We start from the raw sequence: 142,478 nt of genomic DNA, 5'->3' as shown, positions 1-142,478 counted from the left end.
AAGCAGTCTTTTGTGGTTGTTCGAAAGCATTCTACAACATGAGCGTCTATACGAAAGCAATTCGGTCAAATTAGTTTTTGAATACCTCTGGAAGTAGTATAAATTGAACAAGCTCAAATCATTTTTAGACCCCATTTACACCTGTATAAGTGGTGTCCACTTGGGATTGGATTGACGAAAATGCTTCTTTCAGGTGTGAACAGGGCCTTTAAGGCCCTTTCACAGCCATTGTGATGCGAAAAAGATAACGGAATTGCAGACAAATGATCCATTCACACCAAGAGCAAAACGATTATCCTAAAGTTATTTTATATTTCAGCATTTATATTTCCCCCTTTGCGTTTTGATTAATTTTGAGGAATATAGCCTAGGATGTTTTTTGTGAGACTTGTAAATAGCACCATTGAAATGCCTTTGCATATATTGTACTGCTAGTTCAAATTAGTTTTCTCCATTTTGTCCTTATCTTAAATTAAGTCATTAAATTACTTTCTCAATCTTGTGACAGTCCTAGTTTTAATTTTATAAAAACAAAACATTTCAAAGGATGTGTCTAAGGAGAGTTTCCCCATTTGATTTATGTAAGTGTAGTGCAGAATTGTGACAAGAATATTGGAGATAAAATGTATCTCACATAGAGCTGTGCGATATAGCTAAAAAAATGTATCACAATATATAAGGTTTCATATCGTTCGGTATTGATAATTAACAACATTTTTTTTATAACCACTTTTTTTTCTTTTTTTTAAAGAAAAGTTTGAATTTAAACCACTGTTTTTTTGTCTACATTAAGGTAAACAACAAATTATATTAGTTTTAGCAGTCAAAAACAAAAATAAAATGTAAACAAAAATATATTGGTCTTATATTAAGATAAAAAAGTAAGTGTTAAAGAAACTCTTGAACTTAAATAAAATGTTACAAAATGTGTGCAGTGTAAAAGTGTAAACGAAGAACAATCAAGGCAAACTTTGAGGTACAGTAGATCAACATTTGTAATAAGTAGGGGTGTAATGGTTCACAAAATTCACGGTTTGGTTCGATACGACACAGTGGTGTCACAGTTTGGTACAGCACAAAGAAAGAAATGCCAGAGAAAGTTCCTTGATTTAAAGCAGCGCTCAGTAAGACTGGCTGTTTTCTCGCAGGTTTCTCTCTCGAGCCCCCCCTACAGTTTCGGAGTATATATATTTTTGAGAAAACTGTCGTAAACTCGTTGTCAACTATCCCCCCTCCCATCTCGCTCAGGCCATGTGCATTTGTATTCAGAGAAGCCGGCGAACAAACGGAGCCATGTCAACTGAAGTAGGCTATGTATGATTCTCACAAGAATCATATAAATGTTGAGATAGTGTATATTTGTATAGTGGAGATAGTGTATATTTTTACAGTGTTGCCAAACGTCAGTAACATTATGGCAAAAACAATACTATAAGAAATATCTCCGCTATTTATTTATTTTTAGTTTAGACTATAGCTATAGCTACTTAGGTTATGCATTATCAAAATAAATGTTACACATTCTTCTACCATTTTGACGGTGATCCGAGTTGTCCATCATAACGATTGACCAAACAAAGTCAAACACGTAGCCTAGTTTGTTTATTTATTTTGCAAGAATACGTGTACTATGGTATAAGGCTATAATTTATTCGTTCAAAACGTTTGGTTTGAAATTTCATAAGTTGTATTGCTAGCTAGCATCCTAACATAGATCTGTGAACATGCAACATAACGTTATTAATTCTGAGGCAGACGGCAAGCTAAACTAAAGCATAATTTGAAGAATTTCATATCGATTTATAGGCGATCTCAGTAACACAAATAAAACCTGATAGAGGAACGGAGAAAACACTACAGAAAACAAACACGTTTGTTTACTAATGAAAATGCTAACATCTAAGTTGCAGTATCTAGCGTACTAGTAAGCCCGTAACAGACAGCGACCATAATAAAAACCTAAACAGACAATAGCAAACATCCTGAGGTCACAATTACAAGAAATACAAACATTAAACACAGTTTATTCTAAAGATACAAGTGCAACAGCAAGAAGGGCAGGTCAGCATCGGTTTTGCCGGCTTCGGTTTCTTTCAGTTTCTCTCCATTCTGAAAAAGCCGGTCCAATATTACCTCTAGTCTGACTTCACGCTCGGTCAGTGTCCCGTTTCCCCTTTCTTTGGTCCTCTGACAAAGATTTTCTAGCTTTCTGCTTCTTTTTTACATGTTCAGCCATTACGAAAACTTGAAGAACTCAATATCTAGCGTTACCTTGTTCTTATAGCTAGCCGGATACTGGATGGATGGGGGCGTGTACGCGTGCAGTGCCGTAAAGCAATTCGTTACCTCGCGAGACCTGATATCACACGATACTTCCTAACACTGAGGCCGACGGCCCGCCGGCCCAAAGTTGCAAGGGTGGTTTTGCGGCTCACAGGCACCAGGGGGGTGCGAGACGACCACCATTCAACCCGAAATCAGTAATATAACCATTACAATGACTCCAAAGCTGTTCGGTTAAGGTAAAAAAGTTACTTAGTTCACCTAAAAAAAAAATAAAAAATTCTTTGAAGGATGAATAAATAATGTTTTGGTCATCACATTAAAAATAACATTTAAATATGATAATATTAGAGTTTTGAAGTGCTGGAAAAAGATATGTGACATATTTTTACTATTGCTGCCAAACTTCCATGGTTGTAGTTAGGATTACTACGTTATATATATGGTGAATGTTAGGGCTGTGATGGTGGCAGTTTTTTACCACCGCGGTGGTAATAGACCAGCGATTCCCAAACTGTGGTCCGCGGACCACTAGTGGTCCGTGAGGGTACTGCAGGTGGTCCGTGGAAAGGCAAAATGAAATATAAAATAATATTTTTTTTACCTTCATTTTACCAGGAAATTCACATACAAAAAAGTAAAAAGAATATGTAGGCCTATATTGATGTAACATTTTAATTAAATTGTCAAGTTATTGTGTGATTACTAAAAAAGCCTAGTGGTGTTCGGCCGTGACATTCAAGTTTGTGCCGTTAGAACCACAACATTGGTTCGGTGGATAGCAACAGGTTCTCTGAAGAGAAAAGGGCAGTGTTGCCAGATTGGGCGGGTTCCCGCCCAATTGGGCGGTTTTGAATTTGATTGTGCGGGTAAAAAAGGGTTTGGGCGGGTGGACAAAATTTGGGCTGGTTTGGGATCAGTTCGGCGGTTTTCAAACATCTACATTTTAAAGTCTAATTGGTTAAAAAACTAAAATAAAGTGTGCATGTAGTCCATAAAATCAGTCATCATGACATTACTGTACACACACGCCCATGCAGAGTCAGCTGGCATTGGTGTTGACATCACCGACGAGCACGCACTTTTAGCCAATCAGCGATCAGCAGGCAGATGCGATTGAGCGCGATAAGTTGTAGCTGTATATTCAAGTGATGGCTAATGCCTCTACTAAGTTGTATGTACACAGTAAAGAGTGAGATAGTGAGCAACTCTAAAAATGTACACGTGGTGGGAGATATCGATGGTGACTATAACTCTGAGAGGAGAGCACAGTTATGTCCATGGTCATGTGCACACTAGCCTAACTGTACCAGACATCGTCAACTTTACACCGTCCAGACTGCACTATACTCGCCCCTGACACCTGCTGAAAAAGGTTTGAATCAACGATGAATCAGTTTTGACTGCTAAATTCTGCGTTATGTTCTGCATTGTGTACTTTCCTAGGGTTAAAGTCATCGGTTCATTTCTTGATTGCCGTTTTGACAGTGTCCATCTGGACATTTTAGTCATATTGGCTAATTCTCCTTAATTATTGCCGTTTTGATCTGTTTTCCTGGATTTTTTTTTTTTATTTATTTATTTTTTTATCATTGTTATTTGTTTTAAGGAGATACAAATTGTGCTTATCAACCTTGAATGACATGGTAATGAAATTATATCATATTATTTTGGCAGTAAAATTTTGGGCGGTTTTTTCTTGTAGTGGGCGGGTTTTGGTGAGCTTTTGGGCTGGAAATCACCGTTCCAATCTGGCAACACTGGAAAAGGGCAGAGGCAAATATTATCTCATTATCACATCACACGCATATCCTTTAATGGTGCGTTCACACCGGACGAAATTTCGCTTCAAACTTTTGTTTTGACGCGGGAATTGATACAAAGTGGTCAAGTATCACTAGACGCGGCAGGCGCGATTTTGACATATGATCCCTTTTTGAATTTGACGCGCTCGCGTCCGGTGTGAACGCACAGTTAGGCATAGGCAGTTTATATGAAACGAAATGTTTATAAATGGAATGAATAAGGCCTGTTATTATTTTAATTTCCAGTTAGTTTCTTGATCTCGCGTTTCTGAAATGTTTTGCGGATGTGCTGTTTAGTGGACAAACTCAAGCCTAGGTACTTTTTGAGGAGTTGTAAAATTCTGAAGATTAATAATCCCCTAAAATCACCAAAGGTTTTGAAATGTTGACTATATTCCAGTGTTCTTATTACTGTATAGATTTCATACTCCATTGCTATGGAAATAAGCCTGTTGTTCAAATGAACCTGATTATGCCCTCGGGCGCTTGAGTAAATAAATAAATTAAATATGTGGCAGCCGTTGTGTGCAGTAAACTTTCTTTTAACAAGTCTGTTGTACTGATGTGATGACCAATGATAGTTTTAGAGCTAGTAAGCCTATTTAGAGGTGCAGATTAATTCAGGTAGGACTCTGTGTAGACATATTTTATTATGTGTATTATGAGGTGGTCCGCGAAAATTCTTGATTACAAATAGTGGTCCACACACAAAAAAAGTTTGAAAACCCCTGTAATAGACCAACTACCCGTGATGGTTGGGGGGTTGTTTTGAAATAAAAATATAATAGCCTAATAAACGAGGCTTAAACATCCATTTTGTAACATAAATTCAACTAACTATTGAGAAATGTCCAATTGCATTCTACATGTCAGCCTCTCCATCATTGTCAGACTCCAGTTTAAACATAAAAGGCAGTTTCTGACATTTTAGTGCTTGTCTGTTTGAGGTAATCGGAGCTGCTAACACACAAGCTCTTGAAGCACCGCCCTTTGTGCTGGGAGCAGCAGCTTATTTGCATTTAAAGGGACACACGAAACGATAATTTTAACATGCATTTTGAGCTAAAAGTTCACTTACACACACTGGGGACAACAGAGACTTATTTTACATATTGTAAAAAGGTGCATTATACCACCCCTTTAAAAAGAATTTGATGTAAAAGGAAGACCATCTGTCCTACAGCATTTTTCTACTTTACGGCAGTAAAGAATACGAATATAATAGACTTAATTAAACGTGAACCAAGGAAGTAATGTTTATAATCCCCTTCGAAAATGGGTGAGACGTGAGTGAAGATTTGGCAAAAGAAACAAGAGATTCCATGTCCATTGGAATAACAAATGGAATATTGTTAAATTTGCTGATAATCGGGTGACCAGATCGCAAACCAGAATACAAAGCTGACAAAGCTTACATTTATGGGCTATACAACTCTTTCAATCAATCCAAATGTTTCCATGGCTGCGATGTAACATTTAATTGCTAACCTATTATTTATTTTGTAAACAAAGCTTTGTGCTTCATTAGTGTCATAATATTCATGTAAAACAGCATTCACATACAAAAAATGTGTTTTGCCGTACCACCGCCAGTGCTACTTTGCAACCGCGGTGGTGCGGTTGCCAAGTTTACCGGCACAGCCCTAGTGAATGTTGCTGATCTGTGGACTTAAAGCCTACAACTGGTTCATTAATGGCACAATGTTTCTCCTGGTTTCCACGTCAGCGCTGTTTGATCCGTTAACAACGGAGAAATTTTATTTCTTCTCACTAGATCTCGCAGCAATGTTATTACTTCAGTGGCGAATTCAAATGCATTCTTTACTGGATCTCTTAGCGCTGTGAAGTAACAGTGGTGCTTGATCAAGATTGGCACACGCTGCTCTGGCATTGGTCCAAACTGATAAACGGTCCGTGAAGCACAAAATGAGTAGCGCAGTTTCGTTCCGCTTTCATTACGTTTGGGCAACGGCAATTTTGGTCACACCTGCAGGAAAAATGGTCCAACTAATCGTTCGGTTTGTAATGCATACTGAACCGAAAGCCTCGTACCGAACGGTTCAATACGAATACGTGTATCGTTACACTCCTAAGACAATACAAACTAGGGATGGGCATGATTAATCAACGATCGATAATTGATCATTAAGAATTTCGTCGATCACATTAATTTATTATCAATTAAACTAATGCAAGTTACGTTGCGAAGTGTGAGTCTTGAAGCAATGAAATGAATTTCACTATGTGGCAGCAATTAAACATTTTACCACTCAGGGGCAATATTTGACGCAATACTCAGTTACCTGCGAGTTTCCGTTTTAATTTCAAAAGAAGAATCATGAAGAGGTCACGGCGAAGTGTGGCGTGGGACCATTTTGATTTAAAAAACGACTTAGTTCAGCGCGGAGGTACCTGTGCATCCCAGCAATTCAGTCCCCTCAGACCGGGTGTTTTCAGCGGCTGGACTGACGGTCATTGCCGTGAAATCCTCGGTAGCTGTGACACAACTGCGTGCACGCTCACCTTGATCTGACGCGTTGAGCCTGGTCATCAATGGCAGTACCTTGTCCCACTCGCCACAGCACAGACACTATTTCAGTCAGCATAGATTGGCATATTCCACCACATTCACACCACCAGTTCGTGTTGGCTCTCATCCTCACGTCCTCAGGCTGTTAAGCGATCACAACCACCTCCTCCTCCTCCTGTCATTCTATTTCCAAAGCACGCAGCTCATCTTCTGAAAACTCTGGTTCATAGAGGTATGGTAATGGTTCTGGATCTTGACTGTCTGAGAAGTCACCCTCTTCACAAAATATGTGAAGTATGGTGACACAAAATAACACGTGGCGCTTCTCTAAGCAGGTAAAAAGGATAACTATAATGTAGTGCTGCACGATTAATCGTATCGCGATGCCAAGCCTACGCGATTTTATATTAAATAAACAAATTAGCACTGTTAACACAATTAACGCAGCATCTGTTCATTTTTGGCATCCTTTGGCTAATGTAACATGATCCCGCTCTTATTCATGCAAATGCTTTTAAACCATTCATGCGCAATAAGACAAAAAAAAGAATGCTCTGCCTGTGAATGTCCTCCTGACACACACACACGACCCAGAGATAGACGTGCGCCAGTATCAAGTTCTGTTTCGCGGTAGAACGAACAACACACATGTATGCCAAAATGAACGCGCTGCCTGTGAATGTCCTGACTGTGACACACGGAAAGACTCGCACTAATATTGTGCGTGCGCACAAAACAGCATGCCAGAATACAGTTCTCTTTCGAGCTTGAACGAACAGTAACACACACAATTATGCCAAAATGTGTTTTTATCGAGTATCTTCATAACATAAAGAGTAGTTTTATGATGAACGTGAAGAGTTGTGACTCGTGAGAGAATGAGGCGTGTGTGAGATCCGCGTCTCTGACAGAAGCGGCTGGTCTTAAAGGGACAGTACACAGTAGCCACTAATTATATCTGTCGCTAAAGTTAATCAAAGAACAAAGGCAACAGAGAAAAACACTCACTGCTCTTGACTAAAGAACTTTTTTCTTTACGCAGATTATCACTAATCTGTGTGTACATTTAATTTCCTTGAACCAAGCAAGTTGACTCATGAAACCATTTGTTTATTATATCGCAATATTGACCTCAATTATCGCAATATGACATTTTCCCCAAATCGTACAGCCCTACTATAATGTATAGCGGAATAGCACTGGGAGCACTTCGACTCGGCGCAGTAAAAAGTCACGTTGGTTCTAATGACAGAAGTGAGAGGGAGAGGGGGAGAGGATTTTTCAGGAGTGTTGATATTACTGCGCCGAGTCAAATTGCTCCAAAGTGCTATTCCACCATACATTATAGTTATCCTTTTTACCTGCTTAGAAAATCGCCACGTTTTATTTTGTGTCACCATACTTGGTCGTGTAACTACTCGTGTAACTGTATTTAAATAGAGAAAACGTGGAGGTGTTTGGTCGCTTCTAGCTTCATCTCTGTTTGGATCCTAATGAATGAAGTGGGCTAAGCTAAGTGCTATCAAAGTGTCGCCGCGAGCCAGAGCGATTGAGTGCATGCACTGAGATGAGAGAGGTATCAACTCGTCTTAATTAAGGGAATAACATTGTTTAATATGAAAAAACGGTGGAGTGTTCCTTTAAACAATACAAATTTAATCTCTCTTTATTTACCACTGTTTTTGCTGCTTAACTTTAATGATCAAATTCAACCAGATAAACAAATGACTTTAGTTAAAACGACACTTCTGTTTCATATTTGTATTGCTAAAATAATTGTTGAACTTGCTTCTCCTGCTCTCTTTTCTTGTAGAAATTCTGTTGCTTTCACTATTTTGAAAGAAACAGTTTTACTTTTTCAGGGGAATACATGAAGTGTTTAAAGAGCCTTGGTTTTTGATTGTTAGTGCTAACATATATTATTTGTTATATAAATGGCAATGGAACACTTTGGGCCCTGTTATTAATTTATAAAATTAACATTTTGTAATGTGCCAAGTTAAAAGTTTATCTGCATAATTTACAGTATTGTCTGAGAGAGAGTTTCTTTCGTAAGTAAAATGAATATTATAACTGAAATGTACTAAAAGTAATCTTAATTGAGAGTCTAGATTCACAACAATTTGGGAAATCTATTTATATACCAATCCCTAACACAAATACCACAATGGTTGTACATATGGCTCATTTAGGTCATGTAGGTGTTGATTAAGCCTCAATGGATTATTTAAAAGTTTATTATTATTTATTTTTTTACATTTTCACTATTTCAATTTCTTAAAGGAACACTCCGACTTTTTTGGGACTTTAGCTTATTCACAGTACCCCCCAGAGTTAGATAAGTCCATACATACCTTTTTCATTTCTGTGGGTTCTGTATATGTTATTTGACGCACCCACCGCTAGCCTAGCTTAGCACAAAGACTGGATGTAAATGGATAAGGTAGCATACTAATCCCAATAAGTGACAAAATAATGCAAACATTTTCCTATTTACATGTTGTGATCTGTATAGTCACAGCGTGTACAAATAACAAGGCTGTATGAGACAGAGACCATTTTTAATCGTATAAATACTGGGAACTATATTCTCACTAGGCGTAGGAGCACAGCTACTTGGGCGGAGTGGCTACTTGGGCGGAGTGATTAGCACAGCACACGAGACACCCTGTTGATGGTTCCGTAAACAAAACAAACATGACTAACTAGCTAGTAGCGAACGTGAGTCGTGATCATGGCTGACTTTGAGGAATTGTCAGAGGAATTTTACTGGGTATCAAACCAAGATCCAGAATCATATAGTTTTGAGCCAGAATACACAGACGAGGAGTTACAAACTTTGGAAGCTGTAAGACAAGATACAGCGAACACCCATGATTGTAAACTATAAATTTACTATCTAGTAATTGCTGACTCTATTACTCCAACTCTGAGCGAACTCTCTGCTCCTCACCACAGGGTGTCTCGTGTGCTGTGCTAATCACTCCGCCCAAGTAGCTGTGCTCCTACGCCTAGTGAGAATATAGTTCCCAGTATTTATACGATTAAAAATGGTCTCTGTCTCATATAGCCTTGTTATTTGTACACGCTGTGACTATATAGATCACAACATGTAAATAGGAAAATGTTTGCATTATTTTGTCACTTATTGGGATTAGTATGCTACCTTATCCATTTACATCTTATCCATTTACGTCTTTGTGCTAAGCTAGGCTAGCGGTGGGTGCGTCAAAGAACACTTACAGAACGCACAGAAATGAAAAAGGTATGTATGGACTTATCTAACTCTGGGGGGTACTGTGAATAAGCTAAAGTCCCAAAAAGTCGGAGTGTTCCTTTAAAGAAACATCACTTGCAACTACTTGTCTTACTTTTCCTCTCTTTTCTTTTTTTCCAGATGGCAATATCTGAATTGCTCACCAGCACCTGAAACAAGGCAGGCCATATCTAATGAGGTTTACATCATTGCATTATGCTCAAAGACCACATTTTCCTACAGAATTTTGATGATTGATATGACAAACAAAGACTTTTAAGGATTGATTTTTAATCCTTTATGCAATTTTCTGTTTTAATGAAGTTGGCAGAGTTGCCATTTTAGAGATGCTGTGAGGTTTTTTTTTGTTTGTTTGTTTTTTGATTGGATGTTTAACTAATTTTATTTCCTGGAATATATTTCCAATAGTCCAAGTTATATTTTTTAAACATCTCGCATAATCATGTTCCCAGTTTCCTAAACCATTGAAATTTATTAGTCAAAAGAATCTACATTTGGCTTTGTCAGGATGGCGTACTCAATGGACTTTGGTGGAGGAGATGCCTTCATCTGCACAGAGTGTGGCGAAGGGTTTAGTCAGTACCCTAAACTAGTTGAACACATGGCCATTCATGGACTTAATGGCTTATTTTCCTCTGATGGTTTAAGCATAAGTAATGGTAGTTGTATCAACGCATCCATTGAGGTTGCTCTCCATGAAAACGGAATGCTTACTGTGGTTGATCGATCTGTGTTATCTAACTTCACTTTCTTGTTTGGAAAACCTTCAACCAAGTCATTATGGTGCCAACCGCCTAATCAAGAAGCCTTGACTTCATCCAAGATGCCAGAGAAGCAGTATGCTCAGTTTAAATGTGAAAGATGTGGACAAGTGTTCAAAACCCCCAAAAGCTTACAACTGCATCAGCAGTACCGTGCTCTTGAGCAGGGGCTCAAATGCACCCTGTGCTGCAAGGTGTTTAATGACAGGGAGAGTTTGCAGAGCCATCTTCAAAACCATGCTCATGAACGCTTCTACAGCTGTGGACACTGTGGAAAGCGATTCTTAAGACAAGAGACCTTACTGTCACACCAAAAACAGTGGCATGGATCTATTGGTTCCAAGACTAGTAGATCAGAGGAAGATCAAGAAAATAGCATGGACAGGTCTTATCCGTGCAAAATCTGTGGCTTACGTTTCTTTTGGTTATCTGACTTGCAAAGCCACCTAAACGGTCATTCTCGTGTCAACAAGCCAACCACTGAAGCAATGCAAAAACAAGAATCACTTGGGGAAGAAGAAAGTAAGAAAAATGGCAGTGATTCAGTTAATGAGCCATGTCGTTGTGGCCTGTGTGGAGAACATTTCAACCAAATTTCAGATTTAAGAGAACATCATAAAACACAGCATCCAGATGAGGTTGAGGTAAAGGACTCCGATTTACCAGCTAAAACGAAACCACAGTACCATGGTGTAATGCAACAAATGGTTGCAAAACAGCAAAAGCAGCCACTAAGACCAAGCTTGAGAGGAAGACATAGAGGAATGAGCAGAGCCAATTTTAGTGGTAAAATATTCTCCTGTAAACTTTGCCATCGTGTGTTTGTGCACTCAAGCAGTCTCTCTCGTCATATGCGGTACCATAAGGGTACTCTGCATGCCTGTGTTTATTGTGGAAGACACTTTCCACAAAGATGTGATGTCACAAGGCATGTGGCCATGTACCACAGTTCAGCGCTTCAACCTAAGGCTCCTGGGGAGTCAAAGACAGAACATGAGGTTAAAAGCGGTGAACAGGAACCTGCAAAAGCTTTAACACAAACAAAAAGTGATAGTGAACAAGAGGATCTTGAAGAAGAAAATCAGCCCGAGTCCAAGGCAGATGACCGGTTGTTTGGTTCTCGATATACGAGAACTTACACACCAAGGATGAAGTACAAATGCAAAGAATGTTGTAGAGTCTTTGGGCTACTTAGTGTTTATAAGCGGCATGTGTATTTCCACAAGCGAAGTCCCTGCAAGGTATTGCTCAGTTGCCCTCTCTGTCCAAGCCGCTTCACATTCCTCTCTGCTTTACATAGCCATCTTGAGAATCATCATAAAGGAGACTCTGAGAATGATGGCACAAAAGCTCCAGAGATCAATGTAGTTGATTCCGAAAATCAACAGGAAGATGCTGATGCTGAAAAGCCTGATAAAAATGCTGATAATGTTATGTCATCGGAAATAATGAATGAGTCTACTGAATGTTCTCAGATTTAGAGATGTACAAAATGGTCAAAAGTATATGGACACCCTGTTCTTATTTACAGGTTTGGCTATTCCAGTAACATCAGTGTAGACAAATCTTAATCCTCAACTATAAAGTGATATTCTATAGTAGAGTATTGTGTGCTTTCAGTTTTGTTTCAGTAGCGAGGCCTCTTTTCTATTCCAGCAGGGCAGTGACTCTGCACAAAGCGTTGGTCTACTGATTCAGGTGTTGATGAATGTGAATGACATGCACAAATCTCAGACCTAACCCCGAACACCTCTGAAATTGATTTAGAACCCTTGTGTTTAATGTCATTGGCTGACCTCCTTGATGCTCTTGTTTCTGGAGCAAGTCTCTTCAACAGTGTTTCCTCCCAAAAGAGTGTGGAGGCTGATACAGCACCAAAAGCAGAGATTAATGTTTTTTTGTCATGCTTTTGAAATTAAATGTATGAGCATCAGAGGTAAGGGACTGGTGCTGGAAGATGTCTTTCTGTTCTGATTTACCACAAAGGCATTACGGTCTTCATGCAAGCCAGCACTGTACGTCTGGAAAAGTTGAAACAACAAAGTTGGAAGCACAGCATTCTGTAGAAAATCATTGAATAGTATGGTATTAAGATTCTGATATTTAAGTGCCCCTATTATGGATTTTTGAAAATGACCTTTCATGTGTAACATAGCTCTAAGTGAATGAAAACATCCTGCAATGTTTTAAATCTGAAAGTGCACCGTATATAAAGTTGTCTTTCAAAAGTAAGAGTCGACTCTAAGCCGTTTCGTTGTGATATAAAGACGAAACATAAGAATATTGCCCGCCCACTTATTGTGCGTGCAATAAATACTTAGTTTTGAGTTTTATATTGTGTAGATCTCCTGCTAACTGGTTAACTCACATCATTACTGTCTTACTGAAATACTTGAGCTAATCAGTTGTGGGCCACTATTACCTAAAACTCTATCAATGCAGATTGTCTGTCGTTCTCACTACTTTGAGGAAAGATTAAGCATGGAGCAAGATTTGTTTTACCAACGTAGAGCTCGGCAAATGTATGCACTGTTATTGATACAGTTTCTACATGTTCACCGCAATAAATTAGAAACATACTCTGTAAATAAATAAGAGTAAAATAATTGGTTTGTTGATGGTGAGGAATAAAGTCCAATTTATTATTCTGCGTCAAACTCATGTCATAGCTATGTCGTAGGCTGTGTAGCACGCGTACCCTGACGTGACCTCTGCAAAAATGTAACAACGTGTCAGTTCCACGCGGACACAAGTGCTGTGATTAGTCTGCTAGAACCCCTCCCTCGTGTTTTACATGCCCCCTATGCATGTGTAATTGTGCGTCAACGCGAATTCTTTCAATGTTACATCATTGCACTCACGGTCGGATTAATATGGTAAAATCGACGTCATTATTCTTAACTGTGTTTAATTTACGGTGTAAGAAGCGAGGGGTAATCTTTCAGAAAAAACTGAAGCTTGCCCGGGGGCCGCCATTGATTAGCAGACCATCACATTGATTAGCAGACCATCATTTTGGCGTCACTTTGACTGTGAATAACTTTACATCTGAGGCGTTTAAAGACTCCATTCGTCCATTATTTATTTCTAAAGAAACACGAAAATGTATAAAAGGCTCCATTACCTTGTATCTTACATTATGGCCCCGTAGAAGCAGTTTTTGTAAAAATAGGCTAACGATTGCGTCATAACCACGCGACTGTCGCACAGTAGAGAAATTACCGTATGGTCAGGAGGAGAAGCTTGTGGGCAATCGGGGGGGGGCGTGGAGGCAAAATGACAAAATAATTAATCAGAATACTTAGTAAAAGTTTCTCCTGCTCCTAGCTCATGGACACCTCCTACTCACACTCTCCGTCTCTGCAAGTTTCAGAAGGGAATGATTCAGATTTCTCTTGGCACAGCTACTAGAAGACAGACAGGTTGCTCATGTCACATCTACGTCGTCAAGATCAGTTTGAGTCTGCGCAGTACGGTCAGCCATCAGGAAGTGAGTGCTTCTAATTGACTTCACTTTTCTCCGTTGAATCCAATGGGGTCCATTTCTTTTACTGTCTATGGTAAGAAGCTTCAGGACAAGTAGAGCTGACGTTATGGCAATGGGCGTTTTTGTTTTCGATGCGCGCTGTACGCGATAAACCAATCACAACAGACTGAGCTGTTACATCCGAGCAGAGTAGCTCGCGAAAAGGATGGATTTAGAGAGATTGATTCATCTTACGAGTCATTTGAGAATCATTGAAAATGTGTTGATGTGCAAGTGTATATTATGAGAAAATGAAACTTTGATGCTTGTAAACCTGTTGAATGAGACTCCAAAACAACATAAGGAAACTTTAAAATAGCATAATAGGGGCACTTTAAGACACTGGAATACCCGGAGAAATGCCAAACCTGTTCATTAAAAGAGTGTGTCAATAATGAAGATATATAATGTATGTCAGCATTGTCAGAATGCTCATATTTAAATGGTAATTAACACTTTTTTTTAGTCTTCATGTGTTGTACTTTTATAGGGTTAGAAGCATTCTATAGACTTCTCGGATGTACTGAATACTTTTTTTCTTGGTATGTTGCATTTGTTGTTTATAAAAATGTCATCAAATTCTATTTTGCTTTTTCAATTTTTGGATGTGCTCTTTGTATTCTTTTTCAAAACGGGCATTGACGCTATGTGCATGCATGAACCAAATGGACCTGTATAAGAACCCATGGTGTCTGAATAAAAAAAAAATACTTTGAACATTTAGAACAAAGCAGAAGTTTTTAAATCTGGAATTACTCATGTCATTCAAACAGTCTTTGCTAATAGTTTTTTTAAGAGCATACTTCTGGTGTAGTTAGGGAAATATGTATTTTAGCTATACTTTTTATAACTAATAGTCTAGATTTTAATAAGACACCCCACACCACACTGGAGTCAAAGGCTGTTTCTCAATTCCAAGAAAGCAAAGAACGGACTTGCATTCTCATGGAGAGACCAGAGATCTCATCTTGCCAGGCGACCTTGAAAGAACAAACTCTGAAGGACGCGAGGACACAGAACGCATATTTGTGAGAATTGAGATGTGCTGTAATTTTGTTGCTCAACTGACTGTCCCAGCATATTATAAGCAGCCAATGCACAAAAATACAACATAACATCACAGAAGAGTGTCATAACCTATTAAAACATTTATTTCATATTATTATAGACATTTTCCCTCGTGTATTTGTGAAAACAAATATGTGTGTTTAATTTTACCAATCCATTGTCAATGTTAAGATATTTTTTATCATGCCAATAAAAATACTGTTGGCTTTCTTCAGGTCTTTATCACATTATTAAAATTAAAAAGAAACAAACAAATGTTAACTTTCACGAGCTGTCATGTATTTGCGAGTTTGCTGTGGGGATCTCTTAAGTGAGAACGAGAAGTTTAAAGCTTATAGGTTTCCGTACGACGACTGCCCGCAGTGTCTTCTGGGATTTCTAACGGTTAGATTCTCTCAACTCTGCTTTTAATGCATCCTCTATCAAGAACACATCCGGGTACTTTCATGTGTCCTCTGTACTTGCGTTCTTAAAAATTGGAATTGAACTCAACGGTTGTTGATGATGTAGTAAGAGAACACAAGGACGCAAGATCTCTTAAGAACGTATATTGAGAAACAGCCCAAGTCTCTACACAGGAGGAAACCCTATATATATATACTATTCTCATACATCAGTAACCAATTTTCTGCCAGTCTAGTTCCACTTGTTTAAATAAAGATAATTATGTTCCCCTCCTCTAAGGCCTTGTAATTGTTGAATTTATTTTTCATATATCAAAATTATTAATTTTTTATGCATACAAATATTGTTGTTCCTTTCTTTGACCTTGGTTATGCTGAATACACAAATTCTGCTTGCCCTTAAAGATCTTAAATTTTGTTACAATTTAAAATGAATCTAAATTATCATGAAGAGTTAAATATGCACTCAGTGTTCATTGTTTGAAAAATGAGTAGTACTTTTTAAAAATTTGTTTACATCTCTTAATAAAAGCCTAATAAAAATAAATTTAATCTAGCATACAAGTTCTATGGTTCTATGAACAGTGGAATACTACAAGCTTTGTCTTGTAATCCCTGATATTACTCTTACAAACATGTTTGCCCGTGAAATAAGTTTTAAACCATGGCTTAAACCATTATACAACTGAGAACCGTTGCTACTGGTTGATGCTACATTCACAATGCAAAATGTCAAGTCTGACTCTACTGTCATTTGGCCAGCACAACATCAAAATAAAAAAACTGCTTATGTATGCTTAAATAACATGATATTATGTAATTTATACCATTTGAATTTTGACTATAAAAAAAATGTAAACTAATATTTTAAATTGTGAAATTGTATATGGATTTTGCACTTGTTTTTATTAACTAAAAAAGAAGCCAAAATATATATTTTTCTCTGGTAATCAACAGTATGCTACAGATTCTGTTTTACACAACTAAATATTACTCCTGTTACATGTGGTCCTTCAATCTTGCTTTATTGTCAAATCTCAGTTCAGCCAGTGGTGTGGGTTCAATTTAGGTTTATGTCTACCATACACTAATCAGATGCGTTTGGGGTCATTCACATAAGAACAGAATACAGGTCTCAATCCATGTTTTTAAACTATGAAACTATGGCAGATGATATGTTGGAACTACCACAGAAATAAAAATGCTGACATACTGTGTCTATACATGACACCAGCACTGTAATGGGCAATTAGAAATGTTACATTTTAAGAAGAAATAAGCTAATGGTCATGAGTAAATGACCCATTTCATCTGACACATCTGCTACCACGTTTACAAAGATGAAACACCCAGAAATTATTTAAAAGGCTGGATTGTCCTGAGGTGGCAAGCAATGAGTGCCACACTTTGAAATCAGAGGCCCCGTTTACACTTGGTTTTAGGATTTTTGTCAATCTGATGACAAGTTCTCAAATAAGACACATTGCCATTTATACCTGGGCCTGGTTGCATAAACTTTTTAATGTAAGGGTACACCTAAGGAGAAAACAAACGTTGATCGACACCTTGGTAACCATAGCAATGTTCTAGCTTCTCATTTGTTTGGTACCTGCTATTTTTGACCAAAGTAATATAGGTGACCAAAGGCTTGTGTTTTACAATTTGACAGAGGTGTCATGTTTTATGTTTGAAAGGCTTCGTCGCAGAGCACTCTATTTCAGTGTTGCCATGTCCTCTTTGGTCAAATGCATTTTTGTCCTCCAAATGTAGTTGAAAGTGGACAATCTCAAAACATATAATGCTGTCCACTTGTGATCAGGTTGACCACAACCTTAATTCCAAGTGTAATTGGAATTAGAGACTTGAAGCAGTTTAGAAAACAACAGTGTCCATTGCTGACAATATTACTAGCTTATCTTGTCCATTGAGTAGTCTGAGAGAGATTGGTGATAATAGACAAAACACTAGATATGACCATATGATACCATAGACATAGTTCATCAGACAATATCAAGTTGTGTTTTTTCTATTCTAACAAAGTCATACTGCAAGTGAGGATATTTTATATGGTGCTGTGGTTCATGAGGAACTCCTTTATCATGTCATATTTCTTTCAGACTCTTTAGAAAGTGCAGGAATTGGTGTACATGTTTTAGAATGGCTACAGTTTTGTGGGGGCAGATCAGATAAGTAAGATTCAAGTAGAGCATCCTGAACCATCTGATCATTTCCACTGTAGCACTGGTATTGTTTTTGCACCTTTATTTAAATTACTCCCTCAGCATTGTGAAGCCATCGCAATAGGTCTTCTTATTCAAGGACATTTTTAAAGACCTTCACCTATGTTCTTGCATGACTCATTAGCCGCTTTCCGACCGGAGGAACCTTTTCACAGTTCCTAGAACTATTGTCTAAAGTACCCGGATGTCGGCGTGTTTGCACCGCAGGAACTAGGACCGATTTTAGTTCTAGGAACTCCATTTGGAGGAACTAATTTAGGTCCTACTTCAGAGTAGGGTCTAAACCAGCACTATAGGAACTACCCGTGACATTAGTGTACGCTGATTGGCTGAACGCACGCGGAACACCAGCACCCGCCATTTTTAAAACAGCTATAATGTAAACACACAGATTATAGCCTATATATTTACTCCAGAAACTAACTATACAAACATGGAAAACAGTGATAAGCCGCTTTCCGACCAAGTAGTTACAGGAACTTAGTTCTAGGAACTGTCCACTTCTAAACAGTTCTAAGAACTACTCTCCCCCAAACTCGGTTTTGCTGTTTGCGTTCGCACTGGCCAAGTGGCCATAGGAACTGGTAGGAGGGGTAAGGGAGTGACGCAAGCATGGTGACTTTTATTTTGACGGCGTGACGGACCTTCATTTTGGCGGTGCTGAGAACACCAGAGCAAACAATGCTCGCATTCTCTGTGTTTATTAGTTAGTGATCTGTCTAACAGTACTGTTTATTATGTTATTAGATAGAACTGTTACAGAAAGTAGACAGTATATGAAAAAAAGGTTACTAGCCTATGCCGTGTGGTTGATGTCCAGTGTTGCTAGCTGGGCAGATAAACATAATCATGTTTGACTTCAATGTTGACTTCATGTTTGACCTCAAACTTGCGTTGGATTTTCTCTTCAGCATAAAGGTTTAGAGACCCATCTATCACTGTTTTCCATGTTTGTATAGTTAGTTTCTGGAGTAAATATATAGGCTATAATCTGTGTTTACATTCTAGCTGTTTTAAAAATGACGGATGCTGGTATTCCGCGTGCGTTCAGTAAATCAGCGTACGCTAACGTCACGGGTAGTTCCTATAGTGCTGGTTTAGACCCTACTCTGAAGTAGGACCTAAATTAGTTCCTCCAAATGGAGTTCCTAGAACTAAAATCGTTCCTAGTTCCTGCGGTGCGAACACGCCGACATCCGGGTACTTTAGCCAATAGTTCTAGGAACTGTGAAAAGGTTCCTCCGGTCGGAAAGCGGCTATAGATGGGTCTCTAAACCTTTATGCTGAAGAGAAAATCCAACGCAACTTTGAGGGGACCAAGCCAAACATGATTATGTATTTCTGCCCAGCTAGCAACACTGGACATCAACCACACGGCATAGGCTAATAACCTTTTTTTCATGTACTGTCTACTTTCTATAACAGTTCTATCTAATAACATATTAAACAGTACTGTTAGAGAGATCGCTAACTAATAAACACAGAGAATGCAAGCATTATTTGCTCTGGCGTTCTCAGCGCCGCCAAAATAAAGGTCTGTCGCGCCGTCAAAATAAAAGTCACCCTGCTTGCGTCACTCCCTTACCCCTCCTACCAGTTCCTATGGCCACTTGGCCAGTGCGAACGCAAACAGCAAAACCGAGTTTGGGGGAGAGTAGTTCATAGAACTGTTTAGAAGCGGACAGTTCCTATAACTAAGTTCCTTTAACTACTTGGTCGGAAAGCGGCTAATGTAACTTAATTAGCCCAGTCATGATATTGGCCAACTTTACTGCTGTGAGTAGCTGTGTAGTAGCCTGGAAATCCAGATCCAAATCTGAAAGATTAAGGGTCTGGCATTGAGTAATGAAAATCGCCCTACTCGAGGGGCGGCACCAAGCATGCATTTGAAAATCTCACTACACGCAATTGGATAACACTACAACCAATCACAACAATACATGTCATTCACACGTCGCAGTGCTGTCTCATCTGTTTAGCTCGCCTCTGGCCCGCCTATATCAGATACACCGATGACGTGATTGGTGCAGCTAGGCTACAAGGGCATAGTTAATGAGCATCATTACTCAATGCCAGAGTGACTCGCTGAGCAAATTCAAATTGTGCTCTCGTGAGAACTCTGGATTTCCAGGGTAGCTGTACAGGTGTACAAGGAGGCATATAAGTATAGACCAGGACTAAAATATTAAGATGGAGAGGATGTATTGAGGTCTGCTTGTTAGGAATTCCAGTATCCAGATGTTGACAGAATTGCCTAAGCCCTGGTTCTAAAGTTTCTGGAAAAACTTGTTAGGAAAAAAAGAGCCCCTAATGTAGATAAACCAACCATCCAGATTTTCAAGGCAAGTATACAGTATTAGTTCAAGCAATGTACTAATTTCATTCATTTCATTTAGATTTCTGCAATGCAGCTGCTTAAATGCAATAGATTTAATCTTTCCATTTTGGGGTTATATCTAGAGGGTAGAGACAGCTCTTCCATTTACTGATGTATGAAGTGGCCACCTCTGTTCATTTAAAATTAGAGGAATCATCTTTGAATATACTTGAATCTGTTTCATCAATGAAAAGAAGACATTTCAAATGACTGCAATGCTCTTCTTTCCTGAATCCCTTTGTCTGGCATGACTTTGAGATCATCTGTCCTCAATCTACTTAACCTTTGACATCATCAGATCTTCTATCAACCCTTTCAAAATTGTGCATCACTGGTACTGCTCTTTACTGCTTTGAGTCCCATCTTACAGGTAGATTCTTCAAGGTTTCATGGGAGAGGGGAAGAATGTCTGAATCACACCCGCTAACCACTTGAGTTCCCTAGGGTACACTAGTGGCCCTTTCCTCTTCTATACAAATAACACCGCTCTTCTGGTCTTTCCAGCCTAAGAATCCTACGTTCTCATTCTGTCTTTCAGATTAATTGATTTTGACATCATGGACTGAATTAAGGAAAGTCATGTCCAGGTCAATATTGCAAAGTCAGAACTCCTTGACATCCCAGCCAGGCCATCAATTGAGCACAGCAACACCAAGTTGTTGTTAGACTCAACCATAAAGCAGCCATATTTGGGTAGTATTTAACAACCATCCCAATAACTGCCAAGTTTATGCTCTTTAACATAAAGAAAATTAGCCCACACCTGTCTGATTATGCTGTGTAGCTCTGGGTCCAGACTCTTGTCATCCTAAACCTGGAGGATTATAATGCTTTACTATCTGGCCTTCTTACTGTCAAGCCTGGCAGATGATCCAAAATACATCAGAGTATCTTGTTCTCATCTTCAGTCAGCCAGAATTTTGAAACACCACACAAACCTCTTGACTCTCTGCCTATAGGCATCTACATCAAATTTAAGGCTCTAATACTAGCATACCAGACCAGTACTTCATTCTCCCATCATCCCCTGCAGTCAGTCAAAGAACAGTGTCACAGGGAACTTCCTAAAACCTTCACACTGTTCCTGTCTTTTGGTGGTGGAATGAACTCTCAACCTTCACTCTAACCCTTACTTTCTTTAAGAAATGGCTAAAGTCACATTCTGTAGGAGCTTAACAATGTATATGCACTTACACTGCATAAACATACTATACTATTACCTAATAAAAAAAATTGTTTGGTATGATATACTTCTGTTGTGTTGTCTCTTGGATCAATTGCTTCTACATATGTTATTCTCAAGTCGCTTTAGATAAATCATCCTCTAAATCAGGGGTGCCCAATTTAGCTTCTGGAGGGACATGCCTATACATTTCTACTAATCCTTAATACCTTGATTAGCTGGTTCAGGAGTGTTTAATTAGGGTTGGACTCTGTAGAACTCTGCAGGACATTGGCCTTCTTGGAGCAGGATTGGGCACCCCTGCTCTAAATGAAGAAATGTAAATGAAAATGCTTATTTGCAAAGTTCTATCTTATATTATAGGTAGATTAACAAAGAATGTTTGAACAAATAATCTGTCAGCTAACACAGCAAATAAGTGAAGCGACTCTGACATCAAGTAACTGACCTGGATAATTAGGTTGTTTTGTGTCAACCTCAACTTAATTTTATTTTAGAAAGAATGTTACAAAACCTCAAATACCCAGACACAAAAAGGCATAACTATACTGTCAAGAGTTACTTCACCTCCTTCATTATAGAATCAGGCAAAGGCCAGTGTTTTTTTTTTTTTTTTCATTTAAAGTCCCCATGAAATCAAAATTGACCCTATTTACTTTGTTAGCGCATATTACTAGTCTTGTGGTGAACAATTAATCCGTGCAAGAAAATATTTAAAAACAAATTTTTTTACCATGGTAATCTTTAATCAAAATCTGAAAATGCCCCTCCCCTCTGCATTGGAGGACCTTCTCTGATGACGTAGGTTTGAGGAATTGGTTTGGGCAACGCTTAACCACTCCCCTCAAACCGTTAGTCTGCTATGAGCAGAGATGGAGAGGAGGAGCGCTAGAGTAAAACCCTGCCCTCTGTTCAATATTCCGTTTCACTGGGAAATACGTCATAACACTGGAGAAAAGTCGTTTGCAACTTCCGGTTCACGGGGACTTTAACAATATAAGGAAGCCATTTAAAGGCTTTCAAACAATATCTCGTTTTAATGGTCCTTTGTTTGTGTTCTGTAGAAATCTGTTTTTCTATACTCATCTTCTCCAAGCATTAATGTAGTCAACACGTGTGCCAATGTGCCCCTTTCTGAGTGAGAGGATGTCATTGGATTTTTTTTAAATCAACTTGTAGGCTACAAGTGCCCATTGGCATATTGCCCCTACCTCCCAGTTAGAGTCAATTCCTTGTACAACACCCTTTCTTAATAGTCTTATGTCAGGGATGGCCAATTCCAGTCCTGGAGGGCCACTGTCAGAGTTTAGCTCGATCCCCAGTCAAACATACCTGAAAAACAAGTCTAAAGGATTGCTTGAAAATTATAGACAGGCTGAACTCAGCAGGACAGTGACCCTCTAGGACTGGAGGTGCCCATCCCTGTCTTATGTAAAAAATAAATCTGGGCAAGTTTCCACCCGAGTCAGTTATACAGCATGTAGTGTATTTCAAATATTTCTTATTGAGTAAAGTAATTTTGTTTTTAGGACCATTTTAGTGAGTAGCACAACACTGTGTTAAAGGTTAAGTTACGTATGTAGTTTCTGTGACACTAGTGGCACCTAGAAGAATTACAAAAATCCACATATTTTGCAAATTGCCATTTTATGTCACCAATTCAAACATCACAAATACAGCTATTTTGGGTGCTTGTGAAGGCATGTCTTAACAGGTAAAAGCAGGCTACTTTCAATAAAGGTCCTACATTTTAGGAATACTTTTAGCTGTGTTGCTATGCGTCATAAGTAAGCAATTGAGAAGGCTAACCCTCTGCCAAGACCAAACCTGAGCATCTGGGGTTTATAATAAACCCATTCAACGTAAGTGCACCAAGTGTATTTTATGACATGACATCTCAACTATTCGAAGCTGTCTACACTGGACATGTCAAAGTAAACATTATAAACTTGTACTTTGTTTTTCTGAAAGGATGCATAATCATTCTGTATGGCAGAGGTCTTCATCCATGCTCCTGGAGAGCCACTGTCCTGCGGAGTTTAGTTCTAACCCTAATCAAACACACCTGAAGCAGCTAATCAAGCTCTTCAAGATTGCTTGAGAAACACAGGCAGGTGTGCTGAAGCAGATTGGAAATAAACTTTGCTGGACAGTGTGTCCCCAGGAGCAGGGTTGAAGAATTCTATATTGAAGCTTCCATTGTAACATGTTTCATCGCAGTGCCTGGTTCACTTTGATGTGTTCATAACCTGTTTAATCTTTGAAGGTCTAAATGCAGTGAAATTTGGCTTGCACTTCTGCAGAATGTCTTTTCCCATGTTACGTGTCAGCCTTGGTCCCACACTGGCTCAGCCTGCTACAGTAACCTCGCCCAAAACTCACGATATTGGTTGAGCTGGAAAGAGATTGACAGATCTGAGCAAACCCCTCTCAATGTTTAGATGGTGCCTGGAGGGCTCAGTGTTTAACAAACTGGGTTAAGGGAATGTATTTTAACATTTAAAAAAAAATCTTACATACTTCACGTATACTAGTAAAAGCGCTCCTGTTTGCCAAAGTCAGCAACCTCCCAAACTGAATGCATGCTTATATTTAGTAATTCATATCAATAGGCCTTAATGACATTATAGACTCACCATGTTCCTTGTTTTTTTTTCCCCTCAAGTTATGTTTTTGGCCTGTTATGCCTTTATTAGATAGGATAGTGTAGATGAGACAAGAAGCAATGGAGAGGAGAGAGGGGAACAGGACAGGCAAAGGACCTCAAGTCGGTACTCAGACTTGGGTTGCCTGAAGCACAGCTGTGCCATATGTCGGAGTGCTGATCACAAGTCTATTGCTCTGAAACTATGTTCCCTGTTTATAATATATGTAGCCATAATGTGTTGTTTCAACCAATTTACACGTTTTAACGGTTCCCTTTCACTATGAGTGACTGCTCTCTAGTATTGTATCTATGCTCCTTACAGAGATACAACTCTAGGAAGAAGAGGGAGGGATTCATCCAAATAATTGAAATTGAGCTAAGAAATGGGTAGAGCTGGTGAAGCAGGAAGGAGTATAGGGGGAAATTGTAAATATTAAGGGCTGTTTCACTCCCTGAGCAAAGTTGAGCCTTTCACTGGGTGGTACATTTATGCATCTTTGCCAGGACATCCCTTGGGGTTAAAAAAAGCAAGCATTTGCATTAGTTGTGCCTACAACCTGCTCAAAGGAAATGAGTGAATGGATGCTCTCAGTGATATATTTTTTTTTATCAGACTCACAATGTTAATCTGATTTATCAATGTGAAAGCCAGAGGAACCACATTAGTTGTTTAGTTCATTAGTTGTTTGTTACAATTACCTATTCCATTCTACAAGATAACAGTCCACATTGCTTATTAAACTTTTACAGTAGGCTATCAGGTGCAAAGGTGTGGTGGGCTCCAAAATCGGTTCTGTGACATATTTATCACAACAGTAATAATGAAATATCTTACCGCATTAAAGAACAAGATAGGTGGCTTGGATTGTTGGAACGCTGGGTAAACTGCTATGTCAAGTTCTTTGACAAGAAACTGTGGTACTGCACCCTGCAACAATCAAAGGCATCATGTAAGATCGACAGAATATATCTAATAAGCACCTCCCACAACATCGGCAGCCATTTTAAGGTATGTTCCTAAGATACCATGCGCAAAAAATGCTTCCACACGTTGGACATTGAAATGGAGGCCCCGTAGAACTGGAGGCGGGTCTTCCTCTCCTTTAGCCGTCTTCTCATAGGTCCAAGTAGTGGAGTGTCACGAAATATCCCGGGGTCGGGTGAGCCACATTGTTTGGTGAATGTGCATCGAATTGTTCTAACATCAAACCCGTAATGATTTTTTATAATAATGAATAGTGTTCCAATGAGCTTTAACTTGGATTGAAAGTTTGGGAATATCTTATGTGCGCATTGCTCAACGGGAAGGTGCATCTTACAAAGGAAAACGACAGCAGCAGGAAGCCGAGCACGACGGTGAGTACGAGCCGTTCTGAAGGGGAGAAGCTCATGGGGAGAAGCTTATACTGCTTTGCTACGTTATTTAACGGGGAAATATAATAGGCTACTAAGAGTGTATAATGCACTAGGTAAGATTTACATCGCAAATTTAGACGTTGATTTGCGTAGTTTCTGGGATCGCCAGTTCTTGTTTGTGTGCTCGTACTCCAGGTTCCAAGCATGCAGCCCATTTTGTTTTGTGACGTTGGACTTCCATGTTGCTAGCCAGCCAGCTTAGCTTCGTGCATTTCTCTTTCTGGTTGCTCCGTTAGCATTATATAAACAACCATATAACAAATAAAATACATCAGTTAACGTTTTAATTCAGTATGCATCCGTATATTTACGTTGTTACTGTACTTGACACATCTGATCATTTATTGACTGTTGCAAGTGTCACTATAACTAAAAATCTGCATCACTTTAAAACACCCACTGGTTTGTCACAGTACACTGTCAGGAGGGACTCATACTCCATCGCTTAGAGGCTAAATGTTTCCATGGTGAACCTATTATATAGCTGTTTTGTTTTAATAATATATTTAGTTTGTATAGTTTAAAGAATTAGAAATGGTTTAAGATGTTCGTGAAAGTAACATACTGTTTTATGTGTAAACAAATGTATAAATGTATTATGATCAGAAGTTTTTCCCCTTTAGACATGAATGTTTGATAATGATGTCAGCCTTTTTTCTTCTTTCTTTTTTTTTTTTTTTTACAGTGTATGTTTAAGGACAAAACGTTGATCACTGGAGTGAGTTTGCTTTTGGAATGTTTACTGGCATATTAGGGTAAGTTGACTTTACTAATTTTGCAGGCTGTTTTTAATTCTTCTCACTATATGTTATTGCTCATAGAATATATGGGTGTTTACTTGCTTTCATGTACAGATAAGATGTATGATATCTTCTGGTGGAATTGAGAGGAGTTATTGCATCTTGTCAATGAACCTTCCTCATGTATCTTCATTTTACAATATAATAGCCACATGCAAAAGCTTTGAGTACTGTCACAGCAGTGGCTTTTTACTTACTGCACACAGAATATAACACACAAGTTAGTGTGTTATAATAGAATTATTAGTAAGGTAACTTGTGGCATACTCGCTGCATGCACATCACCCTGTTATCCAACCTGAGCATAACATTTCTGACTTGAATGCAGGCATTTGTATATGAGCCCAAGATGACATTGATTATGATAGTATGAGTAGTATATTAATAATAAACTTTGTTTGTCATGTCAACAGCACTGGTTAGCTGATTGATCATCTTACTTGATGGCAAAATTAAATTTACACGTTTGAAGACAAATTTTTTCTCACATTTAGCTTACACATTTAGTAATGACTTTACAAGTCATTCATATAATTTTCCATTAAACCTAGAGTGGTAGCAATACTAATCCAGTTTCCAACACCTGTACAGTTTCAGAACCAAATGTGACTGAAGAGTTGAGTCAAGTGTTAGGATTATTTGTTAAAAATCTTGTCAGTGAATGATAGAAGATGGATATAAGGAAAAAAAATATTATTTAAAAAAAACTAACATTTAATGGTCTTTCCATCGCTGTGCACGATGAAAAATTGCGCTCAGTTATTTTTTTCCTGTTAATTTTGCCTTTTAAATGAAAAGTACATGAGATGAATTCAAGTATTTATATCAGTAGCCTAATAAAAGCTGATTTATTTTACATTAGGTGGGTCATCTCATGGAGGCTGCCATGTTGATGACCAGTCATGTAGGCTACTACTTGCTTTATCTTTGTAATTCCCCTTATAGGACACTATTACAATGCAAATGTCATGGGCTTGATTCCCAGAGAATGCACAACTGATAAAGTGTAGCCTATACTTTGAATGCAATGTAAGTTGATTTGGAAAGCAAACGCATTGATGAGACTTTGACTTTGAAAACTGTATTTAAACAGTGGCATCAGTAATGGAAAATGATTTCCTTTTCATGATGCTGCATCCACAGCACAAGCTATGCTTAGCCTATAAGACGGCACCATATTCCCCAGCTCAAACATAATAAAATTACAGCGTGCATTTTAAGTCGACACAAGTTGCGATAGTCTTTTTTTTCCCCTTTTGTGATGAATACCCAGGTAAAAAGGTTTCTTTGACAAGAAAAAAATTATTGTCATTTGGTATTGATGCAATCTTATGTGAGTGACAGATTGTCCCGCCCTTGCTCGTCATCCGGGAAGAGATGTTGCAAATGGGAGGGAAAGTTATTTTGATTAAAGATTTTGAGGGCACGTGAATTTAAAAAAAATGAGCATGGATAAATATTTTATAATAAACACTGCAATATAGCATTAAAAGAATTGTACATTTTTATTTTATGATGACTCTGTGATTTCATGTACTGATTCGGACGGGACTAACGTCTCCGTGTTTATTACAGAGGTGGGAGTGTATTTTCTAGAAATGGGTGTTACAGAAGGTCATGTGCTGTGCTTGCATGTATCACGTAGGCTATGACTTATGTCTTTTAATTTATTATTTGTTAAAACAATTTTAAGTTATTATAAAGACCTTGGCTATATAAGTAAACCTCATGAGTTTTTAGCCGTGGATGTTTATAAAAAAACTTGCATAAGTGAGTAGATAAATCTTAACCAGTATATTATTCTTAACTGACACTTAAAATGGGCAGTCTTTGCAGTTTTGGCAATTTGGCTCTATTTATTGATTGTATATGTTATTTTTTTCGTCAGATACTATCCATATTGAAACTAAATGAAAGCATGCCGAAGATTGGTGTGGAAACGGTAGCTCAGGTAGGTCAAAAACACATGAGGACAAGCATTAGAATCAGCAATCACTGACATTCGCATTTGGATGAGATTAGATTTCTCAGAGGACTGTTGAGTTTGCCGAAACAGTGGGTAATTTGCCCTGGAATCTTTAGTGGTTGATTGAGAAAAACACTGATTTGGCAGGTTCGGACGGGATTACTTATTATTAAGTACGTCTGTGAAACATGAATTCCTCTTACATCCACCTGGAAAACTAGTCCTGTCCGAATAAGGCTTATGACTTGTTTCACATGTACTGCACCTGTCTTTAATAATTATTACAATACATTTATTTGCTTTATAATTAAATTATATTGATCTTAAGTTGTAAAACAGTTGATATGTTTATACTGCGTTTTCGACATGCTGTCTGACGAACTTAGCATGTGCTTCACAGCGAAAATATTGCATCTGCTTAGCATAGAAATCTAGGTGCACCCTAGCAGCAAATTTTATTTTGCAGCCAGGGTGGTCTAGCAACTCTCCGTTGGCTTTCGAGCTGTAAAAAACAAACTCTAGTCAGGCCAGTCACATCGTGTATAGAGTCGGCGGGCAGGCTTAACATAATGACGACAGAGTTGCAACCGTTCCCTGCTATTTGAAAACAAAGAATGGCTGCTGCTGCTGGCGAACAGCGGTCTTTCGTGACTCTGGAGGACTTGGAGTTAAGCTTTTCTTTGAGAAAAGTACAAAGAACGGCACTTAAGTCATTCTTAAAAAAAGGTAGATGTGTTTGTAGTTTTGCCAACTAGATACGGCAAAATTTGAATCTATCAACTTGCTCCACTGGTAGGAAAATGCTCTGGTTGGTTGTAGCGCTATCCTATTGCGTGCAGAGGGAATTTGAAAGACAACCTTTTATCCTGCCCCTCGGATTGAGCCCTGCCAATGGTGTGTTCCCAGACCCAACATCTTCATGTGGTTCTGGGAACACGTATGTAATGTAATAAAAATGTAATTAATTACTCACCCTCATGTCGGTCATGTAAGACCTTCATTCATCTTCGGAGCACAAATGAAGATCTTTTTGATGAAATCTGAGGGATTTCTGTCCCTCCATTGACCGATATGCAACTACTATTTTGACGCTTCAAAAAGTTTAAAAAGAGATCGAAAAACTAATCCATATGAATTGAGTGGTTTAGTCCAAATTTTCTGAAGAGACTTTATTGCTTTATAGGATGAACAGATTCACATTTAAACGTTTATCAGCGAACATAAACAGAAGCTCAACCGACCCTGCAAAAACAAACCTCTTGCGGAATACCTTAATTGGGCCAAATGTTTATGCCAAGTTTCTGATCACCCAGTAAACATTGTTCCTCCATAGACCATTTCTTTATGGATACCTTCTTTGTACACAGGGGTATTACAGTATCATATTGGTATCCTATACTGTAGAGTTGCCCAATCCTGTTCCTGGAGATCCACCTTCCTGCAAAGTTCAGCTCCAACCCTGATCAAACGCAATTGAACAAGCTCATTAAGATTTTCAGGAGCACTTGATAATTACAGACAGGTGTGTTGGATTTGGGTTGGATCTGAACTTTGCAGTAAGGTAGATCTCCAGGAACAGGGTTGGGCAACCCTGCTGTACGGTGTACCTACAATGTCACTGTATGCAGGAGAATTAAGATTATCCTCTGAGAATTTACTGGAATATCCAAACCTATTAAGTAAAAGGAGTTGTCCATTTACCTTTGACCATATGGTGTATCTGGAGCTTTTCTTTGTGTATTTTTTCTGTTCTTTTTTGCAAAACAGGTTATGTGGCACCTCTGTTGTCTAGGGTTCAGAGCATGGGCACTGCACCGAAAATCTTTCAATCATAAACAACAATATCATTTAATGTTCTCTCAAAAGGACAGTTGCTTACTGGATTTTACTGATAATATCTATTACATAATCTTACAGTTATGTTAATTTGTTTACCCTGTCCTGTTAAGACTTTTGTGTATAGAATGTCAGGTAGGCTAGTCATCTGCTATGCAGCCTGCGTCAAGGCCAGCATGGCAAAAGTGTGCATCAAGGGCATATCAGTCCCAATGCCTGGGAGCATCCTTCTTAAACCTAGAAATGTCAAATGGGGCACCCTATGGTCTTGTGGACTTGTGCACACACTTGCGGCAGACATTGCAGGTCCACAAAACTGCAAGTGGACAATGTGCGTCATTTGGGACAGGTCCCAGGTGTGCATTCAAGCTTGCAAATGAATTTCTTGTTTTACAATGAACTTGCTAAAGGCACATGCACTTTCATTCGTTTTTTTAGTTTCCCTTGGCTGTATTCTTGGACATGTCAGTCATTGATCTTGGTCTGTGATCTTGGACTTGGACATGCATCCACTCCAATAGATTTCAGTATTGTTTACTAACTGCTGCCGCTTTTACACCCGTGCTGTGAATTTGTTGATTTTTATTCCTTTTATCAGTTTCATACTACAAACATTCATAATGGACATTCTTGGATTAAATCTCCCTGTTATTTTGTGAATTGTTGGTGGTTCGTGTTATGAGGCTGGCTGCTTCATTATACTGTGAATAGACAGCCGTGAGTTCTCTGCCTGCAGTCTAACCTTGATCTGTGTATAGAAGTAGCAGATCATTGTGGTTGATTTCATCCAACAGGAACAGCGTCAGCTCATACTCATTTTATTTGGACCAATGGATTGTATGTGCTTAACTCATGCTCCATTGTTATATTGTGTCTGTAGGTTTATTTTTTGTATATTTTTAGATTGGGTTGCTTGTTTTGTGTTTATGCATCGTACAGTCTTGAACACTGGTTAGAAAACAAGAAATATTATTAATGTTTACAAAGTATTATTTACTAATATTTAGTAACTCCGTCAAATGTATATCTTATGGCAGGGGGCGACTTTATATTAGAATAAAAATATTTTTTCTAGATGACTAATGTCTAGATCAGAGCTCTTCAGCTCCAGTTCTGGAGGGCTGGTGTCCTGCGGTCTTTAGTTCCAAGCCTAATTAAAAAACCTCTGTAATTTGCAAGTAATTCTGAACACTGTGATAAGCTTGTTTTGGGCTGTTTGGTTAGTGTTGAAACTCAATTCCTGGAGGGCCAGTGTTCTGGAGACTTGAGTTGAAAAGCTCTGGTCTAGGCCAGTGCTTCTCAAATCTGTCCCGGAGACCTTCTACCCATGCAGATTTTGGATGTCTCCGGTTTTGGGCACACCAATTTCGGGTTCTGCAGTCTCTACTAATGAGCTAATGAGTTCATTCAGGTTTGTTAGCTGGAGAAAACTAAATTGTGCAGGGGTGGACAGGTTTGGTAAACCTCCAGGACAGGTTTGGTCAGCCAGTCCTGCTCCATGGAGGGCAACCATCTTGCTGAGTTTAGCTCCAGCCCTAATCAAGCACATGTAACAGGTTGATCAAAGGTGTTCAGGATGCATGATTTATTTTTCTTTTTTTTCCCCAAACCAGTTAACCGCGCACCTCACCCTGCAGCCAATTTTATTGGTCAACTCAATCACAGGTGTGTTGGAGCAGGGTTGAGAATGAAGTCTGCAGGAGGGTATCCTTCAGGAGCGGGGTTGGCTACCCTTGGTCTAGACATTTCGTCTCATGTGAGTCAACATTATGTATGAAGCTTTTAATTGGGAAAAAAAAACTTGAGCAAATCAATATGCTGCTTGGTGTAAATTATTTTAATCTAAAAATAGCTTTTAGAATTGTGCATTTTTCATCAAACTTCTTACAATTAATGCTTTGTGTTCCATGTAATTGAGGTACTTATGCTTGCATGGCATCTGTGATGTGTTATTAGAACTGTACTGGACAACTAACCATGCGTCACATCACAGTGGAATAACCACTCTGTACTCCATATGTTGCCTTTTCTTTTTGTTTCCTTTTGGGGTTCCGGAGATACACTCACCTAAAGGATTATTAGGAACACCTGTTCAATTTTTCATTAATGCAATTATCTAATCAACCAATCACATGGCAGTTGCTTCAATGCATTTAGGGGTGTGGTCCTGGTCAAGACGATCTCCTAAACTCCAAACTGAATGTCAGAACGGGAAAGAAAGGTGATTTAAGCCATTTTGAGCGTGGCATGGTTGTTGGTGCCAGACGGGCCGGTCTGAGTATTTCATAATCTGCTCAATAACTGGGATTTTCACGCACAACCATTTCTAGGGTTTACAAAGAATGGTGTGAAAAGGGAAAAATATCCAGTATGCGGTGGTCCTGTGGGCGAAAATGCCTTGTTGATGCTAGAGGTCAGAGGAGAATGGGCCGACTGATTCAAGCTTATAGAAGAGCAACTTTGTCTGAAATAACCACTCGTTACAACCGAGGTATGCAGCAAAGCATTTGTGAAGCCACAACATGCACAACCTTGAGGCGGATGGGCTACAACAGCACAAGACCCCACCGGGTACCACTTATCTCCACTACAAATAGGAAAAAGAGGCTACAATTTGCACGAGCTCACCAAAATTGGACAGTTGAAGACTGGAAAAATGTTGCCTGGTCTGATAAGTCTCGATTTCTGTTGAGACATTCAGATGGTAGAGTCAGAATTTGGCGTAAACAGAATGAGAACATGGATCAATCATGCCTTGTTACCACTGTGCAGGCTGGTGGTGTGGGGGATGTTTTCTTGGCACACTTTAGGCCCCTTAGTGCCAATTGGGCATCGTTTAAATGCCACGGCCTACCTGAGCATTGTTTCTGACCATGTCCATCCCTTTATGACCACCATGTACCTATCCTCTGATGGCTACTTCCAGCAGGATAATGCACCATGTCACAAAGCTCGAATCATTTCAAATTGGTTTCTTGAACATGACAATGAGTTCACTGTACTAAAATGGCCCCCACAGTCACCAGATCTCAACCCAATAGAGCATCTTTGGGATGTGGTGGAACGGGAGCTTCGTGCCCTGCATGTGCATCCCACAAATCTCCATCAGCTGCAAGATGCTATCCTATCAACATGGGCCAACATTTCTAAAGAATGCTTTCAGTACCTTGTTGAATCAATGCCACGTAGAATTAAGGCAGTTCTGAAGGCGAAAGGGGGTCAAACACAGTATTAGTATGGTGTTCCTAATAATCCTGTAGGTGACTGTATAAGCTGTGTGTCATCTGAAGGGTTTGGAACCAGTTTTTGTCTTTGACTGGAACTGCTCCCATCAGTTTGTGGTCTGTGTATGACCTGTATGACCCAAATGCTACACCATACATTCAGTTATAAGATATCAGTTATTCCGATATTAACTTTTGAATTGAATGCGTGCGCATGCTTTTTTCACTTTAGCTTTTGAAAGCGCGATCATGTGTACTCTGTGTATAGGCCTATAATTCGTGGCAAACAGGGAGCCGCTTTCAATATGCAGGGAATTGAAATCGATTTTGAATGCGTGCTTTTCAAATTTGTGATCATGCATAACCAGTGTATAAGGTGCGGTGGGACTGACCTCACATTTTACAAGATACGGCTTTTGTCAATGATGCTCAAGATCTTTTGCACACCAAATCATTTACTTTCAATTTATCTGCTATATAGGCTACTGTCATCTCGTGATAAGTGAAGTCTGACTCCTGATGCACTGAGACTACTTTAGAACAAATCTTAGCTACAAGGCACATGTTTCTGTATCTGTGTGCCTCACTTTGTTTGGATATTTTTATTTTGGATAGTTTATTAAATAAGATTGTGTCCAGTCTGATGAGACTTTCTGGAGTTATGTTGCTATATTTGGTGTTTGTTTTACTATATTTTAATTTTCTTGATATTCTTGGCACTAATTGCAAAAATATAATGGCTTGACATTTAGTTATTCATTCTTATAGTACTTGGCTACACAATCTTTTTTTGCAGATTTTACTTCCAGCCTTATTAAAACACACCTAAACATAGTCTTCAGGATTACAGGTAGATGTGTTAAATTGGGGTTGGATCTAAAATCTGTGACAAAAGTGTCCCAACAGGAGCAGAGTTGCCTATCCCTGCCTTAGATTCTTAGTCCCATATTTGTTTTTTAGCCTCATTTTAACTTCAAGATTTGCCTTTGCTAAGGTGGACCTTTCCCAATCCCATCCCCCTTTCTCTCTCCCACTTCATTTCCTGCCTACTCACTGTCCTATCAAAATAAAAAGGCAAAAACGATAAAAATAAATCTTTTTAAATAAATAAAGAAAATAATGTCATTACCTGGGGTAGTTGTTTACACTAGTTCGCACTTACTAATTAATAGAGTAAAAGAGTAAAATAAGCGTATTTGCCGTACTGTCCGTGGGGATTTGGTATTGAGAAACGGCCATTGATTAGCTTGATCAGGTGTGTTTTATTAGGTTTAGAGCTAAACTCTGTAGGAAAGTGGATCTTGAGGGCAAGAGTTGAGAACTTCAGATGTAGACTATAAAGGAGAGGAATGGTAGAAGAATAGGGTATATCTGGAAGAAAGAACCAGAATGATTGTTCATCTCTGATCATTGCAGAGATGCAAAGGTTTGCCTCCGTTTCCACACAAGAACAAGAACAGGAGAGGGGAAAAAATAGGATTTAGCAGGCATTGGGGCTGGAGGTGAGTGATGTTGGTATTAAGTGATGAATGCAATGTATGATAACAATGCAGTACAAGATTATGCAAAGTTCTTCAAATCAGCATGATGTCCAAGAACACAACAGACACTGGGGAATCACCTTTTCTATTTATTCCTACCTATATCTATTCCTTTCTATCAGGAAATGGGGTATTGCCTTATCAAGGGATGTCCAATTCTGTTCCTGGACAGCCATATTTCTGAAGAGTTTTCTCCAAATCAAATTAAATGTGCTTGAACAAGCTATTCAAGGTCCGCCAGCATTATTGGAAATTTCAGAGCAGGTTGGAACTCTGCAGGAAGATGGCCATTCTGTAGCAAGGTTGGACACCCCTTGGCCTTATCTAATACAAATTAAGGGGTGTGCTATGTCTCAGGATGTAGACAGTATGTTCTGGTGTTTACTTATAATAGCATCTAGGCTATCTTCCTTTATTGTTCCTAGTTTTATACCATCCAGTTTTGTTTTGAGTTGTAATTTCTAAATAGCATTCTTGGTAAGGGCACTATCCTGTCCCTGACTGGCCTCTGATCCTTAGACCCTTGAAGGTGCCAAGCTAATTTTCCTGGCCTGAAGAACCAATTATTTCGTGGAAATGCACAGAATGGTTCTTGATTGGGCAGTGGCATCATGCCAGTGGAATAGGGGTACTAGAAATCTACCAAGATCTTCAGTTATAAGTATTTAACAACCGATCTGCTGACAGAGCACCATGCTATCACCTTTCTATAAATGGATTTGTGGTTGATGATGAACTGTTATATAGCATTGTCAGTTGTGTTAAGAAAGCTATACTGAATGTAGCACTGAGAGTGCAGAAGCCATAGCTTATCAGTGTAAAGATGCTATACATGTTTCCAGTTGCCCCCTACCAAACATATCACACCGCATATCCAATATATAGGCTCATTTAACTCTGAATCTTCATAGTGAACGTGATTTCACCAAGTAGCCTACATCATGTTCTTGGATCAACATTAGATTTTGCCAATCAGATTTGAGGAACATACAGTTTGTCAAGTTAAGGCTTACAACCAGGGAAGTAGGTACTACTACATCGCTGTTATTCACCTATCATTTCCCTCTGATTTTAAGGAAAAGTTGTGGTTAGCTTTAGGGATAGGGTTAGGACTATGATATCGGATAGGGATGTTGATCCATGATCAACTAAATATTTTGATCCAGGAACATGTTTTACTTGGCAAAATTGCAGCTACCATGGAGAACTAAAGATGTCAGTTTTCTAAATCTTGTTTGATTCTTAAGTTCTTGATCATTTGTAAAATTTATTCCAAATTGTAATGGAAATTCCATACACATTTTGGGGCTGTGTATTGGCAACAAAGTCATGATATGCATCCTGATACAGAGGCCACAATACAATATATATAGCAGGTTGGAACTCTGCAGGAAGATGATCTTTCAGGAGCAAGGTTGGACACCCCTTGGCCTTATCTAATACAAATTAAGGGGTGTGCTATGTCTCAGGATGTAGAGACAGGATGTTCTGGTGTTTACTTGTAATAGCATCTAGGCTCTCTTTCTTTATTATTGTTCCTAGTTTTATACCATCTAGTTTTGTTTTGAGTTTTAATTTTTGAAAACCATTCTTGGTAAGGGCACTATCCTGCCCCTGACCTTATTAAACACTGCATACTATAGGGCCATTGCTAAGTATAGGCAGAGCAGGCAGTTGCCCTCTGCATTATAAAGGGCATCTGTACTGTATCACTGTAGAGGTCTTCACAGTGAACCCGAGACCCGTCGACCCGGGACCCGACCCAGGACCCGTTCGGGTCTATATTTTAAATGATCAGTCGGGTCCGAATCTATTACTTCGGGTCCCGGGTCTGTTTAACATTGTGTGTAATACCTGTGCGATCGGAGTCATCAGATCAGACTCGGAGAAAACCCGGTCGTGATTAGACACTGCTTGTGTTTTTTTGTAACTTGCAACTTGTAAAATTAGGACACTCAAAATAAACTGTGTTAAAAAGAATATTTTAGGTTGATCCAGCTAGCGCGCATGTGCAGTCTCAAGCGCGTGTCATGTTTCTATGGCAACCAGTTACCAGAGCTTCAGTGAGGGACCGCCAAACTGCGCTTTAGATTTTACAATATAAATTAACAACCGTCTTGTTTAATCTTAAAGTTTTAGTGGTCAGATTCAGACTCGATGCAGAGCAGAGAGCACGGAGATGATAGCAAAAAAATAACGTCAGCGGCCATGGCACTGAACGAGCAATCGTTATTATAGTTCAAAAGGGCAAACAGTCAAAGTTATTATGCGAGTTAACTCGAGTCAGAATGTAAGTTACATGTGCAAAGTGGCATTTGTCATCCGTCACCGTGACATCAAGTGGATTTTTGAAGCTGAAATAATGAGTGGATTAAGCTTGGACTTGGAATAACGAGAGGAATAACATGAATAACTTTCTTGTCGGAGGATTGTAATGCATGATCACAGCCAGTCAGGTAACGTTACAAGGAAGGGAGAGGAGACTAGCACTACGCTACCATGGCTCCTTAAATTAAGACAAAAAGTTGTATTTTTCGCAACAGGTTTATTGACTTGTAATAGCAGTTTAAGGTGGAATATGTGACAATCAGGTCCAGTCGGGTCTGTGTCTTCCCGGTGGTTTCGGGTCCAGCTTTGAAATAATAGACGGGTCCGGGTCAGGTCCGGTTAGGCATTTCTCGGATCTTCACGGGTCCGGGTCCAGTTTTTGAAATAATAGACGGGTCCGGGTCGGTTCGTTGTAGCACATTACAGGTCTCTTTCGGGTTCGGGCACGAATTTTTGGACCCGTGAAGACCTCTATACACCTTTCATGTAATCATTGGGTTAACCCCACCAGGTACAATATTCTGATTGTTTTCATCTTGTTTTTTTAAGCACATAAATAATAGGGCTGGGTAAAAATATCGATTCTTCAATGCATTGCAATTATTTGTTTCTCAATTCAATATCGATTCATCAAATCCTATGAATCGATTGAGCCCGCTGGCCAGTGGCGGCGCTGTGGGCAACACTCTAAAGAGAGCGTTCAGCGTTGTACAAGCACGGCTGCAGAAGTGAGTCAAATCTGTATCTGTATCGTTCGAGAGAACAACCAGCGCTGTATTTCAGTTGTTTTCCTCTGTGAACATGCACTAATGGATGTCTGACAATTTCGTTGCTTTTTGGAGTTTTCAGATTTAAAAACGTCAATAAAGGCTCGTTCGTTCTGCTCTCACGGAACAGATATAGATTATAATATGCTATCCTCAGATGAAATCCTGCTAGTGTCGGCGCTTTCTCCGTTCATGCTATAAATGCACATCCTTGAATGAGCGCGGATTTTCTAGCGCATTTACTTGAACTTCTTAGGCAATATATCTATGGTTTAACCCATTTGAGAGGCGGCCAAAATCAGAATTTAAAATGGACTGAATAAGCTCTCTGCGAACTTGACGAGCAATGCCGCGCTGACATGTAACTTATGCACAAATCACCACACACACTCTCAGAGTAATATTATGTTACTGCATAATACATTTTCAACTAGCAGAATAGTACAGAATCATGATACACAGTCTCACTTGTAACCATGTCTTTATAATATTTCGAAGGGCAAAAATAGGAACTTTTAATTGGCAGTGTTATTTATTGTGTTGACAAAATAGCACTTTGTAATGTTATAATATCTATGGTTGCACTTTTTTTATGAGTATGCACATTTTGTGCTTATGTTTACATTTATTTTATAACTTGAATGTATAGGAAGAAAGAAATATACTTTCTACTACTTACAGTTACATGCACTTTAGTGGTGTTAATAAAACACCTGTTTGTTACAGTTGTGTTTTGTATTCAACACATGTACAATATTGTACAGTTTGTTCTGCTAAATAAACCATGACAGGAAACATACTGGGGTCAATTTGTTCTTAAACATTGATAATAAGTAAATACACAAGTAATTAAGTACCTGAGTATATTTTTAAATATTGTGTGCAGTATTACCTGGTAATACTGCACACAATATTTAAAAATATACTCAGGTACTTAATTACTTGTGTATTTACTTATTATTGAATCGATATCGAAGCTAATAAATCAATATCGAATCGAATCGAAATCGAATCGAATCGAAGCCTCAAGAATCGAAATCGAATCGAATTGTGAAATTCCTAACAATACCCAGCCCTAATAAATAATAATATACTCATTCTAATAGATTAATAAAAACGTCTCTATGTTACTGGTAGGTTAGCATTGCACAAATTGACACTACATTTAAGAAAAAAATAATTTAAATTAGAAGTGTTCTAAACTAATGCGCTTTCTTCACTGTAGCGCACACACACACACATTCAGTCACTTACACAGAAACATTCAGCAACTCAAACTTCTCAATGCTGCCCTGCAATTTCTATCAATAAAATAGCTTCACCACTGAAGAGCTACATTATCTTTCTTAGCAAGGAGTTGGTAACATCACTGTTTTTGAAGCAATTAAACTCACTGCTTTGTTAATAGAGAAATGCGGCACAGACTGAGGTAATTCATACATGTACAATCTCTCTCAGGCCTGTAAATGAACACAGACTTGATGCATTACACTATTCTGTGAATAGAATCTTGAACTGGAGATCATAAAGCCCGTGCTTTTATCCACAGTGGAGACAGAGTGCCTGCACATGGTTGCCAGGTTGAGAATAATAAGTAAAACATTTAGCAGATATTTCCTTTCACCGCAAGTGTGAAGCTCCGATTGGGAGGTTACATTTTTTGATATCAGGTAACTAGCCTATATGTTGTTCTAGCCTATATGTTGTTCTAGCCTATATATTCTATTGTTAATGAATTTCAGTACATTTCCAATCGATATCTGATTCTGGTATCGACAAGTAGTATGTGGCGACACACAGTCGTATCGATGTATCGAACACAGCCCTAGTGTAGAGTAGGCATTTTGTACCAACTAATGTAAATTTTCATTTGCGCCTGTATAGGCATACATTTTTCCACTGAAACCTGCAAAATCTCACCATGCAATGGTGTCGTGGATATGTAATGTAGACATGACGACGGGTCACAATGCCAGTCTGAATTGGCGTACTCCTGTTACTAATAGGCTATATCATTAGTCACAAAAAAGAAATACTAGAATTTTATAAATGTTGCATATTTGGCCATGCTACTCATTGGTTGAGAAGTATAGACGTATTTGACCCAGGGTTCTCTCTGTAGAGGTGATGCCACATGCTGCAGGTACACCCAGATTTAGTAATATGTTTGTTTATTGTTTTTGGATAGATTGTAGGCGCACATAGGCAAGTGGGGAATGTTTAAAGTGGCCAACAATTTTCCTACCTATCGCTATCACATCAATCATCAATCCCTCATTGACCACCAGTTGAATGTGTGTGCCATACACCTTATGCCTTTCAGATCGCTATCTTCCATGGCTTTAGCCATATTTCTTAAGTTGTCACTGACTACCGCATGCACTTTAGATTGGTCGAAACGGCAAGTGTCAAACATGTTGGCGAACGCCTCGGATATGGCTGTAGCTGTATGGGACCCCCTAAACTCTTGTGAGTGCAGCACTATACTGGTGGGGCTTACATCCGAGCTCCATACCTGTCGTGAAGCTGAGGGCTACAGTATCTGTAGCCAAGAGCTCATGGACGTGAGTTGAAACAACGTTTTACATCTCAGGTAAGCACACGTCTGAGAAATGCTGTTTACTTGGCATGGTGTAACTGGGCTCAATATAGTCTTTAAGCCTGCGAAATCCAACATCCTCTACAACAGAGAATGGTTGATCATCCAATGTGATGAATTCCATTATCCTTTTAGTAATGCCTTTAGCTTTGGCACTGTCATTGGCAAACTTTTTTGCCTTTTCTAAGAAATCAGCCACAGATGGAGTGGGTGTCCTGGGACTGGGAGGAGCTACTTTCCTTTCGCTGCTGCTGCCGCTGTGTCTTTCTCGTACTCTGCATGCTGAACAAGTTCAAGTTGTCTTGTTGGGTGTCTTGATTTTAATTGATAAATTAAACTTGTAGTGCTGTAAGTTTTTGCTGATGCACCCCCTCTGGACAATTCAGCAGAACAGTGTCTGCAAACGGCCGTTTTTGCCTCTTTCTCGGACACTTTAAAATGCTTCCACACCGCGACATGTTTGCTGCATTTATAAAGCACGCACCCCTCACTCTATGCTGATTACTATTTGATCGCTTCATCAAAAACTTCATTGTTCGGCAAAATTGATTTGGTCGGTTTACTTAATAGGCCGAACACTGAAAGTACTTTTCTTTTGCTATTTTCGTCAACAATGTTGCCAGAGTTGCCAAACATTCGGTGCATCCCTAGTGCTGGCCATTCCATGGTTTGACGTCTTCAGAATTCAGTATCTCTGTTAGTTATAGGTTTGGGCTGTATTGGAGAGCACAGTAGAGGAGAGACTAGAAGTGATGGGGGAGAGGGGTGTGGGATCAGGAAAGTCGGGTTGCCCAAAGCGCTGTTGAACAATATGTTGGAGTACTGTCCACAAGTCAGTGGTTCCGAAGCCTACAGTTTTGTTCTTTTTCTTATGAGGTAAATATGATATGAGATGTTTTAAGTCATTGTCTTGCTGTAGGACCAACTTGGTATACCAGTAGAAGCCACAAACTATCACCAGCTTCTCCATGTTTGGCTCACAATAGGTGAAACCAGCCTTCCTCCTCCTCAGCATTGTCCACTTCTATTGCTTCATGGCTTTCTTGTTAACATTTGAACTGTCATGCCTGTAACTGGAAGCTCTTTCTTTACAGTTAATAGCATTTGATAATTACAGACAGGTGTGTTGAAGGTGGTAGGAAGGTAAATCTCCAGGAACAGGATTGGGCACCCCTGATTAAAGTATTTTGATCATATACTTTGATTGTTGATCTGACATCTACCTTTTTGTTTTGGCAAATTATGCAGAACAGTTGAGAAATACTACATTACATTTAGGGAATTGTGGCAATCTTTAAACTTGTTTCAAACTCTTTCCTCTTTCCATTGCTGGTTATATTATTGAACATTCTGTGTAAAAAAAGAAGGCCACTCTTAAACCTTACCTTCAGAAAACGAAGTTTCTAGATCAGTGATGTCAAACACTGTGGTACTTAGGTCCTCCAGGAACTGGATTCGACAAACCTCATCCACAAGCTGACATTTAAAGTCATCATGAAACAGAAGTTGTGATCGTCTTTTCTTCTCTATGGTGACCTATATCTGTGTGAAACAGCTTCTCGAACAAGAAAAAATATAGGGCGAGGCTTCATTTTAGGCACAGGGAATTTATTGTATGTTTGTATGGTTGTGGTTTGCTATTGCTGAGATCTTCTGAGAGTGACAGGTTGTTCTGCACTCATGCCAGTAAACGCGTCATCAGAAGAGAGAGATGTTGCTGCAAGAGGGCACATGAATAAAAACATAAAATGTACATGGATAATATACAATAAATACTGAAAAATACCATTAAAAATAGGAATTAAAAAAATAGTTCATTTTAATTTCATCTTGACATTAAAGGGGGAAAACTTTTCGTTTTTATGTTCAAATGTATTGAAGCCCACACTCCATGTATCTTTGATCTTGTGTAGGCCTGTAGTTTGAGAACCTCTGAATATCCTGGATCTTTTGCATATAATAAGAGTGATTGGGGCCTGGTTCTGTATAACACTCCAAAATTACAAAAAACAATGACCGGACACATTGTTCCAAGTCTTCATAAGCCATACAGTAGCAAGAACTGCGCTCTGCAAGAACAAAAAGCTCTTAGATTTCTAATGATTCATTACCTTCGGATTACTTCAGCGCTGATGTCTTAGCATGATGCTGTGGCAGTACTACTACATAGTTGGCAGTAGTTCGGAGAGTGTATGTTTGATGATATTATTATTATTATTATTAGTGGTAGCCTAGTATTTTAAACATCCATATTATACCAGTAAACAGCAGTTTTATTAGTAATTGACTTATATATGCTGCTTTTGAAATAGTTTTTTTTTTTCTTTATGCAGGTCTTTGGGCAAATCAGCTATAATGTTCCTACTGATATGTAGTGGATAAGTGCGGTGAGCATTTCATTTCATCCTATTTAATTTTATTTACAAATGTGTGCTGTTTTGGTAATCACATGGACATTTGTCTTACAGAGTTTGAGAACTAGCCTTTGGAGGAGAACACGAGGATGGCTCAAAAATGGAATGCATTCCAGCAAGCACAGATTCTTTCTAACCAGAGACCAGAAATGTCTGTTGGAACTATGGAATGTAATGGAATTCCAGTGGAATCGGAGGAGAACCTTGCACATGAGATAGAACAATTCATTGAAAAGGAGAACTTTTCAAGCATGATGGATTTGCAAGACATTGCTGAATCGGACATGAAAGACTTTGATTCTGGTTCTCTGCAGGACTCATGCTGTGAATCATCTTGGCAAGATGTAATGAATTCAGGTGACCTTGAACAAGAAAAGTCACAAGATAAAGGAGAATATAATGGTAACATGACACCCTTTCCCTTGCCTAACTCATTAGAAGTTGAGTCCTCATCGGAAGCACATTCTGTCGAGGCAGTATTAGAAACTGCTTTTGAGACAGATGCCGGTCTTGTGGAGTATTCCGATATTAGCAGCTGCTCTGACATGGAAGCAAATCTTGATTGCAATTTAAATTCATCCATTGAAGTTAACATTAGTAGCAAACAAGCTGGTCCGTCTTTAGAAGAAGGAGACCAAAATTCAAGTAATGCAATGGACTTTTCTTCTGCTGAGGTCTGCCATAGTTCTGTGAAAGCAGATAGTAGTGAAATAAATCTACAGCAGGACACTGGACCTCCAGTGACCATGGATGAGAGCAAAGCTGTAAACCATACTTGTAGTGAGGACTCACTTATCTCAAATTCTGAGGATCCGTGTACAGAAGTACAAGGCATGGATAATATGAATGGTGTAATGCTTTTTTCAAAAGATGGGCAAATTGAGGAAAAGGACATTCTTTCTTGTGATTTAGATTGTTTTTTGGATCAAACAACAATGCGTTGCAAAGAACTTGATACCTCTCACGGTGGTTCCACTTCAAATCATGCAAATATTGAGACTTCCTCCACTTCTAATGAAGACGAAAACAATTGCCTAACCATAGATTCACTAAGTGTTTGCCAATCACAGAGGACAACCCCAGATGCTGAAAATGCATCATCAAAACCTGAGCTTGAACAGACATTTGTCATTTCTGGCATTAGAAAAGATCCACGTGGTGACTACCAATTGGACAGAATGAACCCAAATTCTGAAAATACATCTCCAAAACCTGAATTTCAAGAGACGACTGGGATATCTGGCCATGGAAAAGATTCACTTGGTGGCTGTCAATTAGAAAGCAACCAACCATATCCTAAAAAAACATCCTCAAAACCTGGCCATGGAGATTCTTCTCAGCTGGAAGGACAGAAATGCTTCACATCTGATGATGGACAAGTTGAGCGGAGTAGTTTTGGATTCCTTGAGTCCTGTTTTGGTTTAAAAAGTACAACACAGAACATTGAGGAACTGAAACACCTGGAAAATGCACATGTAAACCAAGTTGATGAGTGCAATCGGTTTAATCGCACAGAACCGCCAGTTCTTCTAAAAACTGCTTTTGAATCTAATAAACAGATGGATGAGGGAACTGATGCACCAAAAGATCCACTACTACACAGTGTTGACCAGACATCCAGAACCTCCTTATATCCTGGACAGCACAAATGTCTAACTGACAATGGCACCATTGCAAGCAAAGATTCTTTATCATATTTCAAGACCCAAAAGAGAAAACTGCAACCTGTTGTTCTCCTTAAGACGACTGAGAAAAAAACTTGTAATGGAAAAAACTACCATTGCTTTGAGTGCCAGGGGTCAACACAAAGTATAGATGAGATTATCGAGCACTACCACAGCACACATTCTTTCCATAATCTCAGTATATCTCAGTATTGTGCCACTTGTGAATGTCACTTCACTGGTGGCGCATTGACACAACACTTCTGTGGGGAAGTCAAGCTTAATGACAAGTTAAAATCATCACCATCATATACTAAAGGGCTAACCGAAGAGAAGGCAAAGTTCATTTGTAAATACTGTAGGAAGTCCTTTGTTCGACAAGCTTATTATGAAGATCATGAACTGAAGCACATAGTTGTCACACATCATAGATGTGACTGTTGTGGATTGTACTTTCCTAGTGCTCAGAAATGTCAAAAACACAAGCGTAAAGCAGCTTGCACACCCTTGATACTAGACCCTTCTGTACAGAGTGCAAAACATTCAGAGTCAACCCTCGGAAAGACGGATATAACAGACATGGTTGAAACAGCCGTCTCCAACAAAGAACTTCGTGATTGCTACGTGAAACTAATGGATGTGTACAAGACAAGACAATCGCCTGAACAAATGCATTGTCAAGTTTGTGGGAAGACTTTCAGGCTTAGAGCACAACTAAAAGCACACCTTAGATCACACTCAGATGAGAAGCCCTTCAAGTGTGACAACTGTGGAAAAGCCTTCAAATATACCTGGAATCTTAACAAACATAAAAGAGAGCAGTGTTCTCAAAAGATTGTCCCTCATGAAAAATCTTCAGTTCCAGATAGCAAGTTTCCAAAGTTTAAATGCCCCATCTGTCCTCGCATTTTCAAGTACTCCTACAATCGGACACGCCATTTGCGTGAACAGTGTCTCAAAGAATACACGAAAAAAGGCAAAGGAAAGATTGGTGCAAAGTATCGATGCCCTTTGTGTAAGGATGTGTTTACCATGGCCAGCAACCGCAATAGACACATCAAGCAAACTTGTGTTAAGCTTAAACAGTATACAGCCAAAGGAAACGTAAAGAAAAGAAAAGAGTTAGAGCAAGTTATCAATACCAAAAATGAGGACAAAGAGTCACCATTGACTATGCCTGTACAAAAAGCATCACAGTACAAATGCACTTTTTGTCCATCTGTGTATTCTAGCAAGTCTGGATACTACGGCCATCTAGCAAAGCATAAATTGCTTTTAAATGCCAAAAAGGCAATCAAACACAAACATGGTAATGGTGTCAATTTGAAAAGTTCAAGCCCTGCCAGTCAAAAGCCAACTAGCAAAGAATCTGCTGATAAGGATGCAAGCCTTCCTTTCTCTTGTCGCTTCTGTGGAAAAGCCTTTACTTTACCTGACTCGTTAAAAAAGCACTTACGACTTCATAAAGGAAACAAACCTTTTCGCTGTTTAGACTGTGGTAAAAACTTTGCCAGGCATGGACACCTAATGACTCACAAAAATGTGCATAAGCGGAATGTACAGTGTTTAGTCTGTTGGGAAGTTCTGCCATCTATTGGAGATTTGTTAAAACACAGACAATCCCATCCAAAAAAAGGGATGCTTAAATGCCCTGATTGCCCAATGCAGTTCAAGTTTCCAGTTTTTCTGCTTCGACATGTGGCTGTGCATGAGAGAAGACGTAAACTTAAGGAACTTTTCCCTCCCAAGGACCAAGCTAGAACTCTAAAGGTAGAAAAAATTTACAAAGAGGAGTTCAAATGTGCTCTCTGCCAAGAAGCCTTTGCTGACTCAAAGGCACTTAGTGAGCATTGTTTAACTCATATGCCTGGACCTTCTGCATCCAAATGTCAGTTCTGCAAACGCCATTTCTCGAATCGTGCTGGGCTGGTTCGTCACATCCGCATTCACACTGGTGAAAAGCCTTTTCCGTGTCTAACTTGTGGCAGACACTTTAACAGAAAGGAATATCTAAAAATACATCAAGAAAAATGTACAGTGGAGCAGCCAGTACAGACGTCAAATGCTGAAGAAATACAGGCAGAAAAAAGTGTAGACACTGCACTAAGCAAGACCAACAAACTCTATAATTGCTCATACTGCCCACATTCATTTCGTTTTCCCAACAATTTGAAACTCCACGAAAGAGCCCACTTGGCAAAGACTGTTTTCCCTTGTTTAAAGTGTGGGAAGTTTTACAGGAAAAGAAAATTTAAGGATCACGACGCAATCTGCAATGGAGACAAGTTAAAACCTGCTTGCAGAAAATGTGGGAGAATTTTTACAAGAAAAAACTACAGAAATGGTCACGAAAAGCAGTGCAAGGGCAAGCTATCAACTGAAAACAAAACTAGTACAAAGGAGAAGGGCAGGTTTGAGCAGAAATGTCCACAATGCTTTAAATGTTTTAGAACAAAAAGTTTTCTCCAGAAACACCTCTCTCTTCATTCAAAGAAAACTCCATATGCGTGCATACATTGTGGACAGAATTTTGACAATCAGGATCGATGCTTGCAACACGAGGCTTTTTGTGATGGTTTATCTAAGGAACATAGATTGGAAAGTTTAAAAGGATCTGAGAAAATTAAATCGATGTTTGCTGAAATAAAAAATCAGAAAGAGATCACTGTGGTTCCTGGGGAAAATGGTGAGGTATTGAAGTGCAAATTTTGCACTAAATCATTTTTAAGAGCCAGAAATCTAAGACATCACATCCTCACTCATACAGAGGTCAAGCCTTATCGGTGCAAGACTTGTGAAAGTTGTTTCTCACGCTATGATCATTTAAAACTGCACCAAGCCCGCTGCAGAGGAAAACGACGACTTGAGGTGCGAGTTGTAAAGATGAGTCTCGACAGCTTGAACACAAGTTCCCAAAGCAAAACACAGGAAGGTGACCCATTGCAATGCACAGTTTGCTTTAAGCGGTTGTCCACCCAGAGTGATCTGAAGCGCCATATGGCCATGCTCCACATTACCGATAAACCTTTTCCTTGCAAAAGATGTGGCAAAACATACAGTTCTAAAAAGACTTTGAGCAGGCACAACCTCACCATCAGATGCAAAAAGATTTCAAAGGAAAGTGTGCCATCTGCCACAAACAATGTTCAAAAGCAGCCATGCAGGGAAACTTCCAAACTTCTGCAACGTATACAAGTGCATTACATGAATAAATTTAAATACCAATGTGAGTATTGCCCTCGACGCTTTAAATTATCAGGACAACTGAAGGTTCATTTACGTCTTCATACGGGAGAAAAACCATATGGCTGCGCTAACTGTGGAGAGCATTTCATCAGAACAGACTATTTGAAACGGCACTTGGCTAAATGCAACGGAAAGGGGGAAAACCAAGAAAAAGTCCTTTGTGACAAGTGTGGTGACCTGTTTACCCGGGATGCACTGTCTATTCACCAGAAGACCTGTGTTGTCAGCTCAAAATCATCTGGATCTTCTCAAGAGGTAAACAAGAGCCCCACTAAGATAAAAGGTTTTTCCTGTGCTAACTGTAGTGACCGTTTTTTATTGTTCTCGCAGCTCCAGCAGCATTTTTTAGCAAAGCATAGATCTGATCAGCCACAAGAGTCAGTTAATGATCAACAGCAATTGATATCAAATCACTTGCCAATCATAAAGCAAGAGCCGGTTGATGAGGGGTATGGGCAGAACCAAGAAAGCAGCAGTCCGATAAGCGAGCAACGTGAATGTTCAAACAGTGACCTTATCAAGCCTCTTAAATGCCCTCAGTGCAACATGCGGTTTTCCAGGAGCACTGGACTAGGTATGCATATGCGCATACATAATGGCGTATACCCCCTTTCTTGCACAAAATGCCATGTTGGTTTTTGGACCAAAAAGAGAATGGAGAAACACCGAAGAAAATGTAAGGGTCACACAATTGTGTCAAATAATGAATCTGCCCTGGAAAGTGCAGGTGAAATAGATAGTGCTTTAAATGACACTGTGTTAATATTTAACAAGGGCTCAAATACAACAGGAACCGGAGTACTGCAGACTAAATTTTCATGTAAAGATCAAGACCAGGAAAATGATGCAGAAAAAGGAGATGCTGTTCACAAGTATCAGTGTTCTGAGTGTGATCAGAGTTTTACAGATGGGCTGAGACTCATAAGTCATTTAGAGGAGCATGGCCGTGAAGATCAAGAGCGTAAATCGGATATCCACAGATGTCATGTGTGCAGTAAAGTCTTTGCTCAAGCTGGTATATTGCAAAGGCATATGAAAATCCAACATCAGGCAAAAATGGATAATACTTGTGAAATTTGCATGAAGAAGTTTCGTTTTCCTTCTGACCTGGACCTTCATAGATCTTGTCATGACCCCAGTCGTCCCTTTGTCTGTAACCGTTGTGAGATGCGGTTTTGGACTGCTAAATCCCTGACCATTCACCAAAGGATGGCTCATTGGCATCCACACCTGCCCACCTCAAAAGAACCTAGTGTGAAAGCAAGAACAGAGCACCCTGAAGTATATAGGTGTGAACCATGTGACAAAACCTATACGGTAAAAAAGTCATACACAAAGCACTGCAGAGTAAAACATGGATTGAATTCAGTCAAAGCCCTCACTGATGGATTGAAAAAATCCTCTGCCAGTGTGAGTCAGGAGTCAGATAAGGAAGAGCCCGACAGAAATTTTGAAGATGAAGATGACAGCGACAATGACTCGGATTCAGCACCATACTTTCCTTGCCATGTTTGTGGTAAAACATTCTTAACATCAGAAAATCTCGAGGATCATCAAAGATGTCATCTTGGTGAAAAGCCCTTCGAGTGTGAGGAATGTGGGAAATGCTTTTTTCAGCTAGCGAACTTGCAACAACATCAGCGATGCCACAAGTCTGAGTTTCAGTGTCAAATGTGTGGTAAAGGTTTTGTCTCGCTCTTCACCCTGCGCAAACACAAGCAAACACATATCAGAAAGAGTGCTCACCGCTGTACCAAATGTCACCTGAGCTTCACACGCCCAACGGAACTGGCTGAGCACATGGTTACGCACCGCGATGAAAACTTTCCCTGTGACCTTTGTGATGAAACCTTTTCCTGTAAAACAAGTCGGGCGGAGCATCGTAAGATGCACACAGAGCAAGACGAAGAGCTTCCACCGTTGATTCCACCCCAACAGCCTCTAACAAAGCAAGGTGCTTCAGCCATCTCCAGTAAAAGCCTCTCATCAAGTAACATTGAGCAGTACAAGTATCGCTGTGGAATTTGTCAAGTAAGATTTCCAGACCCAGAACAGCTCTCAGAACATGGCTGCAATCCAGCAAAAGAGAGGCCATACTCATGTCCAGAATGTAACAAGTATTTCTTACATGGTTCCCACCTAAAAAAGCATCAGCTCAGCCATCAGTTGTCAGGACCATGTTCTTATCAGTGCAATCATTGTAGTATGAGCTTCACCCACCATCACCTTTTTCTCACCCATTTACGAAGCCACGGGAATGAAAAGGCTTCCAAGGACAGTAACTTTCCTACCAGTGAAAAGACTATACGTGTAGAAACTGTGAAGCGTGACAAAATTTACCAGTGCCCCATATGTCCTGAGAGTTTTTACCAAGCATTGGACCTCGCAAATCACCTTTCTGTTCATTCTCACATGTGCAGCGTTTGTAATATGACTTTTCCTTCTAAGAAAGACCTTGACGAACACGAACAATGCCATTTGACTGCTGCTACTCAGTATGAATGCACCGAATGCGGAGACAACTTTCTTGGAAGTGATGCTTTCCGCAAACACCACTGTAGTAATCGAAATTTGTCGTCTTTAGACAAGCGCCATTCAGAGTCATCGGTCTCTTCCTCTAAGAAGCAAAGTTCAAGGATTCAATTTCAAGCAGGTGATGAAGAAGAGGAGGTTGATGTTGGAGAAGACTTCATTATTTGCCCTATCTGTAAAAGACGGTTTTCCTCCAATAGCAGTTTAATGGAACACCATAAAAAGCATCATGAGGATCCGCGTCCTTTCAAGTGCTTGGTTTGTAATAAAGGTTTTACGAAGAAACGGTACCTTACACAGCATCAGCAGATACACAATGAACGGCCTTACAAGTGTGATGTGTGCTCAGAATCCTTTAAAACGGAACCAAATCTCATATCTCACCGCAGAATGCATGATGCAAAAAGGCAGCACCAGTGCCCAATATGCTGCAGAACCTACCTTACAGCAAACGATCTGGCAAAACATAAACGGAAACATACTGAACATCAAAGTCTGAGTCAGGACAACGAGTTCCGGTGTGATATGTGCTATAAATCCTTTGCATTGTTTGATCAGTTGCAAAAGCACCAGGAAACCCATGTAGGACAAGTGGTCTATGAATGCACAGAATGTGACAAAGCCTTTGCTTTTCTAAATCTTTTGGAGGACCATCAGCTGACTCATGCTGCTGCTTCTGCAGAATCTCTTCAGTCCCAATCACCAATACATTTTCCCTTCCAAAGCCCAATGCATGAATAAAGGTCGAATTACTGATGACTCCGTTTCCTGCAATGCAGGTTATTCAAACTCATTCAGTTTTCTGAACATTATTTGTTAAGATAAACTGTACATAGAATCCATTGTTCTTTTTACTTAGCCTAACTGCTTTTATCCCCTTTGAAATATGGCGTGTGTGTTTTACTGTAGTTCTGAATCGGTCTGTTTGTTCATACAATCTACTCTGTTCTACGGTTCTGTGAACTGCTGACTAAATTCTCTTTGTACAGTACTCAGACTGATGTGTGTATATTAATATGCAATCTAGATGATGTATGGAACTATAGGAATATATGCATGCATGAATAAAGTAGTTGGAGATGTTAATGTTCCACGGTGCAGTTCACAAGGATGTATAGTTGAAAATCCTGCATCATTCCTTCATTGTTGAAGTAATTTTTGACCTTGCTAAATTTACTAGGCATATGTTTTAAACATTTTGAAAGTTAGAGGAAATTTGTAGATTAAATTGTTAATATTTCTTAGTAATGTTTTTTTTTCTACTATCCATGTGTTTGCAAACATTTAAGGTCAAGTTAAGGGTTCATCACATAGTCGTTATATTTGATGTGAATGCCTTGAGTTTAAATGATGTATTTTATGTTTCATTAAAAACCCAGCGTTATCTTTTTGAGAACAGTCTAACTTCAATGGTCTTGCTCAACAAAAAAACGAAGAGAAAACATAAAACTTTAGGCTTGACAAAAATACTGTACCCTTTCTGTGTAAACTACATTAGTGCTAACGTATATATGGCTATAAAATCTGATGTATAGTTTTACTTTTGTATTATATGGCAATGTTGAGAATTTCTTCAACTAGTAAACATTTACATCTACTTTGCTGTTATTGAGAAATTTCTTTCACTTTTGGAATGAATTGAGGTAACTAGTCACATTGAGCCATGTTTTTTATCCACTTAAAGTAGGCTTCCCTAAGAAAGTCAAACTCAAAATATAATTCACACTAAATCAAAGAATTTAGATTTTATTAAAAGTATAAACAATTGTTATTCAGGTATTCTCTTACTGTCAAATTGATTTTATAACAACTACTAACAGTATGTATGTATATATGTGTGTGTGTGTGTGTGTATATATATATATATATACAGGGTGGGCCATTTATATGGATACACCGTAATAACATGGGAATGGTTGGTGATATTAAAGTCCTGTTTGTGGCACATTAGTATATGTGAGGGGGCAAACTCCTCAAGATGGGTGGTGACCATGGTGGCCATTTAGAAGTCGGCCATCTGGGATACAACTTTTGTTTTTTCAATAGGAAGAGGGCCATGTGACACATCAAACTTATTGGTAATGTCACAAGAAAAACAATGGTGTGCTTGGTTTCAACGTAACTTTATTCGTTCGTGAGTTATTTACAAGTTTCTGACCACTTATAAAATGTGTTCAATGTGCTGCCCATTGTGTTGGATTGTCAATGCAACCCTGTTCTCCCACTCACAAACAGGACTTTAATATCACCAACCATTCCCATGTTATTACGGTGTATCCATATAAATGGCCCACCCTGTACATATATATGTATGTGTATATATATATATGTGTATATATATGTGTGTATATATATATGTATATATATATGTATATGTATGTATATGTGTATATATATATGTATATGTGTATATATATGTATATGTGTATATATGTGTATATATATGTATATGTATATATATGTATATGTGTATATATATGTATATGTGTATATATATGTATATGTGTGTATATATATGTATATGTGTATATATATGTTTATGTGTATATATCTGTATATGTGTATATATCTGTATATGTGTATATATATGTATGTATATGTATATATATGTATATGTATATATATGTATATATATATATATGTGTGTATATATATATGTATATATGTGTGTATATATATATATGTATATTTGTATATGTATATATATATATATGTGAATGATTGGGAGACCAGCCTGCTAACAGTCAGGTGTGTTTCATATACCCATCCATATCTGCCTGAAACCAACCTAAGATAGCAGATAATTCCAAAGCGGGGTTCACCACGTGTATTAACAAAAATAGCTCATTTTTCTTACCCAAATGTAAGAAGTAGTCATGCCAAAATTAAAGCATCTATAATAATGTTTTATATTCTGAGAACATGGTCAGTCTTCCTGGCCTGTAGCTTTTTATTAATCAGCCTTTACTATTACCGTTTTTTTACTATTACTATTTACTACCGGTGTAATCCTGTAGCCATTGGAGCTGGAATCTCAGCATCGCTCAATTAATTATAGAGTTGTTTAGCCTTTCACATTTCACTAATCCATTATCTTTTAATTGTGAATCTAATTAAGATATCTACAGGTCAAGAGCTACCTTGGTTCTTTAGAACTATAATCTGTTTTATAACGTTTGTCAGGTATGCTCATATTCAGACTGTGGTGAGTTTGTCATTGGTATGACATGCATTAAAAGTGAAACTTTAGAGAGCCTTTCATCTATTTTTAATTGATTTTATTTAGAAAATGTCTCATCTTTTAGTGTCTTATCTTTAAGTATACATCCTCCTGGGACCCAAGAATAGACTTTTGTCCACTGTAGTGGACATTATATTTTAGTGAATTTCTCTGACATCATACATGTCACATGACACAAAGAGCACATTCAGGACTTTTCAGAGATACCAAATGTTTGGAGGTTTCACCATGAAAACAACTTCTTGGTCTTTAAAAATGTCTGATATTAATTTAGTGATCAAATATAGCATTCTTATGGAAATATTATAATATATTGTAATTATAATTTAAATCGGACTACTTTTCAAATTGTATTTCATAAAACAACATCTCAGGAAAATGTTAAGGGGTTTCAAATAAAAAAAAATACTTTCTGTTCCAGAACAGGGCATTGATTTCAAACGTGTCCACTGTAGAGGACATCAGGACTTAAATCATGTTTATCAGGCATTTTGTGAGGCACAACAAGTGAATATGGAAATAAATTATACATCAATATTCCTATGAAATATTAGATATTATTATTAAAATGTTGCCAATTATTACTTCAAATTATTACACTTCTTTTTTTCATTAAATGTTGCTCCAAGAACACATTAATGTGCAAATTAGATACAGTTTATAGATGCATTGCATTGAATGGGAATCAGGCTTGTGCACAATTCAGAATTGAATTGAGAATGACTCCTTAATTCCAATTCAATTCTTGAATTTGAATTGAATTTGAATTGATGTCAAAAACAGGATCTAGAATTACAATTCGAATTTGAATTAAAGGAAGCAGAATTGCAATTCAATAAAAATTCAAAGAAATTCAATAAGTGAAAAGTGAAGTGTTTAACAATGAAGCTTTACGGTATATGTCAGATATGATTACTTTATAAATGAACAGTTCAGATGCAAAAGCCTCTAAGTGCCATCTGAAATTTTCTTCTAGAATGATCATTTTTATCAAGCTCGTATATTTAAGTTCAGTAATTTCACTTAAATGACAATAGGTAGTTTTCATTGCCATTTAAGTGAAATTACTGAACTTAAATATACGAGCTTGATAAAATTGATCATTTTAGAAGAAAATTTCAGATGGCACATAGAGGCTTTTGCATCTGAACTCTTCAAAAAATATTAGTTTAAACTAGGTAACAGGTTACATTAAAATGATATGTTTTCCCCCAGCAATGAATGTTAAAAGCTCTAGTCACAGAACAAATAATTAAGTTTGATTTATTGTAATTGTATTTAGTTGTATTACTGAAGTAAAACGTTTAATTCAATTAGCTACTAATCAACTTAAAACGAAATTGCTTTGCATTGATAAAGTTATCCAAATAAAGTAATCCAAACCACATTTATAATGGGTAACTAATAACAGTAAAGCAATAACATTTCCAAAATAACCTTCCTAACACTTAATGCATGCTAGACTCAACACATTCTGTTGTGTGACTGTGTGGAATTTCTTTGAATTGCCATGAATTTAATTCCACTTCCTGTCATTCCAATTCAAATTCAATTCAAAGTCCTGTGGGGCGGAGTAAATTCAATTCAAATTCCAATTCATGAATTGAATGGAGGCCAATTCTGAAATTCTGAATTTTGCACAAGCCTGATGGGAATGTTAATTTATGGCCATTTTACCCCCATATTCCATAAAGTAAAATGGTGTATCAATTCATTCCGTTATTTCTTTCATAACATAGTTGAGAATAATCTTTATACAAATTTTGAAATCCTGAAACCCCAAAATTTATTGGTGATTGAAAAAAAAATCGCATTGTTTTTGCATACATATAATTTCATGTCATTTTTATTTTTTAAACAACTTAGTCCTGGCGGCCACTACAGAGGACATAGCATAACATATGAATAAAATATTATTTTTCAAAAATGTTTTTTTACCATTTGTTTATTGTGCTCTAAACAGTGATGACATGGAAAAAAAACTAAATTCAAAAAACTTTTTTTTTTCCTGGGTTTCAGGAGGATATTGCTGTAGCCTATGATTATTTCACTGATTTCCAGTCAACAACAAGAATTTTTTTTTATAAAACCACCACAGGACCATCAACAATTATAAGTTAAATAATATCAAATTTAAGGTGGTTGTTATGTTTTGGAACAAGTTAGTTATTTTCTAGCTGTATGGTCATAGCTGTCTTTTTGCTGACCCAAGTTGGTCTACTGGCCGGCACCAGTTAGAAACCAGCCACATAAGCTACATAGGCTACATAAATAAGGGAGTAAAGGTATCATTTTATTTTTGTATTTATTTAACATACTTGTATTTCTTTGTAGCCTATATTTATGTATTTATTATTTTGTCAACTTTGGTATTCCATATCTTCAAAGTTTTTAATAGAGAACACTTAAATTCACTGAGCAGCATAAATGAAATCAGAAATGTGTCTCTGTCCAAAGTTTGATGATGATAATAGACATTTATTTAATAAAGATTATAACAATATTGTAGGCCTACCTTCCATATCACCTAGGCCTATGAATAATACTGTTCAATGGTGTTTATCTTGTAATATAGCCCAATGAGGAAGGTGTAGGTCTATTTCTGTAGGGAGGCCACACCGGTCCCTCTCGCCAGTTGATGGCGGTATGTTTAATCCGTACATGTGGGGACTGGGAGTGGAAGTGAGCGCTCATATATACTGCCCTCTATAGTGAATAGCGGGAATAACATGTCACTGAAACCCGTTGCAAAATACATACCGTCTTTCGGATTGAAAATAAATAACTTCTTTGAGTTAAATCATGCTAGTTTGCACATCGTACTTTCCCAAGGTGAGTGCAAGCCAATAACTGTTTGAAGTACGTGTAATGCTTCGTTTTTATGGGCGCATGCATTCGTTAGCTGCGGGTTTTGTCATTCAATTCCCCTGTGCAGGACGCGAATGACGTTCCGCACGCGCTATATCAAGCTATAATCAGATATTCCTATAAAGCGCGGTTGTTTTGGAAAAGAGGTGGTGTTCGCGTTTAGATGTTGGAGGTTGGTTGTATAGTTAAACATGTTTAGTCTGATGCCAAGTCTGCAGCATCCATTGCAGTGTTTGTTATTGGCAGGGTTTGTGTTATTTTTCAATCTCTTTTAAAATATACTAAATCTAAATCAGCGGGTGGTATGCATATTAACCTGGTGATGCGTTGTATTTATTTATTGACATGATGTTTATTGAACATATTTGAGTAAAGAGCCACGGGAAGCGGCCAGGCCTATAAAAATCGAAGCATGCAATGAGCCGTCTTGCCTCTTTCTCTGTCCTCTTTTGTTGCTGCATTTGAAACGTAGTCTATTTGTAACGAATAATGAAACACTTTAGCCTACTTCAAAACGAGAGCAGGGCAGCAGTTTTATTTGTACCAGCTTGAGTGTTCTGAGCAGAAATTGTTTTTCTCATTTAAATATGCATGTGCTCACTGAGGGTAATGACACATGTGGATGTATGATATTGTAAAAGGCATAACTTGCATCTTTCAAAAGTGTGCCAAGTTTTTAGAAATGTTGTCTTTGTATTCGTGTTTGTGTTACATAAAAGTAAAAAAAAAATACTAAAGTAAATTACACTATTTAATCATATTTCTAAACATTAGTACTTTTTTAATGTAATGAATATCAAGATTTTTTGGACATTATCAGTTTATTTTTAATAATATTAATATTTGCTAATCAGTTAAAAAAATACAGCTTTTTCTATTTGAGAACAGTCTGGCTTTGCTCAATAAATAAATAATTAAATACATATAAAAAAGGCTATACTCACTTTCTGCTTGTATAACTTGAAAAATAGGTAAGACTGTACCTTTCAATGAGAATTTGTTATATCAAATAGTGTTTTATTAGTCAGTATATTTCAAATTCATGGATCCAGTTAAACCAAAGTTTTATTTTGTTTTTGATGCTGGTATATTTTTTTTAATTTGATCCAAATCTTTAAAATTACACAGGTAATTAAATTTTTAGAACTACTTTACAGAATTGTATTTTACTAAACTTATAGGGTCCTAAACATGACGGTGCCTAGATCTATAACGTTACATGATGTATGCCTGTATTGAAAACATTTGAAAACTCATGCTATGCAACTAATTTTGTTTTTGTTTTTTGTTTTTTAGGAGGTACTCAACAATAACAAAGACCTTGGCAACACTTCTTAAATTTAACATTCGGCAGTGGAATCTTCTGGCACCTGCAAAATGCTTGGACTTCAAGAAACAAAGTCAGCTGGGAGTCCTAAAACTTACAGCTGTGTGGCATGCTCAGCTACGTTTCATAATTTGGCATCACTCCTGGTGCACCAAGCAACTCATGCAAGTGAAATCTCTTGTCAGACAGAATCAACACTACCTACTTGTGACAGCTGCGGAAACGTATTTGCGAGTAAAGATCTCCTTGAAAAACACAACTGTATAATGTCGGCCTCACCAGTTTCTCCATCCCAAACCTACTTATGTGAATGTGGTGAGGAGTTTAGTGGTGTTACAGCTCTTGAGGCCCACAAAAAGCAACATGGGCCAGAAAATAAGGATAAATCAGATTTGGGTAAGATTCCTATTGTGTCAGATAGCAAAATAAACTCCAGCCGTCCTGTCTCCGACCAAGTTTTTCACAGTCTCTCACCATCCCATTCCAATGAAAAATCCCTTGCAGAAAGTGCACCTCCTACTTCAAATGCTGATATCAAGAAGACCGAATCCTCTGCAGACATGGAAAGCAACATCTTGAAGCCATTTGAATCTCCCTCTGTGACCGAAGAGCAAGTGCAGATCCTTGTAATGAATCCTTTAAAATCCTCCAATGTGGTAGAAGAAGAGCAAGATGAGATGGACACTTTAAAATCCTCTGACATGGTAGAAGAAGAGCGAGTGCAGATCCGTGATATGGCCATTTCAAAATCCTCTGACGTGGTAAGAGAAGAGCAAGAGCAGATCCATGATATGGGCACTTTAAAATCCTCTGACTTGGTAGGAGAAGAGCAAGTGCAGATCCTTGAATTGGACACTTTAAAATCCTTCGACGTGGTAGGAGAAGAGCAAGGGCAGATGCTCTATATGGACACGTTAAAATCCTCCAACGTGGTTGGAGAAGAGCAAGTGCAGATCCTTGAGAATGACACTTTAAAATCCTCCAACATGGTAGGAGAAGAGCAAGTGCAGATCCTTGAGAAGGACACTTTAAACGTGGTAAACCATTCTGTGCATGACAATGAGAAATCACCAGAATCTTGTGAAGAATCAACTGCATTTAATAAGAAATCAATCCTGAAGATGCTAGCATCTGCCTACATGAGTCATAAACAACCCGTCCAAATGAAACAGAGGAACTTACCTCCCAGAAAAGTTTCACCGAGAGCACCAATGCAACCTGCAACTCCCATGACGATGTCAAAGCCAGAACTACTGGAGGATCTATCAAAGATGAAACAAGACAATGTGGTCAATGTGAAAATTGGAAAGATGTTGTCAAAGAAGGGGAAGATTATATCCGTGACACAAACTCTCTGCCCCGTGGTGGTTCTTGAGACTCGTCAAAAACTTTTTGGCCGGGACAACGTTGAAGGCAAACTGCAGTGCAGGCTCTGCCGTCGGGTTTTCCAAACCGTAGACAGCTTGATAATGCATCATGCCTTGCACAAGAAAGAGAGAGTTAAGTTTTGTCTTTGTTGCCAACAGTTTGTGATAACCGTAATCTCTGTCCCAGAGAATCACGTCTGCTCTGATGCATTTTCTAGAAACTCTCAATCTTTGGGAAAGAAGTCTGTGACACCTATCAGCCCTACAGCTCAACAGCTGGAGAAAATGTTCTACTGTTCTTTATGCAAGCGTGGCTACACACGGAGGCACCGCCTCAAAATTCATAACTGTCCTTATAAATCTTCTCTGAAATCCTCGCCCACTGTTGCCAACCAACGTCACGTCAAACTCCAAAATATGGAAGAGTGCAATAGAGCGAAGCAAGACTCAAAAACAAATCAAATCATATCTTCACAGCATATAAATATTGGCGTAGGCACAGAGCCAGTAAAGATGGAGGAACAGAATACAGAATTTTCTATTGACAAGAAAAATCAGACTGGGTTGAAGATGCAGCGGAAGGATCAGTTAAATCCCCCAGAAACCCATGAGTCCATTTTTGCCAGTGTCTCTAACTCCAAACCAACTGAATCTACTGAAAACTCTGTTGGAGTACCAGCCAAAATGGATGAAATGAAAGTAGAGGAAAAAGGTAAATTGGCTGAAAAGGAGTGGACCATGCCATTGGATGATGCTGAAATTGATGTACTAATAGATGTAGACCAGAAGGACTCAGATGAGGATGATTTGATTGACGTGGCTAAAGACGTCTGTGATGAAGATCAGGATGTTGTCATTGTAGAGCTACCTGAGGACAAGGAAATGAATTCAGCAACACCTAGTAATGGTTTTCAGGTGCATGTGACTAATAAAGGCGTGAAACGGTATGTTTGCAATGGGTGCCAGAGAAGCTACTCTCGCCTATTTACACTAAAGGAGCATTTGAAGATTTGCGAGGCGAGAAAGTTGGAAGAGCAAAAGGTTGAGAATACATCATCTGATTTGCCTGGGCCAATTAAACGGTTTCCATGTCCTCAATGTGGCAAGTTCTTCAGCCGCAAAGACAATCTAAATAAGCACAGAAAAAAGTGCCATGCAACAAAAACGGATTCAGTAGTAAGTTCTAGAACCGTGGAGTCTAAAACGACACCTGCAACTCAGGAAAACTTATTTGTCCTGTCTCCATCGACAGAAAACCAAGCAGCCCAACAGGAGAGCACTCAAAATACTAGCAGTAGCAGAAACTGGGGGATCATGTCACTTCCATCTGTACTCCCAAGAAGGGTGACGTGTGAATGCGGAGCCTCGTTCACTTGTCCTCGACTTCTCTTCGAACATCTGCAGGTGCACGCGCAGGAGTCTTACATTTGTCCTCACTGTGGTGAGAACTTGCAGTCGTGGATGGACTTTGAAGCACATCAGCAATTGCACAAGCAATCTAAAATCCCAGCAAATGAGCAAAGAGGTTCCCAGCAACAACCTCGTTCATTTACTCAAACGGTACCATCGCATGCTCCGACTCGACCGCAACAATCTACAGGTTTTTCGCCGCTTAACGTAAAAGCACATCCGCCTGCACTCTTGTCACCTCAACATGTGAACCATAGGTCATTTCCTGAGACATTGACTTGCCATAAATGCAAAAAGAACTTCAGTCTCCGCAGTTCGTTGTTAAGACACATACGGTTACGTTGCAAAGGTGATACTGCAAGTCAGAGGAAACACACTTGCTCTCGTTGTGGCGCAACATTCAACAACCCACTGACCCTTAAAGTTCACATTCAAAGCAATACCTGTAAACCCGCATTTAAACCGATTCGATGCCCGGTGTGTGTGCGTTGGTTCAGTTGTCTAGAGGGGCTCAAGAGACACCTAGTCTCGCACAGCAGGCAAGCTGGGCTGACATGTCAGATTTGTGACCATAATTGTCCAACACCTCAGGCACTCGAGGAGCATAAAAGAAATGTTCATGGAGTCGTTAGCAGAATGAGACCAGCGGAGGACACACCGGAACGGTTGCCCCAAGCAGGCACACAAAGCAGTCCATCTACTCCTTTTCAATGTCCTATTTGCCTTCGCAGTTATCCAAAGCTTCAATCCCTGAAGGATCACTTAAGGAAAGTTCATCGGCCTAAACAGCCAAATCTGAGTACCGTAGAACCGGTCCGTTCCGGCCAGTTTCAGTGTCAGATATGCGCCCGCTCCTATCATGACATCAAATCTTTGAAAAACCACAGAAGAAGAGTGCATCGTATTTTTAGTGCTGCATTTCAGCCATCGAAGGGAACTGAGCAAAACAGCACTCCCAATCAGTTTCAATGTCACATTTGTGCACGCAGCTATCCAGATGTACAGTCCCTCCGAAACCACAGAAGGAGGGTCCATGGTATCGTGGGTGGTCTTGAAGTGTCGAGGGGCATGGCTCAACACAATCTGTACAAGTGTCAGATTTGCCAACGCAGCTATCCTGACATAGTGTCCCTTAAAAATCACACAAGAAGGGTACACCGCATATTAGGGCCAGTGCCTGAAACATCAACAACATCAACAATAACAACATCAAATGACACAGATGATCTAGAGCAGAAACCGATACCTTTTCTGCATACATAAAAGTTGGATCTACTGCTTGCTTTCATTGCTGCATATGCGATCAAAATGTAATGTAAAAAAAAAGACGTTATAAAGCAGAAGTTTGAATACATTTTTAAAAGAGTAGTGAAAAAATAATTTTGAATAGTTTAAAACATTTAAAAAATGTTTCATATCTAATCAATAGTAGATTTTTTTTGTCTTGTTAATATCATATTTGGCTTCCTCTGTATTTTATTGGTTTCCTTAATTCATCTATTGAATACAATTTTTTTTCAATACAGAGATGTTTGGTGAATACACTGTATAAACTGTAAAAAAAAACAAAAAAAAAAACAGTAGTTTTCGGCCTTTTTTTTAAATGTAGCCGTTGTGTATTGTTAGTCTACTGTAAATAATACATTCTGATGTAAACATGTTCTACGTTGCATCAATAAAGACAATAGTGACACCTTTCTAAGTCTCCAGTAAAGTAATAAAGGATGTGGTCATGCACACATGTTATAGTGTGGTAAATGTTGCTAGCAATAGCAAAACACTCGCCGGACACATCTACTGTAAATGATAAAGATTGAAAGATTTGGTGAACTGATTAAATGGTAAAACTGACGGAGGACTGAACAAATTAAAATGCATGAATTGCTTTAGGCAGTGAGCTAAGTCAACATGTTAAATTTGCATCAAAAACAGCTTCGGGAGTGACACAAAAATGTTACAATTGTTTTTCAAGTGTTATATGTGGTCATGCAAAAAAAAAATGAAAATCAAGTTGCTTATCGGAGTTCTGTAGTTATTGTGTAAACATTATTTTGGGAACAATTCACTACAAAGTTATATGTGCTAATTTATTTCAATAGCAGACATGGAAAACAATGAATAATAATTTTGCATTTTGCATTTATTAGTCTAAAGTAATATTAATTTTATACGTTTATTTTACATACCAATAACTAAACTAATATCAGTTCATAATCTGTATTATGAATGAACATAACTAACAATAACCATTAGTAGGCTACATTTATAACTTATACCTGTTCTGTTTAAATGAAGGGCAGCATCAGATCAGCCCTACAATTGCCATTGTCATGACTTATGTTAAACTGCTTATCATTTGTGGTTTTAGAATTTTATATAGGCTATTTATTTTTTATTTATAATTTCACATTTAATTTGGAACCATTTCTATGGTTTGGTTTGCAGCTTGGAATATTAGATGCATGCCTTTTGCAGTGAACAATTTGTTTTCTATATATATATATTATTTAACTGCAATTAAAATTGAATAAAAGTCATACCCATACCCATGTCTTTATATGTAATTGATGGTTTGGTATACATCGTGCGCGGTAGAATTATTTAACATGTGTTTACATACTGGGGTGATTTTCTTAACATAACCACACATCCAGAAAAAGACGTCGAAGAGGCTTTTATCGGAAACGGAAAAGGAAACTCCATTTGTTTAGGGTATGAGTCCTGAATCGTAGTTCATTGGTGCTGCTGAAAAGAAAGAGCATGAAAGGTTGGTTGCCTTTCTTTGTGTTGCTTGTTCGTATGTACTTTCTACAAAGTTAAGGCAGAAGCTCATTTTTTGCAGTCGATCAAACGATGGGTAATTTTGCATTGAAATGGTGTTTCTTATTATCTAAAAAATTAAGTGTTGGTTTTTAAAAATTTTCGTTTAGTCCTGCGTCGGGCGTTGAATTAATCGACAGACACATTAATCCTGTTCAAAGACGCTGATTTCGCTTTTCAAAGTAAGCTCGTTCTTAAAGGACAGGTTCTGTAGTATTAGGAGATGCAGGGCTGACTGTAACAGCGCATGCATAAAGCATTACAGAGACATTATGGAAGGAATGGCCTTTGCAAACGCATGCAGAGCGTCATATCTCTCTGCATCAACCGCTATCTACTGCGGCACTGAATTTTTTACCCTAATTGTTTGTGCTTTTGCGGTCATTATTGAATATTATTAAATACAAATACTGGGTAAGCACTCAAAAGGGGGACAATGAGTTGAAAAGCCTTATTTGTTTTGTTTTCTTTGTTGTAGTTCTATTCACTATAACGAATGACTCGTATGAGTCGGTTCTTTGAATGAATCGCTCTAATAAAAGAACGGACCACGAGCCACTATTGACAATCATAGAAACACGTGAAACATAAATACTTTATGGCAGTAATGATCTAATGAAAAAGGATCAACTTAAAAAATAAATAAACGTAACGTATAAAAACAATCATTAGGTATTCAGCTAACTTCCTTAATCTCCTTTGTTTTATACATTATTAGTTAGGCTAAACTCTTTGGAAGTTACAAATATTGAGGCTATATCCTGCATGAAAATAACAAACGTGGGTGTTACTGATGACATGATGCATTTAAGGATATAACATTTTGCCATCAAAATAATACAGCAATACTATTTAAGCTCAATACAAATGCTTGTATGTGGCGTAACAACTTTTTAAAATTGGCCATATACCTTTACAATTCCAACTTGGCAGTAAAAATATCTATCAGTAGCTCTCAATCAGGTCCAGTGAATGTGTTGTTTTTCAGTCGGATGCCGTGGGACACACTTTTCCGGAGATGAAATATGATGTATATAATATTATTTTAATATAATGTCATGTATTTTTTCATTGATGTTGTACTACAACAAAATTAGGCTAATAGATCCACCTATAATGTGGATAATATGTGAAGCAGCTACTAATGTGTTGATTAAACGTATCATTAGATGCAATACATCTTATAATATCTTATCTATATCTTTCATTCCTTTTCCTTTGTCTGGTTTCAGCTTGAGTGAAGGGAAACTCAGGCACCTGCAGGCGACTCGCACATCATGCTTAAAGGAGAGGATAAGAAGCAAGGAACCAACACTGATGAGGATGAAACCAAGGAACAATCTGTGAAGAGAGGTATGGGGGAATTCATTTCAAAAGGTCTGGCATTAAGCTCCCAGAACAGAAGAGTGGAGGAACCGTCGCCTGCAGGCACTAATGCCCTACATGAGTCCTTGCCTGTTAATGTTGACAAAAAAGAGAGTGAAAAGGGCTCTTGTAATGCAGATGTAAATACATTTCCAGAGCAATTTAAGTCTGATTTTACCCCTGTCAAAGAAGCTGAAATGGATGCTCCGAAATGTTTGGAAGACCTTGATCAGCCAGAGTCAAATTCTAATTGTCTTTCCAGCACCACAGATAATGGACCAAAATCACTGCCTCTTAATGCAGAATTAAAGAAACCACAAATCGACACTCAGATATCTGTTCAAACAGATGAAATCTCAAGTAGTCAGTCTGAAAGAGAGTCTGACATGAATGAAGCCCACTGTTCAACTGTCCAAACATCTGAGAAAGATGTCTGTGATACATCCTGTCCTATTATAAGTGATAGCCAGTGCGAAGAAGAATGTGAAAAACAAATCCATGAGGACACTGCAGATGCAAAAATTTCTGACACTGAAAATCAAGAAGCCCTGCCCTCTGACACATTAAACCAAACTGATGTAACATTGGATGATGCATGTGTAGATCATTCACCTGAGAAAACGCAAGAGCCTAATTCAGAGCTGAATAGCCAGACACCATCAACCGAAGCCCGTGCGGAGGCAAGCAGTATGGAGATCAAAGAAAGTAAACGTGGATTTCATTCATTTTCTCGCGGACGGCCACGCAAAGAGAAACGGGTCATCAAGTGTGAATATTGCGGGCGCCCGTTCAATCACGCCTCTGCGTATATCATTCATCTGCGTGTCCACACAGGTGAGAAGCCCTTCACATGCCAGGATTGTGGGAAAGCCTTCGCTCAGCTCTCTAACCTGCGATCTCACAGCAAAGTCCATAAATCCAAAAGTCGGAAACGTGCGCACAGACACCAAGACCAAAGTAGAGCCACGACTGAGAAAAATGCAGACATGAACCATGTGAGCGTGATCGACAAAGTGGAAAGTGACTGTCGTATTAATCAAGTCACCCCTAGAAGGAGGAGGGGGCGAGGAAGAGGGAAAGGGAAACCTCAAACATGTCCGATCTGTGGCAAAGTCTTTTGCTACAAGTCTGTCCTCAAAATCCATCTTCGTATTCACAGTGGAGAGAAACCATACTCTTGTAAGGTATGCGGCAAATCCTTTACTCAGGCTTGTACTGCACGTGTCCATGAAAGAGTGCATTGGTCCATCAGGCCTTACTTCTGTTCCAAATGTGGTAAGGGATTTTCTCAGATCGGGCCATTAAAGATACACACGTGTGAAGGTAAAAGACACCCACATTCCACGTTGAAAGATATGGAATTGGATGGTGTTATCAGCTTCAGGTGTCACCTTTGCAAATGTTGCTTTGGCACCAGAGATGAGTATGAATTACATTTGCAAGGACACAAGGATACCCAGCGTTACAGCTGTGACTGCTGCAAGCAGACGTTCAGTCTTCTCTCAGAGCTACATACGCACAGCAAGCACTGCATTTCCATGCGGCACACAAAAAGCAAGTCTTCTGGTTACAGTTCTCCTCACAGATTACAACCCAAAAACTCCTTGAAAAGAAGAACAGCACAAAAAATGCGAAGTGCAAGTCCAGTAAAATCTCCTGAAAAAGATTTTTCTTTGCTGAGGAAGTTCAAAAGATGCTCTTCTTTGCTTGCTTGCCCTCCTCAGGTCATGGCCACTTCTGTTTATGACTCTCAGAATAATCTCTATTCAGTGAATCAGCCGATCAAATGCAGCTATTTTGTATCTCAACTGAACAGTACGCACCAAAAAGCAGATCCAAGAAAGTACTTCTGCCCACGGTGTGGACGAGTATTCCGGCACGTAGGAAGGCTGAGAGCCCATATGCTCACTCATTCGCGGGGTCAAGGTTTCACGTGTGTCGATTGCAACAGGATGTTTAAAAACTGGAACAAATTTTGGATTCATCAGCGGCTGCATAGACAGAAGAGAGGACGTTTTTTTTGTCCCAAGTGCGGTCAGGGGTTTCGATTTGTGGGCTTGTACAATAAACATCTGCAGAAGCATCCAGAGCTTAACGCTCATGTTTGTCCCTTCTGTCCTCACACGTTCTCAAATGCACAAAAGTTGAGAAATCATCAGCAAGAGTGGCACCGCTCAACTATGCCCTTTATTTGTGATATTTGCGGAAAAGGTTTCCCGAGCGCGATCGTTCTTAAACGACACGGAGTCGTTCACTTCCCAAATGATCCAATGGAGACACATTACACCGTTCATCCGCAGTCTGCTGTGCATCCCTACGAGTGCGGTACGTGCAATGCCAGTTTTGAGACCTTAGACTTGCTTTTCCATCATCAGCTCCTCCACAAGTCTGTAGAGAAAGAACCAATAGCAATGAAAGGCCAGCTACTTATAACAGGGGAACATCAATCTCACCACCCCCAGCGTCAAAGCCACAACTACTGCCTTTCTGATAATCAGACACAAAAGAAACTCCTCTCATTCTCCTCTTCAAATGGTGCTGAAATGCCTCATTCATTGTCACACTCAAGCTTACATCCATTACCAAAGCAGCAGCAAAAACCGAACACGGAGGCCCCGAGCACCACCAGGACATTGGCTTATGTGTCATCAGACCCACATTCCTTTCCTAATTCTCAAAATAATGTGAGGCAAATTGTTAAAAAACACTCTGAGAACAGTTTTTCAACAATAGATGAATTAAATGGTTCAAGCCAGTCACCGTCTGTATTGAAGACAGAGGACACAACCGGTAACTTAGTATGCACTGAATGTAACGCTTGTTTTTCCAACCTTCTAGAACTGCATGGACATTACTTGGACCATGCCAGAGGACAAATATGAATATTCGGTAAAAGTTGTTCTCTTTTGTTCAATGAGTGTGTGAGGAACTTTTGTATGGGAATGACATAACTTCTGAAACTAGTGAAAATGTTGGCTGTATATGAACATGATGTTTTTCATGTGATATCAACATTACTGATGTACTGACACATAATTTTGTTTAAAAAATAAATTTTCAAATATTTGGACTAGTTATTCCCTGTAATTGACAGTATTGTTTTATTTAGAGATCCTATAGTTTGATTTAGATCTGTTGGTGCTGTAAGTGAAACTTTATCTGTTGCTTATAACAGATTAAATGTCTTGTCTGATATTGCTCAAGTCTTGTTATTTATACCTGTATAGCTGTTTGGGCTAAACATTCAGGTTTTTTTTTTTTTTTATAACAGATAGTAAGTGCAACCAGATCTGACCAGAAATGAATCAAATAAAAATCAATGAAAAGATCCATAATAAATGTATTCAATGTTAATTCAATATGTCAATTTAATTAATGATAATGTGGAACTCAATCTGTGAAAATACAGAGATCTCAAAACTTAGCTAAATTATAATATTAATAATACAAAGAAAATTCTTTAATGTTTGTTATCAGATCTTTATTTTAGTTTGTCATCGGATATTTATTTTAGTTTGCCAAAATGATATTGCAGCATGCCATGATTATGGCCTTGAAAATCCATGGTAGCTTAGTTGGAGCTCATGGTGTTTCTGATCCAGGTGGTGTAGTTGCAGACTTTGGCATAGACACCAGGGTTGTTCCTCTGGGCACACCCGTAACCCCAGGACACAATACCCTGCAGCTGGTTGTTGCACACCACTGGGCCGCCAGAGTCACCCTGCGATACAGAAGCGTTTCAGAGAAGTCAATAATTGCTGCAAAAAGTATTTTTATACATCTGTTAGCTTGACATCAAAAGTTTAGCATTGATCTTACCTGGCAGGAGTCCTTGCCTCCCTCCATGAAGCCAGCGCAGAACATGTTGGAAGTGATCTGACCAGGGTAGGCACTTTTGCAGGTGCTGTCACTCAAGATAGGAGCGTTCAGGCACATCAGACGGCTGGGGTAGTTGCCTGAGAAAACATCAAGTCCCCACTTGGTTAATTTGCATTAAGGGGTTATTTTAAGATGGCCTAAAGATTTACGCAGGAAGTTTCATTCCATATTAATTTAGTGGCACGCACTTCCACTGGCGCTCATGTTTCCCCATCCAGAGATCAGGCAGCTGGTACCAGATGAAGCACAGCTTGAAGGCAGAGCAACGGTCTTAACGTAGCTGTTCAAAGTGGCGGCACTGCTCAGCTTGATCAGCATGATGTCATTGTCCAGAGTATTGCTGTTGTAACTGGGGTGTCTGATGACCGTAGCGGAGTTGATGAACTGCTCGGTGCCCTCAGTGGTGTCAATGTTGTGCTCACCCAGACGCACCTGGACACGTCTGAGAATAGAGACAAGTAAGTGATTATTGGTTTATACAGAAAGCATTAAATGTTAAACTCTTTAACATACTTCTAGAACTTATTTTTTGAACCTAAGAAAATGTGCACTTTGTTGGCTGAATTTTAAGTGATTACTAATAATGTATCCCTTATGTGCCTCTTATAGGAGATATTTATTTTTGAAAAGTAATTCAATTCAATTCAATTCTTGACTGCAGTAAGCTGATGGATATTTCTACCCCATAGCAGGGCATATTGTAGCACTATGAGCAGATTGAGCAAAACCATTCAAAAGTTTGGGGTCGGTAAGATGTTTTTTGGAAGAAGTATCATAAGCTCACTGAGGCTGCATTAATTTGATCCAAAATATAGTAAAAACAGTACTACTGTGAAATTTTATTACACTTTAAAACAGTTTTCTATTTGAATATATATATATATATATTTTTAAATGTGATTTATTCCTGTGATGGAAAGCTGAAATTTCAGCATCATTACTCCAGTCTTCTGTGTCACATGATCCTTCAAAATCATTTAATATGCTGATTTGGTGCTCAAGAAACATTTCTTATTATTATCAATTTGAAAACAATTTAAAAACTCCATATTTTTTGTGGAATTTTTTAAGGATTCTTTAATGAATAGAAAGTTATATTAAACAGCGTTTATTTAAAATATAAATATTTTGTAACATTATCACTGTCTTTACTGTTACTTTTGATCATTTTAATGCATACTTAATTTCTTTTTTTTATATAATGGCATAGCAAGTAGAAATTTGTCATTACATTGGTTATTTAGTTGCTTTCTGTTAAATTTAAAAAGGGAAAAAAATGAAGCACAAAATAATTCATTACAAAGCTAAAATGTTAAAAGTAACAACTTCCTACACTATAAAAATCGTTAAAAAACAACAACATTATTCTTAATTCAAATCCTAAGACAAAGTTTTTGTGCATTGGACTTTTGAGTCAAACCTACTGAGATAATGTAACAACTTCCCCATGTGACAAGCTCCAGTCCAGTCTCCCCTGTATATATTTATTATGCACACGCAAAAAAAAAAAAAAAAAAAAAAGGACTGTCACTTACGACTTGTAGCAGTGAGCAGCAGACACAACCCAGAGGTTGCTGATCAGAGAGCCACCGCAAAAGTGGTAGCCACTGTTCAAGGAAACCTGGTATGCAACACCATTCTTAGTGCACTCATATCCGCCAACAATCTTGTCATCCTCATCCAGAGGAGCGGCATCTGGGAAAACATAAGGTTTCATTGTTTCATACATAAATTTTACCAATATTAATAAAGTGAGCTGTAACCATACGGAGTTAAATTAAAAATTGATTATATTTTACATGATGATTCCTGTTTATAAAAACCCTTAATAGATCTGTATTAATTCCAATCTAAATCTTTCATGCCCCTTTACTTACAAGCCACAGCGAACAGAGCCAGAAAAATGAGAGCCTTCATGTTGAGACTGCTGAGTGTGTGTTCTCATGCTGTTAAGACGCACCTTTTATACTCTGTCTACTCCACAGCTCGAGATAATTTTCAAGGACATACATACATGTTGATTCATTATGTAAGCCTTAAATAGTAACCAGTGTGTGACTCCAGCATGTGCTTCAACATAATTCAGATTGTCTTTCTAGAACATATTATTGCAAATCATTTTTGCATGTTGAGAAACAATATTCACAAATGTTTCTTATTATTTTCTAATAGGGAATCATTTGCAGCGGTTATTTATAAAGGGGAAATTTGGTTGCATATTAGTAACAACTTGTAACAAATATGTTCAGAAAATTAACAAATTTGTCATGAGTTATAAATATTAAGTGCTTATCATGCGCTACTTTAAGAAAAATGTTTTGACAAGACTTAGGTGCTAAGCACACATAATGTTAATAATGTTTCACTTTTTTATTTCATCTCTTTTTTTTTCATAAAACAGTTTTAACTGAATTTTGACTGATGTTGTACAATTATTATGGTAACACTTTACAATAAGGTTCATTAGTTAACATTAGTGAACTAAATTAGTTGACATGAACTAAGAATGAACAATATAGTATTTATTAATCTTAGTTAACATTACTTTCAACATTTACAAATACATTATTAAAATCAAAGGTTATTTGTTAACATTATGTACTGTGAACTAACATGAACAAACAATGAACAGCTAACTAACATTAACAAAGATGAACTAATATAGTAACAAATGTATTGCTCATTGTTAGTTCATGTTAACGTTAACTATAATGAACCTTATTGTAAAGTGTTACCATTATTATATTACTTATCTTTGGAAACTTGCATGCAAAACCAAGGGTTTAAAAATTGGCCATGTTATAATGTTAAATCTATAATGATAAATGTTATTTAACATATCTTAATGTTCTTTTGCTAAATTAGGATACATTACATTGTGGTGCAATTGCAAACAATGATTCATGCTAGAGTCTGTGGTGTTTCACTTCAGAGGGCTCTTTTATTATTTTTTAAAAATGTGATCAAATTCAGGAAATTTGAGTGGACAACACAGACTTTATTTCAGACTGTCAGAGTACTGCAGTGAAAAGTTTTAATTGTGAAAAGTAAAAAGTTTTAATTTGAATTCTCATTTAATTGAAAGTGGGCATTGATTAATTTCCCCATGTAACTATATTATTTCCCCTTGATTAAAAAAAAAAAATATATATATATATATATATATATATAAGCTGTGAAATCTTAGCTGATGGTAACCTTATTTTCCGTAATATTTCAAAATACCTACAAACTGATGACTTTAGATAAACATGACATGGGAAAGTTAAACTGAATCAACACGTGGCAGCTAAACCATTCAAGGTGTTTGTCACCAGAGATTCTTATTGACTATCGAAGAATTTTGAAATATTGGTTATTTCCCTGGTTAGACTTTTACTCAAACCATAAGAAATCTAAGGTTTTTTATCCCTTTGATGCATGGTGTCAACGACAATGGACAGATCTTTAAAATACATTTTTATGGCCGTTGTTATAGCCAATCCAAATTACCTTCCTTTTCTTATTCTTCATTATTCTATATGTCTTCTTTATATTTCCATTCTGTGTTTACTTATAAACTGTCCATTACATTACGTTAGAAGCCTCAGACTTTTCACTTTTAAATTTCATAATTTAAATTAAAAAAAAGTTCACAAAAAAGTTACCATATGGTTTATGCTTTGTGAATCTTGGGCTGATTTTTGACTCCAATTCCAGAAAAATCACAGATAAATCATTAGCTTTTGTGGGAGAAAACAGATGGCCAATGAAGGCTAGGCAAGGATAAAAAATACATATCTGATTAAAAAGCCTAGATGTATCTTTGTTTTTTTTATTATTTTATCTATTTTATTTTCTGCCTGCTACTATAATGAGTAAAAATAAATTCTAGATTTTTATTTTATAATTACTCATTGTACATCAGTATCACTTTGTGGGCAGTCACACATCGGGACATTGTCGCAAGAGATATAGCCTATCTCCGTGACTTAAAGGTTTTGAGTCAAAAGTTCATTTGCATAGGTCAGCTATAGTGAAGATTGATTTTAACCAAAAAGATCCTCACATAGGCTATGCTCACCGGATCACTCTGGTGAAGCAAGTGATAAGCTAATACAAGTAAGCTAGTCCAAGCCATTGCATGTTTACTCTTCTACCATGTGAGAAATGGGAACCGTATTTAGCTCTTTTTCCTTTTCAACTTTATACTCAAATCGAGTGTAGCTGCAATTTTCATTTAGACAACAATTCCACCGAATAGGCAACATTTGCTTGTTGTAACTCTTCAAAATTAAATCTTTTTCGAACACTGAATTTACACATATTTAACTATTCAAAATCTGAATGTATTGGTCAATCTCAGGCAACTGTACTTAATTTTTTACAAGATTTCTAAACAGAAGATGGACGCATGTTTTCTCAGTCCTGTTACCGAAACTCATGTGCCATTTAAAAAGCATGTTTAAAAGCATGTCGATTAATTCCTTTGTTTTCCCCACAAGAAAGTGTTTATTTTAAATAAATGGTTGGTTATATGTTCAAATAATTGATATTTGTGACAAAAAAATAACTATAATATTAAGGCAATGTGTATTTAAATAAATAAATAAATTCCTTTTAAAGCAGATCGAAGCTCCAAGTTTATACTTTTTTTTAATAATTTAATTTATTAAACAATTGTATAAATGACTGACCAAACAAAATGGATAAAAACGGTAGCTTAACTTTATTCATTTAGAAAAAAAAAGAAAAAAATAGTAACAGGAATGAACATTGGGTAACAGTAATGAGTGTCCATATGTGTGTGCATGTGTGTGTATGAGACAGAGTGTACATGACTGTGTGTGCAAAAGATTTCTCTGTTGTAGTGATGTACTATGTTCTATAGTACTTCACAGCGAAGGGGGTGGAAAGAGAACTAAGGAGAGAGAGAAGAGGAGAGAGGGAGGGAGAAAAAGGGAAGTTAAGACAAAAAAGGGAGAAAAGAGAGGGTTGCGGGTGTGTTTCGCTCCTTCCATTGCAATATGCCATAGGTGGATGTTTCTGGCACCTGCATAGCATGGGTTTTCTCCATCTTCTACTAAATGAAAGACAAAGACAAAACGTTTAAGACACTTCGTGGTGGACTGGCTTCCTGGAAGTATGGTGTTCACATTGTAAAACTAATGCTAATGTCTACAATATAAGTAATTGCAACCTTAAAACTTAGAATTCAGGTGAATAGTATTATATCAACTAATATTTACAGTATTATATCAACAAAACAGAGGACTCTACTCACTCCTGTTACTTTAACTCACTCCTGTTATTTTCATATAAGTAACAGGACTGAAAGTAACAGGATTGAGTTTTTAAGCAAAAAGTTATCAAATACATGTTATATGGCCACATAGCATACATGCTAATAGCATGAGGACACTGAGAAAATTCTAGTGACTCATATTTTTAAAATAAACAAATGAAATCTAAGAAATAATTAAGGTAAAAGGACAGTGTGTTGAGATTGACCTTCTCAGTCATAGTTACAATTTCATCAAATATATAGAAATTAAAATGAGAGGACTTACCTATGGTCTTCACATTGCCTTCAGAATATCCAGATGATGCAACTTCCTGTTGAAAATGTTGAAACAAAGTTTTTCAGAGGGGGGCATGTGTTAGGGTAACAGGACTGAGTGAAAACCTATTTTTTACAGTCTATGGTGAAAACCCGGGGACACGACTAGAATGTAAATATCTAAAATATTAGATAAAATATTTTTTTTTTTCTCATGAAAAAAAATTTTTTTTTAAAGCATAGATTGGATATAAAGTCAAACAACAATGCAAAAAAAAAACGTTTTCACAAGGATTTTAATCATATTTCTTGGTAAAGTTTAGAGATAGAGAGTGGGGACATGCAGAAAATGATATTTTTTAGTGTTCTGTGTAGTTTTTATTAATGTTTTTAATTGTACTTTTTAAAATTGTAGTTAGCTTAATGTGCAGGACATTTTGCTTAATAATAAAATGTATTTTGGAGTAAACTGTCATGCAATTTTATACATATAGCTGCTAATGTCCTGGGGACTGAAATGTCACCCTTTCGGTGGAATGGATTATTTCCACTATTATTTTTTCATTTAGCTTGAACTTATATACTAATAACGTATATATAATTATAGAGCTGAGTTTGTTTAAATATACTTTCTCCGTTTTAATGTATAAAATATTTGTTTCAGAATTTCAGATACAGCAACACGGTAAATATCTTTGTGTGATGTCATATTCCTGCGACGATTTGTGGTCTGTGTACATTTAGGATTCTAAGAGGTTAGCTTTGCATCTAGGCACTTAAATCGGGTTAGCATTATGTTTTAAACTCTCTGGCCATTTATCACAGTCCGACGGTGTGAGTACGGATTTTTTCCCCATAAACTAAATCTATCTCGTAATGCGGGCACGTCGCATATATGACTTTTCCACGAACAGCAGTATTTGCTTGAGAAGAGCTAGTGGCGGCTAACGTAATTTATGCGGAATGCGCATCCATTGCGGATGTGGTGCAGAATATATGCGCATTGCTGCGACACAGGTAATTTTGGCCTTTACTTTTAAGATATTCCCTTAATTAAACAATTAGTTAAATGCGAATCCAACTATATTATCCATGCTTTATTTGTTTTTATTTCTCGCCCGCTCCTCTTGTAGCCTCGGACTTTTCCTTGTCATTGCCAAATTTATTGTTAATTAGGAGAGCTCTAAGATGTCTGCATGTAATTAATGATACTAATACATAATGTCAAACATAACAGAATATCAGAAGAACATTAGACAAAAGCCACAGGTTTTTGTTTTAGAGATACAAGGTACAGACAACAAAATATCGCAATAATTGCGCAGAATCAGTGTAAATACACATCATATTTTTTATATATATATAAAATGACACGTTAACCTATTGCCGTTCCGTAGTTATCTATTTTATGTAGTTGCTGAGCCCATTATTAAGGCTGTCCTTGTTAGACATTAAAATGAAGCAATAAATGCCTTGCTATGGAACAGCATGGTGGCTTTTTACCCTCCTTGTGAATGGCACGCTGTCCACCAGTCACATTGGTGCATCTGTAAACCACAACATTTCCATGACTGAATACTACGAGGAGGGAGGGTTGCTGTATGAGCACTCACCTCCCATGCACATCAAAGTGGAGTCTCCAGAGGGTCCCTTTGGAGGCGGGGTCTCAGAGGATGGTTTCCCCAGGGAAGATGATGACTCAGAGGCCAGTTGTGACCACCAGAATGGTGGGTTGCCTAGCAGTCTGCCCTTTAACGTTGTGGTTGTGCATCCCAACATAGTCGCACCTGGAATGTCTTCAGATGAACTCATCCCAATCGAACAAAGTAAGTCTTAGATGGAAGGAAGTGTTTAAAAATATGTGATTTTACTTTCCTGAAATATTACTTCTAACATTACAGTAATATTTAAAGGTGCACTCTGTATTTCCCCCCTCATTATCAAAGTTTTACAAATGTAGAAATTAATAATACATTTAATAAATGTTCAAAATTATGTACACTCATATAAGATGATAAGACGGCTATAAAGCAGCTCTGCAGAAAACAGTGATGTCATCGTCCAGCTCAATTCAGTTCTCATCCAACAGTGTCAGTTTAGTCAGATAAATAATATTGTTGAATATTAAGCGTCCCCAACTAAGCAAGCAAGAGGCGACAGTGGCAAGGAACCCAAACTGCATCAGGTGACAAAATGGAGAAAAAAACCTTGGGAGAAACCAGGCTCAGTCGGGGGGCCAGTTCTCCTCTGGCCAACAAACAAACATGCTGTGGTTTAAGTCTGAAAACAGATTGTGAATTGGAAATATTCAAAATATTTAAACCAGTTCCTTCTCGCTTGAAGATCGGATTCATCACGCCAGTATGAAGACGAAGCTGGCCATCAGGGTCTGTGCAAAGGACTTGTCTGGTTCTCGTGGTCTTTGCTCGAGGATCTTTGTTGATGGCTGTAGTGTCGACAGGGTCTTCACAGGGGATTGTGTAGTTGATATGGTCTCTGCTGACATTCAGGGCTGTGTTGTGGTCGCGTCTAGGTGCAGATGCACCATCTGATCTGGCTGACTACGGTGACCTCAGGATAAGGATGAGACAGACAGATTAATATTAGCGTAGATGCCATTCTTCTTATGATGTAACAAAAACATTGGATGTTGTGGGAAGTGTTCCCAGTTCCAGTTGACCTACTTTATGCAGCCTAAGAATCTTTTAACGGATTTGAATTTATAGAAATGTGATAGTGTGTTACGTGTATTCTAGATAAAATAGATGCGTTTTAATTTACATTTGGATTTAACACAGAGTGCCTCCCGAACAACACTAGGAAGACTGTTCCACATTTTGGGTGCTAAATAGGAAATGGATCTACCGCCTACAGGCGATTTTGACATTCAGGGTATTATCAACTGGCCAGAATTTTGAGATCGCAATAGACGTGCAGGACTATAATGCATTAAGAGCTCGCTCAAGTACTGGGGAGCTCAACCATCCAGTGCTTTATAAATAATCAACAAGATTTAAAAAAATGTATGCAATGTTTAATTGGGACCCAATGCAGTGTTGACAGAATCAGGCTATTATGTTCATACTTCCTGGCTCTAGTAACTGCATTTTGGACCAGCTGGAGTTTGTTTATTATGCATGCAGGGCAACCACCCGGTAGATCATTACAATAATCTAGCCTTGAGGTCATGAACACATGAACTAACTTTTCTGCATTTGTCTTTGAGAGCATGGACGATAGTATCATTGCAACACTAAGGTCCAGTAACCGTAATAGAGAGATACAACCATGATTAGATGATAAGGGCAAATCATTTGTTTTTCTAATGAGAAGCAGTCTTCGTACTTTAATACAGTGTAAATGCTGACTGGAAATCTGTGCAGATACCATTTCTTTCTAAGAAGGAACATAGTTATAAGGATACTGCCTTTTTTGTATTTTTGACTGAAAAGGGAGATTCGAGAAGGGTCTGTAATGAACTAATTCTTCAGGATCAAGTTATGGTTTAATAACTGCCAGCTTGAAAGTTTTTGGTGCATATCCTACTGACAGATGAATTAATAATATTATATATTACTCAGTTTATTATAGTAACATTCTGATATTGTAATTTCTACTCAATGATTAAATAAATCATTGGTGACCACAAAAAACATGACACTTGATGTGACACTTTTAAAAAAATCTATTAACTCATTCAAAATACAGTGCAATTTATACAGACAGAGGCTTAAATAAATGTCAACTAAAATTTGTACATTTTTTGGTCAAAAATATTTGCGTGATCCTGCATTAATGCTGCTATGTGTCAGTATAAGTCCAAAAATACCGTCCGTCAGCGCACCAAAAGCGAACAATTTACAGAGTGCACCTTTAAATAGAAATGCAGAAGCCTAATTTTTTGTTAAAATAAAACTTGCCTTTGAATTAAAGACAGGGGGGTGTCTTCAGCATTAGCCGCAGGAGGCGTAGGAAAAAGGAAGAGCCGCTTTAGCGGGGCAGAGCTGGAGGTGTTGGTATCAGAGGTGACCCGCTGTGAGGGGGAGCTGTTCGGTCCAGCAGGGAGGCTCCGGCGCCGAGAAAGAGAGCGAATTTGGGCCGGGATACTTGAGCGTGTCAATGCTGTGTCTAGAGTACCACGCACTCTAAGAGAAGTGAAGAAACGCTGGGATGACCTGAAGAGACGTAACGGTGGTAGACTGGCTGATGCAAGGCACCGCACCTGCTACCTGCCATCCAGCAGAGGGGCTGCAATTATGGGAAGGCCGACTCAAGTCAGTCCCAGGCTCCAGCAGTCTCGTCAAAAGCAGAGCACTAGAGTAAAAGCCAGTTTCAGTTGCTTGTCAGACACTGATCCAGGTAACATCTTCAGGTTTTGAGTGACCTCACAAATTTGAATCTGTAATAAAGTCTGTCAAGCATGGGAATATTAAATGTTTACATATTTTTTCACTGTTTCAGTTGCAGTTGGAGATGGTTCTGAAAGAGATGGTTTCGAAAAGGAGGAAGAAGCTGGTGAGCAAGACTGTGATGATGGAGATGATTGTGATGGTGTGGAGAGCAGCATGGAGGATAAACTGGGCTTAGGCCTGGGTCTGGGAATAGTACCACCTCCGACATCAGAACGCTGGCTACCTCCTTCACCCCTTTACAGCGCGCCTTTCCTCAACGGTACCCCTCATACAAGCCCAGAACCATCCTTAGGGACCCACCAGGGCCCACTGGAGCCCCCTCCACCACGCGCTTCCTGGCTGGAAGATGAACTTCGTGGACTGGGAGAAGCAGCCATGCAGCTTGGAGATCGCATGGAGCAGAACCTGCGCGAGTTTGCAGAAGGCTTCAGAAGCGATATGCGGACGCTTGTGGCTTCACAAGAGGCCCTTACAAGCAGCTTGCAGCAGAATAATGTACTTTTGCAACGCCTGTTGGGTCTACTTGAGATGCAGCATCAGCCGCCTCAGCAGCAAATTCCACAACAGCAACAACAGTTACAGCAACCTACACAACAGCAACAGGAACCTCCACAACAGCAGCCTTATCAGCAACTGTTATTGCCACAGGAACATCCACAGCTAGAGGAGCAAATCCCAGCAACTCTTCCACCTCTACCGCCACCTCCAGATATTTTAGATGGTACTCTGCACACTGAACCACCGACTGACATAAATGGAGTATCGCAACAGCCACGCCGTGGCAGAACAGTAGACCTCAGACGAAGACGCAGACGTTGATGTTGCCGTGAGATGTGGAAAAATAAACTGTATTCGGTTACAGTAAATGTATTTATTTAAAGCAATGTTTTATAAGGTTACCTAGTTGCAGATTGTGCCATGTCATTGCAGCCACATTATATGTTATGCCTGTTGCAGATATATAATAAAATGTATTGTGTACACCAAAAAGCTCAAAGCTATAATCAAAATCGACTTATGAACTCTTGTTGCTGATCATAAATTACTGACATTTTATGGATCTGCTTGCTCAAGTTCATAATATATGATAAGTTTAGAAAGATATTCTCTAGTATTCATGCTGCGGCATGATAAAATTCATTAATTTTCATTCTTTGATTGAGGCACCGCAGATCAGTGTAAAATGACGTTTTACTTTTGCTACTATCACTGGTTAAGAAGATACATCCAAATGCTGTTTTAAAGGATATTGTATTGCATAGAGGTTCTCCAGTTCCATGGAAATAAATGCAGTTATCAGAATTACTGACTAACATAGAGATCTAAGATTGCCCAGTCACTCTGCATGCAATGCAAGATAGCTAAGCTCAAATATACCTTTTTGCAAACTTTTCACCATGTTAACAAAAATCATGTGTATTTGGAAAAAATGTCTGCATATGAACAAATTTTAATAAAAGCAATCAATACATTTATCCCCTTTTTATATTATCAAAGTCAATTATAAATATTAAGCAGCACAACTGTTTCAACATTGATAGTAATCAATATTTATCATGTGACACTGAAGTCTGGAAGGCTACTGAAAATTCAGCCTTGTCATTACATGAATAAATCATATTAAAAATAAAATCAAAAAATCGAGAAGAAAAAAAAAGTAAATTTTTTTGTTGCTTAATTTGTGATTTAAATGGACCCTGGTGGATATTTCTGCCTTTTTCTGTCAATTATAACTACCAGTTTAAAAATGCATTAAATCTTCACAAAAAGGACGTGAATACATTCACATGTCTGACCACGGTTATCAATAAATCTACTAAATTAATAAAATATGTAAATATTAGATGCAGTTTCGCACCCATCTACATTTATCGAAAGGTGTCGCTTTAAATGTAGTCGCAGAGGGCGCATGTGACGTAATCACAGGCTTCCAATCAATCGCTGGCTTCCATGTTTTTAGGGGTGGAGAAAAGAGAAAGAAATATGTGAAAATGGCTACTGTACTGTCTGAATCCGAACAACCCTTAGATAATAAACTCATTAACGGTACACTCGCTGAAAATAAACCTGAACTACAACCTGCATCTGCTATAGTCGCCGAGTGTGACGCGGAGGTTTGTGCGCAAGGCAGCGGCGTAAAGGGGACGACAGAGCCTGGTGTTCCGTCTTCGCCAGCAAGTGAAAATTCATCTCCACATGGCGCTGCTCTTTCACCACGCAACAAAGATGAATCAGGAATGTCATGTAATAGGAAATCTACGGCGGACGAGCAAAAGACGGATGTGCTTTTCGAAAATAACGGTGATCTTGTTTCAGCTGAGCCCGCAACGGACTGCGGGGAGACCTCGGATCGTTTGCACAATGAAAACATCGGTAAGTACAACTTTGCATCAAGGGCAGACAGTAAATGGCACGCAGCGCTCTCTTGAAGAGCGCATAGACTTTACACACACATATATTCAGCCGTGGGAAGATCATGCAGAAACTCGTGGAGCGTGTTTTTGGGGTGGCAGCAATTAATTACTCTGTAATTGGCTTATTCTAACCCAATCAGAAACAAAACTGCTTGTTTAACCCTTTCATGCTTGTAAATTAAGATCCGTTATAGAGCTTTTAATTAGATAGAATTGCATACAACACCTCAAAAGGTCATTTAAATAAACTGACCTTGTGAAACAAGCCATGTGCAAGAGTCTTTCTGACATAATAAAAAATAGTATATTTTTATTGTACGTAGAAATTTTAAATAGACATATCCTAAACGTTTGTTACATACTGCCACTGTCACCCATGATATAATTATGCATAAGTTGTAACAAACAAAATATATTGTATCTGTAGGCTATAATCAACAACCTAAAATCAATTCATCTCTATCATTTTTTTATTTGTCATTCGCAATGCTTCATAACATTGTAGTTCTTTATCACATTAAAGCCATGAAGTACACAGCTCTGTGCCTGATTTATGTCTAATTTTGAAATACCTTTTTTTTTGCTTCAAATCAAAGTTTGTAATGTTGTGATTCATCTTGTAGCTGGTTGGCTTGGTTCATGGCTTATTCAGAATGAAATTGACCATTTTAACATCTCAGAATCATAAGTCATCATACTTCTACAGTGGTGAAGGGAAAATACAACAAATATAAATTGTGCATTCCAATTTGCGTCAATGGAAAAAGAAAAAAAATATTTAAAAAGAAAATATTTACTTCATCAGTAAAAATACATCCATAACATCTAATATTTTGGCTTTCTTCGTAATTTATATATTTCTTTTACCAGAGGAAAAAAAAAAACTGAAAAATGTTATCAGGGGACCAATGGTTGAGTTGAGACGGAATGACCTAGCACTTTTCAGTTATATTCAGTTATAAAGTTTAGTGTTATGAATGTGCATTAAAAAAGATTAAAATTTAAAATGTGAAAAACATTGATTTACAATGTTAATAACTGTTGAAATACATCATCACGTTACACAGATGCTTGTTTTCTCTAGCAGTGCTTCTATGGGTTTCAAGCATTTAGGTTTTAAACTTTTTTTTTTTTTTTTTTGTTCATCAAAGTAAAATTCTAGTATCATCTTGTTTATAGTTGCCCTATAAAATACCTCACGAATGTACAATCAGGCATGTGCCAGCTATATAATGAAGGTGGATTTTTGCTGAAAGGTTGAATCATGTTATCAGCACAAGGGTATTTTTCATGATTGTCAGGGCAAGTCACGTGTTTTATACATTTATATAGTATATTAATTACAATATTTGTTGGTCAAAACAATGGTTTACCTTTGACATTTTTGCTTTTTAATTCATTTGTATGTTTTGTAATTCTTGCTTGCTGAAATAGCTGAAAACCCTATAATAAGCCGCTTTCCGACCGGAGGAACCTTTTCACAGTTCCCAGAACTATTGACTAAAGTACCCGGATGTTCCTGCGGTGCGAACACGCCGACTAGGAACGATTTTAGTTCTAGGAAATCCATTTGTAGGAACTAATTTAGGTCCTACTTCAGAGTAGGGTCTAAACCAGTACTATAGGAACTACCCGTGACGTTAGTGTACGCTGATTGACCGAACGCACGCGGAACACCAGCACCCGCCATTTTTAAAACATCTAGAATGTAAACACACAGATTATAGCCTATATTTACTCCATAAACTAACTATACAAACATGGAAAACAGTGATAGATGGGTCTCTAAACCTTATGCTGAAGAGAAAATCCAACGCAACTTTGAGAGGACCAAGCCAAACATGATTATGTTTATCTGCCCAGCTAGCAACACTGGACATCAACCACACGGCATAGGCTAATAACCTTTTTTTCATATTCTGTCTACTTTCTATACCAGTTCTATCTAATAACATATTAAACAGTACTGTTAGACAGATTGTTAACTAATAAACACAGAGAATGCGAGCATTGTTTGCTCTGACGTTCTCAGCGCTGCCAAAATAAAGGTCTGTCGCGCCGTCAAAATAAAAGTCACCGTGCTTGCGTCACTCCCTTACCCCTCCTACCAGTTCCTATGGACACTTGGCCAGTGTGAACGCAAACAGCAAAACCGAGTTTGGGGGAGAGTAGTTCATAGAACTGTTTAGAAGCGGACAATAACGGTGGTAGTATTTAATAGCTTTTTAGACTTTTTAGATTATCTACTCCTTTTTAAAACATTGAATTCATCTAAATAGGTTATTGTAATTATAAATCTGAATGACTGCTACATGTTGTGGTTTTACGTTGCAAATTACTTCTAATGTTTTCGTTCCCGTCACTCCGCAGGGCAAGAAAACAACGAAGATGAAACGGCAGACAAAACTATAGAAAATGTCAGCAAAGATTTAAAGCTTGTTAGAGAGGAGGAACACCCAGCAAAACAAGATGAAGAGTCGACAAATGTAAGTGAAGAATCAAAGTCTCATGGAGAGGTAAAACAAAGCACAGAAGTGGAGATGGAGGACAAAGGAGATCCCAAAAGCATGGAGAAGGTTAAGGACAACACAGAAGAGAAGGAACCACAAAGCACAGAAGTAGAGACCGATGACAAAGGAGATCTCAAAAGCACGGAGAAGGATAAGGACAACACAGAAGAGAAGGAAGATGAATCTAAGAGTGACGGGACGGGTATAGTTGTAAAACGAAGGAAAAGCCGCCTGGAATGCAATGAATGTGGTAAAAAGTTTACTCGCCGCGAAACATACAACCTCCATCGACACTTTCACATGCATCAGGATGAGCAGGCTTCCCTCGTTTGTAAAGAATGCGGCATCACTTTTCAGCATCGAAGTGACCTCATCAAACACCGCAGTATTCATAAAGAAAATAGCCAACCAAGTGTGTCTCATTCAAGACACTCTAAGATTATGTACAAGGAACGGAGGAGATTTGTGTGTGAGCATTGCGGTATGTGTTTCTCGACAATGATGCGATTAAAGATTCATGCTTGTGAACAGACTGTGGAGAAGCCCTTTCGCTGCCCTCTGTGCCGCAAAGAGTTCCAGTATAGGGTGTCCATCAATGCCCACATGCAGAGTCACTCATTAGACAGTCCTTATCGATGCCTGGAGTGCAACAAAGGCTTTCAGAGTTTGGGGACGTTGCATATCCACCAACGATCCCACGCTGCACTGAAGCCGTATGAGTGTCCAGATTGTAGTATGGTCTTTAAGCATCGCTACGTAATGGAGGACCATCGACGCAGGCACGTGGATGAAAGAGCCCATCTGTGCAAAATCTGTGGGAAGAACTTCAAATACAGCAGCCTTTTGCAACAGCACCAGTATCTCCACACTGGCCGAAAGCCTTACCACTGCTCATACTGTGGAAAAACATTCGCTTTTGCGCAAAACATGCGAGCACATTGTCGACAACACAAAAAGATCTCGGCTAGGTCTGAGGCACGTATTGCAAACCATGATGTATCTCTTGTGGGGCAAGTAGGTAAAGAAAACGCAAACGTTGAGCAGCAGCGCAACTGTCCTCTATGCCCTCAAGTTTTTTATAAAGCGGCTGATTTAAGAGCACACATGTTAATCCATGAAGCAGAGTATGAAAGAATGAGTAATGGCAAGAGATTCGATAAGGTCTATGCATGCCAGTATTGTCCTCTCAAATTCCAGACAGAATCTCTCCTGCAGTCCCATTCGCAAACACATATGACGAACATTTTGGGTATCAACACAACACATATCACAAATCAGGTTAAAGCAGTACTTGAAAAGCAGGATATTGGAATGGATGAGGCAGATATTGACAGTATGTCAGGAGTAGGGGGTTTGGAGAACCAAACAGAGAAGAAACCGTTCAGGTGTCGTGACTGTGGAAAGTGCTTTCGTTACCGTTCAGTGTTAGAGCTCCACATGCGCATACACAACAAGGGTTACCAGTGTCAAGTTTGTAAAAAGTCCTTTAGATTTAGTAGCTATTTGCAGCAGCATTCGATTATCCACACCGGCAAAAAGCCATACAAATGCCCAGACTGTGGTAAGGATTTTGCATTTCATCATAACATGAAAACACACCAGCGGCTGCATCAACAAAAGCCGTTTCGCTGCACGCAGTGCCGTAAGGGCTACAGCGATGAGAGTCAGCTCCAGCGGCACATGCTTTCCCATACAGGAGAGAAACCTTACAAGTGTCATTTGTGTGACAAGAGCTTTGCTTTGGCCTACTTGCTCCGAGACCATCTAAACACTCATACGGGGGAGAGACCCCACCGCTGCCAGGAGTGTCATAAATCATTCCCTTGGCTTAGCAGTCTGCTTGTGCATCAAAAGATTCATATGCGTAAACGGCAAGGTCAGAGTCACAGTTATTCACTGTCCATACATTCTCAAAGAGGTAGAGTAAGTACCGGCAGGAGAGGTAGGCCAAGGTTAGATCGAGACATTGGAAGGACGGCACCTCTACCTGGTAGAATCGTATCTGAAACACACTTGCCAAATGTGGTTCCACAACAATCCAGTAGCTTCGATGCAAATAGACGTGAACACATGCAGCTGAGATCGCAGCACTTGCAGACGAGAAATCATTCCCAGCAGGTTCCGTTGCAGCAAGAATGGCAGCTACAAATGGCGCCTTCATCAGAAGAGCTGCTACTCTGTCAGAAGCCCACAAGTTCATTGGACGCTCAGCCAACTAATGCAGTGCAGATGCAGTGGCCAGGAAGTCACCTTAAGACGATCTTGCCTAAATGTGAGGGTCTCCCAGAGCTCATGCATCAGCAACAACATTCTCAAGCAAGTGTACCCATGTCAAAACAACCTAATCATTACTCTGAGATAAATGTATCTGAAGCAGAGCAAAAGGGCAAGCATCCTTCTCTCTGGGTGAATACACCAAACTCCACTCTGCAGAAGACCTCATCAGAATCACAACAACACATGGACAGGCCTTCACCTCTGAATGTGAAAATGCAGTCACCGAGGTCCATGCAAGACCCACAGCAGTCGCAATGGCCAGTACTCTGTGATTCAATGCAAACATCTAATCCAGAGCTGTTCAATAATTCGTCAGAAGATGGTAAAGGAACTGTTGACTTGGAAGCACCACCCAACAACAAATCTGATAAACTCACTCATGATTCGCAAATGCCAAATTCCTCTGGTCTGGCTAAAACAGAAATGGGTCAGGCTGGTGGTATAGTGCTATCTGCTGGTGCTTCCGTTCTACCGAATACTAATCCATGGGGAATGAAAACATCTTTAGAAATGTCTACAACTGTGAGCTTGCAAGAAATACCTGGGGATGGGTTAGAGAAGCAGCAAAGCAGAATAATCCAGCACTTGCCTCAACAAATGCAGCTACAACAGCAGCTTCTTCAACAGCAGCTTCATCAGCCACAACTCCAGGAACAGCCTCAAATACCTCCTACTTGGGTTAGCGCAACTCCCCCAAACCAGATGGGACCACTGAACATTCCGTTTGCACCAGCTCATTTTCCTCTTGGGGACAGAACTCCAATGTGGGGGTTTCAGGCAACTCCAGTTGTTTCCCAAGCCCTTGTAAATGGACCAGTTCAACAAGGCCACATCCAACAGCACGTGACTCTAATTTCTGGCCAGCGGATTCCTTTAAATAGCCCTCCATCTTTTATCTCGCCACCTTTTCCTCCACCAGCTCTAAATTTACCTGCTCCTCATCCAATGCATTCTGTTGGAAGGCAAATTCCAGGTCCGTTACCACAAGGCATCTTCTTCACCTCACAGGGAAACATAAATGAGATGCCACTCATGCCACAAGTAACAAACTTACCTCAGTATGCCCAACAAACTGATCTACACAAAATGGGGAATAAAATGCCTTTTGCCCCGGATCACCTGTTCCAGTGCATGATATGTGGTTGTTCTTTGCCTGGAGAACTAGAATTACAGATGCATTATATGCAACATGCACAGCGAGATGTCTGAGTTAGATTTTTAGAAATGATATACATACAAAACAACAATAGCTCAGTTTAGACTGTCTCTTTGCTGTTTTATTGTACATTGCTGTCAAGCTGCTGGAGTGTGTCATGATGATTTAAAATGTATTAATGTTTTTATTCAGTTAATAAATTTTCCAGCTGAACTTATATATTAGTTTTGTGTGCTTTGTTACCCTCATGCAATAAACCACACAAACTAAATTAACATTTGTTAAAAAAAAAAATGTTGATGACCCCCTGTGGTGAAAATCACATTTTTAATGTTGTTTATATATCTATGTGGTGTTTTAAATATGCTTTAAGATAAACCATGTGCAAAGCATAAGTCTACACCATTGCTAAGTATTTTCTCCTTAAACTGCAGTGAAAAAAAGATGGTGTTTGAAATAGCTGACGTTTCTGACGTCACAAACTACCTTGCAACCAATCACATCAACGTGCGTGCGGGCTTTAGCATATTTTTAACTGTCATATTATTAACTGTTGCAAAGCAGGGGTGTCTCAAGAGAAGCCAGCTTATCCCAGTATATTTTTCTGCTGAAATGAAAAATCTGATACATTTAGCAATATAGTGAGTGAATTATGATGTATATTACGGTTATGTTGAACTAAAACCTTTGTCTTTCTCCACTGAGGTTCTAAGTTGTTCAAATCGTATCTAAGGATGCTGATTTTTAGAAGGCAGCTGACTGACTCTAAGATGGCGAACGGGAACATGGTTTGTGTAACATAACACATTATTAGCTGTTTGATAACATAGTCAAGCAAAAGGCTAATCGTATAAATTGTCGTTATGTGTCCAACGTTGTAGAGAGCCATGCATAAAACGCATTCCCATTCTGATACATCGGCTTGTATAGCTGGTGTGAGTGAGAGGAGGCGGGCTAATTTGCATATTCATAGATTTGTGTATATTAAATGAAGAGTGTAGAGTTATATTAAAGCTATTTTAAGGCATGAATAAAAAAATTCACAGGAAAAAAAAATGTTTAAATATGTCATTTTGGTGATCAAAGATGAGTGTTAAAGGGATAGTGAAAAAAATGAAAATGCTGTCATCATTTAGTCACCCTCATGTTGTTCCAAACCTGTATGATTTCCTTTCTTCTGCTGAACACAAAAGAAGATATTTTAAAGAAGGTTGGAAATTAAACAGTTGCTGGTCCCCATTGACTGCCATAGTATTTTTTTTTTTTCTACTATGGAAGTCAATGGGATCCATAAGTCGTTTGGTTACCGACTTTCTTCAAAATATCTTCTTTTGTGTTCAGCAGAAGAAAGAAAGTCATACAGGTTTGGAACAACATGAGGGAGAGTAAATGAGGACAGCATTTTCATTTTTGGGTGAACTATCCTTTTAAGGGATCCAATTATTGTGTACAGGGGGACTTTAAAGAACTGCAGTGTTTGTGTAACTTCAACACATATTGAATTCAAAATCATAGTCAACCACTTTTTTTGCTTTAAACTTTTTTGCTCTATACAGAAATTGTTATCTCATGGTCAGCATGATGGAGTTCAAATAGGTTTTCAGATTCACAAGGAGTGCCGATTTTTTTCTAAATAAGTAAGCATTACTCCAATAAATGTTAATAACGAGTGAATGAGTTCATGTATTTTGGACTAAATTTAAAATAGAAGTAATTATCATACAATGATATGCCATAACCTTCTAAAAAATTGTTGTACATTTTTTCTCTTTTTTTTCAAGTTTAGATTGTTTTTACTGTTATACGATTAATATAAAATAAGTGTCTGAGGATGCTGATGAACTGCTTTTTAAAAAACTATTTTATAATGTAGTCAATAGTTGTTTAAATTTATGTAAACATTTAATAAAGTGCACGTATTTCATAATTTGACCTGATACCATACACCATACCAGATCAGTATGGTTATTGTTAAAATGATGCATGTTAAAGTTTCAAGTCATTGAAATGCCTGATTTTTACTACCTCTATCCAGTGATCGAATCAAGTATGCGTCTGGATAGTACAGTTGTGTATGCTGAGTGCCCTCATTGTCATCTCAAAAATGTTTTAGTAACAACACACACACACACACACATACATGTTGGTATCATTATGAGGACTTTACATACGTAATGGTTTTATACTAAGCTCAATCATTATAATGAAATTTTCTCCTTACCCTAACCCCACCCCTAAACATAAACCTCTCAGAAAACTTTCTGCGTTTTTACATTTTTCATAAAAAAAAATAAAATAAAAAAAATGTGTTTAGTATGTTTATTTAGCTATTTGAATTACTGGGACAGCCATCCTCATAATTTATGGGATTGAAACCTGAAAGATTACATAAACAATTTGTTTATATTTTAAACAATGTACAGGAAGTATTAACACTGAATAGATTATATAGGGTACAAGGGGGCGAAAGGCACACCTAAAGAAAATAAAAATGTGCTTTTCACTACTTTTTATTGAACATTGATGGAGCAATAGCTTTTGTTGAAAATAAGTGGAAACATTAGCTATTTATTAACATGTTATTGTTCCTTTATCCCAAACAACAGGGGCGCTGTTTTCACAAAATGCCATTTTACAATTATTGAAAAACAGTTGCTTTTGCCTTGAACAACACTGAAAAACAAGACATTTGTCTCGAAATATAGTCATTTTATCGATTCTCATTTGCTACATCTACGACATTTTAAAAACATTAAATAGATCAAATTAATCAACTTTGCCTTGCTGTCCGAGATCGCGGTAAGGATCAGCCACAATTCCACGTGCGTAGTCAAACGCGGTTGTTATGAAAAGTACTGCGCTGAATTTTTGTGCCATAGTTGTTTTAAAGAGAATAAAGTCAAATGCGCCTTTTGCCCCGCTGCGCCTGTAGCCCAGTTGTACCCTTACAGTCTATGGTTGTACCCTATAGGCGTAGTAGGCCTGTATTATAGCGTAGATTGCTGCAATGGCCATTTTGAACTGGCTTCTTTTGTTATTGTAGAATGTACATGTACATCTGAAATGCATCCTGCCCACATCCCATCCACATTCAAATCGCAGAATATTTTTGTCTTCTTGGAAAATTGTATATACGAAACAATAATTGCTAAGTCTATTATTTCCAATGATTCACATCCACATGAAGCCTACAAAAATAAATGGGCAACGTTTTTCACTATCGACACAGATATCACCATTTACAAAAATAAATGGACAACGTTTTTCACAATCGACACAGATATAACCATTTAACTGAATATAAATAATGCAAAATGCATGTGAAAAGTAAAAAAAAAAAAGGAGATTATAATTTAGATACATGACATGACCGCGAAATTACAAACAACGTCCGGGCCGCTAAATCCCGCCCATTTTACATCTCAACCATGATAAAAACGTATTATTTAATTCCTTACTATTTAATGTAGATATAAAAGTTGTTATAAATGAATATCGTATTATCACATCTTATTAGCCTATATCTTACTATTCTATATCTTATATGATCATACTGCGCCTAAGGCTAATATATGAATTTGTTCAGGCAGACGTTGCGTGCTAACAATCATGGAGCCAGAAGGAACGTAGCCTAATCAATATTCATGAGCTAACCTTTCGCCATAGTAGGTTTCGTAAATGTGCCTTCCCCCCCAACAACAACACACTGTCCTTTACCGCGAAAAGTGCGGTGCCTTTCCCATCGAGGAAAGCCTGAGCTGGCTAGAGCCATTATGGCTGCGGTTTATTCTGAAAAGGAGTGCAGTTTGCAATCAAATAATGAAAGTTTGTCCTCTGAATATGAGAAAGGTTCAGCCCAAGAGGTAAACATCGATCCAGTGAGCAATAGCAAAGCCTGTAATGCTAGAAACACGGACGGAGAAATGGAATTATGTCCCCGTGGCCCTACATTAAAAGCCCAGGACCACGCCGAAGTTGTTGCAGCCAATGCTGCAGTTCCACCCATGAAGATTAAAGCAGAGCAAGTGGAGGAAGATGAATGTGTGGTTGTACATATGGATGAGGTGGAGGAAGGAGATTTGGCTGATATGTTTACCAGTACAGGAGACTCGTCTGAGAGAGATGGAAGTACCGAAGGTAAGCAACTTTTTTTTTTTTTGACAACACCGACCTTTCAGTTAGTCCCTAGCTACTAGTTATCGTTTACCTTGAAAACAAAACAAGAAGGTATATAAAGTCACCTAAAATTAACTGAACACCATCTTCCATATTTTAGGAGTAGCTACACACAACCTTTGCATCATATTTTGTTTTCATATAATTGTACATAATTAAGACTTATTATGGTTTATATTTTGCGTTAAAACAGCTGGGTTAATTTGCACCAGCGGATACGCGTCGTCATGAGGAATGACAAAACAGCAGCAGTACTGCATGTCCATGAGGATTTTTTTTTTTTTTTTAAACATGTTCTGCTTGCTGCCTGTCATTATACTTTAGTATATGGTTGACTGATTTGGCTGGAATTTCACAACGCTGAGATTTTCTTCTTATACTAATTGAAAGTCGTTGTCATTTTCAAACCAGCTGAGCAGACATTGTAGTAGGCAACGAGATGTTAGCTACTGGATTATTTAATCTGCTCCACCTTAATTTATATCGCAGTATCGCCGTTTTGCAGTAGATGGCAGTCTTTACTCAACTTTTGAATTGCGCATGTGCGTAAAAGAATAAAGAATAATAGAAAGGCGAATTAAAATTTTGTTTTATGCCACGATTTTCCTGTGTTTGAATTCTCTATATAATATGTTTGTGAAATGTATTTTAATATTATATTAATTATCATAATAATGTGGATAATTGGATCATATCATGGTCGATATCAGAGGTGGAACAAATAATTCGAAACAGAAGCCGAATTGTTACCTGGCAACAAGTTTCTTTAACAAAGCTGCCTGCCAGATCGTCTTACAGTTGTGTAAAATTTAAACAATGTAATCATTCTAACCTTTATTTATTTGATTTCCTATTAAGAGCAGAAGTTGCATAAAAAAAAACAGTAGATTGTATTTCTTTTTTCTGATCATTTGTAATGCATAAATTATTTCTGATGGTTGCAATACACAATGCAACATTTGATTATTTTATTTTTTTGTCTGATTTGTTATCCTATTCCTTTCCTCGGTTAAAATTGACATGAATTAATAAGCTTATTATAGTTTTTTCTTCTTCATTATTTTCTTTGAACATTTGGAGTAAAGGGGGCTTTTTTCAGTCTTCTCATTTTAATTTATTGGCTCTGTACACTGTTTATTTTTTTCTCTCCTCTGGCCTCAGGACTCACCCTGACCTCCCATTTTCCCCTCTTGTATTTTTAGGGGATTGGCCATTTCGCTGTGAGGATTGCAGTGAGGCATTTGGGAACAAGGAGGATTACTTAGAGCATCGCAGCGAGCATATCCATGATGGTCCCATAGTCTGCCTGGACACAGATTCGCAGTGGGATGACCTGCTCATCTCGACCGACGGAGGCCGAAGAACGTTGTTCTGTGCTCTGTGTGGACAAAAGTTTTCAAGCTCGAAAGGCTTTTTCACCCATCAATTGAAGCATCGCAATCAAGACATTAAGCAGGGGATAGGTGACGGCTTTGGTGAGGGTGCAGTAAGACAGAAGCTTTTTGAATGCAAGGATTGTGGTAAAGCTTTTTCCACTGTTGGTCAGTGTCTCAACCATCAGCGTTCACATAAGCAGGCCTCAAAGTCTGTTTTTCATCAGCTTGCTCATCTAAAGAAAAAGTCATTTCAGTGCCCCACCTGTGGACGCTGTTACTCTCGGGCTTCGGCTCTTGACGCACATCGTCGTTGTCATGAGGTAAAGCTGGTGAAATCCAAAACCTGTGAAACTGAGAAACCTCTGCCACTTAATGACTCTCCAGGTCAAACTGAAGACAATGGCACAAGCTCTGAACAGACTGAGGAGCATGAGCAAAAAGTTTTTCAGTGCTTCTGTGGCAAATCTTTTCGCACCATGTGTGGTCTCGGTACTCACCAGAGATTCTCAACCAGCTGTTCGGAAGGGAAGGTGAAGGAGGAAATTAAGCATTCGTTTGTTTGCTCTGAATGTGGCAAGACCTTCGTTAGCTCTGTGGCTCTGTTGTGCCATCAGCGTTGGCATAAAAGACGGGCACAACTTGTCTGCAATGGCCAGCCATATAAATGTACAGAGTGCGGCAAGGTCTTCACTTCCCTCACGTTTTACAACAAGCATCAGCGATTGGCGCACAGTGAAGAGCTGCCAGCGAAATCATTCCTTCATCAAGTTATTCAGCTCAAGAAGAAGGCTTTTGAGTGTCAGGAGTGTGGTCGTCGGTTCTCGCGAGCATCCGCCCTGCAGTCGCATCAGCTCTGTCACACTGATGTCTTCGGCGACTTCATGGAGAAGAAGCCTGAGATGAGCACAGCCACTCACACATTAAAAATAAACCAGAATGACAATGCTGACAGTGTGGTTATTCATTCTAAGGAGACCTCACATGCTCAAGTTCAAAAGAAAGATTTTAACTGCACCGATACAGTAGAAGAGTATGGGGCCATAGATGTTGATTATGAAGTTGTCCATATCACAGCTTCAGATGATTATGAGTACAACAGCGGTTTCTCTCAGGATCAAAATCCTGATCTTGAGTTAGTGTGTGAATCAGACCAAGAGGAAAAAGATGACTCGGGCTTCAATTTGAGTCAGTCGGCTGAATCCACCTCCTCCCTGCAGTTGAATCCAGAGATTGATGTCAAAATTGTACAGATTGATTATGAGCATTTAAATGATGAACCATTAACAAATGCGGAACTCGTGAGCAAAAGCAGTCCTCAAGAGGCAAAGTATAATTGTCCACACTGTGATCGTAAATTTGTCAAGGGTTCGTCCTTGCGCTGTCACATACTTTGGCACAAGGGATGCATGGGAAAAAAATCAGATAGGAGGCAGAAGTTTGACGTAGTGACGCCAATAAAGAAGGAAATTTTAGCATGTGATGTTTTTGGCCATGAAAGTCCCTCCAAGAGTGCTCATTGCTTTAACACGGTAAAGCATGAGGATAAAGTGGCGTACAAGTCTATTTCATACCAACTCGAAAATCTGCAGAAGAACAACATTAAATGTGAAGAGTGTGGCATGTGTTTTTCCCGACTATCTGCATTGCATTCTCACCAACAGCATCACAATAGAAAAAAAAAGACCTTTGCTTGCGTGCAGTGTGACAGGAGCTATGTGACCGCAAGTGGTCTGTACAACCATCAGAAGGTTTGCTCTGGCGGTGCCACAGACGAAAAGACAAAGAATTTCAACCCAACCAAGTCACTTTTGGGCCCAAAGGTTTATCACTGTAAAAAGTGTGGTAAAGGTTTTTGGTCTTTGGGAGCTTTCTGTCATCACAAACAAAACCACTCAGAGTGTGCACATTTCGAGACAAGGCCCCCAGGTACGCCTGACACTGAGAACTGTCACATACGACGGAAGAAAAGGGGTCGTAGGGGTGGTTATAAAAGAGTGCACCCTCTGAATTCAAGAGAGGAACATAAATGCGAGGTGTGCGGCAAATCATACCACATGCTAGCTTGTTTTCTTAAACACAAACTTGTCCATGACACTCAAGGTCTCCAACCTGCAGTCAAATCTTTTGACTATCAAGTCCAACAGTTGAAAAAGAACTCCTACCAATGTCCCGACTGTGCAAAGGTTTTCTCCCGTGCCATGGCCCTCCAGTTTCACATGAAAAGTCATGGTTATGAGACTGGCCTTCCTTTGATGGACGCTGACTCCTCTGAGCGACCTCAATGCCCGACATGCAACTCTTATTTTGCATCTGAGTCGATACTACAAAATCATCAGAAGCACTGTTTAAAACACGAGGACAGTGTGGAATTTCCACAAGAATGTGTTGAGATAGAGGAGCAAGACGCATCCTCCCAAAAAGCTAAAGATGTTGTTGACACTTCTCATTCAACTGATTCTAAAAAAGAACAAAACACGCCTTTAGCTTCAGATTTGAAATACAAATGTCAAGAATGTAGCAGAAGCTTCTCGGTAATTGGTGCTCTAAATTTTCACAAGCGAATTCATCGTAAAGGTCACCAATCTAAAAAGTTGAAATCCAGTTCGGCAAAGCCATTGAAGCTTGGTAAAGTAAAGCCAGAGAACTGTTTGGCAAAATCGTCTTTTGTTTGTGCCGAATGTGGAAGATATTTTAGCACCAATTCAGCTCTTGGCACTCATAAGCGGTGGCACAAGGACAAAAAATTTGCCAGATTTCTCTCAAAGACCAATAAGATACGCTCAAAGAAAAGTGTGGATGGTGGACCTTATTTATGCAATGTATGCGGGAAAGGATTCTTCTACCTTTGTGTTCTTCGCCGCCATCAACTACATCACCCTCGCATGGAGGCTCAACCCCAAAAAGAGCACGAAGTTGCTGAATCAAATGGTTTTTTTACCTGTCCAGATTGTCAAATGTCTTTCTCAAGTGGGTCTCTTCTTACAACTCACTTTACAGACCATCACAGCAAGCCTACTGAGACTGAGAAACTACAGTCTGAAATCCTCTCTACAGATGAGTCGGGTCCACCCGTCGAACTATTATACACGTCCAAAATGGATGTCGCCAAACAAGAGAAGACTAAGGTACAACACTTTCAGTGCTCACACTGTGCTAAGAGCTTCTTGAACATACGTGGCCTTCGTGCGCACAAATGGCAGAAACACCACAAGGTTAGTGAACCACCCACTGCCTCTATAGAAGAGCGCTCTGCATATGTTAAGCCCTTTGCTTCTGAAGGGTCCCTTCGTAAAACGTCCAATAAGAAAGAGCTGAAAGCATCTACGGAGGAGGATCCTGTACAGCACAGTCGAAATTTTGAATTTGCTAAATGTTTTTTCAAATGCGATAAATGTGCTAAAGCGTTTCCCAGTGAGGAGCAGTTAAACGCTCATAAGGAGGTGGCGAAGACTCGTCCGCACTGCTGCGCTCTTTGCTGCCGTGGTTACTGGACTGAAAACCAGCTGCAGCATCATCTCGCGTGGCACAACGAAGTGCGCCGGCGCCTCCCAACTGAGCTGCGATACAGACTGAGTGCTTCCCTGGCACCTGGGCCTTCAGACAACCAGCAGGCTTTATCACACAGATCTGAGTCTATAGTCAAGCTGCCTGTAGCCCCTGTAAGTCCACAAGCGAATAGCCATAAATGTCAGCAATGTGGAAAAACCTTTTTGTCACCTCGTGCGCTGCAGCAGCACCAGACTCTTCACAAAAACGAGGAGCCGTACCATTGTTCGTTGTGTTCACAGACATTTAGCGATATCAGAAATCTTATCGACCACCATCAGGAGTGCTTGGGTGATAAAGAGCTAAAGGACAGTAGCTCAGCTTCTGAAGTGAGAGGCGCTGCTAACCTGACTTGCATTGAGTGTGGTATTTCCTTCAAACAGGAAACAGAACTGCATCAGCATTATATTGAACATGCACGTGGGTTCTAAAACTTGTGAAAAAATGCATGGAGAGGGATATTGGTATCTGATTCATTGTTTACTGCACCTGCACTGATTTAATTGAGGACTTTATTCAAGAGGTTTGTTACCTGCTGTGAGTGTTAGTATACAGTAGAATAACCGTATGCTTAAGGAGTAAAGGATCAGCTTTTAAATTCTACATTTTTGCTGAAACTGTGGTAAAGAGAAAGGTCTCTGCTGATTTCAGAGCATTGTTACAGATGTCCTCCAAACCAAATAATTTGTTGTAATTACTTGCATAAAAGCTGTAAATTTATATGAATCCCTTTAAAATGTTGTTAGATCCCTGCAAGTGTTTCAAGAGTATCTCTTTGATGCTTTTCAATCTAGAGGTTTAGAGGTTTTTAAAAGATTTATTTTCCCTCTTTTTTTGACTGCTCAATTTAGTGTCTCTGTTGATTCTTAGCACCTGGCTTGTACTTGTCCTTAATTTAAACTACCATGGTGTTTGCTGGATATTTTTTGTACATGTTATTTAAAAAATTGCTTGAAGATCTTTTTTGTAAGCATTAGCCTAGCTTAAGTCTCATGCGTGGTCATGCTATACTTTGATTTGGGATTTGTACAGCATCTGTTAATGCCAGTGCCATTGCTCCTTTATTGCTGTTGACATCACCATTTCTACAGTGAAAACCACAATTCTGTTGCATTTAGGTTTCGGTTTGCATTTTAAAACTTTTCATCTTTCTACTTTTTGAAAACATTTGGGGTTTAATGTTTCTCTTGAAAACGAAGACAATTATTTCCTTTCTAGATATAATGTTATACGTTCCTTGCGAAATTGCCCTGAAGTCATGTTAATGTATGAATAAGATGCAAATGGCAAAGCAGAGGCAGGTTTTTTTTTTTGTAGGTTTGGCATTATGAATCGTAAAGAAAATGGCAAATTATTTGAACAACCGAATCACCTTGTGATATTAAATTGAACAGTTATATTAACATTCCATTTTGTTGTCTTGTCTGGGTGATGAGTGTGAAGGTTCATGGGTTGGTTTGTTAATAAAGGACCATCTTTTAATTTCCTTATAAAGTTGATTCATTGGTCATAATTTCAGCAAAAACTGTCTATTATTTTACCTTGTAGATGTTCACGTAGCCATAGCCTGTTTAATCTCTCCTCTCCCACTCTTATTAATATGTAGCTGATATGTTGGCTGTTATACATGACTGATGAACTTTACAGTGGTGGAGGTACTCTGAATGATGTCACTGGAAAAGTAAACTGATAAATATTAACATGATTAGTATATTTTACCAGCAGATTTATTTTGAATGTTATCTTACATGCAAATATTTGTTGTAGCTGACTAATAAAACCACAATGTCTGTATTATGTAGTGTGTGTTTCTAAACACATCCTACCACACTACCATTTTTGAGACACCTGGATGACCCATTAAAGTTGCCAAAATTATGCTCTTTACAAAAAGAACATTGCATGTAATAGTGTATTCAACATTGTACTTAAACTGACCTTCCATTTCCAGAGTAACAAATTCTTAACTTGGTCTGACTGCCATTTTTACAGCAAATAATTCCAAATATGTGAATTTGTGGGATAACTAGAAGCCACATGCTGAAATACACTTTTTAAATTGTGATAATGTCCCTGAAACTTTGCAATTCTTGTTTTTTTGTTGTTTTTTTAATGTGTTCTAGGCAGTACTAGCATGCAGTAAAAAGTATGGTAGTGTTTCAATAACCATTGTAATAGATTACAATAAAATATTAAAACACTAAGTTGAGAAAATGTTGCAACAGACATTGAAATTTTGCTTTGCTCTTTTATTGATATCAGCGTCGTCTTACTGACATGAAACCTTATATCTTCTCTAGTGAAGATGCACAGCATGAGATGTCAGGTCTGTGGGCAGCAGTTCACTCTTTGTGAACGTGTGAAAGAAAAGAGACAAAACAAAAAAAGACAGGTGGAATCTGTCTCTAAAGGAAATGACAACGGCCTGGGATATGTTGCAAAAAAGAAAAAAGTGAAAGAATCTTTTGATGGTTCTTGTCAGATAAAACCGCCTGAGATCTTCACCACCTGTCCTGGTGTTGCTATGTTGTCAGGAAGAAAAGCCAGTGTATGCGAAGGCAAACAAGGTCTACGCCTGCGCTGTCTGCGGGAAGGTCTATTCCTACCTCAAGTCTTTCAGAAACCACCAGAAACGGCACATAACTTCAAAAGACCAACAGCCTGAAATCTGCTGTAAAACATGTAAGAAAGCTTTCAACCGTTATTTCTCTCTCACACTTAATATAAAATTAAGCAAGCAGTGTGTTCCTAAAGAGCCTTCCACCCTTCACTGTGAGCTGTGTGATAAATCTTTTGCCTCTGCTGTGGCATTCGTGAACCATCAGGAAATGCACAAGCAGAGGCCCTTCTGGTGTGATGTATGTACTAAAGGTTTCCGAAGTTCAGAGGGATTGAAAAGACACTTGCATGGCCATGACAACAAAAAACACACATGCAACATTTGCTAGAAGTCCTTTCGGGTTTTAGCCGAACTTCGGAACCATTACATTGTTCACAATGGTGAACCAGGCCTCACTCGTGTGACCTTTGCCACAAGAGTTTCTCGCAACTAGGAAATCTAATTATCCATTGGAAAAAAAAACACCTGGATGTCTTGATTTTCCCCTTGGAAGAAAGGACACTGGTTTTAGAGGAAAGAATTGAGTGTCAGTTATGGAAAAAGTCATTTAATGAAAAAGGACCCAGAGGAAGAAGACGGGGAAGGGAAAATCGATGCCAACAACACTATACCTAAGAACGATTCATCTGAATGTTTTTGAAACATTTAAATGAGGCACAGGAAGACAATTTGCAAGTGCAGGAAGTTGAGGGGGGACTGGGAGTGTATTGAATGTGGTTCACATTTCATTGGGGAGTCTGGGCTTCATTATATTCATTATGAAGCATGCAAGTGAGGAAGTTTGATACACAGTATGCTTGTTATTAATGTGGTATTTTATGTGACTCTCTCTTTACTTAATGACTTAATTTGTCTTGATGACACCCAAGTCTGTTAGATGCCTTTAAAATGCAATAATATAGTTTAGGGGGTCTTGGATGATATTGGTTTAATCAAGATTGTTGTACTTCATTGCTTAACACTGTTATTTGTGAGGCCTTAATTTTAATAAGCAATAGATTTTGACATGTATCACTGCTTTGACCTGTTCATGTTCATGTCTGTTTCTTTAGTGTCTTGAATCGAGAATCTTTGTTGGTTGAGAGTGGACTATTTTTTGTTACCGAATATATACATACAGTATATATAACTTTTTTTTTTTTTTTTTTTTTTTTTTTTTTGCTGTTAATAATTGTTACTTGTTACTGGATTTCATGTGTTAAATCAATGCATTATCAATACACCATGTGATGTTAATCATAGAATTTATCTTGAGTTGATTAAACGGTTAAATAAATAATAACTAAAGTTGCGCTTTACTAAAAATGTAAAAGCATTTTTGTTTTTAATAAAACTTTGTATGTACACTACCTTGGTTTTATCATGTTCACGGAAACCGGTGTGATAAGAATTGTTGTTCCAGGTGCTAATATTCACTTATGAATCATTTGCCATGATCTTATTGGTTGTTTCTGTCTGGTAAACCCTTTAAATCACTTTAAAAGTAGATGCAATTCTTGAACTTAGCAGAAGTTTTCTCTCTAAAGTTGTACTTCATTCCTCTGCAATGAAGACTATTGTGTTTGCTTTGCTGGCTGTGGCTGTGGGTATGTAGATTTCTCGTATTTATTATAATGTCAATTGTTAGAGTCTGCCTACACATTGACCTGTAAAATTCCTTAGTCTTTACGATTAATCTGAGACTTAAAATGATGATTGATCAGATAAAACAGCAAAATATGAAAAACAAACATCAGTTCAAGTAATCAGTTACAAAAGACACAACAAGCTTTAAAAGTGATTTTATTTACTTTATTTTGGGCACTTTGTGAACAAATAAACATTCTTTTTATGAAGCTTGCAGTGCAGATGATAAAATCATTGGAGGTTATGAATGTTCGCCCAACTCCCAGCCCTGGCAAGTCTACCTTACTTACGATAATGGGGAACGCTGGTGTGGAGCTTCTGTGATTAATGAAAGATGGATTGTTTCTGCTGCTCACTGCTACGTTTCGTGAGTATATCATACATTTATGTTAAACCTCATTAATCTCCTTTTTCCCTATAGAGCAACTTTTTTTAAAAGGACTATAGCAGTTGCATGTTAACATGTGTATTGTGAATACACTGAAAATTATTATTGTAAAATGTAACAGATACAGGATTTTTAAACCAAAGGCTGTGAAAAAAGTTACACATTCAATTTTAAAATAAAGATTAGTACATTAATCAAACATTTGAGACTATCCATAGACAATATGTAGGTAGGCAATATTGCTGGTAAAAGATGAAGAGCCCAGTAATATATTTGTTTTTTTTGTCAAATAGAGCTTCTCGTCTTACTGTCCACCTGGGAAAGCACAATGTCTACATTGAAGAAGCCACAGAGCAGCGGATCAGGGCAGAGAAAGTGATTCCTCACCCGCGCTATAATGATTATACGTATGACAATGATTTTATGCTGATCAAGCTGAAAGAGCCTGCCATCTTCAACCAGTATGTGCAGCCAATCCCTCTGGCAACCAGTTGCTCTTCTGCAGGGGAGCAGTGCTTGGTTTCTGGATGGGGCAATCAGATCACCACTGGAGGTGAGATGGCAGAGTAATGAGAATATTTTGTGTTATAAAACAGTTCAGATCTTGATTGATTAGCAGTATATGATATTTGATCCAAGGCCAATGATATGCCGAGCATCAGTGCTGGAACTATTTTATCACTCTGCTTCTTTGTGTGTTCCAGACAGACTGTTGGCTGTGTATTAGTGGTGGAGATTTTTCAGTGACTGCAGGTTACATCAATGTGCCAGTAGGTGGTGACAAGTAAAGGCTACTACATGAATAGTAAAGAAAAGTAAAGATTATACAATACATGACTTTTGCCCCAATTTACAGTCTGGATGAGTTAATGCTAGTTTCGGGAAGTCATACTCAGTCTGCAGATTTTGGCGAATCAAAGTTGACAGATTTTATCAGTGAATCGCATATGATGTCTAGAGATTCTGATTTTGTAGCTTCAGACTATGGCTGTGGTCAAAATTGCTACCTGTACCCTTACTCTGTCTCAAATGGAACCCTAAGCCCTCGTGTTCTTCCTCCCGAGTCCACACTTGTGTGACGTAATGCCGCTTTGACTGTTGGAAGAAGTCTGCTGCGGGGCTCATGGGCTTGCGGCTCGGCAAAAGCGTGCATCAAGGGCGCGGATATGAGCACCCTTCTGAAACCTAAAATGACAAATGGGATACCCTACGGTCTTGTGGACTTAACAGGCACAAGCCAGCCATTGTAAGACCACAAGTGCACATGAAGTGTGCCATTTGGGACAGGGTCATAGTGTACTTTTTGAAGTGACAGCCATTTGTGGTGTTGTCTTAAACTTTAGTGGACATTGAGTGCACTCATTCAATCCCATAATGCACCGCAGTAACAAGTGTACAACCGAGATACAGGTAGCCGCTAGAGAAGATGCTGTCCAAGTGGACTATATTAGTGGAGTAATGTTGGGAATAGTGAATGAGGGTATCCACCTTTTTTTTAACACAAGCGCAGGCGTGGCCATTTGTAACTTGAATGTGCTTCCGTTATTTTTAACTGTACAAACAGCTTGTTATGCTGCTTGATAATACAAACTGGTATTTCTCATAATAATATTTTAATGTATTGTTGTAAATATAAATACTGTTTTGTAGTGTAGATAGGTTTACCATTTACTGCACTTTGTTATTCTTCTAGTTATTTACATACAGTGGCTATAATTTGGAAATCTCGCACATTCAGAGTAGCTTACTTCCGCATCGCGCAATAAGATGAATGGGGGACGTTTCTGAGTGTTCGGATTGACTTGAAAGTCTGGTAGTTTGTAATCCTCAGTCGTTTAATGTATGATGCCCAGTTTTTCTCTGTAACCAAGTTGGCAAGTATATAATGCAGTTATAATCTATTCCAGCCTTTACTGTCTTTATGAATGAGTCATTTGATTCATTCACTAAACCAATTATTTAAAAAATGCTGAAGAACGAATTCTGAAGAATTCAAGAACGAAACACCACTATTGTTTGTTGCTCTGAGACACGTAACACAAAATTATGTGGTGTCTTGTTTGAAACATTTTTGTTGGCGGGTAAAATACAATTAAGTAACTGGAAATGCTTCTAATGTGTAAGTTTGCCAGTATTCTTGTTAAATGAACTGTTGAATAAAGCCCTCATGCATGTGTTTATATATATATACACACACACACAAAAGTTAGGTATGTACAAGATCCAAATCTTTAACGTTGTTCTTGTACTTTTTTTCCAGTTGACTATGCTTCTAAGCTGCAGTGTCTGAATTTGCCTGTACTGTCAACGGCGCAGTGTGAGGGTGCGTATGGATGGCAAATAACTGAAAACATGTTCTGTGCTGGATTCATGGAGGGAGGCAAAGACGCATGTCAGGTATGTCATTGACGTAGTCTTCTTTTTTATGTGTGTTATATATTTTCATATAAAATCACACATTTCTTCTTTTCCAGAGGTGGACAGTAACAAAGTACATTTACTTGAGTACTGTACTTAAGTACACTTTTTGAGTATCTGTACTTTACTTGAGTATTATTTTTTCTGAAAACTTTTTACTTTCACTCCACTACATTTGAAAGACAAATATCATACTTTTTACTCCACTACAATTCTGTCAAGGTCCTTGAGTAGAAAGTAACATCAGTCAGTGGATGATTTTGGTTGCAGGGGTTGCATTTTGGTTGGAAATGAAAGTCGGGTTGACGTCAGAACCCAACGTCAGATTGACATTGGATATTGGTTGAAAATAAAAGTCGGGTTGACGTCAGAACCCGACTGATGTTGGTTTCTGACGTCAACCCGATTTTCATTTTTAACCACAATACAACGTCTGTCCAACGTTGGAGATCAACGTCAATCTGACAATGGATTCTGACATAAACCTGATTTTCATTTTCAACGTTGGGTTTGGTCTTCTAAATGCGACTTTTGTCACTTTTTTGGAGCACTCTAGCTTATAGATAACAGTAAGGCTACCGTATTCATACTAAAAGCCAAAAAACTTTAAATAGGGCAATATTTGAGGGAACAGCCATTTGGGTGTCCGAAACCACTGTGGACGTTATTGAGTGCACTTATTCAATCTCACATTCAATCTCACATTCAATCCCACTACTGGAACTGCGTTCTAGAAATAAATTTGATATTGATATGAGGGTAGGCAGGCGTAGATTCAGAGGCATAAGGTACTTTTAGTATTACATACAACAATGCAACAATAATAAAACAATGCATTGACATTTACTTTTTACTTTTGATACTTAAGTATTTTTAAAAACGAGTACTTCTGTACTTTTACTTAAGTAAAAATAGGTCTTTACAACTTTTACTTGTAACGGAGTAATATTTGACCAGTAGTATCTGTACTTTCACTTGTTGTTTCACGAAGTTGTGTACTTCGTCCACCTCTGTTCTTTTCTTTTTCCAAATTATTCTCAGGGTGATTCTGGCGGTCCTGTGGTGTGCAATGGGGAACTGCGAGGAGTTGTTTCCTGGGGTTATGGCTGTGCTCAACGTGGCTATCCTGGGGTTTATGCTGAGGTGTGCCGCTACACTGACTGGGTCAAGTCCACCATTGCTAACAACTAACTTTTGTTCAGCTAAATTTGACCTTTTAATTAAAATGTATTTTTTTCTGAAATATCTGTGGTTAAATTCAGCTTGGAAAAAATAAAAGTGTCTGTCCATTCATTTTATATAGTATTTTAAGGTTTTCTTAGCCAAAGTTGCTCTTAGCTCAAAATGTAATTCCAAAAAGGGGGAGTCATATCGCTATTCTTCGTGTTCAAATCACAAACTTGTGATATCAGAAATCTTGCTCCATGTAACAAATCTCAAATCATCTCAAACTGGTTTCTTGAACAAGACAGTGAGTTCACTATACACAAATGGCCTTTGGGGTGTGCTGGAACGGGAGATTCACAACATGGATGTGCAGCCGACAAATCTGCAGCAACTGTGTGATGCTATCATGTCAATATGGACCAAAATCTCTAAAGGAATGTTTCCAGCATCTTGTTGAATCTATGCCATGAAGAATTAAGGTACTTCTGAAGGCAAAAGGGGGTCCAACCCGGTACTAGCCAGGTCTACATAAAGTGGCCGGTGAGTGTAATGGGTGAAATAACAGATTATTGAAGTCTAAGATACATAAGATGTTCATAAAAGGTAAACCGTAAAAACACATAAACACATAGTGTGGATTTAAGAAAAGTCTCCAGCAGATGCTCTACGGACAATGAATGAATGACCAGACCAAAAGTCTATTAAAAATATGAAGACTTCAGATGCAAAAGCCTCTAAGTCCGTCTAAAGTTTTTGTTTAATATTTACATTTTTATCAGGCTCCAATGTATAGGTTTCTAACCAAGTACCGTCATTTCTGAATGGGCTGAGGCTGGGATAATGAGTTTGAAGTGAAAGTATTTGATGAAGGTATACTATGTTTGGAGAGCATTTACTCAATATTATTATCTCATCTTTGACAGAGGTGGCTTTTAGAGGCTTTTGCATCAGAGGTCTTCATATATTTACAGTATTTATTTATTTTTATTAGAAAGAAAGAAAAAAGAAAAAAGAAAGAAAGAAAGAAAGAAAGAAAGAAAGAAAGAAAGAAAGAAAGAAAGAAAGAAAGAAAGAAAGAAAGAAAGAAAGAAAGAAAGAAAGAAAGAAAGAAAGAAAGAAAGAAAGAAAGAAAGAAAGAAAGAAAGAAATGTGACATTTGGGGATTGTTTATTTATACAGTGAGGAAAACATCTGCTGCATGTTGAACATTTCAAATTTTTTTTTCTTTTTTTTCTTTTTTTTTTCTTTTTTGCTACACACACATGAGAACATACTTCAGTATGTCATTAAACTAATTTTCTCTTTACCTATGAGTGTAAGTGTAACAAAGTGTTTTAAAGGAAAATGACCTTTTAAATTCCACTTTTTTGCTGAAATTGTAGAGGGAAAGAAAACATGGTGAGCAATATTACAAATATCCTCTAAACAAAACAGTGATTTCTAATTACACTTAAAAGTTGTAAATGCATATTATTCCTTTTAAATGTCATTAGATCTCTGATGCAATTGGAACAACTCATCTGAGAGTGATTCACCTGACACTAGTGGCTCTGACTCTGATAGGGAGTGTCATTTCAATGGGGAGTCTTCATTGATGAATGAAGCATGCAATTGGGGAAGTTTGATAAATGCTCATTTTTAGACATCATGTGCATAACATGCAACACATCATGCATTGCAATATCTAGTGATGTATCATGATGACTTTCTTAATGCTTTCCTTTGACACATTGACTTTTATGGCTTATAGCTAACTATAAATTATTAGAGAATTTTTCTTGTACTGACTGAATAGTTAATCAAAAATACCTATAAAATGTTTCACCGTCTGAAGTTGTGCTTCACTCAAAAAGTAAAATAGCTCTTAATCAAACATACATTTAATATTTAAATATCAATGGGAAAAATTAATTTAACACTTTATTTTAAGATGATGTAGTTACACGGTACTACGTGCACTTACTATTGCAATAAGAGTAAATTATAAATAATTATAAGTATCTAAACCAAACTCTCTCCCTAACCATAATTCTATAATAAGTACATATTTAATTAATATGACTCAGTAAGTGCAATGTTACTACATCACCTTAACATAAAGTGTCACTAAAATTAATTGTTTACATTAATTTAATATATTAATGTAATCCTCCACATATGGATGCTTGTGTGATTGGATTATTTTAGTTATTAATTCAACAATGGAACAAAACATGGGTTAGACTGACTATTGACATGCAGCAGGTTACAGGATATCAAAATAGATGTTGTTCCTCAAACCTATAGTCAAGGCAAGGCAAGTTTATTTATATAGCACATTTCATACACTACGGCAATTCAAAGTGCTTTACACAGAAAGGAATTAAAATAATCACAAAATAAATAAAACAATAAAAATGAATCAACAAAAGTTGATTAGCCATTTTCTGGCTAATCAACAGGGAATGCTAGGTTGTCTATTCTGGGAACCAAAAATTGTTGGTATGCATTCAGAAATATGTTTTTTACTTCTCACAACTTTCATGAAATATTTAAAAATTGCTATGGGGGAACATGGAGAAGGTGAACTCCTCATTGGGAGAAAGGACACATTTAAGGGAAAGAATCAAGTATAAATTATAAAAAAAAAAAAAAAATGAGGGGCAATTAATGATTTTGATCAAGATGAGAGAATGGAAAAAGGATTCAGAGATAATTGGTGATGGGGATGACAACTATACCTCCTTTTCATCTGATAGGGAATCATCTGACTCAAGTGACTCCAAGTCATCAGATGAAGAACAAGAGCATTTAGATGAGGCACAGATAAAATTTGAAAATGGGAGTCTGGGCTTCATGTGCATTATATAAGCCATGCAAGTGGGTAAGATTGTATATGCTCATTCATACTTTTGGACAAGGTCATTGAAGATTCAGCTGACTGAAAGATATTGCAAGGTACTTGTTAATACTGTAAGTATTTGCTTTCTCATTGTGTAGTATTGGTTGGGTTGTGTACATATTGTGCACAGCTCAGTGATGTATTGTGAAGGCTTGGCAGTTTTACTTTTGTATGATTTATTTGTATGATAATAACTAAATGTTTCAGTGCCCAAAGTCAGACTTGATGACACTCAAGACAATAGATGTCTTTAAAATATTCTTATTATTCTTATTATTCTTATCATTTTGTATTTAAATGATGTTTTCCGTTGAACCCCTTGTGTTTCCTGCATTATCACTTTAAAACATTAATGCTGTTTCTGAAATTTGCAGGATCTTTCTTTTTTCTGAATGTGAGCACTTCTTTTCTCTACTACAATGAAGATTATTATGTTTGCTTTGCTGGCAGTGGCTGTGGGTATGTAGATCTCTCTTCATACTTATTATTTTCAATGTTTTACACTGTCCTATAGCCTGCCTATCTTTAACCTTAATATGATACAACATTTTACTGATACATACATGTTTACTGATCATTATTAAATGGTAAAAATGACAGACACAAATATCAGAAGCATGCACCGTTTGAAAAATTACACGTCTTTTTTAAACAAATCTCTTTTTTTTCCCAGTTTGTTGCACAGGTGAGCGTATCATTGGAGGTTATGAATGTTCGCCCAACTCCCAGCCCTGGCAAGTCTACCTTACTAACAATGGGAACCGCTGGTGTGGAGCATCTGTGATTAATGAAAGATGGATTGTTTCTGCTGCTCACTGCAAGATTCTGTGAGTATAACTATATCCTCACTTTATTTACTTGTAAAGTTGTATTAGAGCCCAGTAATATATGAGTTTTTTGTCAAATAGAGCTTCTCGTCTTACTGTCCACCTGGGAAAGCACGATGTCTCCATTGAAGAAGCCACAGAGCAGCGGATCAGGGCAGAGAAAGTGATTCCTCACCCGCGCTATAATGATTTTACGTATGACAATGATTTTATGCTGATCAAGCTGAAAGAGCCTGCCATCTTCAACCAGTATGTGCAGCCAATCCCTCTGGCAACCAGTTGCTCTTCTGCAGGGGAGCAGTGCTTGGTTTCTGGATGGGGCAAACAGATCACCACTGGAGGTGAGATGGCTGAGTAATAAAACTTTTCTTTATTAACATTTGATAAGGTCCATTCTTAAAGCATTGCATTCAAAAGTTTAGATATGTAAAAGTTACACACACACACACACATATATATATATATATATATATATATATATATATATATATATATATATTTGTTTGTTTTTTGTACACATATATGTATATATTATACATAGGCCTAGCTATATATCTATTTTTTTTTTTTCCAGTTGAAAAAGCTTCTAAGCTGCAGTGTCTGAATTTGCCTGTACTGTCAAAGGCGCAGTGTGTGGGTGCGTATGGATCGAGAATAACTGAAAACATGTTCTGTGCTGGATTCATGGAGGGAGGCAAAGACGCATGTCAGGTATGTCATTGACGTAGTTTTTATCTATATGTCTGTTATATATTTTCATAAAGACTTTCTTTTAATTTTCCCATTTTTTTCTCAGGGTGATTCTGGCGGTCCTGTGGTGTGCAATGGGGAACTGCGAGGAGTTGTTTCCTGGGGTAAAGGCTGTGCTCAACGTGGCTATCCTGGGGTTTATGCTGAGGTGTGCCGCTACACTGACTGGGTCAATTCCACCATTGCTAACAACTAACTGTTTGTTTAGCCTGGTTTACAGGATAATTTTCCTTGTTTTATCTTGAAATATCTCAAATTAAATTAAAAACAGCGTGAAACATGCATAAGTGTCTTTGTGTTATATTTTTAAATGGACAGTCAACCTGAAACGGAAGTCTCAAACAAAACAAAAAAAGTAGGGATGAACTTGATTTTTGACCATTGGGAATTGAATGGATCGCCGTGGTTTATTAATTGATCAATCTCATGTGAGTGACAGGTTGCCCCGCCCTCACACCATGGAAACACATCATCAGAGAAGAAAAGAGATGTTGTTGCAAGAGGGAGAGAAGTTATATTGATTAAAGATTACGAGGCCACATGAATGTAAAAAACAATAATGAGCATGGATAAATCATTTATACTAAATAGTGCAATATTCCATAACTGTGAAAACACTGAAAAACTAGTTTTTGTAAAATGTAGACATTATGACACCTAGTGATAAATAGCAATATTCCATAACTGTGAAAACACTGAAAAACTAGTTTTTGTAAAATGTAGACATTATGACACCTAGTGATAAATAGCCCAGATATCCTATTTGAATATATGTGAACTTATTACCAAGCATTACCCATGCTGCTGGAAGATATGATACAGTTGTTGTAGTAACATTGCTCAGTTGACAGTGCACAATACATTTTGATAGTGCAAAATTCATAAAATGCGGTGTGCATCCGATATCCACAACATATACAAATATCTTTAACTTACCTCTACATTGCGCTTCATCAGTGGTTTTTTGTTTTGTTTTCTGAGGAACTAATAAGCTATTTATTTTAAAGACTACAACATTCTATTTTTGTGAACTACAACTCCCACATATAGAGTCTCTGCGTGACGTCACACAACCTGCATCCCAGTGTTGTGATATGGCGACCTCGCATAAAGCCCATTAGATAAAGGTGCAGCCAATGGGTTATCAAGAAAATACTGCATTGGAAACATGCTGGGAAGAAGAAAAAAATTTAATCGGTGAGTTTGGGGCTTCTATTAGTTAATACAGAGCTATGCAGTCATGCCTTTATGGCTCTGCACACAACCACGCACAGACACGCGCCATATAAGAGGCAGTTTTGCACACAATGGGTTAGAACAGCAAAGCCGCATATTAGCGAAACATTGAAGGATATAACCACTGCACGAGTGAGAGTAAACAGCTATTATCTTGTAGTCGTCTTTATTTCGACTTCCCTTTCATTCGTTGTTCAGGTTATTTTAACCCTGCACAGTGGGCTGTGTGACCGTGTCTCAAAACCTAGTGGTGATGTACCTTCATAGACGGCAGATTTGTGACATCAGTATCCACTTGCACTGGATTCTTTGTATCGTACACCATACCTAGAAGACTTCTGCATTAACTTGTTACAGTTTGATTGATGTATAGTCCAAAATCACTTTCCGTTGTTTGTATTAGCCTATTCTGCTTTAATGTGTTCCAGAAAGGCTGTCAGTCGGGTAGTGGTGGGGATCGTTCATTGACTCTTTCTGTAGGTTAGGCTACATCAGTACAAGATAATTATTTTTAATCATTGAAACATTAATTCATTCAACCGATTCGATTAAAAACACTGATTAATTTAGGAGTTGATCGTAGACGCAGCCAACCTCAACGTTCAAACGCTATCTTTATTTTTTAGCTGAATCACAGGCTGCGTCTAAAAGCTTAAAAAATGCTGCCTTCGGAGTAGGCATTCCAAGGTGGGAAGGCATCAAGGCACGTCCATATCCAATGTTAGCTTCACTTCCTGTCTCCTGAGATACCTTCATCTGAACGATTTTTGAAGGCAGCACTGATGTATCCTTCGCTGCCTTTGATATCCCACAATCCTGTGTTTTCCATTCTCTGACAGTTTTTTTTTTTTTTGAACATTTTTATTTAAGTAAAAGCACATCTTAATTGACTTTTGTTTTTTACAAACATAGAAGAACAATAGCAAACTCGGCAGTGTCCTACACAAAAAATAAATAAATACACAATTTTTTTAATTAAGTCCAAAATAACAATTACATTTTTTCAATTAGGTATTCCCATACCATACAATCATATTGCAGTATTTTTTAACTACATTTTATTGCATTTAAAGGAAGAAAAATAAAATTAAAGAAAATAAATAAAAATACAAGCGAAATAAGCAAGAAAATCTCCCTTCCCTCACATTTTATTGTGTCCAGCCAAAATAATGAATAACTGGATCCCAAAGCTCCTTAAACTGATCAACTTTCAAGTGAAGTTGGGCCGTGATTTTCTCCATACAGTATATCTCCCTCAACCCCTTCTGCCATTGTTCAAGTGTAGGGGGTTGGACCTTGAGCCAGGACTTAGTAATCATTTTTCTTGCCACTAAGAGTAATATCTGAATCAATTTAGTATACAATTTGTTAAGACTAGGGGCTACTCCTATTACACAATGAACAAATTCTAGTGTCTCTGACAGTTTTAAAGTCCAAAATTAAAGATGGCATCTGAAAGTCGCAGTTGTTGTCAAGTTTGTGTAATTGTACATTTTTGACCTACATTTTCTACTATTGATGTCATTTCTATAAAGAAATTAATATTGTAGTTATTAAATATTTGCTTGGTTATCACCAAAGGCAAAGCTTGTTGTAGATCATTAAAGGGTACACCCACACACAGCAGACAGCGACAGGGAAACTGAGCACATGTGATTACCTGCATTGTTCTTCTTCAGGTTAACTCGTACAGTATATTCGTGAATTTTTTTTGATTAAGATTAAAATGTCTCCACGATCTGCTTTTGAAGAAATATCGTAGTATTGTGCTACAGTGTGTTATATCAGTTGCAGTTTTGGCGCCTCTGTCCCAACATACTGTACAATGCGACCTACGTTCACATCACGTGTTGACACAGAGGTTGAGTTACACTCACGCGATACTGCAATTCACAAAAGTTCATTATTTGCATGTGCTTTAAAGCCTTGCTGGTTAAACATTTCATTTGCTTACTGATGCGCTGTTCTAACATGCACTTTTCTGAGAACATACACTCGAAGCGCACATCTAAAAGCCTGTCAAACAGGGCCTGGTTACTGTTTCCGTGCCAGTGTGTCCGTGTTGGTGTGTCCGTGCCGGTGTCCTTGTTTGTGCCGGTGAACGTGCTGGTGCCCGTCGCAGTGACCGTGCCCATGCCGGTGTCTGTGTTAGTGTGTCCGTGTGCCCATGCCGGTGTCTGTGCCGGTGTCTGTGCCAGAGACTGTGACCATGAACGTGCAGGTGTGTCCTTGTTGGTGTGACCGTCCCAGTGTCCATGACGGTTTCCGTCCCAGTGTCTGTGCCGGTTTCCGTCCCAGTGTCCGTGCCGGTTTCCGTCCCAGTGTCCGTGCCGGTGTCCTTGCAGGAGATGGTGCAGGTGTGTCCGTGTTGGCGCCCATGCCGGTGTCCGTGCCGGTGTGTCCTTGTTGGTGTGTCCGTGCCGGTGCTGGTTTCCGTGCCGGTGCCCATGCCACTCTCCGTGCCTGAGTGTCCGTGTTAGTGACCATGCCGGTGTCCGTGCCGGAGACGGTGACCATGCCGGTGTCCGTGCCGGAGACGGTGACCATGCCGGTGTCCGTGCCGGAGACGGTGACCATGCCGGTGTCCGTGCCGGAGACGGTGACCATGCCGGTGTCCGTGCCGGAGACGGTGACCATGCCGGTGTCCGTGTCCATGCCGGAGATGGTGACCGTGCCGGTGTGTCCGTGCCAGTGACGGTGTCCGTGCAGGTGTGTCCATCCCAGTGTCCGTGCCAGTGTTTGTGCCGGTGTCTGTCCCAGTGTCTGTGCCGGTTTCCGTGTTCGTGCCGGTGTCTGTGCTGGTTTCCGTGCCGGTGTCTGTGCTGGTTTCCGTGCCGGTGTCCGTGCTGCCAGTGCCGGTGCACAACAGAAGAAAGAAATTTATTTGGGTTTAAATAAAGGCTCCTTAATAACCAAAGTATCCTATAATGGATAGTGTTTTGTGTAAGCTTTTAAAAGTCCTTTTAAAATTTTGATTGTAAAATGTATTTCTGTTGTACTTTTTTATAATTTATAACAACAATTACAACATTACTGTAAATAATTTAACCAAGGCAACATCTGTGGTATTACTTTATTTAAAAAAAGAAAGTTAACAGTGACAGTCAACAGAGAGCTTATATCACTTATATAAAGCTTGAATGTTCTGGATTGGTATTGGTTGATGATCGTGATGACGAGAAAATTAGTTGTCCGTATCAGCTGCAAAAATCCTGATCAGAGTATCCCTAAAATGTATGCTTTTAATTTGTGAACTTAATTGCATTTTCTCATTATGGGGACCAAGGAGAATGGGGCCTGAAAATAAAAGAATATATATTAAAAAATAGTTCACAGGAGAAGGCCCTGTTTCTGAGAGTGAACGACCAGTTGGATGCATAGCCATAGAAAATACAGCAGCAGAGAGAAAGCAGACAGAGGCCATGGGAAGGTTAAAGAAAAAGTTTTGACTGACCACTTATGTTTGGTTAATGTTAAATGGATGTGGATGCATGTCATATATAATGTATATGATATGTAATACATTTGTGCAGTTTTGTGCAATTAGTTAGGCTGATTATTCACCCAAAAAATATTGTTTATTTAATCAAATGTGAAGCATTTACACTTAAATACATTGTGGGTTTATTTAGAAAACAGGTGGGCTTAAATTATCTTGTCAAGGTTGAAATTACAAAGCAAGTTAATTTAGTTACTTTATGATGTTTAAATGAAAGATTAATATTACAGTCCCACTTTATTAGAAGTGTGTTTAAATATATTTAAGAAACTTAGTTATGATGACTGGGCTTAATTGACACACTTCCTCTACCATGCTAATGATTAAAGATATTTACATAGTACAATTTATGTACTATGTAACCTATGTGCTCTTACCTTCATTAGTTAATCTGCATAATCTTTTTCTATTTTAGGAGAACTTTAGAGATCTGAGTTCAATTGTACATTGAGTTTCACATCAGAAGTTAAGCATCATGGAACATGCTAATGACCCACTCAGTGAACCATCTGCTCCTGAAGCAAATCTGCACAATGAGCACCTTTCACTTTCAGACCACCCGTCTCCTTTGGAAGCACCATTAGATAGTACTGTACATGGAATAGAGGCTACAGAGAGTACAGATCAAACCAGTGGTCTTGAGTTGAAACTGGACCTCTATGTCCCAGCACCACCAATAATAGAACCTATAACCCCCGTAGAGGAAACAGTGGAGCACTGTGCTTTTCCTGTGGCAACACAAGATGACAGCACACAACCTGAAGCCGTTATAGAGGAAACAGATGAAACTGCTGATGCTGAAGGATTGCATTGTGAAAATCAGTCAAGTCTGGCTGAGTCGAGTTCAGATACTGTGACAGAAGTGGAATGTGAGCGTGCATTCAACGAATCTGGCTCATCAGACTCTAATGCTGCAAGTTGTGTGCCTGAAGAGCCCATGAGCTCTAATGAAACACCAAAAATGTGTGCCAACACTAAATCATCAACTGGAAGTACAGCACACAATGCCGACAGAAAGAACATCCCTCCAAAGAAGGACAAATTTAACCCTCTAAAACTTGACATGGCCAAAGTAATACCTCTCACCTGTAAGTTTTTCAACACTTATGTGTGTTTTCCTAGAAGAGCCATTGTTATTGTCCTCATATATTTATAAATGTATGAAATCAAAATTTATATTGTTTCCTTAATGCATGCTACTGTTCTTATTTTGAAGGATTAAATTGTAAAAAAAAAATAATAATCTAAATGTCATAACTAGCTCTTTCTGTGATTCACTTCTTTCTGCTGCAGTTAGGTAGCCTGACTACGTCAGACTTCGTACTTCCGCTCAATTTCAGTTCGCTTCTGTGCTCAGTCTGAGACAGCGACCTATCTTTCCGTTTTCCTCCGGCCTCAAAACAGCCGGCCAATCAACGAACAGAGGGCGGGCTGAGAGCCGTGACGTAGACGCTGATTGTACCGTGGATGCGTATATTTACTTCACATAATCTGCAAAAGTCGTTCACAGCCATGTTCACTCCGGTATTTCGCTCGATGGTTTTGTTTTCGCATCATACATGTGTTTACAGTGGAAGTTAGATGCGGCTGAGCCTGCGCATAACACATGTCATAACCAAACGTTATGTGATTGGCTTACGAGTAACCAATGATTTTAAACTTCAGACAAGCGCTAAGTAGCAGAGTTTGGTATTACCAGGCTAGCAGTTAGGCCAATCATTTTCAAATCTTTCCCTTCCAATATGCAATGCTCGGTTTTCACAATATGATCAAAAACCATTGTATAAAATCAAGTCACACCCTACACCAGGGTTCACCAATCTCGGTCCTGGAGGGCCGCTGTCCTGCAGAGTTTAGCTCCAACCAGCTCCAACACACCTGTTTGAAAGTTTCTAGTATGACTAGTGAGACCTTGATTAGCTAGTTCAGGTGTGTTGGGGTTGGGGTTGGAGCTCAATTGGGGTTGGAGCTAAACTCTGCAGGACAGCGGCCCTCCAGGACCGAGATTGGTGAACCCTGCCCTACACTTTTTATTTTTTATTCAATAGTCATTTTACTTAGAAAATGTCACAATTGCGGTAGTAGAGTCTATAACAAAAGTTTCATGTCTGTTTGAAGTCAAGTACAATTTTGTTTGCTCTAGCTATTTGTTCTTTTCTAACATGTATTGTTTTGTTTTATCACACTGACTTCTAGCATCCCAGCTCTCACTTCAATGCCTAGAATGTCACATCATCTTCAGTGACTCCAAAAGCAAAGATCGGCACCTTAAAATGAACCACCCTGCAGAATATCAGCAGAGCATGCTGGGAGATGTTCTCTTTACATGCTATGTTTGTGATCAGCATTTCACCTCCTCCACAGAGCTCATGGCCCATCAACGCACACACACTGGTAATGAGCGGTTCAAGTGCCCGTTCTGTAGTGAGGCCTTCTACCAATCCTGTGAGCTAACAAGTCACAAAAAAAAAATTCACTACAGCAAACATGGATACACCTGCTCAGAGTGTGACAAGCCTTTCAAAACCTTTACTTTGCTCAGATACCACCAACGGGTACACACAGCGGAAAAGCCGTATGTTTGCTCACACAAACACTGTGGTAAAAAGTTTTCTGCATCCAAGTCTCTTCAGAACCATTTAGAAAAACATCACAAAGAAGATACCAAAGGTGACCAGACAAATGCTTCAACCACCACAAAGAAAAAGAGAACTAAAGGTAAATGACCAAAACATTCCGTGTATCATTCATTCAGTCGTATTTTAATTTAATATTGAAAGTATAAAAATGTGAAAAACCTTTTTCGTTTTTATTTGTATTTAATTTTTTTACGAAAAACAAGAATTCAGTTAGATTTTTCGTGTAGGGGTAGAAAAATGAATAAACTGTTCGAATATTTGATCTTGGCACATGGGCAGGAATAAAACTCCCCGTCCTCTGATAGGTCAGCCAAAAATCAAACCTTGCCATCATCAATTGTTCCTCAGTTCTGCGCAACAGAATAGCTGTACGGATTCTTAACACGGTTATTGCAACTACAATTCACCTTTTTCTCATCAAACAACCAGACTAACGAACCGTACCGGGGCAGAGCCTAGACAGGGCTGCTAATAATGCTTTTCTTTCATCACTTAGAAATAAAACATGATTAGAAAGATTGTTAAATGAGAATGTTTCTGTGCTGACCATTTGATTTATTTATACTTTTAATTTTGTTTTTCTGCAGGAACAAATGAGCGAAAATTCCCATGCTCACAGTGCGATGCAGTCTTCAAAACTTCTAAAGCACATCTTCTTCACATCAAAAATAATCACTCTCAAGAGTCACAAAGTAGCACTGTGTTGGTGCCACAACCAAAACCACCTGGACTTACTATGACACAGGCAGCAAATGGACAACCACAGACTCTGCTCATTGAGACCCTCGGACCAGCACCACCGCAAATGGACAAGCTGGATCCTGAGCAAATTAAAAGACTAATTGAGAAACTTGGAAATGTACAGAAAGTAAATCAGTTGGTTATATTGCCTTTGCAGCCACAAAGCTTTGGGTTACCCCATCCACAACCATCAATGCAACCATTACATGTGAATTTTACTCAGTCAACCATTCAGCCAACACTATGTGAACAATCTGACACAGGCCCATCAAAAGCAGAGCAAATTAACCTCCAAGTGTCAGCAGAGATGGAAGATTTGCAACAAAAGGAAACTGTTCTGTCACAAGAGGAAACCATTATTTCATCAGAAAACTCAAAGAACCAAGTAGCACCTGTTAAACTGACACAAACAGAGGCCCAAATGCAAATGAATGAAATTCACCTTGAACTTATACCAGTACAGACTGAAACTTCGGTTTTGCTGGATCAAACACCTTTACAGTATGAAGCGTCACAGAATGACTCGGTTCATGAACTGTTACATGCAGCAGAGGAACATATTCCAGAAACAAACAGTGAACCACTTTTAATTCCTCAACCTGAAACAGCAAATTCTCATCAGAGGACAATGGAAAAGGACAATGTTCCAGTCGACACAGTAACGCCTGAGGAGACAGTTACCAATGCAGTGAGAGCATGTCCTACTAAAATTCAAGATTCAATAGACTTGTCAATGGAATCAAACTCACAGGTAGTGAGTGAACAGGGTGATATAAGCAAATTAATTAAGCCTCAAGAACTTAAGCAATTCCATGCTCAAAAGTACCAAGTTGAGTCAGAGAAAGAACCATCCATGATGGAACCACAATCTCAGCCGGATTCCCTCAACGCTGTGCAGAACAACACCTTAACTGACCTTCAACAAAGCTCTGTGCCAACACCAGACCAGACTAGAGCCAATTTACAGGATTGCCCTTTTGTTCAGAAGAAAATTCCAACAAAGAAAAAAAGATCTAAGAAACAATTGGCTGACAAACTAGAGACTAAGGAAGCAAGTAAAGTATGTGATGACCAGGTAGCATCTACCAAGAAAATCAATACTTCATCAAAAATGATTACTAAGAAAAAAGAAAAGACAAAAAACAAAAAGCTTGTTGTCAAATTTGGACCAAGCGAGAAGAAAAAATCCTCTAAACCGAAGGTAATAAAAACATCTAAAACCAAACAAAAACAGAACCAGCAAATTAGTGATCAAAACCAAATGCCTATTTTGTCTCAGCATGACAATAAATTGGATTTTAACCAAAAAATGCAAAAAGATAAAGTAAAGGGGGTTGAAAGTCCTTCAGGAGTAGCAATGAAGTCAGTGGGTCAAATGAATAATGCAACAACAGACACTGTTTTGGTGGCACCAGAAGCAGCACAACAAGGGAAACTTCAGAAGAGAAAAATTAAGAATCAGGACAATTTGCTCAGGAAGGCACAGTCTGTCCAGGAGGTCCAACGAGATGAAACACTGGTACCTGTGCGAAAGAAAAAGAAGCAGGGTAAAACACCTGAAGACGATTGTCCCAAGAAACCCAAGGTTAGAAAGACCCAAAATAATAATTTTCAGAAGAATTGCCAAAAATTACCAAAGCATAAGGTCACAAAGGCAAAATCCAGACCTGATGTTTCAGACGTGCCTCACATAGAGAAACAAGCTCTGCTCTTATTAAAAGGCCACAAGCAGCCTCAGCTGAAGGTACACAAGTTGGATGCTACTGAACTCGAGAAATCACCCCCAAGCAAATGCAATAAAAAGGTACTGCAAAAATCAAAAAAAGCACCTGGGAAACCCTTGAATGTACCACACCAAAAAAAAGCAAAATCAGTTAAAAATAAATTGGTGGAGTATCACGGAGAGCCCTTGTCTTTTGAAATGTCCTCTGTTGAGAACAGCCATGGTTCTGTGTCTACAAAGCCCAAAATTGTACGGAAACGCAAAGCGCCTACAAAAATAGACCAGGAAATTGCATTGAGCCCTCCTTATTCTCAGCTTACTCTTGGGTGCCAGGACTGTGGGAAGACATTCTCAGAAGTGTCTGCTTTACAGGAACATATGGCGGCCTGGCACTCCGCTGGAAAAGAGGCTTTCCCGGATGAGACCATTGTTGTTGTTAAAAAACGAGTCATGAGACCTGGTCCTAGTGAAAAGCATATTTCACCTAATGTCTTTGAAATTCAGGTTGCAACAGATTGGGATATGGAGTCTGAGGTGGGGGAGATTGTGGGAGAAAGACTATCATTCCCAGCATTAAGTCCGTCTCCTTCTTTGACACTTGCTTCTGGTGGTGTTGAAGGAAAGCAACAAGAAGGAGACAAATATATTGAGGGAATTGTTCCTGAACCTGAGCAAACTCCTGAGAAAAATCCTTTAGAAGTTTGCGAGATCCCTTCACAGATGTCTACCCCAGCCTTAGTCCAAAGTATTGTGCCCCAGGAGCTACCTGAAAATGCTAATGAGAGTGTGTCAGAAAAAGAACAGAGCAATGAGGTTGGGACCATCACAGAAATTTCTTGCACTGAACTCAAAGATGCATTGGAGGAAGAAATTAAAGAAGAACTGCCCATAGGTGTCAATTTAGTCATGATTGGAGACCAAAATGAGGACGAGAACCATAACACTCAGATAAATAACATTTCAGGTGTCTCTCAAGAGCATGAAAATGAAGAAAGCAATCCAGGTCCTCAGACTCAAGAGTCTGCAAGAGATGCTGATGAAGTATTAACTCAAAAAGTTCTTACTGAACCAGAGATAAAGCAAGAAGAAGAGGAGGTACTTGTACGGAGAGTTGATGATCAGAAAAGAGTGATGGGAGGACATTCTGTGAAAAGGGGTAAGAAAGGAGTTGGAAGAAGCCAGGGCAAGAGACCGGTTGGAAGAAGAACTAGCACAGAAAACAAAAGTAAAAAGGACATTGAAGGAAATAAGGATCCACAAGAATGCCAAGTGCTCTATCATATGTGTGTACGTGATACTCCAGAGAGAAAGAACAAAGAAACGGACAAAAATGGAGTTAATGCCTCTGAAACTTGTCAAACATCGTCTTCTGAGGAGGCTCCTGAGGAACAGGTAGTTTTTGAGTTGGACTCTGTTACCACAAGTGTAATGGACATTGTGAACTCTGAAGATGGATCATTCGAGACATCTAGAGAGCTGGTTAGAGACGGCAGCTCTCCTGGAATCATATTGGAAAAATACTTGACAGCACGTGAGAGAAATATGGAAAATCCAAAGACCCAGAGTCAGATTAGACAGGTGAGGGTTTCTGCATGTTTTTAGAGTTTTTAGATGTTGTCCTTCAACATTTGAATAATAACTTTTAAACCCCTTATATATTGTGTCATGTAAAGTATTGTATGTGTGTATTGTGTATTCTCATTAAAGGCTAACTCCAAGTTGGATGCCAATAAAGTGACTTCAGCTTACACATCTTCTGACATGAAAATAGAAGAACGTTCTTCAAATTTGTCTCAGAGTTGTTCGATGCGTGGAGTGCAGATGTTTATTGTGAAAGCAGAAGACCACTTGACTACGAATGAGATGTTTCAGGCACTCCAGCCTACAGATCCTCACCGTGTTGCATGTCAAGGTCAGTTTTAACTAAATGATTAGACCTTAATAATTTGTTAGTCTCTGTTCTAATACAGCAGTATCAAGAAAATACATTTAACCAGATGTTATCTGGTGCAGCTTGTTTGCAAATGTTTGTCCCAGGAACTTTTTTACTAGGAACTTTTTTTCCCCCAGACCTGTTGCTAGCCGCGTTTCCACCGCGGTCTAAAGTACCGTGAAGATTAGGCAAATAGTCCGGTGACGTAGGACTGCACACGACTTTACAGTTCCCACTGGATTTCATCCTCTGAATTTAAGCTTAATAAAGCCTGAACCTCGTCGTCGGTCCATTGGTCGTATTTTTTAAACTCCATTGTTGATTAGAATAGCAGACGACTGTTACTGCACGCACACACCAACAAATGGTGGTTGAATAAAATGCTGTGTGGTGTCAACCAATCAAAATGCGGCATGAACTCAACCAATCAGCATGTTCAGCGGCCAAGTCCCACCCCTAAAAGTTCCTGAACTTCGAAAAAGTACTACCTCGCGAGCAGGGACTTTCGGAGGGGGACATATTTACCCGGAACTTCATTTAAACCCTGGTTCCTGCGGTGTAAACACACCGAGTACAACCCCAAAGTTTCTAGTTCCTGGGGAAAGTTCCTGCGGTGGAAACGCGGCCTATTTAAACCTTTTACCACTTTTTATTTATTCATATTACTTTGATGTTACATACAACATTATTACTGTTTGTTTTCTTTCTTTTTTACTTTATTTATTTTTGATAATACAGCCGTATCATTTTTTACTAAATGTATTCTCATGAACCCTTTCTGCAACATTTTGTCTATAAAAAAAAAACAATTTTTTATTCCTCTTGCAGATAAGAACAGAGATGGCACCTCTTCTGACTCTCATGTAGTGCCCTTGCAGACCTACAGCAAGCAATGTATATTTTATCCTGTTAAGGAGGAAGAGAGAGAACATTTAGTGGAGCCTCCTCATGCAGAACATGCATGCTTAGATTCGGGGGAGCTTGCAGGTGGGGGACAAAATTCTGGATTTTATAAGATGTATTTAAATAATTTAATTTGGAATTATTTGCAATATCAAATACATTTGTTTTGCATGTTATCACTAATCAGTCGTAATACATAGGGGCTTCATCTGGAATTGAAGAATGTGAGGAAATCAGTGTGGATTTGGTACAAATGGACATGCAACATCTGCACACAAACTCTGAAGAGGGTAAATAAAAGAATAGCCAGGTTAATGATTTGATGTGTGGTCTGTTCTGTGAGCTCAGTTTGAGAATGTGCTATATTGTCTTTGTAGGTGATGTTAGTGCTGAACAGCAGAGAACCCAGAGCTTTCTAGAATTTCTCTCTGATAATTCAGACACAGAAGATGCCGATAATGTCCATTCTGAACCAGAAGCTGAAACCATTGTGATGTCCTGTTACCATGGAATACAGTGTAATGATACAGTACATCAAAAGGGCACAGAGAGATGTGGCAGAACGTGAGTGTTGTTGGCATAACATAAGATGCCAGGTATGCCAAAATGCTGCCATCAATCTTTAAAAGCTGTGTTTTTATCTCTTCTTTAGAACCATGGGTGCTTCTCCAACAAGGCACACAGAACCAGAAAGACAGCTCAACTGGAAGCCCATTAACTATTTTAATCAGTATTTTAGTTTGGACACGTGGAATGAAATTTCTGTCTGTACAAGGCAAACATCAAAACTTACAAACCCTGTCACAGAAAAAGAGGTTGCACAGTATGTGGGAATCCACATTGCAATGGGAACTCTGAAGGTTAGTCCTAACACAAGTGCATGACAACATCTGAAAAATGGATAATTCTCAAAAGATGATGACAAACATTTTCCTTGACATTTTAGTCATGGAAAAAAGATTTCAAATGGTCAAGAAACTGTGTAATATGAATGGATTTGACTTTATATTGTTTTGCACATTCTTACTGCTATGTGAATTTGTCAAATACCTTGAACAAAAACATTGCCCCTACATGGCAAATGATTTACAGTATTGCTCATTTTATTTTCCCGGGTTAAGCATCAGTGCAAGGTTTAAAAAGTGTGCATATATATAAACAATGCTTGTGTCTTGATTGTATTTATTTGTCATGACCAATGTAAAAAAAAAAAAAAAAAAAAAAGTTGTGGAAAATATATTTCCAAGTTCAGATTTTAAAATGATGTTAAAAAAATATATACATAATTGTTTTTCATATGGTTCATTTAAATGTAATTATACAATATTCCATATGTAAATATATATTAATATATGGCTAATATATATAATAATAATAAAATTTTATTTTTGTCATATCAGTGGTGTCACCATCTTATTGTTATCTTATTGTATCTTATGGTTACTTTTTCATAAACTAAACTGAGACTCTCTCTGTTTTCCTACCACAAAGTTCCCCAGCACAAAGCTCTACTGGGAAGACTGCACACGAGTACCTCTGATCTCCGATGCCATGACGGCTTCAAGATTCTGTGAGCTCACTCGTAAAGTGAAGCTGGCCAGTTCTGGTGGAGATTCCATGGAGATGAGTAACGATCAGCAGTCTAAAGAAAGTAATCAAGACCAGCCTGGACAGAGTAATGAAGTGCACAGTAATGAGGAGGCTCATAATTGTGCAAACTCAAAGGCAGATCATTTGTGGAAGGTAATGCCATTGATTAGAAGAGTTCAAGACGGTTGTCGGGCACTGAAGCGAAATGGAAGCTATGGGGTCGACCAGTACCCCCTTCCTTTTCAAAGACACCCAACCCATTCATTACTTCACACAGTTGTCATAAGTGGTGGAGGGTTGGTTGTGGACTTCAACTTGAGTGCAGATGACTCCAATAGAGAAAATGTAGTGGAGAAAATGGTCTCTAGGGGTAAAGACAGAAATGAAGGGATGGTGTTTCTTTGCAAACCAGAGCTTTCCACACCTTCTATGCTAGAGCATCTTTTAGAGGCGGGTGTGCAAAGCGCTGGCAAGGTTGGTGGGGCAAGAGGGCAAATAGGTGACGAGTTTGTGAGCTCAGATGGAAAACTCAAACTTTTCAGATGTCATCATGGCTTTATCCTTTCTGCAGTGGTAAAGGAGAAGCCGCGCTCAACATCTCTTGTCAGTGGCTTTGAGCGAGCGATTAAAGCTGCGAATCTTAACCGTGACTTGAGAAGTCTTTATCGCACTCCATGCACAAACTCAGCAATCAGTGGTTGGCCACATTCTGTTCTCTGGGACTTGATCGATCTGGTGTTGGTAAATGCATGGATACAGTATAAGCAAGATTACAGTCATATTACAGATCTGTTATCACTTATGGCATTTCGTTTGGAGGTGGCCAAAGCACTGATTCTCTCCAGTGGCTTTGATGCTCAAGACTCATCACCCCCCTGCCCTCCTGCTCCCAAACTACATGGCCCAGATACAAACTCAAGACCTTCTCAGGTTCTTGAGAGCCCCTTGCCGGATGTACACACACGGTACGATGGCTTTGGCCACTGGCCAGAGCAGCTAGCAGAGGGCGAGGAGGCCAGGAGGTGTAGATTTGGAGGCTGTGAGAGAACATCACGTGTGCGTTGTCTCAAATGCTGTGTGTTCCTGTGCATTTCTCGAAACCACAACTGTTTCCTGAAGTTTCACAGTCAGGAGTCTTCATGAGGATTACAGGCTGTGAACATTTAAACTATAACATTTACATAAATAAGATGGTTAATTGTTAAGTTATTGCTTACCATGACTCATGACAAACCATGAGCCACTTATATCTATTCTTGTCCAGGTTGTGTAGTTGTTACACAATTAAACCCATTTGGATGTATAATGAATGTTTTATTGTGATTGTCATATCTTCTTTTTATGTAGATAATTTTAAGATTTAAGTATCATCTTTTTATGAATAGTATTTTATTGTATTTTACACCTAGCAAACAGTAGGTCAAAGTTCATGTTTAGAATGTGATGTTTTCATTTCATAATTCATTACTATGGTTCCTGCTCATTGTGCATTGCGAAATCATCTTCAATTTATTTGTGTGAAATAAAAGCTTTTAAATTTTATAGTATGGGCTCAATCTTCTTATGATAGCCTTAATGCATTTAAATATGTAACAATATATAGATTATAGAATATTTATTAGCATTGCATATGCAATTATTTTACATGCGGGCTGCAAAATTAACAATATTATCTCATTTTAGAAGCGATTGACTTATTTTGCATGGCAAACAAGGCATTTCGATACCTGTTCTGCTTTTTCATGAACACAATGGAAAGTACAGCGGACGCCTTGGCACGTGATGCAGTTTTTTTTTTTCCAGTCTAGCAGCGGGTCACTGACTACACGTTTGCGCCCCCTTTATTTTCATATGTATGTCTGGCTTATGCCTTTTCCCTCCAGACAAAAAGGTTATTCTCTTTCGGGTAAGAATTCTGCTGAATTATTTTTTAAAGACCCAGATTTAAATAACTTAAAATATAAATATTTCCCTCCTTTGGGCTTTGTTTGATACGGCTTTGGCTAGCGAACTTGGTTTTTACTCTACAACAAGTTTAACCTCGAACTCAACAGCCTGCTAATCTATTAGCCGCTTAATAAATTAGAAAAGCTTTGCGCCGTTTAAACCGCTAAAGTTTCGTTTTGACTGATATCGGCGCATTGGTAGCGGGACTAATTTCAATACATTAAGTAATGAGCTTGTTAGCTACATAGCATTGGTTCAATTTGCAGATAAAGGCCAATGTAGGCCTCGTTAGCCGGTAGCATGTAGCTTAGCATAACTTAGCTTAGTTAATGCGAACAAACGGTAGGCGGCTCTAAAACGCACGATTGGAGACGTTCGGTATCCTAACACTGTTTTCTAAAATGAAACAATTTTTTTTATATATTATGGACAAATATCCTTGGACTGCTGTGATTGTTAAGTTCTTAGTGCGTGTAGGCAAATGTATCTTATTTTAAGCTTGTCAGCTATGTTCTGTGTTTTAATGGCTCAGTTGACTTGTACAACTAAATTCTGAAAGCTGAAGTACGTAGAAACAGTTCAATAACGTTCTTACGTTGTTTATTCATTTGAGTGGCACTTTTTAAATGGGTGATGGATGGCATTTTGTGATGTATGCACATTAGTATGTTTATACCCTATATATTTGTATATTCAGACTGTCGTCTCTTCGTTACAGTGAAATTTACAGCAGGTGTACATTGAATCCTTAAGCCCTCATTATGGACTCTGACATACTGAACATAGAGGAGATAGTAATGGGCGGTGGAGAGACTGCTGCCCCTGCTGAACTGCCCCCTGTGAAGACAGAGGTTGCCTACACCACCTCCATTCAGAACCGTGCACCACCTCCTATCATTCAGTCATGTAAGTGTGATGGGAAATCATTGATTTTGTACTGGAATCAGTTATGGAAAGATGTCCCTCCATCTTTTAAATGCATGTTTCTAATTTGCACCTGTTGCAGTGTTATGCCAGTTTTCAAATAGTGTAATGGTGATTGGTGTCCTAGCATTTTTATTTAAAATCAGGGATAGAATAATTTACTTTCAAGTCTTAAAGTAAGATTACTAAAAAAGAAAAGAAAAGAAAAGAAAGAAAGGACATGATTACTAAAATATTCCAGGTTCCAGATATTACTGGATTTATATTATCCTGTTATGCTAAATCCTTTCTTTTCTTTTAAGTTATACTACTTTTAGATTTTTTTTTAATGTCTTAATGTTACACTAGGTGTATACCTTTATCATAAACTTGTAATTGGCATTGCCTTCTATAACGATGTTTAAATTTGTCGTTCTCTCTGTGTATTTAGACCAGCATGAAAGCCTGCAGTGTTTCCAGTGTTTTATTACTTTCTGTAACTCAAAAGCCAAGGAAAGGCACATGAAGAAGAGTCATCGGGAAGAATACAAACAGCAACTTCAGCAGGTTAGTAGTGAACCATTACCTTGATAGCACAGAAGCACATATCTGATTATTTGGGATTCAGTCATTTACAACATTCACAGATTGATTTTGGGGGAACTTTTTCTTCACCAGTAGACAAGATACCAGATTTTTTCTGTCAAAATGACTTAAAGTACTTTAAATGATCAGTTAATGTTATTAAATTACATAAATGTATTTGGTTTAATCTACTTTACTATTACCAAGTGGTTTTGTTTCAGATATTATGATGTCAGCTTTATTTGACAGACTTAGCAAACTGAATGCTGTGAGATTGCCACCAGGTGAAATAGATGCTTTTTCTGGGGAAGGAGTAGTTATTTGCCCTGTGCTTCTCTTTTATTTTTAACATAGTGGATGGATGCAATATAACTGTTGTTTGAGTCCATGCTAATAGTGATGTATGATTTGCGAAAGAATTATGCCGCCATATATCTATTTTAACTTATTCAATAGACTTATAAAAATAACATAAACTTAGAAGATACTTCTGCAAAAATCTGAATCAGTTTTTTTAATGTTCATTCAAACATATGAAATTATTTTGATTTGAAAAGGATGCATGTTCACATACTTTTGCCTTTGCATCAACAGTGTGATACTCTGTTCACATGCTACGTGTGTGATCGAACCTTCCCCTCTTCTGAGGAGCTGACACAACATCAGTCGACCCACAACAAGGAGGACAAGCCCTTCAAATGTGCACACTGTCAAGAAAGCTTCCGCACATTCTCAGAGGTGAGAGGAGGTTTACATTAATTGGAACTGAAAATGCTTGAACGACTCTTTTATACATTTCACATATTTTTTATTAAATGTTGTCCATTTGTTCTGTAGTACAAAGTATAAAAGTATCTTAAAGGTCCCATGACATGAAATTTTCACTTTCTGAGGTTTTTTAACATTAATATGACTTCCCCTAGCCTGTATATGGTCCCCAAGTTTCTAGAAATTTCAATCGGTGTAAATCGAGCTTTTGCTATCTTTCTCTGCCTTTGAGAAAATGGAAGCTCAAACGCGCTGATCTTGAATCTCCTCCTTGTGACGTTACAAGGAGGAATGTTACCTCCCCTGTCTCTGCTTTGCCCGCCCAGAGAATATTTTCCGCCCATGAGAAAATGCGCAAGGAAGTAGGAACGATTTTAGTTTGTCCACAAGAGATATCATGGCATTTGAGTGAGCGAAGCATAACAATTGCTCAATAATTGGATGTACAAATGAACACCGAAGGGTCAATACAGAGCTGGGCTTGCTGAACGTCTGAATCTAAAGTCTGGATCACTTTCTTTGGCTCAGCTACACACCTCAGAACAGTAAGTCAACTAATGATATATAAGTGTGTTGCTTTACTGTTTATGGTTGCCTAGACTGTTACACGTAGAATGTGGCTGTCACATTAGCTATGCAGTTTATGTGTGTGAATACACACACTGTAACGCGAGTGTTGTACACTTCTTTGTTATTTGGATAACCGTTTTCCTGTTGGTTATATGGCGCGCGCGATATCCGCATTTCAAGATCGCAGAGCTTGATGATGTAATCGTAATAAGATAAATTACAGATGTTACAGATCTCTCATGAAAAGGCAACAGTAGGTTAGCGTTAGCTACATGATAATAACTGTAAACCATCCGAATAAAGTACCGTATCCAGACATAATATTTTAAACTAGCAGCTAACCATTCGGAAACGTCCTGCTGGAGCCGCTGAGTTGCAACTTCTTCATCCGTTGCTTCTCCATCCGGATCAGATTCTGGGTCAAACTGAAATGCTTGAACGACTGCGTGTCTTCGTGCCATTGCTATATCCAACGTAAACATGCACGGACCGGTACCGTTGCGCAAGATGGTCAAGGCCACGGCCACACCCACACCCACCCTCCACCTTGCGCCGCCTTTCTCCTCCTCATTAGCATTTAAAGCTACAGACACCGAAACGGCCTGTCTGAAGGAAGCTCATTCTGGGACTGGCTTGTAGTGGCTATAATTCTGCACCGAGGCTGAATTTTTGAAAAGAGATTTCAGATACAGTACTAGGGACCACTAAGGCCTATATTAAAGCCTACAAAAAGTAGCATGTCATGGGACCTTTAAAGGGTTAGTTCTCTCAAAAAAATTCATCTTCTGTACACAAATGAAGATATTTTTGATGAAATCTTAGAGCTTTCTGGCCCTCATTCGACAGCTACACAACTACCACTTTGACGCTTCAAAAAGTTCATAAAGAGATTGTAAAACTAATCCATAATTAAGCGGTTTAGTTCAAAATTTTCTGAAGAGAAACTCTTAATATGATGAACAGATTTAATTTAGGCTTTTATTCACATATAAACAACCGCACATGCTTGACATGCGAGAACAAACCTCATTGTTTCTTGTGGAAGCTCAAGCGTGCTGCGTAACACATGAGAATGAACCTCATTCTAGCTTGTCAAGCGAACAAGCTTGGGCAACTATGTACTGTTGATTTACACATGCCATGCTTATATTTGGATTTTGTATAATTGTAAATGTAAGCCTATGTTTAATAACAATTCAACATGCATTACTTTCTTTCCACAAGTTAACAACGCATCGACGGCAGGTATGCCCTGAACGTCAGTTTGTGTGCAAAGAATGCAACGAGACGTTTCGAAGCCCTGGACTTTTGCGCAACCATCGTTTGGCCCAGCACCCCGTGCCCCTGGATGAAGAAGAGGCAGAGGATCCCACAAAGACCTACCGGTGTGGTAAATGTGGTAGGGGGTTTGAAGAGGAGGCAGAGCTCCTTCAACATCAGGAGAACCACGCAGGTGACCGGCACTGCAATGGTAGCGCTGCCGTCAAACGTCGAGGGAGACCGCCGAAAACTGAGGCCACAGCTGCCAGTGAAAAGAAACTGAAGCGAAAGAAGGAGGAAGAGGCAGAGGAGCCTGAGGAAACCAACAATTCAGAAGACGCTTCTGCAACACCAGCCACAGCTGAATCGAAGACAGGAGGAAGACGAGGACGCCCAGCCAAATCTACCCAGGGGCCCAAGGCAGAAGATGACGAAGCAGAAAATGATGACAAGAAAGCTGTTCCTCAGCCGGCCCGGCAGATCCCTTGCACTGAATGTGATCTCACTTTTGCCTCCCTGGCACAACTTCGAGCACATAAGAAAGAGAAGCACACGCAGCGGAAGCCTCACCCTTGTGAAGAGTGTGAGGAGAGTTTTAACCGACCTGCGCAGCTGGAGGCCCACATGGCAAGGGCACATAGTGCTGGTCGGTACACCTGCCCCACATGTGGGAAAAGCTTTGGCAGAGAAAGTAACCTGAAGGCTCATCAACAGAGCCACGGAAAAGAAGAGAAGCCAGTCGGAAAGAGATAATTCAGTTGGGGAGAATTTTGATGGTCTATGTTATCAGAAGATGAATTCGATTTTTTTAAATTTTGTGTATAGAAATGTAGGTGGGGACAGGGTTCACTTTAGATTTGAAGTTGTAACATAGTGGGGATCCTTCAACTGTGTCACACTCGAGATCAACACAATGTGAACATGTTATTTGAAAACTGGAAACCCAAAGGGTAGTGTGTTCACAGTTAACTAATGGTATCCATGTTTGGGTGCCTCATTGTATCTTGACGTCTGTACATAGCTTTGGCATGGCAGTAAAAAAAGGATTCATACCACGACTGAATTCTCATTTGTAGGGATAACCATGTTGTAACTAATACCATCAAGAGAAACCCACAGAAAAGCCTTATTATATTGTCTGAGGCTTCACATTGTTGTTTTATTTCTTTTCTCTCTTTTTTTAATTTTAAAGTTTTTTCTATGAATATGATGTGTTATTGTTTTTACATTATTTTTAGAAGTGTGTACAATGGTGAGTGGAAATATTTACTAAATGAATGTTTTCTGATGAAATCCGGCTAAATTTTATTTCAAACGTTTTCATTTTCTACTGGGATGATTTGACATTTGACTTGAACTTAAATGTTACCCACAACTAAGACAGTTCTCTGAGTGAAGTAAATGTCTGAATAATTAATTGAAATATTTTAAATGTCATCTGATTTTTTTCTGTGTTGCTATTAATTATTTGCACACTACAGCATTTGCACTTGTGAAACCAATGGTCAAGCTGATTTGTTTCAAGTTGAACAATATCTATATCTGCACTACTGATCATTCATGAGAACAGTGGATATATCTAAAACTGCAATTTTCAGACCAAACCTTTCCCTTTCGTTGCGTTTCCAGACCAGTCAATCTTTGGTTAGCAAGCTCAGCATACTTCCACTAAGTGTTTAAGGTTGTTTGATGAGTTAGAACATGATATCTGCACAGCATGTTAGTTTTTTATCCGGCATTGAGCAAAGTGGATATGATTTTCGTGACACCGGAAAGGCGTATCATCTTCCTGTGAGCGGAATATTTTGGTTACCAAAGTTAATTAATTAAAAATGGAAACTAGACTAAGATAATTTTCATAAAGGATTAGAATGCCTAAAAGTTAAGTGGCTTTTTGCACGAGCAACCAGGTGGGAGAAAAAAAATCCTAAATGAATTTCTTTCGCATATTCTAGACAACATGAGGCTGCGAGCACCTCAAAGACAGGTTGATTCAGAAACCCACATCTAAACCTGTTTGTATGCAGCATTTTACTTCTGGTAAATATTTGGTCTGTGCTGAACTAATATGAATTGGTGAACAACTCGATCTAATCTCACCATGAGGGGCGGTGAAGTATTTCATTTTTAGAGGTCGACATTCATAACGTACGAAGGATTGCGCAAATCAATACGTTAAATATCATGTAGATTAGAATAAAAAATTATGACATCAACAATTCAGACTATCTATTTGAATAGCAGAGAAAAGCAATGGACTGAGACGACATAATAACATAAGAGTTCTGCCAGCCAGGTTTTGTGTCTTGTTCTTTAGTGTTAATTACAGTCTATGGTTAATTATAAACGCAAAGATGGTTCAGTCAGATCCGAAACGAAGCCACGCCCCACACTCAACGCGTTGCTAAACGCAACCGTTGCAGTTATATCATTCTCTGGATATAGAACGATAAAATGTGCAAGTATTTAATAATAATTTCTGCCCTTTCACAACCTGAGAAACCTAAAATTATTTTAAAACATAAGGATAAAATTATTACGGCAACATGTCCGCTTTAATTTTTTTTTTTTTTTTTTTTTTTTTTTTATGGAGACCGCACTAACTCTCCCCTCCAACAGACGGCAGCATCAACATTCCAATCAGCAATTTTATACCGGAAGTATCGCATGGACAGTGGCTTATTTCACCTTATTGCTTCTGCATGCTCATGCAACCTAATTTGAGTTTTATTATATCACAGTCGAGATAAAACAGTTTTCACATTGGCGGTAGTTACAATCTCGTATTATACAGTTGTGTCTTATTTTTCTAATAGATGGTTGTTGAGCAGTTAAACCCGCCATTGTCAGAGATTCATTGTTTCATTACTGAACAGTAGATCCTGGAGCGAAGGTGCTTGGAAATGTTCGTCGAAGACTCCTAGGTAATCTGAATTAAATACGTAGTGTTTAAATTGACAGAACAAAAATGCTTTAAATGTCACTGTGTAATGCAGTTCATGATAGATGTTGTAGACACTGTTTATGTCTGAAATCCAAGACATCTCTTTCTCTAATACTAACTTACTTGAATTATGTTACAACCAGGTTCCGAATATAATTTATATTTATTTTGATTTATAATTTATTTAATAATCTGATTTTATTAATAAAGGTTACAAACCATTTCATGGCATTGGTATAAATGGATGAGTTCTCATCTCATTAAGGTTAGAAGTGCCTAGGTGAAAAATGTGACCCTTTAATAATAATAATAATACATTTAAAAATGTTAAATAAAACCCAGATCGCTTTGCCTTGATAGCAAAATTGATACAGTATTTCTCTTTTTCTCCCAAGACACCATGTCAGAGTTTACCCTCGATATCCAGCTGACAGAGTTAGGTTTTCCAAGCTGGAATTTCCCTCTCTGTGAGCCACAGAACGTTAAGGAGACATTTTTGCCAACCCCGAACAGCATTGAAAAGCCAGCACCTGAGACTGAGATACCTGTAGACTGCCATGAAGATGCCTGCATTGTCCCTAGTGCATCGGCTGACAAAAGCTTTCTGCTGGACCATCAGTATTCCTCTCCCTTCAAACAGGACTCTTCATCTATAGAGGAAACCGCTCAAGGTAATTCAAAAATCATTTCCTCAGAGGAGGATAAAGTCGTTTGCAATTCATGGAAAAGAGAAAGAAGAGCGGGGACAGAACAGAAAAACGATGACGAAGAGCAAAGTGGACAAGAGGTAAAGAAAAATTATGAAAAGGAACAGAAGTCAGAGGGGAGCCCGAAAGCCTCCAGTCTTACGACAGATGACGCTATATCTAATGAAGAAAGGACATATGAGGATCTGGAATTTGTTTTGACTGATGATGATGATGTTGTTGATGATGATGATGAGGAGGAGGAAGATGATTATGATGTTGAGGAGGACGTGGATGAAGATGATGATGTTTCCTGGCCAGGTATTGTTTAGTTTTCCAAATAATGGATTGTGATTGTGCAGTATTTTGTAGATTTTGCTGAGCTTAAAACTAAGAATTTTGCACTGCTGGTGCTGGAACAGAACATTTTTACTTGCTCCACCACAAGAAAAAAAAAAAAATTGGTGTTATTTCCCTTTATCACCTTGTGCCATCATCTAAAATTAATCTTTATAGAAACAAATGAATAGAAATTAAGCACTAATAATCTTTAGTGCTGAAAAAAACAGAAGATCCAAAACTAAAAATATAAAAAAAAAAAAAAAGTATACTGTACTTAATGTATATTGAGAAGTACTTTAAATAATTGATTTTTTTAAATTAATTTATGCAAAATGATGGAAATTAAAGAATATTATCTTCAGCAATTATGTTTCATTAAATATTTTGTTAACAAGTACTTTTTTTTTCTTTTTTTATAATTATTACAGCTATAAATTCATAAACACTTTTTCTGGATAATGATGGCATAAGATGTCAAATATTACTGATTGGTTAGTAATTTCCATCCCATTCTAAAAGAGGTGTGAATCTTCACTTGCCTCACGATTTGATTATAAGACTAATTTTGGTGCATCACGATGCATCTTTTCCTACAAATCTTTTATTAATATTATTAATAGTTATTTTGTTGTTTTATATTTGTTATTAAAAATAAGAACAAAGATGCAAAAAACAAACCGAAACATTAGACACAAGTGCTTTGCTTCTGAAGGACATGCTAAGCTTTTTTTATAATAAGAGTACTTGTGTGATAGGTGTATTACATTTTTGAAAATTGATGATTTTCTTTTTATGCAGAATCAGTCACATCAGCATCGCGATGCATAAAAATGACTATATTCCGCTGCTCTACATTTGAACTAATGATTCCAGTAGCCTTTCGGCATCTGTTGATGCAAGTTTATTTTATTTTATTTTATTTCAGAGACGAATGGATGTGGAGAGAATGAAGAGAATCGATGCCATGTGTGTGACCTCACCTTCTCCTCTCTCTTCCTTCTCCGAGAACATTTAAATATGCATACGGGTGTTCGTCCCTACCGCTGCGATGAATGTGGCAAGCAGTTCTGCCAGTTAGTCAATTACCGCACGCACCTTCGCTCCCACTCGCACAAGGCCTCGATCCACTGTCGTGTTTGCTCAACCATCTTTGAGACAGAGGAACAGCTCCAGCAACACTTGGACACCAACCATTTTGAGAAAGAGTTCTACCAGTGTGATTTTTGCAAGCAGATTTTCACTGACCTAGATGTGTGCAAGGGTCATGTAGAAGCACACAGGCAACAGGCGAAACGACATTTGTGCCTCAAATGCGGCACCAGTTTTCGCCATCGCAACTCGCTGCTCCGTCACTTGGAATGGCACAGCAGAGGCATCTTCTCCTGCTCGGACTGTGAGCGGACCTTCTCCAGCAAGGCTTCTCTTTTACGCCACAGTTTCTCTCACTTGGGCGTCTTGCCATATACGTGTCTAAAGTGCAAGCGTCATTTCCGCTTGCCGTCGCTCTACCACAACCACGACTGTAAGCCGGAGAGCATCCAGTGCATGGCGTGTTTGGTTTTCTTTCAGAGTCAAGAGGACTTTGACAAGCATAAGAAGGACACAGGTTGTTGGGGTCATCAAGGGGCTTTGCCTACCAAGAAAGATGAGATCCGCTGCATGGAGTGTGGCCAAGTCTTTGCGAGCATTGAGGAATTAAAGAAGCATGGGAGCACTCACCAGAGGGTCCTAAAATGTGCTGAATGTGGGATGGGTTTCCGCTCGTCACTCATGCTTATGTCACACATGGGAGGGCATGCGGCACAGCGGCCGTGTCTCTGCCAGGACTGTGGCCTGGGCTTTCCACATGAACAGGGTTATGACAGCCACCTGAAAACATGTGGAATGGTAACTCCACCAGTGGTAAGGTTTTAGTGTCTTTTTTTTTGTGTCCTGTACTTTAAAGCAGGGGTTTTCATGGGGGCTAAGGAGAATTGTAAAGAATGTTAATGTTAAAATGTTAATTAAAAGTTCACATTTATTGATTTTGGCATAAGTGTTTCATTCTAGTATTGTTTTTAACTAAAACTATTAAAAATCTTACAGCTAAAATAAAACATCAATATTGGATGAAAAACTTGAAAACTTAGAATGTTGCTTTGGCAACTATGTAACTTTGTCGAAGTACTAGCCTACAATTACTAAAAATAAATTAATGCTAAAACCAAAACTACTGAAAATTGCAAAAGCACATGACAAAATTACTAAAAGTTAAACTAAATTTAAAATAAAAAATGAAAATATTTAAATAAAAGCTCACTGAAAGTATTAATCTCTGTGCTATCCACGTAAGTCTGTCTTTTATGTCTTGCTATTGTCACTATATGTATGAGCCTCGTCACAAGGCATGTTAACTATGCAAATGACAAATAAATGCCTCTCTCTCTCTTGAATTAGTGTTATAATATATGCAAAAGTATATAAATAATATAAAATTAACACGGTTTAATTCAGCATTCTAAAGACTGGTCAAAAGTTCTTTTTAAAATTGCCTTGCCGCATACAAAATTTCAAACACTAGGCACGTTTCACCTCTGAAAAAGTGCTTTAGTATGATTTTATTGTGGAAAGTGGTATAAAAATAAATAGGGGTGTAAATCCCTTTTTTTTCAGGATTTGATCCAACACTGATTCTTTAAACCAGATATGGTATTTACAAAAACCTCAAAACATGCTGTGATACGATTAAATTAAGAGGTATACTGATTGATATATTGATATGATATTACACACATTGCTCTGCAAAAATACAAAACAAAACAGGCAGACAGGCTGATTAAAAATGCAACTTCACTCTCTGACAGTAGGTGGAGCTTATGGAGCACTAATAAACACTACTTTGTTAGGCATTTTATGGAGTTAACATGAAAGGAAATGCCATCGAAACCTTTCTGAAAACGAATGGTTCCCTTCAGAGGTACTGAAATAAAAACACCCCCCACACACACAAATTAAAAACTCCTCTGAGCTTTGCATGAATCACGTTAAAAGCCTATTTCAAAGTCAGAACAGAAAGGCAACGAGTTTGCTGTTATGCAGTGAAGAAAATATCTAGATCTCGATTTTCACACGTTGCATTGATGCATATCGTTAGTTATTTGATCAATGTATTGATCCATATTCATGTATTGTTACACCACTATAAATAATTTGAACTTTAAATTTTTGTTCTGGTTTACACATTTAAAAGTACTTTATTGAAGACAAAAAATATAGCCAACTTAAAAAGTAAAATATTTTCTGGTCAGTTTTCCAGATAAGCGTTTTTCATTTACAAATACAATAATGATATAAAATGAATCCAGCAATTTTCTCTTAATTTCATGCTTAATATCAAAATGTTGAGAATATATCAGTGTTGAAAAAATTTCCCCATACTGTAATCTTATTCTGTTTGCAGGCTTCTGTGAAGAAACCGAAACCGAAGCCAACCCCCTCTACACAAATAATGAAACCAATTGCTCCTAACATTGTCTTCCAAACTATTGCTCAGGCCTCAAATCCTGTCACATTCTCCAATAGCTTGAAGGAGGTCCGCATGGTTCCATTAGGTGACCAGAATAAGCCTGCTGATGGTAGGTGGAAACTTACCTTAAATAAAGAGCCTCCTCCAGGTATGCCTTTAGTCATGCTTGTGCCAGTTTCCACTGCACAGTACTCATCTACCTCAGATCCTACCAAGAGATCCCAAAACTTTTTGCCATCCTCTCTAGTCTTAGAATCACGCTCATCTGCTCCACATGTAATTTCCATGCCGGTGGTCCCGCCTGGAACTGTAATTAGCAAAGAGGCAGAGAAAGACACTGTAGAGCCCTGCAGAACCAACATTCCTTCAAATACACTCATTCCTGTGGAAAGTCATAACAGTTCCTCTAAGAAGAGGTGGACCATTTTAGAAGATCAGGGTTCTGTTCAAGTTATTGATACAGAAAATGTAAAGGCAGGTGAACAGGCTGCAGGTGCAGCGCAAGCGAATCAGGGAATGAAGGTTACTACGCAGGTAGAGGTGGAGAATGAGCAGAAAAATCAATCAAATGTGGAGCCTAATGCATTGGGAGATGAAAAATCGGATCCAGGGTGTTCAGATGCCGCACCTTTCAATTCCACGTGCCCTGTGAAACCATTATGCCTAAAAACGCAGAAGGATGATGATGACAACATCAAGAAAAAGTATTCAAATTTGACTGACCTCAACTCCTCGCCTGTAATGGCAGAAGTAGAAGTTAGTGTGCCTTTCATGACAATATCAGATAAGCAAATGCTGGATAAGCAGGACAGTACAGATCAGAGATTTTTCAAAGAAGTCAAGTCGTTTGACAGGATGTGTGATGAGTCACAAATGGAATTTACCATGACTGGGGACACATCAGAAAGTGGTCCGCAGGGGCAAAACGAATCTGGTTTCGATGCAGAGGTGGAAATGAATGAAGATGTGGATTTGAGCAGCATGGAAGTGGAGATTGGTGATGAAGACAGCGGAGTGGACATGTTGGATGGTGAGCTTCATGAATGTGTGACTTGTGGACAAGTCCTTCCTGAAAAAGATATGATCCAGCACTACATGAAGCATGCGGCCGTCACAGACAGTCCTGAGTGCTCTCATACTAACTGTTCCTCTCGCGCTACAGAACAGTCCCCTCCGTGTAGCCCATCAAGAAAAAGACTACAATCTGGTACAAAGTTGTGACATTTTGTTCAAGAGTATTTACTACCTTTCTTTTTTTTTTTTTTTTATTGATACAATGGAAATTTGGGAAAGATTGGTGTATGTTAAAACCAAGTATGTTTTGAATGTTACACTTCTTTCACGGTCTCTTATTACATTTCCAGATTGCCGTGTAAGATACAATAAATGTAGATTGGGACATTGGATAAATGATTTTTTATTTTTATTATTATTATTTTTTAATCTATATTTATTTCAGATTAATTTGGGAAATTGAGGTAGTGTTAGATCAGCAGCTTAATGCTGGTCTTTTGTGTGAGACTGCACATCTTATCAGTCCTGCTGGTTTAAAGTTTCAGCTTCTGATTGTGACATTATGTACCATATCTTCTGTTCTTCACTAATTGCAATTGCAAAACGTTTTTCTGTCAGCAAAAATAAAAAATATGCAAATACCACAGAACGTCATTTTCACTGCAAATTCAATAACTTATAAGATATTTGAAAATCAGTAAAACCAATAATATATATAGGGAGAAAACTGAATTTATATTTAGTGCATTTCTGTACTTCAATGATGTTGGATATAAGGGTCCATGTCTGTTTACTTAATGTAGGCCTATAAGCATAAGTAAGTTGTGTTGTTTTCTTTTGTTCCTCTTTCTAAGTTATTTCTCCTTTTTTGTAATGAGGCATTTGAAAAGAAATACAAGCCATCTGTAAAGAGGAGCTGCAAGCTAACTAACTTTTTTTAATGACAGAAATGTGTGTTCTGTAACCTACTTAATGACTTAATTTATTTATTTTTAAAATTACATGGTGTACAATAAATAATTTAGTTCGGCTGCCGTCACTTTTAAAAAGCTTGAATCGTGATGTCATTTGACACTGTTTCGGTGGTTCTCTGGAATTAATGTTGTATTGCAACTGAGTTCAAAGTGAAATCTAGTTTTATTAAATAAAAATAACAGAGTAACATTTATCACAGAGAAGACGGCTCGTTGTTAATGAGAGTAAAGTGCAATTGTTGGAAAGTAGACCATTCTTTATGGGTGTATTCAGATTTTTGATTCGCCAGCAAAGGTCTAATTTAGCTTATTTAGGAGGTGTTCACAGGCTAAACCATCTCCAGTGACTCATAAAGGGAAAAACAAACCGAGTGGGCGGAAGGTTAATCGAAGAGTGAAATGTCATCAACGATCAAACGAATTGTTGTACATCACTTCACTGGTAAGCGAGACTCTCTGTTGATTTAAAGTAGGCTAGCTTATAAAGCCTCTGTTATCATTTTAAAATGCGCGTCGAAACATTATAACTCCAATATTGTTTCAAGCGTTTTCTTGTGGTCGTCTTATTTAGCTTGACTTTTAAAACAGGCAAGAATGTTTTATTAAATTCTGTGAGATCATATAGCCTACGCTAACGCGTGTGGTAACGTTACATTTTGTAGGCTAATGCCGCGTTTCAGGCAACCTGTAACCCGTGTTTTTCCAACCTTATACCCGTGAAAGTGCACTGGAACGGCAGTCAAACCCGTGACTTCCCACCCGTGAACTCGTACTAGATCGATACTCCCAGTTACGAGTTGGAAAAACACGGGTTACAGGATGCCTGGAACGCGGCATTAGTTGCAGTCGGTTGCATTTACGATAGTTCAATGTTGTCACTTGACTTACCAGATTTCTTTGCAGGTAAATGTACAGCTTGCCTTTATCGTAAATTGAACAACCTGTAGGCGATACACAATAAATGATATAACTTATGACTTAACTTATAGCCTACGTACGAAAGTAAATATTAATGTTTAAATATTAGTTCGATTATAGGCGCTGTTCTCTGCGCTTTTGCATATTTTTCTAATTTGTACATTTTCTCATGTTAGGTTTGGTGAAAGAACAATATCACCCAAGTTTCAAACACAGGAAATGACAAAGAACGGTCTTACATTTTTTTTCCTCTCTATGTTGGGTAGGTGAGACTTTTTTTCCACCTCTTCCTCTCCTGTTGTTTGAGACCACCGTGCATTGCATATTTGCAGCAATATATCCTGTTAGATGTGGGTACTCTGCTGATGCAGATGAACAGTGGTTTTTTTTTTGGGGGGGGGGGGGGGGGGGGGGTTTGATTTAGTTTTCTTTACATACTCTTGTGTGGGTGTGAATTTTCACTCATCACATTTTTTTGTGTCTGGTTTTTAGGTCACATAGATAATTGTGGCCATCATTTAATGACTGTTGTTATCTTGCTGCATTTTTTCTAAAACTTGGTTACCATTTATTTTTACATCACTATAAAAAGTAGACCTATCTACATTAAATATGTTTCTTTTTCTCCCTAACCTTTCTAAAGCTATGGTGAGTGCTGTTGAAGGTAAGAATTTATATTGTGAGCTTTGTGTTTTGGTTAGCATGTTCAGTCAGTTAGGCTACATTTAAATAAGCATATAAATCCTATAGATATTCGACTGACTCCTGCACAATATACTGTACCTGTTTACATTTCTTTATATGAATGTTTTTAACAGGATGTGTACGGTATTTCACATACACCGTTTTTCTTTCCCATAGACAAAGGCTCATGCTATGGCATCGGCTCTGGCACTATGGCAGGTATTATATTCGCTGATGTTGCAGTGACGATCTTCATTGTTTCTACCACCTACTGGTATGCCAGCAAGCGCAGACAAAAGAAAGAAAAGGGTCAGAAATTAGGCACACGCTTCTAATTTCTCTAGCAATCCTGTAATTATCATGTAAGTGCACAGAAGACATTTAACATGCTTGTGTTGATGTATTTCTTTTAGCTGACGAAGTCTACATGAATGTCAGAGCAAACTGCAAAACATGAGGATCTTTTGAAGACTGACATGAACTATGGAAGACTCACTGACTTTTAATATCATATGACATAATATGATAAGAGGATTTATATTTACATTTTAGCACAGTTTTAATACATGGCTCTGCACTCTTAAGTGTTCTTGTGATAGTTATCTTGTACATACGACAAAATGACCTTATCTGTCATTCAAAATCCCACTGGAAACTTTTAGAAGTTTTTGGAAGATTATTAACTCGATCTAGTAGATTATCAACAGCTATAACCGCAGTGAGGAAAAACACTGCCAGCTAGTGGATAGTTCTGTCTCACTACTATTTTCTTGCTCTAGGATTAAGTGACTTTTAAAATGTAATATAATCAAGCTTTCTGTAACTTGTACTGGATTATAAAAAAATACAAAAAAACAATTCCCTCATTTTGTTCATAAAAGTTTGCAATTATGCATTATGTTTCTACATGCGTCCATGTAAGAAACAGGGCTGTATAAGACAGACATGATGCCATCTCAGTTTCTTTGCAACAGCTTTAGGTGATTAGTATGCTTATAATTTGAGTCTATGTCATCATAGCTTAATATGCAAAAAAGTGCTCATTAGTTCTTATATTTCACTTCATTGTTTGGTATTCTGTATAATTTCTATGCATATAATTAAAAAATGAATAAATCTTAGATTGTTTTATAAAGTGGATTTATGAATTTATTTGATCTTCTGCACAACACAAAATGTATTTTGCAAGTGTGTATTGCAGATTTTTAAATGGAGATTAAAATTTGCTTTGTGCTCTCTGTTATCTATCTTGACTTTCTCCAATCACATTTGTTCCGAGCTGATAACTGAACACAAGAAAAGGCCTTCATTTCTGCGGATTGTTAACCCACAAAATATCAGCAAAGAAGAAAAAACACGTCCTGGCTGTATATGTGCTTTTACTTAAGCATGTTCTTGTTGTTATAAATATGAAAAGTATCAAATGACTGTGCTCTGGAATCTCACAGAAATTCCTGTGTCTAAAAAAGCACAAGACTGTGACTCCTCCACCAGAAAAAAAGTGGAAGTAGAAAGAAATGAATCTTTACCGTTTTCGTCACTTAATTTTCTAGATTTATTTGCAATTATCAATAAAATGTAATAATTCTGTCACCAATGTAGATGATCACTCTTATTTGATAAGGATATTTTGGAATAATATAAATTGTTTAAAGTCTTAATTTAAATACTTTAACACTTTTATGCTGTCTGTTGGCTTACAAAAATGTGGATTCAATATTTACACAGCGACAATATAATAGCATATGTATCATACCCGCAATGTCCATTGAAATGCGTTTAAAATCTTCATATTATCACCCAGTATATAAATACAAACATCAAGATGTTTATGTTTTTTATGTTTATGTTCATTTATCTGTCAGATTGTGACTGTACCTCATCAGTTAGTTTGTCTTCTTAACAGGGCAGGTCTTAAGGTGAGAATGAAGTACACTTATCACTGAAGCGCACGTTGCTAAGAAAAACATCCTTTTTAAATAAAATGGTAAGTGGAACAGGATATAGGGTTTTTTTCTACCTGTTTGAAGGGATCAGATATTGGCTTTAGTAGTCACATCCTGTGCAGTGAGACTTTTAACCGCATTAACAACCAGGTCCTTCTCACTAGCCGCTTGCTCACGAACCTAACTTACTGTGAAGTGCAATTATAAGAAGGGCATTCGAAAAATTCATCTTTTCAATGTCATGTAAATGAACTGTATGCTCAGATTTAGTTTCCAATGTATTTCAATCTTTAAGGCTAGAAATAGCATATATATTCTAACATTGACAGGATAAAATGTAAACAAATGAAATACTGAACTATATAGGTTAAGTG

General features: G+C 38.3%; 14 protein-coding genes across 22 annotated transcripts in view; 13 read left to right on the top strand and 1 right to left on the bottom strand.

Annotated features, from left to right (window-relative positions):
• The window catches only part of LOC308704919 (uncharacterized protein), a 22,115-nt gene extending 6,497 nt beyond the window's left edge, over positions 1–15,618 (top strand). The window contains exons 3-4 of one of the 2 annotated variants that reach the window (XM_081389604.1): positions 9,827–9,883; positions 10,016–15,618. In XM_081389604.1, coding sequence (XP_081245730.1) covers positions 10,404–12,137 — 1,734 coding nt within the window. In that variant the 5' untranslated portion in view covers positions 9,827–9,883; positions 10,016–10,403 and the 3' untranslated portion in view covers positions 12,138–15,618. The remainder of the gene's footprint in view (positions 1–9,826; positions 9,884–10,015) is intronic. The other variant, XM_081389603.1, reaches the window with a different exon arrangement.
• A 9,471-nt stretch (positions 15,619–25,089) lies between these two features.
• Positions 25,090–52,026, top strand: znf1035 (zinc finger protein 1035). Of its 4 annotated transcripts, XM_081389277.1 has the most exons (6): positions 25,102–25,457; positions 26,203–26,272; positions 28,206–28,268; positions 31,733–31,875; positions 42,912–42,965; positions 43,047–52,026. In XM_081389277.1, exon 6 carries the CDS (start codon positions 43,082–43,084, stop codon positions 51,173–51,175), a length of 8,094 nt encoding a protein of 2,697 aa, XP_081245403.1. In that variant the 5' UTR covers positions 25,102–25,457; positions 26,203–26,272; positions 28,206–28,268; positions 31,733–31,875; positions 42,912–42,965; positions 43,047–43,081; the 3' UTR covers positions 51,176–52,026. The 4 variants fall into 4 exon arrangements, with proteins under 4 accessions (XP_081245405.1, XP_081245403.1, XP_081245402.1 ...); XM_081389276.1 differs by lacking the exon at positions 28,206–28,268; XM_081389278.1 differs by lacking the exon at positions 31,733–31,875.
• A 4,359-nt stretch (positions 52,027–56,385) lies between these two features.
• Positions 56,386–62,433, top strand: LOC308704747 (uncharacterized protein). Of its 2 annotated transcripts, none has more exons than XM_081389281.1 (2): positions 56,386–56,507; positions 57,840–62,433. In XM_081389281.1, the coding sequence occupies exon 2, from the start codon at positions 57,921–57,923 to the stop codon at positions 61,908–61,910; it is 3,990 nt and encodes a 1,329-aa protein (XP_081245407.1). In that variant the 5' UTR covers positions 56,386–56,507; positions 57,840–57,920; the 3' UTR covers positions 61,911–62,433. The 2 variants fall into 2 exon arrangements, with proteins under 2 accessions (XP_081245407.1, XP_081245406.1); XM_081389280.1 differs by lacking the exon at positions 56,386–56,507 and adding an exon at positions 56,661–56,715 and having other exon boundaries at positions 57,840–62,379.
• Positions 62,434–63,312: 879 nt separating this feature from the next.
• On the top strand, positions 63,313–68,159 carry LOC308704960 (uncharacterized protein). 2 transcript variants are annotated; one of them, XM_081389698.1, is made up of 3 exons: positions 63,313–63,414; positions 64,700–67,516; positions 67,671–68,030. In XM_081389698.1, exons 2-3 carry the CDS (start codon positions 64,745–64,747, stop codon positions 67,755–67,757), a joined length of 2,859 nt encoding a protein of 952 aa, XP_081245824.1. In that variant the 5' UTR covers positions 63,313–63,414; positions 64,700–64,744; the 3' UTR covers positions 67,758–68,030. The 2 variants fall into 2 exon arrangements, with proteins under 2 accessions (XP_081245824.1, XP_081245823.1); XM_081389697.1 differs by having other exon boundaries at positions 64,700–68,159.
• Positions 68,160–68,172: 13 nt separating this feature from the next.
• prss1 (serine protease 1) lies at positions 68,173–70,642 on the bottom strand. The gene is made up of 5 exons (XM_081389696.1): positions 70,589–70,642; positions 70,247–70,406; positions 68,900–69,153; positions 68,652–68,788; positions 68,173–68,553 (listed from the first exon to the last, which is right to left on the bottom strand). The coding sequence occupies exons 1-5, from the start codon at positions 70,626–70,628 to the stop codon at positions 68,404–68,406; spliced, it is 741 nt and encodes a 246-aa protein (XP_081245822.1). The 5' UTR covers positions 70,629–70,642; the 3' UTR covers positions 68,173–68,403.
• A 4,521-nt stretch (positions 70,643–75,163) lies between these two features.
• Positions 75,164–80,284, top strand: LOC308704958 (uncharacterized protein). 2 transcript variants are annotated; one of them, XM_081389694.1, is made up of 4 exons: positions 75,164–75,267; positions 75,738–76,076; positions 78,184–78,609; positions 78,712–80,284. In XM_081389694.1, the coding sequence occupies exons 1-4, from the start codon at positions 75,207–75,209 to the stop codon at positions 79,479–79,481; spliced, it is 1,596 nt and encodes a 531-aa protein (XP_081245820.1). In that variant the 5' UTR covers positions 75,164–75,206; the 3' UTR covers positions 79,482–80,284. The 2 variants fall into 2 exon arrangements, with proteins under 2 accessions (XP_081245820.1, XP_081245821.1); XM_081389695.1 differs by lacking the exon at positions 75,164–75,267 and having other exon boundaries at positions 75,594–76,076; positions 78,202–78,609; positions 78,712–80,278.
• Positions 80,285–80,626: 342 nt separating this feature from the next.
• On the top strand, positions 80,627–87,235 carry LOC308704216 (uncharacterized protein). Its single transcript, XM_081388360.1, has 2 exons — positions 80,627–81,035; positions 83,447–87,235. Exons 1-2 carry the CDS (start codon positions 80,654–80,656, stop codon positions 87,070–87,072), a joined length of 4,008 nt encoding a protein of 1,335 aa, XP_081244486.1. The 5' UTR covers positions 80,627–80,653; the 3' UTR covers positions 87,073–87,235.
• A 3,457-nt stretch (positions 87,236–90,692) lies between these two features.
• On the top strand, positions 90,693–98,336 carry LOC308703882 (uncharacterized protein). The gene is made up of 2 exons (XM_081387889.1): positions 90,693–91,156; positions 92,398–98,336. The coding sequence occupies exons 1-2, from the start codon at positions 90,793–90,795 to the stop codon at positions 96,546–96,548; spliced, it is 4,515 nt and encodes a 1,504-aa protein (XP_081244015.1). The 5' UTR covers positions 90,693–90,792; the 3' UTR covers positions 96,549–98,336.
• Positions 98,337–100,283: 1,947 nt separating this feature from the next.
• LOC308703955 (trypsin-2-like) lies at positions 100,284–104,360 on the top strand (the record flags this gene model as incomplete). The annotated part of the gene is made up of 5 exons (XM_081388002.1): positions 100,284–100,323; positions 100,574–100,730; positions 101,045–101,304; positions 103,012–103,148; positions 104,211–104,360. 5 exons carry the CDS (start codon positions 100,284–100,286, stop codon positions 104,358–104,360), a joined length of 744 nt encoding a protein of 247 aa, XP_081244128.1.
• A 2,640-nt stretch (positions 104,361–107,000) lies between these two features.
• On the top strand, positions 107,001–108,990 carry LOC308703954 (trypsin-2-like; the record flags this gene model as incomplete). Its single annotated transcript, XM_081388001.1, has 5 exons — positions 107,001–107,091; positions 107,891–108,044; positions 108,126–108,385; positions 108,619–108,755; positions 108,841–108,990. The coding sequence occupies 5 exons, from the start codon at positions 107,001–107,003 to the stop codon at positions 108,988–108,990; spliced, it is 792 nt and encodes a 263-aa protein (XP_081244127.1).
• Positions 108,991–109,845: 855 nt separating this feature from the next.
• znf576.1 (zinc finger protein 576, tandem duplicate 1) lies at positions 109,846–124,599 on the top strand. Its single transcript, XM_081388860.1, has 10 exons — positions 109,846–109,991; positions 113,945–114,617; positions 115,726–116,247; positions 116,756–120,210; positions 120,340–120,544; positions 121,394–121,552; positions 121,669–121,758; positions 121,846–122,032; positions 122,121–122,328; positions 122,960–124,599. Exons 2-10 carry the CDS (start codon positions 114,005–114,007, stop codon positions 124,199–124,201), a joined length of 6,681 nt encoding a protein of 2,226 aa, XP_081244986.1. The 5' UTR covers positions 109,846–109,991; positions 113,945–114,004; the 3' UTR covers positions 124,202–124,599.
• Positions 124,600–124,743: 144 nt separating this feature from the next.
• Positions 124,744–130,605, top strand: znf576.2 (zinc finger protein 576, tandem duplicate 2). Its single transcript, XM_081389094.1, has 5 exons — positions 124,744–124,964; positions 125,724–125,911; positions 126,360–126,475; positions 127,088–127,231; positions 129,056–130,605. Exons 2-5 carry the CDS (start codon positions 125,767–125,769, stop codon positions 129,842–129,844), a joined length of 1,194 nt encoding a protein of 397 aa, XP_081245220.1. The 5' UTR covers positions 124,744–124,964; positions 125,724–125,766; the 3' UTR covers positions 129,845–130,605.
• A 1,073-nt stretch (positions 130,606–131,678) lies between these two features.
• Positions 131,679–138,225, top strand: LOC308704645 (uncharacterized protein). Its single transcript, XM_081389093.1, has 4 exons — positions 131,679–132,015; positions 132,431–133,042; positions 133,989–134,965; positions 136,503–138,225. Exons 2-4 carry the CDS (start codon positions 132,436–132,438, stop codon positions 137,787–137,789), a joined length of 2,871 nt encoding a protein of 956 aa, XP_081245219.1. The 5' UTR covers positions 131,679–132,015; positions 132,431–132,435; the 3' UTR covers positions 137,790–138,225.
• A 229-nt stretch (positions 138,226–138,454) lies between these two features.
• On the top strand, positions 138,455–141,423 carry hcst (hematopoietic cell signal transducer). 2 transcript variants are annotated; one of them, XM_081387983.1, is made up of 5 exons: positions 138,455–138,998; positions 139,651–139,736; positions 140,118–140,138; positions 140,336–140,467; positions 140,572–141,423. In XM_081387983.1, the coding sequence occupies exons 2-5, from the start codon at positions 139,694–139,696 to the stop codon at positions 140,613–140,615; spliced, it is 240 nt and encodes a 79-aa protein (XP_081244109.1). In that variant the 5' UTR covers positions 138,455–138,998; positions 139,651–139,693; the 3' UTR covers positions 140,616–141,423. The 2 variants fall into 2 exon arrangements, with proteins under 2 accessions (XP_081244109.1, XP_081244108.1); XM_081387982.1 differs by lacking the exon at positions 138,455–138,998 and adding an exon at positions 139,356–139,459 and having other exon boundaries at positions 140,572–141,410.
• Positions 141,424–142,478: the final 1,055 nt, after the last annotated feature.

The sequence above is a fragment of the Scardinius erythrophthalmus genome, assembly GCF_964197995.2.
Source record: "Scardinius erythrophthalmus genome assembly, chromosome: 16".
Lineage (NCBI taxonomy): Eukaryota > Metazoa > Chordata > Actinopteri > Cypriniformes > Leuciscidae > Scardinius > Scardinius erythrophthalmus.
Note: the sequence above shows the minus strand (reverse complement) of the source record. Positions and strands in the feature narration are given on the sequence as shown.

Bases quoted from the DNA above. Each gene is read 5' to 3' on its own strand.
- LOC308704645 (XM_081389093.1), top strand. From the start codon at position 132,436: ATGTCAGAGTTTACCCTCGATATCCAGCTGACAGAGTTAGGTTTTCCA. The intron at 133,043-133,988 runs GTATTGTTTAGT...ATTTTATTTCAG, and splicing joins TGATGATGTTTCCTGGCCAG to AGACGAATGGATGTGGAGAG. The intron at 134,966-136,502 runs GTAAGGTTTTAG...TTCTGTTTGCAG, and splicing joins GAATGGTAACTCCACCAGTG to GCTTCTGTGAAGAAACCGAA.
- LOC308703882 (XM_081387889.1), top strand. From the start codon at position 90,793: ATGGCTGCGGTTTATTCTGAAAAGGAGTGCAGTTTGCAATCAAATAAT. The intron at 91,157-92,397 runs GTAAGCAACTTT...TTGTATTTTTAG, and splicing joins GAGAGATGGAAGTACCGAAG to GGGATTGGCCATTTCGCTGT.
- LOC308704958 (XM_081389694.1), top strand. From the start codon at position 75,207: ATGCGGAATGCGCATCCATTGCGGATGTGGTGCAGAATATATGCGCAT. The intron at 76,077-78,183 runs GTAAGTCTTAGA...TTTGAATTAAAG, and splicing joins ACTCATCCCAATCGAACAAA to ACAGGGGGGTGTCTTCAGCA. The intron at 78,610-78,711 runs GTAACATCTTCA...TCACTGTTTCAG, and splicing joins CTTGTCAGACACTGATCCAG to TTGCAGTTGGAGATGGTTCT.
- prss1 (XM_081389696.1), bottom strand. From the start codon at position 70,628: ATGAAGGCTCTCATTTTTCTGGCTCTGTTCGCTGTGGCTT. The intron at 70,407-70,588 runs GTAAGTAAAGGG...ATGTTTTCCCAG, and splicing joins GGCTCTGTTCGCTGTGGCTT to ATGCCGCTCCTCTGGATGAG. The intron at 68,554-68,651 runs GTAAGATCAATG...TCTGTATCGCAG, and splicing joins GAGGCAAGGACTCCTGCCAG to GGTGACTCTGGCGGCCCAGT.
- LOC308704747 (XM_081389281.1), top strand. From the start codon at position 57,921: ATGCTTGGACTTCAAGAAACAAAGTCAGCTGGGAGTCCTAAAACTTAC.
- znf576.2 (XM_081389094.1), top strand. From the start codon at position 125,767: ATGGACTCTGACATACTGAACATAGAGGAGATAGTAATGGGCGGTGGA. The intron at 125,912-126,359 runs GTAAGTGTGATG...CTGTGTATTTAG, and splicing joins ACCTCCTATCATTCAGTCAT to ACCAGCATGAAAGCCTGCAG. The intron at 126,476-127,087 runs GTTAGTAGTGAA...TTGCATCAACAG, and splicing joins ACAAACAGCAACTTCAGCAG to TGTGATACTCTGTTCACATG.
- LOC308704216 (XM_081388360.1), top strand. From the start codon at position 80,654: ATGGCTACTGTACTGTCTGAATCCGAACAACCCTTAGATAATAAACTC. The intron at 81,036-83,446 runs GTAAGTACAACT...GTCACTCCGCAG, and splicing joins TTTGCACAATGAAAACATCG to GGCAAGAAAACAACGAAGAT.
- znf1035 (XM_081389279.1), top strand. From the start codon at position 43,082: ATGGCTCAAAAATGGAATGCATTCCAGCAAGCACAGATTCTTTCTAAC.
- LOC308704960 (XM_081389697.1), top strand. From the start codon at position 64,745: ATGCTTAAAGGAGAGGATAAGAAGCAAGGAACCAACACTGATGAGGAT.
- znf576.1 (XM_081388860.1), top strand. From the start codon at position 114,005: ATGGAACATGCTAATGACCCACTCAGTGAACCATCTGCTCCTGAAGCA. The intron at 116,248-116,755 runs GTAAATGACCAA...GTTTTTCTGCAG, and splicing joins AAAGAAAAAGAGAACTAAAG to GAACAAATGAGCGAAAATTC. The intron at 121,759-121,845 runs GTAAATAAAAGA...TTGTCTTTGTAG, and splicing joins GCACACAAACTCTGAAGAGG to GTGATGTTAGTGCTGAACAG.
- hcst (XM_081387983.1), top strand. From the start codon at position 139,694: ATGACAAAGAACGGTCTTACATTTTTTTTCCTCTCTATGTTGG. The intron at 139,737-140,117 runs GTAGGTGAGACT...ACCTTTCTAAAG, and splicing joins TTTTTTCCTCTCTATGTTGG to CTATGGTGAGTGCTGTTGAA. The intron at 140,468-140,571 runs GTCAGAAATTAG...TATTTCTTTTAG, and splicing joins CAGACAAAAGAAAGAAAAGG to CTGACGAAGTCTACATGAAT.